Here is a 144179-nt window from a genome sequence, read left to right as displayed (position 1 = left end):
TAAAAGAACACAATATCGAAAACAAATTCGAAATACTAGAATCGTATGCCTCTTGTATTTAGTATTATTTCCAAAAATAACTAGTATGATGCGGAAAGGAAAAATACTAGTTATACCTTTTAGAAAGACCTCTTGATCTTCTACCGTATTCCTCTTCTAACCTCGGATGTTGTGTGGGCAACGATCTTCCAAGATGAGGACCACCAATACACCTTCTTCTCCCCCTTGCAAGGTTCGGCCAAGTCAATAGCTCCTCCAAGGATGAAGAAAAAACACCACTAATGCTCCAAGGGATAAAGCTTTCTCTCCTTCTCCAAGCTTGAATCCGGCCACCACTTGATCTCCTAGAGGAAGAGAAGATTCGGCCACAACAAGGAGAAGAGAGAACTTGAAGGGGCCGGCCACACCAAGGAAGAAGAGAGGAAGAAGAATAATAAAAGTTGTGTGTTATGAAGGCACCCCAACCCCTTCTTTTATATTCCTTAGCTTTGGCAAATAAGGAAATTTAATTATAATAAAATTTCCTTAACTTTCCTTGACATGAATTAATTGAGAAAAATAAAATAAAATTTCCCAATTAACCTTGTAATGGCCGACCACCTCATGGAGATCAAACAAGACAACTTTTAATCAACAATTAAAAATTCCTTATTTGTCTTCAGAAATTTTAAAAAATAAAATTTCCCTTTAAAATCCCTTCATGGTTGATAAAAAGAAATTTCTATAATTTTAATTTTTCAACATGTGAATAATTTACAAAGAGAAAAAATAAAATATCTTTCCTATCTACAAATAAGGAAAGAGATCTAATCTCTTTTCTTAATCTTTTGTAGAAGAGATATTTTAATTTTAATTCTCTCCAATAAATTATATCTTCCACATAAGAAAAATTTAAATTTAAAATTCTTTTAAGATTCAACCACCTATCAAATACATATGAAAGCCTAACTTAAACTCTTTGACACACACATCAAAAGCTAGGTCGATTGCACCAACATCATATAAGGTGGGTATAGGTGGGTATAGTACTCTATAAATAAGAGGCTACGATAGGGATCGAGAGGAGGAATTGGTTTTGGTCTCCTGATAAAATTAAGCATCCCGTGTTCGCCCCGAACACACAACTTAATTTTATCAATAATAATTCATTCCACTAGAGAACTATTATTGAACTACCGCACTAATCTCAAATTACATTTTTTTGGGCTCCTTCTTATTATGAGTGTGTTAGTCTCCCTGTGTTTAAGATGTCGAATGCCCACTAATTAAGTGAGTTACTGACAACTCATTTAATTAATATCTTAATCCAAGAATAGTACCACTCAACCTTATCATCATGTCGGACTAAGTCCACCTGCAGGGTTTAACATGACAATCCTTATGAGCTCATCTTGGGGACATTATCAACCTAGATTACTAGGACACAGTTTCCTTCTATAATCAACAACACACACTGTAAGTGATATCATTTCCCAACTTATCGGGCTTATTGATTTATCGAACTAAATCTCACCCATTGATAAATTAAAAAAATAAATATCAAATATATGTGCTTGTTATTATATTAGGATTAAGAGCACACACTTCCATAATAACTGGGGTCTTTGTTTCTTTACAAAGTCAGTATAAAAGAAACGACCTCTAATGGTCCTACTCAATACACTCTAAGTGTACTAGTGTAACTATATAGTTAAGATAAACTAATTCCTAATTACACTATGACCTTCCAATGGTTTGTTCCTTTCCATTTTGGTCGTGAGCTGCTATTTATAATTTATAAGGTACTGATAACATCATCTTCTGTATGTGACACCACATACTATGTTATCTACAATATGAATTAATTGAACAACTACAAACAAATGTAGATAATTTGACCAAATGTGATTCTTTATTCAAAATAAATGTTTACAAAAGCTTAGGCTTTCAGTATACACTCTAACAGGGAGTCTTGGAAAATTTTCTTCTGTTAATTCTTTGATTGCAAGAATGTTAAACTCCTACCAAGAGGGCTACAATACTGCTCGTCCCCCACTATTCAAAGGGAAAAACTTTAGCTAATGGAAAAATAGAATGAAGTGCTACCTCAAATCTGACATCGAGCTCTGGTTCACCATACTAAAAGGATACACATCTCCAATGGAAGACGGAAAGTCATTTGATCCAGAAGGCTGGACTCCCCCAATGATAAAGAAGGTACAACTGAATTACAAGGTGATTAACACCATCCAATGTGGGCTAACTATGGAGGAACTGAACTGAGTCAGACCCTACAAGAATGCAAAAGAACTTTAGGATCACTTGGTAAAACTACATGAGGGAACCGATGAGTCAAAGATAAATAAGAGAGATCTTTTATTAAATAATTTATTTGATATTAAAATGCTTCCTAGAGAGACGACCACCCAACTTCATGCACAACTCAAAGACATCCTCAATGACCTCCACCTGATTGGACACCACCCGGAGAATTGTGACATAATAAGGTATGCTCTAAACGCTTTCCCTCAGAATGCTTTATGAGCATCGATAGTAGATGCTTAAAAAGTTTCTAGGGGTCTTTCAATTCTTTAATTAGACAAATTATTTTGCGAATTAGAATTACACGAGCAATCTAACTAGAGCCAAGTCGAGAAAGAGATTGCCTTATATGTAGGACCAAGCAAGGAGATACAGTCTAGAACCAAGAGTGAACTAGAAAGTGAGTCAGACTTAGACTCAACAAATGAAAAAGAGTTGGTCAATATGGTCCGAAGATTACTGACAAAGAAAAAGTTCAAGAGGAACACTAAGAAGGTACTGGTCAACCAGACTCAAAACAAATCAGAAATGATTTGTTACAGATGAAACAAGAAGGGGCATTTCAAACATGAATGCCCAATCCGGAAGGAGGAAAGCCTAAGTCTACAAAAAGGAAGAAAGCTCTCCAACCGACGTGGGATGAGTCATCTTCTGAGGAATCCGACATGGAAGAATCGAAGCACTTGAGCCATCTTGGCTTTATGGTAAGAAATGAAAACTCTGAGTCCAAAGAAGATTACGAGTCCGAGACTGACACCGAGTCCAAAAGAAGCCATGGATCCGTATCCATTTATGAAGGTCCCAATATGGTAACTTTTTATTCCAAGTCAAATTTACTTTAAGTAGTAAAATGTTGTTTAAAAAATTGACAAAGTTTGAGGAACAAATTAACTTACTACTTAAGGAAATTTACCACCTTAAGGAGCAAGTTAGCTTGCATCACTTGACTTACCAAGTTCAAGTTGGAACTTTAACTTAATTTGCAAAACTTGAGGAAGAAAATTTCAACTGGAAAGTTCAAGTGGTGAGACTCAAGAAAACGTTGTAAAAGTTCGAATTGGGATCAAAGTGTCTAAATATGGTACTTGGATCACAACGAGCCATGTCAACAAATCCGGACTTGGCTATAACCCAAACAAAACCAAGAAATCATATATGTCATTAATTAGTCAAAATGATAGAAATCAAGTCCAAGCATGAGTTCCTAAATCATGTTTAATCAAACCAATTAAACTAAACCATAATTTGATACCTAAGAGTCAAATTTATTTCTTAGATAGACCATATCTAAGCTATGACTCAGGGGGAGCAAATAGAAAGATTGTTCAATCTACTTGATTGACTAAATATGCATGTTTAGATTTAGGTTTACTTTTATGCTTGGTTTGGAACATTTAGTTAAAAAGATTCACCAAATCCTAATAATATAGTATTGGAATGGATTGGGATGATAGTACGCTAAGAAAACTTTGTCGAAGGCATGTCTAGGCTAAATCATGTGTATTCTACCTGGTGCACTAGACCTAGTGGATCTGGCCGAAAGTACCTCAATTAAACATAAACTAGTTAGACCAAAACCTAGTATTAAGTTCTTTGGGCAGGACTATTTTGGAAAATATTCAGAAAGTGGTTCACTGTTGATACACAAGAAGACCATATGCCTCGCCACTGACTGAAAACTTTTCTTAGGAAGCTTGCTTGATTAACCCAAAGCTAAGTTTGAATCTAACATGGGTTTAACAAACTTTTCAAAATTCTTAATAATTTAAACCAAATTAAAACTTAGTTAAATTAATTTTAACTAAACTAATTTAAAACCAAAATAAAAACCAAATTAAAACTTAATTAACAAATTAAATATAAACTTAAAACTTAAGTAAAAATTAATTTAAAAAGTAATTCAAAATTAAATTAAAACTTAATTATTTTAAAATTAAACTCAGTTAATTAAAAGTTAAATTAATTTTAACTAAACTAATTTAAAACTAAAATCAAGAATTAAACTTAACTAAAATTTAAAAATTAAATTTAAATTATTTTAAAATTAAAAATTAATTAATTAAAAATTAAAATTAAAATTAAATTAACACTTAATTATCTTAAAATTAAACTCAAACTTAATTAAATTTAAAACTGAATTATTAATTAAAACTTAAATAAATTAAAATTTAAACTCAATTAAAATTTAAACTCAATTAAAATTAATACTTAATTAAAACTTTAATACTTAAACTTAACTAAAAAATTAATTAAAAAATTTTAAAACTTAAATATTAATTAAAACTTAAACTTAACATAAACTCAAATAAAATTTTAACTAAAAAAGGTACTATACATATTAAAACAAATATCTAGGGTTTGGTATGAAAAATTATCTAGCTTCCTAAATTCAAAAGGGTTTAAAGAAGGTTAAATTGACCCTACACTTTTTATAAAAAACCCTTGACTTAGACATATTCATAGCCTAGGTATACGTAAATAACATAGTATTTGGGCCAACCAACTCAAAATTTTTAAAATAATTTATAACTTTAATGGAAAATAAATTTGAAATGAGTTTAGTTGGAGAGTTAAACTATTTTCTTGGACTATAAATTAAACAAACTAAAGAAAGAAACCGCGTACACCAAAGTAAATACACAAAAGAACTAATTAGGAAATTTGATATGGAAAACTCTAAAGAACTAAAGACACCTATGACAAGTAACATAAATCTAGATAGTGGCCCCCAAATGGTAACTCAGTTGACTTAAAATACTTTAGAAGCATGATAGGTAACTTACTATACTTAACTACAAACATACTTGACATATTATTTGCAGTAAGTATGAGTGCTAGATATCAAACATGCACTAAAGAATCCTGCCTATCAAATGTTAAAAGAATAATTTGATATCTAAAAGAAACCATAAATGTAGGAATGTGATATCCAAGAACATCACACTTCAAATTAGTTGGCTATTCTGATTTAGATTATGCTGGCTGTAAGTTAAATAGAAATAGTACAAGTGGAGGATGTCAACTACTAGGATTTTCTTTAGTTAGCTGGTTTAGTAGAGAATAATATTGTGTTGCCTTATCTACTATTGAAGCCGAATACATAAGAATAGGCGAATGCATAGCTCAATTATTATGGATGTCCCATACCTTAAAAGATTTTAATTTAGAATACAAAAATGTGAAAACCTTCATTGATAATATAAATTCTATAAACCTAACTAAAAATCCAATACATCACTCTAAAACAAAACACATAGAAGTTAAACACCACTTCATTAGGGATCATGTCACAAAAGGAAATATAGAACCTAAATATATTAAATCTAAATCTAACCTAGCTGATATATTTACTAAAGCTTTACCAGAATATGAATTTAGTAACTTAAGAAGATAATTAGGAATATGCTTTATAGAGCAGTTTTCTTTATTTCAAAATATGTTTTTAAATTTTTTTTACTTATTCCAAATACGTTTTAAAATTTCCCTTTCAAAAGTTATTTTCAAAATTAGTTTTCAAAATTTTCTCTTCAAGTAATAGCCTAGGACTTACCATAGAATTGCATGCTTCTATAGTTTTAGAAACCAACATCTCATAAGTACATTAGGATACCTTGCTTGTGTATTATGAAACATAGAATGATGTAAGATACTTAAGACTTAGCCTAAGATTTCAAATATTTATGTTAGTGCATCACTATAAATCTGGACTTTAAGCAAAATACATTTATCAATTTGAGTAATCTGACTAGTAACAAACTAGTTGGAACCAAAAGTTTAAATTAACTAACCTAAATCTGCAGCTACTATCTTGTGATAGTCAGCTAAGTATGAAGGTTGGACATTTCAAAATAAGGATATTTTGTTTATTTTTCAAACCATAGTTGGACTTTTAGGAAAATATCAACTTGAGGGGGAGCATTCCATCATAAAATTTTTAAAAAGTCTTTCAAAATGTTTTTCTTTTGAGATTTCAAAAATTTAATATTCTTTAAAAAATAACATTCTTTTAAATACTTGAAAATTTTCAAAACATTTCTTTGAAAAATTATTTAACTTGCAAATTTTTAAAACTTTATAACTTAGAAAATTATCAACTTGTTTTCCAAATTTTTCTATTTTTCCTTTAAATTTTTTTATAGACTTAGAAAATTTTTAATACTTAGAATTTTTTTTAGTAAATTTTAAAAATGTTTTTTTTAAAAATTTATTCATTTTATAAATAAATTTTATTTTGAAACACTTAAGAAACTTTTAAACTTAAATTTTTACTTTAAAACTTTCTCTTTAATCATAGAAAATTTTCAAAATAATTTTTTCTTAAATTTTTCAAAAACTTTTTATCTTTCAAATTTATTTTTTACTTTACCTTAAATTTTTTACTTTAAAAAGTTTGAAAGAACTTTCAAGACATTTTTTTTTTAAATATTAAAACCCTAGAATATTTTAAGTGGTTTAATTTTTTTTTAAAACTTAAATGCTTCAATCACTTAGACTACTTTCTACCTTTAACCTTTTAAGGATGGTGCTCCTAATTTTGATGTATATCAAAGGGGGAGAGATAGTTAATTCAAGGAGAGAATTATAAAATTTAGGAGAGAGGAGAGTTAATATAAAATGTTTGTTTAACTTTGTATACTTTTAATTTAACTGTGAACCTTGGTTGCTAAACATCAAAAAGGGAGAGATTGTTGGTGTATGATGCACTAGAATCAAATTTGAGTTTTGATGTTGTCAAAGGTTCAAGTTAAGTCTTGTTGTGATCTGACAAGTTAACTAAGTGTGCAGGATATTTACTCAACTGGAAAAGTCTTAGCAGATCATAGAAGTCAAGTAGGAAGTCCAAGTGGGTCGAGAGGACTTGACACTTGACAAGGAAGCTCAATAGGTCTGGAGAACCTGGTATCAAGAGGAAGCCCAGGTGAGCAGATACAATGTTAAGTGATAAAGTCCAAATAGGTCTGGAGGACCAATGTTTAGCAGGTAGGTTGAGGTAAGCAACTGAAGTAGAGCGATGGTGAGGTCGTGTTTCAGAAAGGAACAACCTTAGGTCGCTGATCCAACTGAAGAAAGTAGTAGGTTTCCAAGTTGAGATTAAGATAGGTTTACTGTTGTAACGACCCGCCTTATACTGACTAGGCTGTAAGGCCGATCGCTACATTATGCTGTGCTAAATTACTATTGCGGAAATCTGGATTGATTAAAATTTGACTAAACTGACTATTGTAAAATCTGAACTTAATATTCTAGGTGTACCTAGGAGTTGTACACATGCTAGGGAAGATAATCTATGCCTCTCGGATGTCCTGCTAGCTGTAATCAGGCATTTCAATCGATCCATGAATCGATTGGGCTGTCGGATCGATCCAGTGATCGATCCAGCTTGATACCGGCACGGAGAAAGACTCTGGATCGGTCGGCTGACCGATCCAGTGGCTATATGGCTTCTGTATGCGGTTGGATCCTTCTGTATGTGGCTGGATCGGTCTACCGACCGATCCAGGAGTGCACTGATCGGTCGGTAGACCGATCCAGTGGCTCACTGATCGGTCAGCTGGTCGCTGACCGATCATCACTGTTCGCGACTGGATCGGTCAGCTGACCGATCCAGTGGCACATCCCAACTCTGATCGATCTGTAGATCGATCTGGGTTTCTGATTTCGCACTGAAACTTTGATTTCAGCACTAGTTCGTGCCAAAATCTCATATAAGAGTTCTAAAATCAATTGAAATAAGTTCTAACATCTATTAACTAGCATTCCAACATAATTACTAACAACTTAAACAAATCTTCCATGGTTTAAACATTCTAAGGTCTAAAAGTGCATAAAGGTACTCGAGAAAAGAAACTAAGTTCTTAATTTGCTAAACTCCCTAAGGATCTTCATTCCAGGTTCCTGCCACACACACCATCACTGCATTGACCTTCAGCTTCCTCTGCTAATCCATTTTCCCTTTACCTTTATCTGCAGTATAAGGAAAAAGTATCTGTAAGCTTTAAGTTTAGTAAGAAACCATCTACCTCACAAAAAAACATGCAACGATGTAATCATGTTTTTAAAGAATGCTATTTAAAAACATGCACTGGATTTGTTAAAGCATTGCATACTGAAGTTACATGGCATAAACACTGAAACATGGCATGCATAATAAAATCTAAGCATGGAGCTATCTCATGGTATCAACTAGGAGAACTAAACTGAAACTGAAACTAAAACTGAGCTAAAACTATATTCACATAACTAGATTACGAGTTTGAAAGCTATTATCATAATAAGTGAAAATAGTAATCATGCTGCTGTTTGGGCCCGGCAACTGTACTTGCTGTGCGCGCATCCCTAGCTAGACCCGGGTTTGCAAGTCCCGCATTTAGTAGGGTTTACTAGGTTGTCTAAACCTAGGGATGACTGTGGGAGCCCAACCCAATGGATATCTAATCCTGTACAGTGCCACTAAAATACTGAATATAGCTACTAATTGTTTATTTTGCTGTTTCTAGGTTATCTGAACCTAGAGCTAGGTTATCTAAACCTAGAGGCGACTGTGGGAGCCCACCCATTGGACCGTAGTCCCATGTAAGCTGAAAATAGACTAATATACTGATTTAAATGCTACTAATGCATTTAACTGAGCTGTTAAAAATATCTGAGGTAATATTTAGCTACACTAATCATTTTGTCGAACACTTGGTGTGCTCCAACTCTCCCCTCTAATAGGGAGACCACCTCTAGGCACCCGACAACGTCTAGAGCCTCCAACTGAAGGAGAAAAACTTGTCTGGCCCATCTAGAGGTGCTCAACTAGATCCCTAATCTGCGAGGAGGGTTTAAACACACCTTGGGTGCCGAAAAATCTGCATATAGCTAAACTAAAGGCATGCAATCAAACGAAAGTTACTTATACTGCAGGTGAGGGGTTTCTTACCTCCTGTTTGGATTTTCTTACAGATCTAAGTGCTAGGTTTCCCGGAGAAGAGATCTCTTCGATGATCTTCTCGCGTCTACGCGTTCTTCTCGCGGAGAGGAGCGTCCTCGTATCCTTGATGTTGCTGGAAGATGCTCCTATGGCCCTAGGGATGGAACCCTAGGCTTGCTTGGCTTGGGCGCCGAGAGGTGAGGAAGGGAGAGGGTTTGAGGAGGAAAAGTCACGATAAAAAAAAAATAATCTCCTCACTTAATAATTTTCCTATTTATATTTAGGAATTAGTTCGCCCAATTTCAATATAAATTTAATTGAATCCCTTTCCTTTCAGCACGGACCTGCTGGGTTCATCTGGTTACTAAGGCTAACTAAAAGTTATCGGATCCGAGAGGTCCCGAGTTCGATTCCCGCCTAAGCTATTTTGCGGTTCTAATTATTTTTGCTACTTTCGCTATTCTAAAAATTCCGGAAAAATATCTAAAAATTCCAGAAAAATCATAGAATATTTCGAAAATAGTTTTGAGAATTTTCGGGCGTTACAATCCCCCATACCTTATAAAAAGTTCGTCCTCGAACATAGAACAACTCTGGGTACTTCTGTCTCATGCTGGCTTCTGTCTCCCAAGTTGCCTCTTCTGCTGTGTGACTTTGCCAAATAACTTTCACTAATGGTACTTCCTTGTTCCGCAATTTCTTAACTGCTTGGTCTATTATCTGAATAGGCCGACTGTCATAGCTGAGGTCTTCGCGGATCTGTACCAACTGGGGCTCAATCACCTGGGTGGCATCTGGGGTATGCTTCTTCAGCATAGAGACATGAAATACATTATGGACAGCTGACATTTCCTGAGGTAGCTCTAGCTCATATGCTACCTTGCCCACTCTTTTGCTGATAAGGTATGGTCCCACATATCTGGAACTTAGCTTTCCCTTCTTTCCAAAACGCATTACTCCCTTCATGGGAGCTACTCTGAGGAACACTGAATCCCCAACTGAAAACTCTAAGGGTCTGCGCTGTAACGACTCAAATTTCTCTATCTGCTGTATAGCTGCGGTGGTATCTGCCACTAGATCTGTCTGAAGTTCTAGTTCTTTCTGCTCACCACTCTCATACCAGCAGACTGGAGATCTACACCTCCGCCCATAGAGAGCCTCGTAAGGTGCCATGCCGATAGTGGCCTGATAGCTGTTGTTGTATGCAAATTCTGCTAGACTCAGATATTTGCACCAACTTCCTTTGAAATCTAGGGCACATGCTCGGAGCATATCTTCGAGTACCTGATTTACTCGCTCCGTCTGTCCATCTGTCTGAGGATGGAAGGCTGTGCTAAACTTTAACTTCGTGCCCAAAGCTGACTGTACACACTCCCAGAAGTGTGATGTGAATCTACTGTCCCTGTCTGAAATAATAGTTCGTGGGACTCCATGCAATCTAACGATCTCCTTGAGATACAACTGAGCTAGCTGTTCCATGGAGTAGGATATCCTGATAGCTAAGAAGTGGGCTGATTTAGTCAATCTGTCGACTATTACCCAGATGGTATCAAAACCATGCATGGTTCTGGGTAATCCCACTATAAAATTCATAGAAATGTCTTCCCACTTCCATTCTGGGATCTGAATGGGCTGCAAAACTCCTCCTGGTCTCTGATGTTCTGCCTTGACCCTCTGACAGGTTAGGCAGGTGCTGACATATCGAGCGATGTCTCTCTTCATCCCAGGCCACCAAAAATGTTTCTTCATGTCTTGATACATTTTGGTGGAGCCTGGATGCATCGCATAGGGAGTCTTGTGAGCCTCGTCTAGGATTTTCCTCTATAGTTCCTCCTGATCCGGAACACATAGCCTGTCACCAAAATACAACACCCCGCTATCTGATATTCTGAACTCTCCACCTTCTGATTCTGCTAAACCTTGCTTGATTATCTGAATTTCAGGATCCTGCTCCTGAGCTGTCTGGATGTCACCAAGCAAGGTAGACTCTAATGTCATAGTAGAGAGCTGTACGACTATGAGCTCGAGACCGAAATCTGAGATCTCCTTCTGTAGGGGCGGTGACATAGCTGCTAGAGATAACAGGGTAGCGCTGGACTTCCTGCTGAGGGCGTCTGCTACCCTATTCGCTTTTCCTGGGTGGTAGAGGATATCTATGTCGTAGTCTTTGACCAGTTCTAGCCATCTGCGCTGTCGCATATTCAGATCCTTCTGAGTGAAGAAGTACTTCAGACTCTGATGATCTGTATACACTCTGCACTGAGCTCCATACAAGTAATGTCTCCAAATCTTGAGAGCGAACACCACTGCTGCAAGCTCAAGGTCATGAGTAGGATAGTTCTTCTCATAATCCTTAAGTTGTCTGGAGGCATAGGCGATCACCTTGCCATCTTGCATCAGCACTGCTCCTAGTCCCAACTTCGAGGCATCACTATATATGTCAAAGCTATCTGCGTTCTCTGGTAAAGTCAGAATAGGTGCACTGGTCAATCTTCTTTTCAGCTCGCTGAATCCACTGAAATTTTCTGTTTTTTCTGGTAAGAGCTGTCAGTGGGGAGGTTATCCTGGAGAAGTCCTCTACGAATTTCCTGTAGTAACCTGCTAATCCCAGAAAGCTTCTGATCTCACTGCGTTCTTGGGTCTTTTCCAATTGCTCACAGCTTCTATCTTACTGGGGTCTACCATGATACCATCCTTTGAGATGATGTGACCCAGGAAGGACACCTGATCTAGCCAAAATTCACATTTGGTGAACTTGGCGTCAAGCTGGTTCTGCTATTTTCAGGTGCTCTACGTATTCTTCCTGAGTTCTGGAATAGATAAGGATGTCATCGATGAACACGATAACGAACCTATCTAAATATTCTCTGAATACCCTGTTCATAAGGTCCATGAAAGTAGCTGGAGCATTTGTCACGCCAAAGGGCATGACTACGAACTCGTAATGTCCGTATCTAGTCCTGAATGCTGTCTTGGGTATGCCCCCTTCTTTAACCTTTACCTGATGATAACATGATCTGAGGTCTATTTTAGAGAACACTACTGCTCCCTTTAGCTGATCAAACAGGTCATCTATTCTGGGAAGAGGATACTTGTTCTTGATTGTGACTTGGTTCAGTGCCCGGTAGTCTATACACAGGCGCATGCTCCCGTCTTTCTTCTTCACGAACAATATAGGCGCTCCCCATGGTGAGTGACTAGGACGGATGAAGCCCTTGTCAAGCAGCTCCTGTAGTTGCTCATGAAGTTCCTTCAGTTCTGCTGGAGCCATGCGGTAAGGTCCTTTGGAGATAGGATTTGTACCGGGAATGAGCTCTATCTCAAATTCGATCTCCCTGTCTGGTGCTAGGCCTGGTAACTCTTCAGGGAAGTCACATACGACTCGGACCTCTGCTAGCTGTTGGTCCTTGTCCTGACTGGTATTGACTACATGTGCTAAAAATCCCGTACATCCTGAATCCATTAATCTCTGTGCCTTCATAGCTGAGAGAAATTTCTTGGGCTTTCTCTTTGGTTCTCCGACGAACTCAAACTGTGCTTCTGCTTCAGGTTGGAATACAACTTTCTGCTTACGGCACTCGATGGAGGCACCGTATCTGATCAAGAAGTCCATTCCAAGGATGACATCGTAGTCAGTCATATTTAGCACTATCAGATCACAAAAGAGCTCTCTGTTTGCTATAATGACTGGCACTGCTCTGAGCCAGTGCGTGGATGCCATAATTTCTCCTGAAGGTAAGGTCGTCAGAAACTGACTACTGAGTACCTCTGGAGGTCTCGCTAATTTCTTTGCAAATGCCCTGGATATATAAGAATGGGTTGCCCCAGTATCGAATAAGACAGTTGTACTTTGCTGTAAAATACTAATCTGACCTGTAACAACTGTCGAGGCATTTGCTACGTCCTCTCTGGTCAGTGAATAGATCCTCGCATTGGTCGTAGCTGGAGGGGCTTCTAACCTGCCCTGGTTGATATGTGGACCATCTAAAGCGGCCTGCATCTGATGTAACTGAGCTGGCTGGCCTCCGCTGGGAAAGACGGTCTTGTTTGGACACTGCTGGCTATATGCCCTTCCTGTCCGCATTCAAAGCATCTCGTGTGCCCTTACGACAAACTCTGGTGGAATTTCCCACAAGTAGCACACTTTGGATAACTGGTCGGTCCTCCTTTTGGGTAACTCCCTTTGCGCTTGTTGCCGGAGTTCCCCTTTAGAGCCATGGGAGCTGTGGCCCTGCTTCTGAGTGCCTGAGCCTCCTTGACCTTTAGCTTCTGAGAGGACTTGCTTCTGCTGCTTGATGCTATTCTGGTAATGCTCAGTGATTAGAGCACTGCTCACTAATTCTTCTGTGGTTTGTGGCCTATGAACGCCACCAGCCACGTTCATTGCTATTTCCGACCTCAACATCTTGAGCATCAACCAGATTCGTTCCCTTTCTGTGCTGACTAATTCAGGGCATAGACGAGCCAACCTGTTGAATTTCTTCACGGCTTCCTCAACTGATAGGTTGCCCTGACGAAACTCAGTGAACTCGTCGTAGTGACGGTTGGTGACCCGCACGTGAAAGAACTCCTCAAAGAATTCCTTCTCGAAGTCAGCCCATGTCATCTGGTTCACTGGGCGCTTCACTCTGATTCTCTCCCACCACATACGTGCATCTCCTGTCAGACAGAAGGAGGCGCACTTCACCTTCTCATGTTCTGGCCAGTCCAGAAGCTCCATCGTACTTTCCAGTGTTTTGAACCATGCTTGAGCATCCCATGGTTCATTGCTGCCTGAGAAACTCTCTGGCTTGACTCTTTGCCACTGGATCAGATAGGCTTCTCTCTGCGTTCTTGCTGCTGGGGCTACTGGTGCCATAGGCTGGACTGGTGGAACCTCTAAGACTACTGGCGTCGCTACGTTCGGTTCCGGGGTGACTGTGGGAGTGTTCTGCTGACTAGCCTTTAAGGTGGCTATCTCCTGTTGCTGCTGTAACTGAGCCACTAATGCTGTCAGGTCTGGGGGAGGCACTGAACTGCCTGCCTCATGCTGGGGCTCAGTAGCTGGTGCCCTTCTAGCTGGACGTCCTCGTGCCATTTCTAAAGACATAGAGGACATGCATAACTAAGGCAATCATATTTATATATCTACTATCATTATCATGTTAGGTGTTATCATCAATCAACATGCTACAGTATCTATAAACATGAAAGAAAGAATATAATAAAGTGAGAGACGTTTCTTACTTGGAAGCTGCAGGTTCAATGCTGATGTGTGTGTAGGAAGTATGGAACTTAGCTCTGATGCACTCTGTAACGACCCGCCTTCTACCGACTAGGCTGTAAGGCCGATCGCTACATTATGCTGTGCTAAATTACTATTGCAAAAATTTGGATTGATTAAAATTTGACTAAACTGACTACTGTAAAATCTGAACTTAATATTCTAGGTGTACCTAGGAGTTGTACACATGCTAGGTAAGATAATCTATGCCTCTCGGATGTCCTGCTAGCTGTAATCAGGCATTTCAATCGATCCATGAATCGATTGGGCTGTCGGATCGATCCAGTGATCGATCCAGCTTGATACCGGTACGGAGAAAGACTCTGGATCGGTCGGCTGACCGATCCAGTGGCTATATGGCTTCTGTATGCGGCTGGATCGGTCTACCGACCGATCCAGGAGTACACTGATCGGTCGGCTGACTGATCAGTGAGCTTCAGTGAGCTTCTGTTCGCATCTGGATCGGTCGGTTGACCGATCTATAACAGATGCCAACTCTCTTTTCGCGACTGGATCGGTCAACTGACCGATCCAGTGGCACATCCCAACTCTGATCGATCTGTAGATCGATCTGGGTTTCTGATTTCGCACTGAAACTATGATTTCAGCACTAGTTCGTGCCAAAATCTCATATAAGAGTTCTAAAATCAATTGAAATAAGTTCTAACATCTATTAACTAGCATTCCAACATAATTACTAACAACTTAAACAAATCTTCCATGGTTTAAACATTCTAAGGTCTAAAAGTGCATAAAGGTACTCGAGAAAAGAAACTAAGTTCTTAATTTGCTAAACTCCCTAAGGATCTTCATTCCAGGTTCCTGCCACACACACCATCACTTCATTGACCTTCAGCTTCCTCTGCTAATCCATTTTCCCTTTACCTTTATCTGCAGTATAAGGAAAAAGTATCTGTAAGCTTTAAGTTTAGTAAGAAACCATCTACCTCACAAAAAAACATGCAACGATGCAATCATGTTTTTAAAGAATGCTATTTAAAAACATGCATTGGATTTGTTAAAGCATTGCATACTGAAGTTACATGGCATAAACACTGAAACATGGCATGCATAATAAAATCTAAGCATGGAGCTATCTCATGGTATCAACTAGGAGAACTAAACTGAAACTGAAACTAAAACTGAGCTAAAACTATATTCACATAACTAGATTACGAGTTTGAAAGCTATTATCATAATAAGTTAAAATAGTAATCATGATGCTGTTTGGGCCCGGCAACTGTACTTGCTGTGCGCGCATCCCTAGCTAGACCCGGGTTTGCAAGTCCCGCATTTAGTAGGGTTTACTAGGTTATCTAAACCTAGGGACGACTGTGGGAGCCCAACCCAATGAATATCTAATCCTGTACAGTGCCACTAAAAATAAAATACTGAATATAGCTACTAATTGTTTATTTTGCTGTTTCTAGGTTATCTGAACCTAGAGCTAGGTTATCTAAACCTAGAGGCGACTGTGGGAGCCCACCCATTGGACCGTAGTCCCATGTAAGCTGAAAATAGACTAATATACTGATTTAAATGCTACTAATGCATTTAACTGAGCTGTTAAAAATATCTGAGGTAATATTTAGCTACACTAATCATTTTGTCGAACACTTGGTGTGCTCCAACTCTCCCCTCTAATAGGGAGACCACCTCTAGGCACCCGACAACGTCTAGAGCCTCCAACTGAAGGAGAACAATGTGTCTGGCCCATCTAGAGGTGCTCAACTAGATCCCTAATCTGCGAGGAGGGTTTAAACACACCTTGGGTGCCGAAAAATCTGCATATAGCTAAACTAAAGGCATGTAATCAAACGAAAGCTACTTATACTGCAGGTGAGGGGTTTCTTACCTCCTGTTTGGATTTTCTTACAGATCTAAGCGCTAGGTTTCTCGGAGAAGAGATCTCTTCGATGATCTTCTCGCGTCTACGCGTTCTTCTCGCGGAGAGGAGCGTCCTCGTATCCTTGATGTTGCTGGAAGATGCTCCTATGGCCCTAGGGATGGAACCCTAGGCTTGCTTGGCTTGGGCGCCAAGAGGTGAGGAAGGGAGAGGGTCGGCGGGTGAGGGTTTGAGGAGGAAAAGTCACGATAAAAAAAAAATAATCTCCTCACTTAATAATTTTCCTATTTATATTTAGGAATTAGTTCGCCCAACTTCAATATAAATTTAATTGAATCCCTTTCCTTTCAGCACGGCCCTGCTGGGTTCATCTGGTTACTAAGGCTAACTAAAAGTTATCGGATCCGAGAGGTCCCGAGTTCGATTCCCGCCTAAGCTATTTTGCGGTTCTAATTATTTTTGCTACTTCCGCTATTCTAAAAATTCCGGAAAAATATCTAAAAATTCCAGAAAAATCATAGAATATTTCGAAAATAGTTTTGAGAATTTTTGGGCATTACAACTGTCCATTACTGTCCATGCATCTTACTTTACTACTCATGCATCATAAATTACTGTGCTAACTTTATTTTGTAGGAGTATTTATTTAACTCTATTTTGTAGGAAACAATTTAATCGGTCGACTGAACCCATGGATTAGTCGACCAAACTTAGATGATGTGGTAGAGATAAAATCAAGCAAAAGTAAACATGGAAGGCAGGCTGATCGGTTAACCGAACCTAGAGATCGATTGACTGAACAGTTAATACATTAATGGCGATTAATGGTGAATCTTGGCAAAGAGGGAAATTGCTCAAATCGATCGATCGATCAAGGGGATCAGTCGATCAAACAATAAATGGTCATAAATACACGAAGATAAGATCTCAGGGAAGAGGAAAAGCAAGGGGTTCAATCGATCGATAGGAGGATTAGTTGACTAAAAGGATTGGTTGACCGAATGCCTTTTCGGTTGACCAAACAAGGCTTATATAAGGGGAGCTCGAGGTCCAAGGCAATGTATCGATTTTTGATTCATCTTTGTGCAAAATCCCCGTTCGTGCTACTACTCTACTACTCATCTTCATAAGCAAGCTACTGCTCTAAGAAGTTTTGACGAGCTTCATCCTTATTCTTCCATCAGTATATTTTAATTAAAACTTGCATTGTATTTGATTTCAAAGAAGATAGTAGTTTGTTACTATCTTCTATTTGCATTTGTATACATTGCTTCTTTCCGAAGATTTTGAAAAGAAGAATTATAATGAACTGCCCATCAGTGCGGTTAAGGATGGTGAGTCTTGGAGTAGGAGTCGATATAGGCTCCTAACCAAGTAATTGAATGAGCCCATCTTGTTATGATTTAATTTTTGCTGAATTTTGATACTCTTTTAAAAATACAAAATAAAAGTTTTTAAAAATGAGTGATATTTATCCCCCTCTATTGCTTCATTTCAATCAATCAATTGGGAGGGGGGGGGGGGGTGAATATTGCTTGTTTTAAAAAACTTTTCTTTTTTATTTTTAAAAGAGTATCAAAATTAAGCAAAAATTAAATCACAACAAGATGGACTCATTCAGTTACTTGATTCAGAGCCTATGTCGACTCCTATTCCAAGACCCTGACCGTACCGATGGACAATGTAACGACCACCCTCCTTACTACTACTCTTTAAGGGTGGACGCTACTTAACTACCCATTCTACTTAACTGATATTGCTTACTCTAAAGATAGTAACACTTAACCCCCTTTAACTGCTCCGGAAAATAAGAATAGAACATGTAACTTACAGCAACTAATGCATGCAATTCAAGTGTAATGACTGTATCATATTAAAATTTCCAGGCAACCTTAGCTAATAATAAGGAAAATAGTTAACCCATCAATGAATCCCCTAGCAGCATGAAATAGAAAATCCAGTTCCAAAATTTTCTTATCAACTTAAATAAGGAATTAATCTTAATAAATTCTTTAGCAAGGTCCCAAGGCTTCCATAGTCCAGACATCACACATCCATCCCACACCTCCTTATCGCCTTCCTTCACTGTAGCCTTCCTTTTCCTTTATCTGCAGTAAGAGGAAATGCAACTATAAGCAGATACTTAGTAAGCGCTATCTAACTTGCAAAACTCGGATATGCATGTGTACAAAAAGGAATCTAGAAACTGAATGCTTTAAAAGAAAAGCTGCTCATGCTCATCTAATAGCAAAGGAACCGCAATCAAAGAAATCAATACTGCAAAGCTAAAGGACCGGCTGGTCATACCTGTCAAGCAAACAGAGGAATTAAAACAGACTAAAATGCTAAACATGTAAGACTGCTCATGCTTGCAAATAGCAGTAAGAAAGTCTAAACAGCATGCTAGAATAAAAGAGCTAAACTTGTTGGTTTTTAAACCTATGTGAAGCTTATTTCATTTATTCCTAAACTTATACTCTTATACTTCAAAATAATAATCTCTTATACTTCAAAATAATAATCTCTTGGGCCCAGACTTAGTACCATTGCACGCTCCCTAATAGAAACTGAGGTAGCGAACCACCAGTCCTATGAGGGTAATGACCTTGGTCTTACCAGGGCCAAGACCTCGGAATTGGTCACATGGGTTTATTTAACGACAACCTCGGAAGTCGGATACTAGCCTTTTCAAATAAAATACTTATTATCTTTAAATACTCCTAAAATGAAGTGCCTCGGCATTTCTTCAAACACTTGGTGTATGTTTGATCTCAAATTTTGGAATTTGGGATTAAATTAAATCCTTGGTCTTTTCTTACTTATAACGACTCAAATATGTGATATGTTCATGCTCAATACTCAACACGAACTAAAAACAAGCAAACTGGGATGCTAAAGGAACATCTAAACCTGCATGCTGGAGCGTAGGAAAGGCTGTTCGTGTTAATTGGAAAGCAGAAAAGGTCTAAACGACATGGTTCAAATAAAGTTGTTCTTATTCATTGTAGTAACAGAGCAACCCAACATGGTATACTTAAAACACAGGCTGTTCATGCTCCCAAATCAGTAACAAAACTAAAAACTGAAATACTAACATGCACAATTAAGAAGCAAGAAAACTCAACTAACGTGCTAAGGGTAAGGGGTTGTTTGTACCCCATAAATAGATAAATAGCAAAAGAAAATCTAAACTTGCTGGAATTAGACTTCTATTAATTGTTTGTTGAAAAAACTCAAACTAAAGAAGGAAACAAAGATCCGAAACTACTCCTACTGCAGGCGATAGCACTTACCTATGTGTTCTTGAACTTACAGCCGAGAAGAGAAGCTTCTAGGGTTTCAGAGGGCTTGAAATCTCGACCTCTTCTTCGTGCCTACGGGTTCTCCTCGACGAGAGGGTCTTGAATTTGTGAAGAGCTCACGGAATTACCCCTTGGTCGGCCGCCAGAGACGAAGCCCTAACTTCGACTTCGTTTTCGCCCGAGCATCACCGTCGCACGTGAGAGAGGAGAGGATGAGAGGGTTTTGGTCGTGAGGAAATAACCCGATTCCTTTTTATACCAATGGGTATTCTCGGTTTCAGTTATTACTTAAATTTATTTCACCATCACTTTGATCACGAAACACCTGCTTGAGCGCTTGGCTATCGCGCTTTGCTTAAGTCTTGGATCGGGTCGAAGGTCGCGGGTTCGAACCTCGGCCAAACCTCTTTATTTTTTTGCAACTTCTTTCTTTTGGTAAAAATACCAAACGAACTCTAAAAATTTCATAAAAATACTCTAAAAATTCCTAAAAATCTCTAGAATATTCCTAAAGCATTTCTAAATATTTATAAGCACTTTTAGAACTCCAAACAATGAAATTTGGGGTGTTACAATTCTCCGTACCTTATAAAAAGTTTGTCCTTTAACTTAGAATAATAATTTTGGATATTTCTGTCTCATGTTGTCCTCACACTCTCAAGTAACTTTCTCGTGCTTCTGGTTCTGCCAGATGACTTTCACTAGTGGCACTTCTCTGTTTCTTAGTCTCTTAAGTCCTCTGTCCACTATCTGTGTAGGTCTGCTCTCATAGCTAAGATCCTCCTGAATCTGCACTGACTGAGGCTGAATCACTTGTCTAGGGTCGTGGAGGCACTTCTTTAGCATGGAGACATGAAATACATTGTGTATTGCTGACATGTCTTGAGGTAAGTCCAGCTTGTAAGCTACCTTCCCAATCCTCTCTGTGATTAGGTAGGGTCCTATGTAGCGAGGACTTAACTTGCCCTTTTTTCCAAATCTCATCACTCCCTTCATAGGAGCAACCTTGAGAAAGACTGAATCCCCTACTTGGAACTCAAGTGGCCTACGGCGTGTGTCAGCATAACCTTTTTGTCTGCTCTAGGCAGTCTCAATTCTCTATCTGATCTTCTGGATAGCCTGAGTGGTCTCATCTATCATCTCTGTCTGAATGCCCAACTCCACTTCCATTTCTTTCCTTTCACCTACTTCTTACCAGCAAATGGGTGATCTGCACTTTCGTCCATACAGTGCCTCGTAAGGTGCCATCTTGATAGTGACCTGGTAGCTATTGTTGTAGGCGAATTCAGCTAAACACAGATACTTGTACCAACTGCTCTTAAAATCTAATGCACACGCCCGGAGCACGTCTTCTAAAATCTGATTTACTCGCTCTATCTGTCCATCAGTCTAGGGATGGAAGGCTGTGCTTAACTTAAGTTTGGTGCCTAATGCATTCTGAACACACTCCCAAACATAGGAGGTGAAGCGCCCATCCCTATCAGAAACAATCGACTTCGGAACTCCATGAAGTTTGATTACTTTCTTAACATATAGCTGTGCCAACTGCTCTATAGAGTGGGACACCTTGATGGCTAGAAAATGGGCAGACTTTGTCAACCTGCCCACTATCACCCATATCGCATCGTACCCATTAGTGGTCCTTGGAAGACCTGTTATAAAGTCCATGGATATTTCTTCCCACTTCCACTCTGGTATTGAGAGAGGCTGTAGGACTCCTCCTGGTCTCTGGTGCTCTGCTTTGACTCTCTGACATGTCAGGCAGGTACTGACATATTTTGAAACATCTCTCTTGAGTCCAGACCACTAGAATCTCTGTTTCAAATATTGATACATCTTGGTGAAACCAGGATGCATGGAGTACGGTGTACTATGAGCTTCTTCTAGAATCTTCCTTCTCAGTTCCTCATCGTTGGGGACACAAAGGAGGCTCCCCTGATAGAGGATTCCACTATCAGATACTCGAAACTCTGAATTTTCTCCTTTTTGTAACCCTTGCTTGATCTTTTGGATATCTGGATCTTCACTTTGCTTTCTCTGTATATCTTCAAGCAAGGTTGACTCTAAGGTCAATGCCGAGAGTTGCCCATAAATAATTTCAACTCCAAAGTCTGACAATTCCTTCTGTAGTGGCAGTGCTAATGATGACAAGGGCATCAAGGTTGCACTGGATTTTCGACTTAGTGCATCTGCCACTTTGTTAGCTTTACCTGGGTGATAGATGATTTCACAGTCATAATCTTTAACCAACTCTAGCCACCTGCGCTGTCTCATGTTTAAGTCTTTCTAGGTAAAGAAATACTTCAAGCTCTGATGGTCGGTGAAGATTCTGCACTGAACTCCATACAAATAATGTCGCAAGAGTTTTAGTGCAAAGACCACAGCTGCCAGCTCAAGATCATGAGTGGGGTAGTTCTTCTCATAGTCTTTGAGTTGTCTAGAAGCATAAGCTATAACCTTTCCCTCTTGCATGAGAACAGCTCCAAGACCCATCTTGGAAGCATCACTGTATATGTCAAAACTCTTGTCACTCTCTGGAACAGTCAGAATGGGAGCACTGGTCAGTCTTTTCTTCAATGCTTGGAAACTTTGCTCACATTTGTCTGACCATTCAAACTTCTTGTTTTTCCTAGTTAGGACTATTAGTGGAGAAGCTATCTTGGAAAAGTCCTCCATGAATTTCCTGTAATACCCAGCTAAACCAAGGAAGCTTCTGATCTCCCTAGCATTCTTGGATCTACACCAGTGGTTGACCGCCTCTATTTTGGCAGGATCCACCTGGATACCTTCTTTAGAAATGATGTGACCTAGAAACGCCACCTGCTCCAACCAGAACTCACACTTTGAGAATTTGGCATAAAGCTATTTTTTGCTGAAGGGTCTGCAGTACGATTCTCAAGTGCGTGTCATGCTCCTCTAGGGTTCTTGAATAAATCAGAATGTTGTCAATGAAAACAATGATGAATTTGTCGAGGTATTCTCTGAACACTCTGTTCATTAAGTCCATGAAGACCGCAGGTGCATTAGTCACACCAAAAGGCATGACTACAAACTCGTAGTGTCCATATCTGGTCCTGAAAGTTGTTCTGGGTATATCACTTTCTTTCACTTTCAACTGATGGTGCCCAGAGCGCAGGTCTATCTTAGAGAACACTGTTGCCCCCTTTAACTGATCAAATAGATCATCTATTCTGGGAAGAGGGTACTTGTTCTTAACTGTTACTTTGTTCAGTGCTCTATAATCTATGCACATCTGCATAGATCCGTCTTTCTTCTTAACGAACAACACTGGAGCTCCCCAGGGTGAATGACTAGGGTGGATGAAACCCTTGTCAAGTAGCTCCTGAAGTTATTCTTGTAACTCTTTTAGCTCTGCTGGAGACATTTGGTACGGAGCTTTTGAAATTGGATCAGTGTCAGGAACCAACTCAATTTCAAACTCCACTTATCTGTTGAGAGGTAGTCCAGGTAGCTCTTCTGGAAATACCTGTAACAACCCAAATTTCCTCATTTTGAGTCCTAATAGTGCTTGAAAATATTTAGAAATGCTTTAGAAATATTCTAGAGAATTTCAAAAATTTTTAGAGTATTTTTATGTAATTTTTGGAGTTCGTTTGTTATTTTTACCAAAAGAAATAAGTTGCAAAAAATAAAGAGGTTGAGCCGAGGTTCGAACCGGAGACCTCTGGTTAAGCAAAGGCTTAAGTTGTTTCGGATGACCAAGAACCCAGCAGGGCCATGCTAATCAAAGAAGGGGCGGAAATAATTTAAGCAATAGTTAGATAACAGAATACCCTAGTTATAAAGGGAGATAAGAGAGGAACTTAGGCTTTTAATTTCCGTGACCTAAACCCTTTCCTTCTCCCAACTGGGTGTGCGACGGCGTTGCTTGGGCGGAACTGAAGAACGAAGCTAGGGCTTCTCTCCGGTGTTCGGCCAAGGGGATTTTTCATGAGATATTCACACGTTCGTGACCGTCTCGTCGAGGGGAGCACGTAGACGCGAAGAGATCACTGAACAACGAGCCTCTCCGTAAACCCTAGAAGCCTTCTTCTTCGGTGGTGAGTCCAAGAACGCAAAGGTAAGTGCTACTCACCTGCGGTAAGGGTAGTTTCGAGCTTCGATTTAGTGTTTCTTTTAGTTTTTGGAATATGCTGTAAAGAATTGTGGATTGCTAGGGATTTAGTTTTCTTTGGCTTTCGGCATATGCTATAAAGGATTGTGGTTGCTAGGGAATTTAGAGTAGATCCGAGATTTGCTTTTCCCTTGTAATTAGAAATACGGATTTTTATGTAGATTTTTCTGTTGAGATTTTAATGAGCATGATCAGTTAAATATGGAGTTTTACAGGTTTCGGATTTTGTTGCTACTAGGCCATGAATATGAAAGGGTTTAGTTGTTTGAGCATGCAGGTTTCAGTTTTGTGGTCACTGCAAAGAATGTCTATGTGTAGCAATTCGGTCCCTTTTATTTTCCTTACCGTGGTACTGAACAGGAGGATGGTTATGTTTTCGGGTTGTGTTGCAATGGGTATAAATAAGTTTAGTTGTGGAAATATCCAGTTAGATCATTGGTAGCATAATTAGATGTACAGCTTTGATTTTTTTTTCCGTGGAACTCTTGAGTAGGAATAACTTGTGTGTTAACCATGCTGTTAGACTTTTGGTCATTTTATTTTTAATGTGCAGTGTAGATTCTTTACTGATTCATTTAAGCATTTCAGTTAGATTTTTGTTCAAGCGCTACAGTTTTAGATCTTTTAATCGAGCACTGCAGTCTAAGATTTTATTCAAGCATTTTAGTTTTAAAATTTGTTTAAGCACTGCATGTTTTAAATTCGTTTAAGCACTGCAGTTTTAGATTTGTTTCAGCACTGCAGTTTAGATTTGTTTAAGCATTGCAGTTTTATATGAGGCAGTCTTTTATTATAAGTATTAACAAGTAACAAGTATTTTATTTGAGAAGGCTAGTACCCGACTTCCAAGGTTGTCGTTAAACAAATCCAGGTGACTGGTTCCGAGGTCTCGACCCTGGTAAGACCAAGGTCTTTACCCTTGTAGGACTGGTGGCTCGCTACCTCAGTTTCTATTAGGGAGCGCACAATGGTACTAAGCCTGGGCCCAAGAGATTATTATTTTGAAGTATAAAAGTATAAGTTTTGAACAAGTGAAATAAGCTTCACATAAGTTTAAAAATCAGCAAGCTTAGCTCTTTTATTCTTACATGTTTAGATTTTCTTATTGCTGTTAGATGAGCATAAGCACCTTTACATGTAAAATATCAAAAACTGGTGAATAATGATAAGGGAATTTTCTGGAATTTTTTGGAGACTGTATGGACGAGTTTACGGGGGTAAAATCGGACCCCGGGAAAGCTTGTTTAGGCTACCCCATTTAAGCGAGGAAAAGTTTTTATATTTATATTTCCTTTTCTTTTATTTCTTCATTTTTCTTTCTTCCCCGCCGAATCACCCTCGTGCCTGACCCTCACCGACGCCTCCTTGCGCCGAGTCTTCTTCCCCCGTCGAACCCGTGCCCTAACCACCCTTCCCAACCGGCGCCGCAAAACCACCTCCTCTTACCCTTATTGCTCCCGCGACACCAAGCCTTTCTTCTTCATCTTCTGCCCGACGCTGTCTGTGCCCTAGTCATCGTCTTGGCCGCGCCTTCTCCACCCGACAGCGACGCCGCCGCACGGGACAGCGCCGACGACACTCGAGCCAACGCCAGCCGAGGACCCTACTATTTCCTTTCCCCTCGTGGCTGTGCCCTAGAGTAGTGCCGCCGACTTCCTCTGTGCCCAACGCCGACTACTTGACGCAACCATCCAGCCGCCCTCAGCGTGCCCTAGATTGTCGGCGCCGATTGGGGCTCAGGATATAGAGGTGAGGATCCGGTTCTGGACTAGGAGGGAAGTGTTGGGTTGGTTCTTCCTTTGCTGGTTCTTCTAATCAGATTTTGGATTCCTTTCTTGTTGTAGTTTAGGTCAAGTTGAGCCAGGAGAATTAAGTGTTGTGGTGATTTTGGGATTCGACAGCCATTCATTTCAGCCACCCGGGTCCAGCAGCCACGAACTTTGCAGTGGATTAGTGATTTTCTCCTCTGATCTTCTTCTCTGTTGTGTTTCTTTGCTGTGCTTGTTTTTCCTCCTGGCTGTGGATCAAGGGCACGAGATTGGAGAGGAAGAGTGAAGAAGTCTTTGTTGAGAGGTTTCTATTCTTGTCCAGTGGCTGCATTTCCTTGCCTTGTGTCAACAGGGAGCAACCATAATAAGGTAAGCTAGAGATCAGATTGCAGTTTGTTGATGGTTTTGAATGGTATCATTAACTGGTTATGATTATCATGAGAAAATTGGAATTTAAATGTAATGTGTTGAGTTAGGGAACATTTGATGTGGAGGGCAGCATCCTTTTACCCTGCTTTAGTCGGCATTGTATGCGGACAATCCATAGCTCCAACCATAGATTTTTCAGCAGCTAGATCTCTGGCAAATTGAGGTAAGAAGTATGATATCAGATTTGGTAGTGATGCGAGTTAAATTATAGTGGAATGTTGTGGTTGTTTGTCTACCAGCCTTTGTAGCTTGGCCAGCATTGTTCACTGGCGATCCACATCATCGGTCATTCTGTTTTGGGCAGGGAAACCCTTTGACCGTGAGCCATCAGTGACCATCCTGGATTTGGGTGAGTTCTTATGAATTGGTTTAGATTAAGTTGTTGTGATGGATTATGTTTATTGCAAGTTCTAATTCATATGGATTAGTTAAAGTCGATTGAGGAGTTAGATGATCCAATTAGGATTTATAATTGGATCTGGATTTATGTTAACTTCTCGAGGATTTGATTTAGCTAATTTATTTATATGTAATTAGCTAAATCTGGATACCATGTACTACAGGACTTTGACGCGAGACGAGCATCTCAACGTTGGACTTGACTGGATTGAACCTGCTATTTGAGGCGGGTACCTCTTGACTTATCTTTTATGATATTGTCAATTGGATATGCATAGTATTTTATAGCTACAAGCAATGATCATGTTTGTCTTTGGTATGTCACGGTTTGATACCCATAGCATGTGCTGTTTTGTTGCTTGTTATGTATCCAGGTTTATACCTTGTGATTATTGCCATGAGTACCTTAATTCCTAGAGTAAGTGACATATCATGCTTTACTGAGTTTAGGACTAGACTCTGGAGTTTTATTATCTGACATGTGTATCTATATTTTTATATCATACCTGATCTGTGTACCTAGACCTTTTGCTTTGATCCATGTACATTGTTGGTACATATTTTATAGAGGTGGATATGTTCAGGACCTAGGTTGTTATACCATAGAGGACCTGTATACCCTAGATCTGTGGATTTGACTTACTTGTACTAGGATACACATTTTTATATATATATGTGGATTTGGTTCAAGATATTGTCATGCTTAGTTTCATGCACCATTCGCATGATTGCATGCTGCGTGATAGACTGCTCCATTATTGTAGAGCATATCGCCAGTTTCATCACTGTTCGGTGCTCCGTTGGTCCGCTCATGGGTAGCGTGACGCAACGTGGTAACACGTCAGTTTTGCTCTGTTCGGTGTTCTGTTGGTCCGCTCATGGGTAGTGTGACGCAGCGTGGTAGCACGTCAGGGATCGCTCTTCGTCATGGTGTACCGGGAGAAGAGAGCATTGCGCTCCCCCACTTATGATTTGGGGTAGGAGTATGTGTGTACTCCGACAGCATACCGTCCACTCGGTCACTCATTAGGAGCAGTGACGTCAGAGTGCACGGTTGTCACAGCCCTACCCACTCAGTCTCACCATTGTCTGTGAGATGATTGACTGGCGTCAGGGGTAACCATGTCATTGGCACCATATGCATTTATTACATTTATTTGCTTGTGTTTGCTGCACTTATATGCTGCATTTTGGTGGATGCATTTGTTTGACATGCATACAGGAGGCATATTGTGTATCTAGTTTGACGACCCTTTTGTTCTGGATAAAAGTTCCTGGTGAGTACATCTTCCTCAGTTACTTTTTAGTTTTGTATATTTCCTATATATGATTAGGAAGCTGTATTCCATGTTTATTGCTGTTAGATATATCTTACTAGGCATGTCTATTGGTATTCGCTGAGTTGATAAACTCACCCCCGTGGACACTATCTTTTTCAGGTACCAGGTTGGTTATGATGTCGCTTGGAGTATCATGTCTGTTGGTCCCCACGTCACCTCAGAAGATCTATCGATTTTATTTATGTTTTGTTTGTTTTATGTGTCAGTGTGTTTAGTTTGTGCTCCGGTTTTTTGTTTCTGGAGTTTTGAAGTTGTTATGCGGTATCTTGTATTATTGTTGGTTGTGTAAGCCTTGCCGGCTAGCAGATTTGTATTTGGTCTGCCATTTTCCGTTGTGTTTTGTGTTTTTATTGTATCAGCTGAGTAGGCTGTATCATATAACTGCGTGGTTGTGTGTATATTCCAGCCGCCTGTGGCTGATGTATATTGTGCATGTAGAAATGATTCATATTGTCAGCCGTACAAGGGAGGTGCTGCCGAAATTTCTTCGGAGGGACTCCCTTGGGGCGTGACAATTTAGTGGTATTAGAGCAGGTATACGATACTTGCTATGTGTTCTGGATTTTCGAGATTTATCTGATACCAATTTATTTGGTATCAGAGATCGGCTTACGAGTCTTATTTTCCCTGTGTTTCGGATTTCGTGTTTTGGTCTTCTCGATGTGACTTTTCGGGTTTTGGGACCTGGCAGCAGCAGGACACACTACAACAAAAACCCTCATAGACATCGGTGGAACAACAACGGTTTTAAGCAAAAACCGATGTCTTTGAGTATTTTACACCGATTTTTCCAAAAATCGGTGTCTATGAGCGCAAATTTTCGCTCATAGACATCAGTTTTTTAGGTGATGTCTATGAGCGCCTTTTTTTCGTTAATAGACATCGATTTTAACAGCGATTTTTAAAATCCGGTGTTAATAAACCAAAATAAAATATTTTAATTTTCCCACTTACCAAAATTTACAACACTATGAAGTTCCCTCCAAACCTAAACCTATATCCCGCCCCTTCATCCGACCATCTCTCTCAGCCTAAACCTAAACCTAAACCTCCGACCATCTCTCTCAACGTCATCTCCCTCTTCCCCTTCCTAGATAGACGCCCCTTCCTCTCCCGATCAGGATCAAGACACGATGCCCTTCCTCCAACCATCTCCTCCAACTCCTCCCTTTGGGTGAGAAGAGGAAACCTTCTTTGTATTTTGGTATGTTTTTTTTTCCACAACACTTGTTTTTATATTCCGCAGTCAAAGACTTAGCTCTCCTTCTTGCCTTCCCAAATCCGTCGGGTTTCTCCTTCCCGATCGCCATGTCCTCCTCCCTCCTCCTCCTCCTTTCTCTCTTCTTCCCTTCCTCCCTCTCCGCGGCGGTGACTGCCCAATCGTCGGCCTCGCCGTCCAACAGCTCCACTGTCTACGACATCCTCCAGGAGTACAACCTCCCTCCCGGCATCCTCCTCGACACCGTCAAGTCTTTCTCTGTCGCTTCCAACGGCTACTTCGTCATCGATCTCTACAGAGAGTGCTACGTCGACTTCGAGTACGTCGTCTACTATGCCCCGCGTGTGTCTAGCTTCCTCGGCTACGGCTCCGTCTCCAACCTCGAGGGTGTCTAGATCCGGAGCTATCTCATCTGGTACGGCGTCAGCTACATCAAGGTCGACCTCCCCTACTCCGATTTCATCTACATCCAGTTCGGTTAGGTCACTCGCAAGCTCGGCGTTGACCAGTTCCAGCACATACACTCTTGCAGAGGGAATCTCTCTCTGTTTCAGCGCGCCAAGAAGGTTGTCCGTTTAGCGTTCGAGGTAATGCCACTGTGTAGTTTCTGCGTTTACAATCGATTTACTTTAGTCCATGAGTCAGAGAGACTTTCCAAGTAACAAATTCTGGAGTCGAACAAGGATTTCGAGTCGTATAATCCGATGGACTACCGTCAATTTCTAGTGATCTCGATTGGGACTGGAGCATATAAACAGACGGAGAGGTACAGTGCCCGAGAGAGCGCTCGATGGGGATTGCTTGAGTTGCTGTGGAACAGAGGAAAATCGCCACTCGTCCAAATTTTCAGGGAGGCGACCTCGGACATGGTGGATATCTATGCTTCAGTCGTTTTCCAGGCACTGGACAGTGAGGGCAACTACATTCGCGTACAGGTAATTAATCGACTGATTCTCCGTATAGCTTCATGCGCTAAGTCGATCGATTTTAACTGAAGATATTGTACGATTGATTGAATGGCAGGATGATACCTTGACTGGCGCTGCGGCTTCGGTGGATAATTCAACGAAGTGGAACTTAAGAAATTTAGTTCAGATTGGGGAGAATCTGCTGGAGAAGCCGGCGTCGCGGGTGAACTTGGAGACTGGGCAATCGGTGCCGGTGGTGGATGGGGAGGGAGGAACAATGTCGAACAAGGAACGACTTGTTAAATTTGCCAAGACATTGTCAGATGAAAGGAAGCTTAGGCAAGAAAACTTGGTTTCGTCTGCATGATAGTTGTGTGCTCAATATTGATCACCAAGCATCATTAGTAATAAATTCTGTCCATGCAATAGCATTTGTATTGTGAAAAAATTGTACTGTCAATTTCTTCATTGTTTTCTCTCCTTAAGTTTTTGCTCTTAATTCTCTTTGTAACCGTAGCATCGTCTCATTAGGACCATAAAAATCGCACCTTCCGCTGGGACATTGGTAAAGGTTGCGCCTTTTGTGTTCTCCATGGAAGTAAATTACGATGGCTACTAATTATTAACTCTTTTTAATGTTTTCATAGATATGGAATTCCATAGGTTGTAATAGATTTATTAATTAACCCTTTATTTTATGCAAGTATGTCTATGATGGGGAATTTTGTTATTGGTTATATATTGAAACATTTTTTTCCATTTTAGAATATTTTGTTCCCCAACTTTGAGCAAGTCATGTGAAAGAAAGAACCATACTGCCCTTTTTTACAAGAATTTTTGTAAGAAAGCAGTTGCAATCAACATGAGTTATAAATTTTACATATACTGCTTTATGCATTTCATTATACACTCTAGTCGGTGAACTTCAATTTGTCCATGGAGTATGTAAGTTTGTCATGCACTATTCATTCCCTTGGAAAAATGCTTGAAATTAACAGAATTTAATCTCTATCGTACATAATTTCCATTCAGGATGACAACAGATATAACTCAAGTAGAGGTGCACATTTAAATCTCAAACGTGCAAAAAAAGCTCGCATATTGGTTAACAAGATTCCAGGTATGATTTGCACAACCTTGATAAATTTAATTTTAGGTAAAATAATGGCATGTAGCCATGAGGTAAGGAATGTATCCGATCCACCTGGTGAAATAGGTTTGCTTTTTGAGTAATTATGATGATTTTCTTTTTTGTCTCCCTTTTACATATTTAACATACACTTGGTACTTGGACACTTTACAGTGGCTGCTTGTGACTTGTTGATTATTTTTTACGTTTATGTGCCTTATCTGACGATTCTCATGACTTGCCTTGAAACAAGGTAGTAGTAAATTCTATAATTGTGTGAGTGTAGCTGATGGGTAACTTTTGATTACAAAATGTGTATTATAACCAAGTTAATTGCTAATCTTTGTTGGTGTTCGTTTGAACAGATTATTTATGTGGAAGCATGTGAGAGTGGCAGTATCTTTGAAGGTTTAATGCCAGAAGACCTTAATGTATATGTGACAACAACATCCAATGCTGTTGAAAGCAGCTGGGGAACCTACTGTCCTGGGATGGATCCTCCACCACCACCAGAATATATGACTTGCCTTGGTGACTTGTACAACGTTGCATGGATGGAAGACAGGTTTGAGTTTTATACCTAAACAAGTCATATCTGTTGTCAAGTTCAAAAGGTCTAAACATTTTATTGCATTTGATTTATTTTTTTTCATGTTAATGGGCTGACATTAGATTGTTTGGTTCCGCTAAGGAATTTTTTTTAAATGTATTTCCTTCTTCAGTGATTTTGTTTCTTTTGAGATGACACAACAAAGAGGCACTAAAGTACAACAAATTGGATTAGAGCATCGAATCCAAGTTCAATTGTTGAATTTTCTGATTAGTAACTTAGTTTTAATTACAAGATGTTAGTGCATTACAGAATAGCTACACTTTTAAGTCTTGCTAATGACATAGCTTTATTTGTTTAAAATTTCCCCAAGAAAATTTTGCTTCGAACATTAAATGCTTTTTACCTTTTACTCTTCTCAAAGCCATAACTTGGTCTTTCTTGAAAAACTTTGTCAAGAAATTAGCGTGTGGTTACTGTTGTCACAATAACATAATATAAATTTTACTGCTGCAAAAGTCATATCTTGGTTCTTAATTTTGACACAGCCTGGTGTGCTAACTCATTTAAAAGATAAAAAGGAGCCAGAACTTCCATTTGTAATGGTATTCCTGTTTTTAAGGGTAGAAATCCTCCAAACATAGGAGCCTTTTCAATATGATGGCATTGCTAACCTTCTAACTATATTTATGACAGTGAGAATCACAATCTAAAGGAGGAAACAGTATGAGTCAGTAAGTTCTTGTTAATCTCTATTATAGTCCTCTTCTTGTTTTTTTGAAGGGTTTCTCTGATAATGTGTTCAGGTGAAGATGAGGACATCAAACCAGAACACATACAGTGTAGGGTCTCATGTGATGGAGTATGATGATAAGAATGTAAAACCTGAGAAGTTGTACCTTTACCAGGGCTTTGACCCTACCAATGCCAATTTAACTGAGAATGCACTTCGCCTCAGCAAGAAGATGGGAGTCATCAATAAGAGAGATGCTGACCTCCTATTCTTATGGCACATGGTGAGTGAAGAACACTTCGTTTTTCCTTATTATTTTTATGCTATTTCCATTCGTGGCAATGATTTAACTTGGAGACTAAATGATTTAATAAGAACATTGTATCTTTGGTACCATTCTAAGGGCCTAGTACCAAGGGATGTGTGAGTGACCTTGATTTCTAGCATATTGATCGATAACCTGTGAACTTGGAGCAGTGGAAGAAGCTTGTGGTAATGTTTGTGGAAGCTACAACTCAGCTAAGTGGAGTCCCTTTATCAATGGCTACAGTGCATGATCTTGTATCTCAAAATTGCACGTCTAGTGCAATGTAAGCTCATCAGTGCTCATACATAAATATATACACACTGGCAGTAGGAATAGTCATATGCTTACTTAAACTTGTTCAAGGGTGTTGTTTCAGATAGCCAGAGCCACCTAAAATCTCGGTCTTGATATTTTAATTGACAATGCATGTTAGCTAATATAATTAATTTAAAGTGATAATTGGGTCAATACTGGAAGATGGTTATAGAATTTTAGTATTTATAAAGTTTGAATGTATTCTTGAGGTAGTCTCCTAACGTGAATTTGCTCAACATTGATTTCAACTCAATTTGATTGTTCAAGGTGGAATTCTCTTTCTCAAATTTTGACACAGATTTTTCTTAAGTTTTGACACAGGTTGTATCTTGAATCTTCTTGGTAAGTCAAATTCAGTCTTCTCCTTGAGTTCTATTGACAGAAACTACATCATGCATTATTAACTTCATGTATTATTCTTCTGTTTTTGTTCTTTGCTGTAGTTAAGTAGACCAAATGATACTTTTGTTTGACAGATTAGAATAGTGGATGTTTTAACTCAGAAAACTAGGCATTTGAAGGTGAAAAGTGGTGAGATTAGGGAAATGAAAGGCGCAAGAAGAATGAAGCAGTATAGCAAGTTCAACAGATTCTGATTCTCATAATTTAATGTAGCCTCAGCTTGATTTTTGACTCACGGTGTTCTACCTTGATGTGTTGTTAAAAGAATGTTCTACCTTGATTCTGATATCTATTAGCTTTTGATGTAAAAAAAATGTTTGTGTATTTTATGAATACTATTGTAAGAAGAATATTTATGTAATTTATGAATATTTGTGTATTTTATGGATACTGTTGAATGAAGAATATTTGTGTAATTTGTGAATATTTGTGTATTTTCTTGGTTATTATTGGTTTTTCATTGTTTCGAAAATCAAATTTGTGTTGGTAAAAAATGCTGATATTACATCGGGTTTCCGACGCTGCAAAACCGGTGTCATTAACTAATATTACATCGGTCGTATACCGCTGCCAAAACTGGTGTTATTACTATATAATATTACATCGGTTTTACACCATTGATGAAATGGTGTCGTTAAGTGATACTACACCGGTTAATAACCGATTCGAAAATCGGTGTCGTTAAGTGATACTACACCGGTTTTAACCCGATGTCTAAAATGGCAGACCTTTTACATCGCCTTCATAGACATCGGTCGAAAATGTAATAGACACCGGTGGAAAACCGATGTCTATGAGGGTTTTTGTTGTAGTGACATCTCCAAGCTATAGGAGGTATGTTGGTATACTGTTATCCTACTATTTTGTTAGTGTATGCATTGTTGACTGTGATAGTTATGACATGTAATAGCACTTTGTATCTGGTATCTGTCTGATGTTGTAGCCATATTACATGTGATGGGTTAGCCACTGATGATGATCGACCGTAATAGAGATTAAGGGTTACAGTTTTTGGTGATTTTTCATATCATACACTAGTAGTTTTTAGCTTCTAGTACTACTAGTAGGAGATGGAGGCACATACCTGCCTCTGCTATTATTGGCTGTGTAGTGGATAGTATCTACCTATTTATGTTGACCTAGCCCGTAGTATACCATGTTATCTTAGTTAGTTTCATTAGTAAATATTGGTTTACTCTTGTTAGATCGGTCAGTAGGAGTCTGATTTACACTTGTTGATTTGGGTAGTCGTATATTGATATACCTTAGTTGCTTATGGAGGATTAAGGTATTCTTGATTAGTTAGTAGATGGCTGATTTAGTTTTGTTGGTTTGATCAGTAGAGAACAATCATACTCTATTATTAGAGGTTCGAATCCTTTCATTATTTGTGCTTAGTTAGGTATCTAGAGTACATTTAAGTACATGACTCGTACTGACGTGGAAAAGACTGAATTAGCCATATACCATTGTCGGCTTGGTCAGTCTATTGAGGATCGATGTATCCTATTCCGTGTGGATTTTAATTTTAGACTGTATGTACCTAGTTGGATTGTCTATGATTGCATTTTCCTGTATGATTTTTATGTTTGATTTTATTTAGTTATACCCCTAAACCATGAGAGTAGGTAGCATAGGGTTTGTGTGGTAGATTGGATTAAATATGCTGATTATACATACCTGTATAGTTTATACACTTGATTATTATGTGTTGTAGGAGTTCTATGATAGACAGTCAAAATTGCATGTAGTGAGTGTATATTTGTCCAGATGATGATTATTGTGGGTTTCTAGTAGATTATACCCGAGTGGTTTGATTTGTTTATTGGAGGTATTTTGTCGATTAAATCTATGTTGTGAAATGTACACATGTGTTTGAGTGTTTATTTGGAGGTATCTTATCGACTTAATCTGAGTTGTGATATGTGCAGATGTGTTCGGTGTAATATTTGGGGTATCTTATTTTTTATATGATTGTTCTGAGTGTATACTCGTGTCAATTATGATTTGTTGGAGTATTATGTTGATTATACTCTTGGCATAGGTGTTTATATGTCATGTGAGTGTTGTTTGAGGTGTATTGTCGATTATACCTATGTTGATATAGGTACACGAGTTTGGTATGCATTGTTGGAGGTATCACGATGATTTATACCTATGTTGTGAGTATGTTTGGTGTGTACTAATTGGAGGATTATATCGATCATACATATGTTGTGTGTGCACATGTGCCCGGTGTATGATTGGTAGCATCATGATGATTCTACCTATGTTGAATGTAGAATGTTGAGTGTCTACATTATATTATTGGTTGTATTACCTGGTCAACTAATTCTCTTATTGGTGGGTGACCCAGTAGGATGTTGATAGAGTTGACGATGAATTTGATTTTTGATTACTAGGTTATTATACCCCTAGCTGCCACAGTGATATGTGGTTGAGTGATCTCGTGCAGTCTTTAGTTGGATAGTTTGAGATCTTGTTTACATATTATGGATTATTTGTGGTGGAGCGTTGCTCCCACATATTGCGGATTGCTTGCAGCGGAGCATTGCTCCCATATTTATTGCAGATACATGTTTCAGATTATTTGTGGTGGAGCGTTGCTCCCACATATGGAGGATTTCTTGTGGTAGAGCATTGCTCCCACATATGTGGTATTTCGTGTGATGGAGCGTTGCTCTCACACTGGAGGATCTATTCTTTGGTGATTTATATTGTTGGTGATCAGATCTGTTTATTGTTGAGGATCTTATGGTTAGGAATGTCTGTGATACGGACATTATGTGTCTTGGTTTTACCATCAGGGCTTGCGGAGCCTTAGATGTTTTCAGGGACTCGATGATTTTGGTATATCTAGGATGTTTGGATCGGTTTCCATTATCTTTGTTGACAATGTTGTGATCTATTTCAGATCCGAGGTGAGTCACGTACACCATCTTCGCATGGTTTTAGAGATGTTTCGACGGAAACGTCTATATGTGAAGATCAGTAGTGTGTATTTTGGTTATCTTCTGTGAGATGTTTGAGACACACGGTCATCGATAGGATTATACCGTGGTTCCACAGGACATAGAGGTTGTTACCGTTGGGAGTAGACGGAGTCTATAGAGGAGGCTCACAACTTTCTTTGTTTGGCTCGATATTTCTGGAGATACGCTGAGGGTTTCTCTCGGATTGCTATGTCACCTACACGCCTGACCAGGAAAGGTGTGAAGTTCACTTGGACTGAGGATTGCGAGACCAGCTTCCAGGAGCTGAAGCGGAGACTAGTGTCCGCTCCGATTTTGGTTTTACCTTCTGAAGAGGACGGATTTGTGCTTTATACTGACGCATCTCTACAGGGTTTGGGCGTTGTTTTGATGCAGCACGGCATGACAGTCTCCTACTTCTCGGCAGTTGAAGGAGCATGAGGGGAACTACCCAGTACATGACTTGTGGCTGATCGCCATTATTTTTGCTTTAAAGATTTGGCAGTGTTATCTGTACGGTGTTACATTTGAGATTCTCACTGACCATAAGAGTCTCAAATATCTGTTCACTTAGAAAGAAACTTAATCTTTGACTGAGGAGATGGATGGAATTTATGAAGGATTATGATTGTACCATTAGCTATCACCCGGGGAGAGCTAATGTGGTTGCCGATGCACTTAGCAGGAAGTCCAGAGGGACTTTAGCTTGCCACCGAGTTGTGGTCACAAACTTGATTCAAGGTTTCTCCGAGTTAGGCCTTGGGGAGAAGGGACAGACAGAGCAGGGTATTTTGGTTACCATGGTTGCTCAGTCGTCGATCAAGACGAGGATCCGAGAGGCCAGGCTGGTGATCAGCATTTACGGTCCGTTGGCAGCCAGATAGTTTTCGGGTAGCAGACCGAGTTTACCCGGGATGAAGCAGGTATTATTTATTTCCGAGGTAGATTATGCGTACCTCAGTCTCATCCGGTCTTACAGGAGCTACTTCAGGAGGCTCATCGTTCTCGATTTGCGATCCACCCAGGCGGGACCCGCATGTATCGAGATTTGAGGCGTACTTACTGGTGGAACGGTATGAAGAAAGACATCGCGAAATTTGTAGCTAGATGTCTTGTCTGTCAGTAGGTGAAGGCTGAGCATCAGAGACCTACCAGATTACATCAGCGGATTCCTATTCCTGAGTGGTAATGGGAACATATTACCATGGACTTTGTGGTGAGTTTGCAGAGGACACGACGAGACCATGACGTGATTTGGGTAGTCGTTGATCGATTAACCAAATCCGCGCACTTTTTAGCGATTTGGAGGACAGATTCCCTGGATTGATTGGCAGTATCTTACGGACGAGGAGGATACTTGGGAACTCGAGGATACGATCCGAGCTCGATATTGATACCCACACCTTTTCACTTAAGGTATGTAAGTTATGGTTCCGTTCAACATTTATACTGTTATAGCTTTTGCTATTATCCGAAATTTGGGGACCAAATTTTTATTAGTGGGGGAGAATGTAAAATACCAAAAAATGGAGAATAATGATAAGGAAATTTTCTGGAATTTTTAGAAATTTTTTTGAAATTTTTTGGAGACCGTATGAACGAGTTTACGGGGATAAAATCGGACCCCGGGAAAGCCTGTTTAGGCTACCCCATTTAAGCGAGGAAAAGTTTTTATATTTATATTTCCTTTTCTTTTATTTCTTCATTTTTCTTTTTTCCCCGCTGAATCACCCTCGTACTTGACCCTCACCGACGCCTCCTTGCGCCGAGTCTTCTTCCCCTGCCGAACCCGTGTCCTAACCACCCTTCCCAACCGGCGCCGCAAAACCACCTCCTCTTACCCTTATTGCTCCCGCGACACCAAACCTTTCTTCTTCATCTTCTGCCCGACGCCGTCTGTGCCCTAGCCATCGTCTTGGCCGCGCCTTCTCCACCCGACAGCGACGCCGCCGCACGGGACAACGCCAGCGACACTCGAGCCAACGCCAGCCGAGGACCCTACTATTTCCTTTCCCCTCGTGGCTGTGCCCTAGAGCAGTGCCGCCGACTTCCTCTGTTCCCAACGCCGACTACTCGACGCAACCATCCAGCCGTCCTCAGCATGCCCTAGATCATCGGCGCCGATTGGGGCTCAGGACATAGAGGTGAGGATCCGGTTTTGGACTAGGAGGGAAGTGTCGGGTTGGTTCTTCCTTTGCTGGTTCTTCTAATCAGATTTTGGATTCCTTTCTTGTTGCAGTTTAGGTCAAGTTGAGCCAGGAGAATTAAGTGTTGTGGTGATTTTGGGATTCGACAGCCATTCATTTCAGCCACCCGGGTCCAACAGCCACGAACTTTGTAGTGGATCAGTGATTTTCTCCTCTGATCTTCTTCTCTGTTGTGTTTCTCTGTTGTGCTTGTTTTTCCTCCTGGCTGTGGATCAAGGGCACGAGATTGGAGAGGAAGAGCGAAGAAGTCTTTGTTGAGAGGTTTCTATTCTTGTCTAGCGGCTGCATTTCCTTGCCTTGTGTTAACAGGGAGCAACCATAATAAGGTAAGCTAGAGATCATATTGCAGTTTGTTGATGGTTTTGAATGGTATCATTAACTGGTTATGATTATCATGAGAAAATTGGAATTTAAATGTAATGTGTTGAGTTAGGGAACATTTGATGTGGAGGGCAGCATCCTTTTACCCTGCTTTAGTCGGCATTGTACGCGGACATTCCATAGCTCCAACCATAGATTTTTCAGCAGCTAGATCTCTGGCAAATTGAGGTAAGAAGTATGATATCAGATTTGGTAGTGATGTGAGTTAAATTATAGTGGAAAGTTGTGGTTGTTTGTCTACCAGCCTTTGTAGCTTGGCCAACATTGTTCACTGGCGATCCACATCATCGGCCATTTTGTTTTGGGCAGGGAAACCCTTTGACCGTGAACCATCAGCGACCATCCTGGATTTGGGTGAGTTCTTATGAATTGGTTTAGATTAAGTTGTTGTGATGGATTATGTTTATTGCAAGTTCTAATTCGTATGGATTAGTTAAAGTCGATTGAGGAGTTAGATGATCCAATTAGAATTTATAATTGGATCTGGATTTATGTTAACTTCTCGAGGATTTGATTTAGCTAATTTATTTATATGTAATTAGCTAAATCTGGATACCATGTACTACAGGACTTTGACGCGAGACGAGCATCTCAACGTTGGACTTGACTAGATTGAACCTGCTATTTGAGGCGGGTACCTCTTGACTTATCTTTTATGATATTGTCAATTGGATATGCATAGTATTTTATAGCTACAAGCAATGATCATGTTTGTCTTTGGTATGTCACGGTTGTTGGGACCTTGACGCCCGCTAGAGGGGAGGGGGGGTGAATAGCGTCTCACCCAAATTTATGGCTTCCTACGTATTCGTTAGTTGCACAGCGGAATAATACGAAACTAAATACGAATATGAAAGCTAAAGACAAAGAAAGGAAATGCAAACCAATGCACGTCAATGTAACGTGGTTTGGAGATAACTTGCTCCTACTCCACGGCTGTCCGTAAGGAGGACGATCCCGATCCTTCGGTGGATTAACCCCCGGCAAACTCCGGCTACTCAAGCAACTCCTTGTGGGTGGAGAAACCTCACCACAACACCAACCAAGAACACTTGGACACAAGAGAACCTTGAGTACGTTTGGTGACTACTAATTAGGCTTTAACCAAGTCTAATTTCGTCACCTTGGCCGGCCATCCCAAGCTCCTTCTTATAGAGCTTGGAGCAAATCAGTAAGCTGATTTGCCCGTTACCAGTCGACTAGTCCTTGCACCAGTCGACTGGTGCCAACCCAACGGCTCTCTCAACGGCTCTCTACAGTGCACCAGTCGACTGCTACAATCATCAGTCGATTGCTACAGTACTGCTATAGTAACGCTACAGTACTGCTACAGTAAACCCTAATTTTAGGATTTTACCTCGAGTACATTCACTCAGCACTCGTTCTCGCCCGACCAACCTAGACCTAGCCTTCTAGCCTCCTCCATCAGCCTCGCGTCCCTCGGATGTCTCCCCATCCTTTTCGTCTTGCCTTCTGGAGCTTCCTTCAGCCTTGTCCATATTGTCGGGTCTTCCTTTGCCAAGAGGCTCCTCACCTCCGGGGCTTCATCCATTGCCAAGTCACACTTAGACTTACGTTGCCAAGACTACATGCTTGGACTTACACCGCCAAGACTCATCCTGACTCATCCTTGGACTTTCCTCCTTTGCCAAGATCACACTTGGACTTTCCTTGTTGTACTTGTATCCTGCACACTCACAATGCATATCAAATACAACAATAAACCTAACTTAAACCTTTGCCCAAACATCAAAACTTAGGGCACCTAGATTGCTCCAACAATCTCCCCATTTTTGATGTTTGGCAACCTGTTTAAGTTAGGGAAACATAAATGCAATACATATACAAATAAATATGCAAATCAACTCATGCATAAATAATGGAACCTAAATCCCTAGGCTCCCCCTTCACCCAAGCTCCCCCTTGAGCTAGGATTTCTCGCAAAGGTAAACTTCTCCCCCTTTGCCTAAACAATCGCTCCCCCTTTACCTAAGCTCCCCCTCGAGTTAGGATTTCTTGCAAAGGTGTATAGGTTTCCCACTTAAACCTAGACTTCTCCCCCTTTGCCATACATCAAAAAGAGCTCCAACAATATCCCAATTGTTAAAAACATGTCATCCAAATTGACCCTAAATTCATGTAGTTATCCCCCATGGATCTCATACATTTAAACGAGTTGACACGGTCAAGAACAATGTTGAAAAACACTTTTAGGTTGGTATCAGTCGACTGAACTAGGTACCAGTCGACTGCCCCCTTCGACAGAATCTTACAGAAGCGTTCTGTGGTCAAAATCTACTGTTACCAGTCGACTGGTATCGACAAAATGAGCTTACAGAAACATTCTGTGCTCAAAAACACTGTTACCAGTCGACTGGTATCTGCACCAGTCGACTGGGACCCTATTTATGCAAAAATCAGTATTTTCAAGCCAACTTCAGAAATGCACTAGAAATTACCTAGACCTCCAAAAATCCCCAAATTTGGTGGAGAGATCTATTGTACCCTTGTCTACTTGGGAAATATATATATAAAAATATATTTATCACAGATCCCAAGATTGACACAAAATTCAAAACTAGCTAAATAGTTCAATTGAACATTGACCTAAAGTCCTAGTTTTGGCTTCCTCTTGATATACCTGCCCATACTAAATCACAATACTTCCCTAGCATGGGTTTATATGACATCTATACATCAAAAACTAATTTTTATGCAATATGACCTCCAATGTCATATTTTCATGCATGAAACACACCCCAATTGTGTCAACCCACTAGGTTAGAGACTTAAGTCTGTCTCCTAACCACTTGGCACATTTGATAACGCATCTATCATGGGTCCCAAAAGCTCTTCCTATCCTTAGGAATCTTAACCTTAGTCACCTCCCTTGGTGACTCATCCACTATGGCTAGGCCACTTCGATGCACCTCGGGTGACACTTGGCCTACTAAACTCACCTTCTTAACCTTAGACACCTTGTCTTTGATTAATTTCTTCTTGTCCTTAATCTTGGACACATCATCCTTGCTATAATTATATGCTACCCTAGCATATTCCTTCTTATTGGCCTTGGATGACTCTCCCTTGTCCTTGGTAACACCTCTCATACCAATGTCATGTGCTACCTTAACACTTGATCTCCTTTTGGTCTTGGAAAAGATTTTTATGTTTTCAAAGAGTAACTCCCCCTAAAAACATGGTCAAACTTCTATCATTGCACCAACAATGACTTGGGGTTCCTAAATAATTAGGAAAACCAAAACTCGAAGTTTTGAGGTTCAAAATTCAATAATGAAACTAAACCTCAACCGAAACTTCACTTTGGTTTTTCTTACCCAATCCATACTTGTTTTCATCATGAAAATTCATGTAGACATTATTTAGGGTATACTTTATCAAGGAAAAATAGTTTTCTATGAAAATAGTTCATATTTTCAAAGATTGACACAAATTTGAAAACTCTTGAAAACTTCAATGTTTTCTCCTAGTTTATGTCTAACTTTCCAATGATGATTACTATCAAAAGATAGTCTTCACCAAGGTTTTTCAAAATTATTTTGAAATCTTTTTTAAAACCAATATCCAACCACGTTCTTTGGGCTCAATGCACATAACTTGTACATTAGCTTTCCCAATGATTGGAAGACACATAACTATGTGTTTTGATGAACCTAAAACTCAACGAGATGCACTAGATCAACATCTTGAGTTTAGTTCACCATCTTAACATCTCACTTGTATCTAACGTGTATTAAAATACATACAAGTCACCTTATAGTTCTTTTTGAGATGTATATTTGGTCTTGCCCTAAACTAAGGGATCATGCATCTCTATCTAGGCATTGTAAAAATCATGATCATCCATCTAGGATGCCACTTGATATGATCCCTCTTGTTGGGACACTTCCATACATAATAAATGTCTTTTGTCCTTAATTATAAGGAAATTGACATACTGCATGATGATTAATGACATACATCAAAATAAGTAATTTTCAAAAGCGAAGCATGCTATAGCTACATGATGTATGTATGACATGACATGATATTTCTGTATTTTTCATAATAAAATGAATGCAACACATGATGTCATGACATATAATATGCAATCAATCATGGTATTTTAGCATAAATAAAATATATCTAGATCATCTATCTAAGTATCCTTAAACCTTAGCTAAAACCTTAAAATTAAGCCTAGATTGCTTATCTCTTGAAAGAATGTCAAAACCCAACTTGGCATTTCTTTTATCCATTTTCTATTTGTGCCAATTGAAATTAAGAATTCAATCCTCAAATATTTGTTTGGCACATATTACTCTCTTTAAGGATCAAACATTTAGATTGAGACTTAATTTTGCTCTTAATCCTTTAAGAACATGTTGAGATCTCAACTAGCCATTTCTAATCCTTTTCAAGTGTGCCAATTTACATGTATTTCAATTCCTTAAGATTTGACATACTTTGTTCTTCCAAATAGTGATTACTTTGGATTAAGGTTAAAAGTCTCCCTTAACCCATCAAAAGGAGACCAAGATCCCAACTTGTATTCCTTGTATTTTCAGATTTGTGTCAATTTAAGTTAAACTCAAATCCTCAAATTTTGACACAATTTACTCTTCTTAAAGAGTACACATAGTAATCCTTTTCATTTTCAAAGGTTAACAATAACCTTGAAAATACTTTCAAGTGTCAACTATTATCAAAGTTGGGTTAACTACCCTTCCAATTGGAGTTAACACTCTCTAAACCCATCTAGGGTGTAGAGACTATGCTCCTAGGAACCCAAAACCTATTGGTGCTCCTTGGATGCTCTAGGTACTCACTAGGGATGACTTCCCTAGATACCTTCCTAAGGACCTTTCTAGGCTTTTTAGAAGCCTTGGCCACTTCCACTAGGTCACTTCTAGGGCTAACTCCCCTTGTAACCTTCTTTGTGACTTTATTAGACTTCTTAGAAGTCTTAGTCACATTTGTCTTGTCAAAAGTACTCTTAGGGATTCCTTCCCTAGTATCTTTGACTTGACCTCTACACCTATGGTTGACTCCATAGCTATATGGTGTTTGTCACGCCCCCAAAGGAGTCCCTGCCAGACAAAAATCCGACAACATCACCCCTGTACCGGTGACAATATGAAGCATCACTACAAACAAAATACACATCATCCATATGCGGCTGGAATATTTATACACAACCACGCAGTTATAATAACAGCCCACACGGCTGGAATGAAACAATCACAACCACGCAGTTATATATAAAACAGCTCACACGGCTGTACCAAAACACAGCGGAAAAACGAAGGAAAGCCCACACAACACAAATAAATACAAGGCATGCCGTCACGGCTTTAACACAAATACAACACCAAAGCCATAGGATAGCCACATGACTATACACAAATACAATGCCAAAAATAATAAAAAGATATACAAAAGAAAACAAACGCGGTCTTCGGATGTGACGTAGGACCCGGCAGACAGGATACTCCGAGCGACACCAACCATCTACAGGCTACCTGAAAACATAAATGTATACATGCGGTGGTGAGTATAGGTAACTCAGCGGGTAATAGAAAAGATAGTGCATGGTCCATAAACAACATGGAGATCACAAGTATACAGTCTCAGTAGGGAATAAAGAACATGATCATACAATCATAATCAATGCACCTAAACATATCTGACATACTAACCTGACATATAAACTGTACAAACCACAACTAACATAATGACAGATACATACCCAATCTGGAATCGACACATGGTACAATGATCAGTAAACTCACCGGATCTGCAACAGATATACCCGTGACACCTGTGCAATATAAATACGACTGCATATACATGTAAAATAAATGACATGTATGCAGCATGGCAACCAAATGCAACAACCATATCTCAATCAAATGCAACAAATCACAATCACATGCAACTAGTATCTACTAGGCATGTATGAAAATGCAGATGCACCGCGCATCAAATGCAAGAATAATAACTGCGTATGCATGCTCCATGGTCACCCCCGACACCTCTCCAGACACCACGACCCCAGTATGGCCGAGAGGCTTGGGTCCGTGACAAACCGTACAAGCCTCACGCACGTAACCGCTATAAAGCGACTGAGGCGACGGTATACTATGTAGTTATCTAACTACATAGCTAAGGGTCCCTGACCACTCACAACTCAAGCTCTCCGACTACTGTACCCTCAAGACCCACTACTCCAGAGTGGTCGAGGCTGACAGAGTGACAACACTGAGCAGCTGTGTAAGCGCGACAGGACATATCTCCACTCCCAACTACCACTCTCCATCAGTGGTAGAGTGGACAGCTATAAAAACTGACAACCCTCTCAACTACAAAGGAGACGATAGTCGTCAGTATGCAATGAATGATGAACATGATATATATATAATCATGATACAGACACCGTCATCATCCATGCAAACTCTACCTCCACATAAGCACTCCACGACATGAATATAATCGTCATGATAAATCTACACATCCCACCAAACACATGTACGCAACTACACACATATAATCAACCAAAAATCTCCAATAATCCCACTGGACACATATGCACAGAACGTAAGTACAATCAACATGTATCCTTCAATAATAAACACATCAGACACGTGTATAAACCACAAACATACAAACAACACAACTCCTCCAAAAATACATAACCAAACACGTGTGTACATACAACATGCAAATGTAGGGTCAACATGAAGACTCCTAAAATACATACCAAGCTACATACAATCAACATTATATGCATAAATCAGCATGATAAATCCAACAACTCGATAATCCCCGCTATACATACTCTACACGTGTAATCCCAGCAGAGTAGATATCAGAAGTTGAGACTGTATATGATAAAACTAGATCATCTCTAAGCTCAAGCAAAGTATCAAGCAGGGAAAACAGCAAACGAACACGATATAGGGTAAAGCAACCTAATCCGTCAAACAACAACCATGCACTAAGCTCAAAGAAAATACATAGAGGCAAAGGAAGAAATACCCGCCTTAAAATGTAGATCGTGTCAAGTAATCCTGCGTCGAGATGCCCGCCTCGAAATAGAGTCCTGCGATCACATGATATATTTAGCTAATTACATAGATAGCAAATAGCTAAATAAACTCCCCAATCTAATTAGGGTAAACCCTTGCCGAAACTATTAACCTAATTCCTTAATCCAATTAGGTTTAACTAAATCCACAATCCTCCACTTCAATCCTATTCATGGGCTAATCAATTTAATCATGGTCATCATCTAAAATCAATACACACTGATCAAATCCAAACATCCATAACATCTCATTAATCAAATCCCCACATATATTCTAATCCAATAATAAATCTCTATCATAAATCTACAACAACCTAACATCATCATCAACCTATCAACCAATTCATCAAACCACAATCAATCACAAACTCCAACATCCCATGATTTAATCTATGTATCATCTACTAACCTCAGGAATGAAATCTACATAGTTCATCCACCTCGATTAATCTAACCACAATAATTCCTCCAATCTACATCACATTACTCATGAATCTAAGGAAGCACAAAACCCTACACCCATGAATCAATCCATCCCATTATCAATCATAATAAACTTAAATTAACCTCCCAATCAAATACAAACAAGTAGCATTACATCAAGCATAAACCATTATCCAAACTTACCCGAATCCAAAGACTTCGTCGTCAATTTAGTCGGAGAACTTGCTGCTGAAACCAAGCGTAGCCACTACAAGATCATGCAACCACTACATCAATCAAGCACCCAATAACCATAGTGAATCCACTCCAAGACTTACCCGAGCTCAAGGTGATCACTAGTAGATCACAACCAGAGTAATCCACTGTTAGAAGAGTATGACCGGAGCTATGGGTCTTCGGCTAACAGTGCTTGAATGCCCAGATCATGTGCGTTTGGATGCTGGTAGTAACTGATCGACAAAGCAGCATAATCGGGAGTTAGGGCAATGAATCTCCATGATCCAAGATCCGGTGATGAGAAGGGGTGATCGAGAAAGAGGCGACGATGAGGCCGTGCTGCTTCAACCTCGATCGATCGGAAGAAATGGCGACCAATCAAAAATCAATAATCGAGAATCAACGAAATCGCAAGAAAGGGCAAAAGGCTCAGGAAACCTACTGTCACCGGCTCATATGCTTGGTTTCCGACGAGTCCCTGATGTCCGCGACTAGGGTTGGAAAGGCGACAACCGGATCGGAGCTCGAGTCGTCCACGCCGAGGATCTGAGGATGGTCGATTTCGATCGGCCGAAAGAGGGGGAAGGAGTCGGAGCAAGAGGGAAGAGGCTCCACACCTTGAGAGGGAGAGGAAAGAGGGAGGCTCGGCCAAGGTTCACCGGCGGACGGTGGCGTGCTCGGCGTCGCTGGGAGGAAATCGTCGGAGAGGGAGGGGTTTCGGGCAGAGGGAATCGGGGAGAGAAAATGAATCGGGGAAAAGAAAATAAAGAGATGGGATTTAAACTTAGGTTAGACTAATTAAAGTCTAAGTCCATTCCCAAATCAACTCCCACTTAAATGGTTATTCCAAACAGGCTTTCACTGTACCCCAAATCCATCCCCTCAAAACGGGTCATACGGACTCCGTTTAAATCCCGAAAAATTTATAAAAATTCCAGAAAAATCCAATAAGATTTTTCGTCCAATAATAATTATTTAATTTTATGGTATTTTACAGTGTTGGTGTGGTTAGCACTAACGATTTAACCCAGGTTTTGATGAATGACAAATCAGGTTAAGTTAGTCTGTTGTTGTCTAAACACTCTGATTGAGTGTGCAGGAGAAGTCCAGACAGGTCGACGGGCTGACTGAATGTCTGGCACGAAGCCCAGCTAGGTCGACGGGCTGACCGGATAGCTGGCAAGAAGTCCAAGCGGGTCGACGGGCTGACCGGACGCTTGGCGAGAAGACCAGCTAGGTCGACGGGCTGACCGGATAGCTGGCGAGAAGTCCAGACGGGTCGAAGGGCTGACCGGACGTCTGGCAGGTAAGTAAAGGGAGTGACGGCGAGGACGCGTTCCCGGGAAGGGAACATTAGGCGTCGATCTGGCTTAGATCCATTTCGGATGTCTAAGTCGAGATCGTGACTAGATTCCGGTCTCGGAAAGACGGAATCTAAGTCATACTATTTGTGCTAATTCATACTATTATAAAATGTGCTAACAATCTATTTTACAGGATATATATTGCCTCGGACTAACTTTGTTTTGCAGGAAAAGGGAGTTTTCTGGAACAAGGTGGTCCGGGCGCCCGGAGGGGATCCGGGGGCCCGGAAAGCAAATTATATCCAGGCCAAGTCGTCGCCACGTGGAGCATCTCGGTTTGAGCAGCTACGTCACATTCCAGGCGCCCGGAAGGAATCCAGGCGCCCGGAGCAACATATAAAAGAAGCCCCAGGCAGGAGCTTCAGAATCAACCTTTCACATCTGAGAACTCTGAGATTACTCGCTCTGCTGCTCTGCACTCCAACGACGCTCACAAAGCTCCGACGACACATTCCCGCTCTTTTAAATTCCTTGTCCGTCGGTACAGCTTTGTTTTTCTTTTCATTAGCATCTTTTTGTACTTAAATTGTAATTATCCGAATTGCTAGTGAATTGCCCAACGAAAGTACTCAAGGAGTACGGGCCTTCGAGTAGGAGTCGTCACAGGCTCCGAACGAAGTAAAAAAACCCTGTGTCTACTTTACTTTTCCACTGCGCTTATACTCGATATTTTTGAATCGATATTCACCCCCCTCTATCGAATCTAACGGTCCTACAAGTGGTATCAAAGCAGGTACCGCTCTGATTTGGTGCAACCACCAGTCAGGCAAAGAGGGGTATTTTTTAAAGAAAAATTAGATATCGTTCGTCTTTAAAATAAACATCATTTAGTGCAAAACCATTTTTGGTACGCCTTTCGTTTTTTCCACTTATGGTATCGTTCCACTTATGGTACACCTTTCGTTTTTTCCCTCCAAAACCATTTTTGAAAAACACATCATCATCTTTCCACCGTTGTTTAGTATTGATAAAATATTACATTTTCAAAATTTTGGAATAATATTTTTTTAATTAATATTTTATTAATATTTTATTATTTTTCGAAATTAGTGCAATATTATATTCTTTCTCCAGCACTGCTAATCCAAGACCAAGTCTTGGGATTTTTTTTGTTTGTTTATCTTGTCCGTCGAAATTATGACTCTTCTAGAAGGACGGAACCCCTGCGAACCACCACCATATGATCATGAAGACTTCAACTACTGGAAGCGATTAATGGAATGCTTCTTAGGAAGCGTAGACATCGATTATATGCTAATTTTGAGGAAACCTTCTCAAAACTTGGAACTGAACAAAAAGGTAAGTAACATTATTTGTAATGTTTTACCTAACAATATTTTATGCAGATTAGAAAAGTACAAGAATGTATATGAGCTGTGGACCCAGTTGATCAAGCTTCACGAGACGCCGATGGAGCTAGAAGATCAAGTTAAAGTCAAATATGGACTCGAGTCAAATCCAACGAAGAAGCCTATTGAATTAGGGGTTGCGCTCAAGGTTAGTAATATTTACCAAAATACCCCTGCTAATAGTAGTTTAAATAATCAGCATGATGATAAGTATGAAATTAGTCCAAGTATGGTGCATGATAATCTAGATTTAAATGATTTATATTCAAAATCACAAAATAATCTAGACTCTGATCAAGTCAATCAAGACTCTGATCAATTTGGCATCAACATTGTCTTGGTCAAACAGAACAATGACCAAATCAATTCAAATAATTTAATTAATTCAGAAAATTTGAAATTAGGTGAGCATTTAGACATAAATAAGTCAAACATTAAAATAAATTTAAATTTAAATGCTAAGAATGAGAAAATGGATAAAATCAACAAATACCTTGATAAAATATTTAATAATCAAGATAAAATCAGTCTAGAAAATGCTATCCAAAATCAAGATAATTTAATTAATAAAAAATTAAACTTTAAAGATAAAACTAATCTAATAAATTCAATTAACCATATCAATTTAAAAGGAAAAGAAAATATAAGGATAAAATCAAACACTTTAATAAAATCAAAACGGACTTTAACAAACTTAAAATTAAATGCTAAAGATAACATATTAAACAAAAATAATCTAGAAATTTCAAAATTAACAATTAATAAAAAGCTAAAAGATAAACCGTTAAGAAAATATAATTCAAACAGTTTAGTTAATTCAAATTTAAAAATAAATAAAAACTTAAACTTTAAAAATAAGCTATTAAAGAAAGATAATTCAATTAACTCATTAAATTGAAATTGAAAGAAAATTTAAATATTAAATACACTCTCTTAAAGAAAGACAATTTGACCAATTTAATTAATTCAAAATTAAAAACTTAAATTTAAAATTAAACATTAAAACTTAACTAAAACCAACTCTAATTATACAAAAATCTTAAATTAAAGGCCAATAATTCAGGGGAGGCTCCAGAATAGCTGGCACCTCCAAAATTAATCTAGCCGACAAGGGTAAAATAAGAGTAGACTACCTGGCAGGGTAGTTAGGAATAGAATAAATAGAGACAAAAGTTTAACTTGACAAGTAGTACTGGTGAAGTTTTGGATGATAATACGTTGGGGAAGCTTGGGCATCGCATGTTTAGAAAGATATGACTTCGATCTGGTGCATTTGGCCAAGTGGAACTGACTGAAGCTACCCCTTACGGATCCTAACTAGGTAGACCAAGGTTTAGTACTAAACTCCGTGGATAGGACTATTCGGAAAACCTCGAAGGGTTGGTTACTTCTAATGATGTCGAGGTGACTCACCAAGCTTAGAAGTTTATCCGAAGAATGCCTATTTGTTGAGATCAAAGCTAAACCTGAATCTAACACAAGTTAAACCAAACTCTGTAATTAAATCTAATTCATCTCACAAAATTATAAGATACCCTGATTGATAATCTATATCAGGTGAGATGAATAATAATTAAATTAATTAATTTTCAAATTAAGTTAAAATTAATTAAAATTAAAAATTATTTTTAATTAACTTAAAAAAAATTTATTTTAACTTTAAAAAATTATTTTAACTTAAAAAAATTATTTTAACTTTAAAAATTATTTTAACTTTAAAAGTTATTTTAACTCTAACATTAAAAGTTATTTTAACTTTAAAAAATTATTTTAACTTAAAAAATTATTTTACTTTAAATAAAAAAATTACTTTAAAAATTATTTTAAAAATTAAATTAACTTTAAAAATTATCCTAAAAATTATTTTAACTTTAAAAATTATTTTAAAAATTAAATTAACTTTGAAAATTATTAAAAATTAACTTTAAAAATTATTTTAAAATTATTTTCAAAATTCTTTGAAAACTTCTTTAAAAACTATTCTAAAAATTCTTTAAAAACTATTTCAAAACTTCTTTAAAAACTATTTTAAAAATTCTTTAAAAACTATTTTAAAAATTCTTTAAAAACTAGTTTAAAAATTCTTTAAAAACTATTTAAAAATTCTTTAAAAATTATTTTAAAAATTCTTTAAAAACTATTTTAAAAATTCTTTAAAAACTATTTTAAAAAAAAATCTTTAAAAACTATTTTAATAATTCTTTAAAAACTATTTAAAAAAAAATTCTTTAAAAACTATTTTAAAAATTCTTTAAAAACTATTTTAAAAATTCTTTAAAAACAATTTTAATAAATTCTTTAAAAACTATTTTAAATATTATTTAAAAACTATTTTAAAAATTCTTTAAAAACTATTTTTTTAAAAAAAAAATTATTTAAAAACTATTTTAAAAATTCTTTAAAAACTATTTTAAAAAATTCTTTAAAAACTATTTTAAATATTCTTTAAAAACTATTTTAAAAATTCTTTAAAAATCTATTTTAAAAAATTCTTTAAAAACTATTTTAAAAATTCTTTAAAAATTATTTTAAAAAATTCTTTAAAAACTATTTTAAAAATTCTTTAAAAACTATTTTAAAAATTATTTAAAAATTCTTTAAAAAACTATGTTAACAATCTTTTAAAAATGATTTTTTTAAAAAAAAACTTTTAAAAAAAATCATTTTAAAAATTATTTTAAAAATTATTTTAAAATCCTTTTAAACACTGTTTTAGAAATCCTGTTAGAAATCCCTTGAAAATAATAATAATAATAATTCTTTTAAATTCATTTAAAACTTAGACACCTAACTTAAAAACTTAAATTCCATTAACTTTAACTTTAAACTTAATTATGTAATTAATAAGTAGAACTTAACTGTTTAAGTTTAACTTCATTTGAGAACTAAAATTGACTTGAATTAAACCTTACTTAACTGTGTCTAATAATTTTAACTTCATGCTAACTTCAAACTAAATTAATCCCACTTAAAAGGAAGTAAATAAAAAAAATAATTATAACTAGCACTTTCATTGACCAACTCATATGAAATTTGAATTATTTTATTAAGTATTAAATTGTTACATCAAGTAAAAATTAATCAATAAATTATTGATAATGGCCAACTTTTTTTGATTTAATAAAGTTTATCTTATTAAACCTTAAACTGATGCTTAAGCGCCTGAATCTAATATTAATTATTGATTAATCAAACTCAAATAAACAATTATATCAAGGATACAAAGATAAATATGTAAATAATATAAGTGTTACCAAATCCCCTAGAACACTTAGGTAGACAAATGTGTTAGGGCTTGAAATTTAACACACTCAAACCTTAGCATTATATTAAGGGGGAGTAATAAATAAGGAGGATTAATAAATTAAAGGAGTATCAAATTCAGGGGGAGGTTTATTTTTTAATTATCTCATTAAGTGTTATTTTTTTCATCTTCTTTTTAAAATCTCTCTAGAAAATTTTACCTCATTTTAAAAAACACACACAAAAAAAAAAAAATTCTACTTTGAATATTCTTAGCAAATATTTTCAAAATTTTATGTCAGGTTCAGGGGGAAGAATTAATTAAAATTTCCCTTTATTTAAAATATTTTAGAATTTATGTTTTGAAAAATGTTTTCTTAACAATTTTTTAAACCTATTTTTGAAAACTAACTCTTATAAAACTAAGTAAACTAAGTTGTTTTTAAGAATTGGGTTTTACTTTTTATTGAAAATTGATTTTGAAAATTAGATTTAACTTAGTTTTGAAAATTGAATTTAAAACTCTAGTTCTTAAAATTTGATTTTACTTAATTTTGAAATTTTGATTTGAAAGTTAACTTTTACAAAATTTAGTTTTAAAAATTGCTTTGATATTGAAAATTGTGAAAATTAGATTTTTTTTAAAAAACTTAAGTTTACAAAATCATTTTTCCTTAATTTTGAAAATTGAATCTTTTTGTTGAAAAATAAATTTCAAAGTTTTAAAACTGATTGTTTCCTTAAATCTAAAACTTAGTTTTAGAATTTTGAATTTGTAAACTAATGTTTGAAAAGCGTTTCAAAGTTGAAACTTGTTTTTAAAATTTAAACTTGATATTGAAATTTAGAACTTATACAATTATGTTTGAAAATCAGACTATCTGAACTTAGCTATTTTTCTAAACAGCTAATGCTTTAAACAAGTTTTCAAAAGTTTAACTCCCCCAGATTAACTTGACATTATTTCCTACTTTGTCTGAAGTCTATGTTGATGCTTACTTAATCCATACTTATTTTTTTGATGAATGCCAAAGGGGGAGGGTTAGGTGGTTAAGTTAGCTAAACCAATTTGACCAACTTGAAAATACAAACTAACTTTAAAACCACATAAATGCATGTTGTTTGCATGTTGTTTCTTGCATATGTTTTCACTAACTTAACCAGGTTGTCATTCCATCAAAAAGGGGGAGATTGTTGGTGCGGTTAGCACTAACGATTTAACCCAGGTTTTGATGAATGAAAAATCAGGTTAAGTTAGTCTGTTGTTGTCTAAACACTCTGATCGAGTGTGCAGGAGAAGTCCAGACAGGTCGACGGGCTGACTGAATGTCTGGCACGAAGCCCAGCTAGGTCGACGGGCTGACCGGATAGCTGGCAAGAAGTCCAAGCGGGTCGACGGGCTGACCGGACGCTTGGCGAGAAGACCAGCTAGGTCGACGGGCTGACCGGATAGCTGGCGAGAAGTCCAGACGGGTCGAAGGGCTGACCGGACGTCTGGCAGGTAAGTAAGGTAAGTCACTGGAGGGGAGTGACTGCGAGGACGCGTTCCCGGGAAGGGAACATTAGGCGTCGATCTGGCTTAGATCCATTTCGGATGTCTAAGTCGAGATCGTGACTAGATTCCAGTCTCGGAAAGACGGAATCTAAGTCATACTATTTGTGCTAATTCATACTATTATAAAATGTGCTAACAATCTATTTTACAGGATATATATTGCCTCGGACTAACTTTGTTTTGCAGGAAAAGGGAGTTTTCTGGAACAAGGTAGTCCGGGCGCCCGGAGGGGATCCGGGCCCCGGAAAGCAAATTATATCCAGGCCAAGTCGTCGCCACGTGGAGCATCTCGGTTTGAGCAGCTACGTCACATTCCAGGCGCCCGGAGCAACATATAAAAGAAGCCCCAGGTAGGAGCTTCAGAATCAACCTTTCACATCTGAGAACTCTGAGATTACTCGCTCTGCTGCTCTGCGCTCCAACGACACTCACAAAGCTCCGACGACACGTTCCCGCTCTTTTAAATTCCTTGTCCGTCGGTACAGCTTTATTTTTCTTTTCATTAGCATCTTTTTGTACTTAAATTGTAATTATCCGAATTGTTAGTGAATTGCCCAACGAAAGTACTCAAGGAGTACGGGCCTTCGAGTAGGAGTCGTCATAGGCTCCGAACGAAGTAAAAAAACCCTGTGTCTACTTTACTTTTCCGCTGCGCTTATACTCGATATTTTTGAATCGATATTCACCCCCCTCTATCGAATCTAACGGTCCTACATATGGAACCCTATGAAAGGAAGTCACATCCTCCTTGGCTTTAGGTTTGTATCCCAAACCTCTATCGCCATTGGATGGCTCTTGTCTAGCTTTTCCTAGGTTATGCTCATTTTGACCCCTAAGCATGTTTTTCATTCTTGCTAAGGTCTTTTCTAAATGATCAAGTCTTGTCCTCAAGACTTGATTTTCACTCTATAAATCCCTAGATTTTGGTTTTTCATTTAATCTTTGAGCATTTCTATTTTTAGGCTTATATCTAAAATCCTTGGTGTTATTGCCTAAGTTGTTATTTACCTTCCTAACCTTAGGTGTGGTAAATCTAGCATGAGGAGGAATATATTTATCCTTAAGGTTATCATGCCTCCTATTCTCATGATAAATAGCATTAAGATGATAAGAGTTATTTCTAGCATGCTTTTTATCATGTGTCAACGGAATGGATTCATTAAATGATACCTTGGTTTTTACCTTGGAAGCTCCCTTCTTCTCCCACTTCTTCAAGTGCGCCAATTTCTTGAGCTCTCCTCTCCTTGGGCACTTTGTGTGGTAGTGACCCCACTTACCACATGTAAAGCACCTAATGTGCTTCTTCTCCTTCTTCTTCTTCCTACAACTCACATTAGTTTCTAAATTAACTTTAGTGAGTTTAGGGTTTACCTCCTTTACCTTCTTGAGCGAAGGACACCTACTCTTGTAGTGCCCCATCTTACCACACTCAAAACATTTGATGTGGTCCTTTATGCTCTTCTTGGTAGTTGAGGTAGAGGGTTGAGCTTCCAAGATCTCCTCTTCCTCGGATTTCTCTTCTTCATCTTCACTTGAAGATGTGGACTCTTCCACTTCTTCATCTCTTGAGGATGTGGAAGATCTCTCCTCTTCCACCTCTTCCTTCTCTTTCTCTTCCTCCTCTTCCTTTTCCTCCTCGAATGTTGACCTCTTGTCAACATTGGATTGGTCCTTCTCTTCTTGGACCAATGAGTCATTCTCCTTGGGCTCTTCCACTCCTTGGATTTTTATAGTGTCTTCATGATAGGCAATGATCTTTTTCCAAAGATCACTTGCATTTGTGGTTTCACCTACACTCAACAAAATATTAGAAGGTAGTAAATTATGCAAAATTCTCGTTACCTCCTTGTCCGCCTCTGATTGCTCTCGTTGCTCTTCGGTCCAATGCCGAGGTCGGAGGCGTTTACCCTTCTTGTCCGTAGGAGCTTCAAATGGGTCACTCAAGACAACCCATTGGTTCTAATCCATTTGGAACCATGTCTCCAATCGCTTCCTCCAATAATTGAAGTCTTCTTTGTCGTACGGAGATGGAATTCGGATATCCCATCCGAGCGGTCCTTCGGACTCCATCTTCTTCTTCCTCTAGCTTCTTGCTCTCTTGGCGGTTAGTTCGTAGAAGAGCGACCTCGCTCTGATACCACTTGTTGGGACCTTGACGCCCACTAGAGGGGGGTGAATAGCGTCTCACCCAAATTGATGGCTTCCTACGTATTCGTTAGTTGCACAGCGGAATAATACGAAACTAAATACGAATATGAAAGCTAAAGACAAAGAAAGGAAATGCAAACCAATGCACGTCAATGTAACGTGGTTCGAAGATAACTTGCTCCTACTCCACGGCTGTCCGTAAGGTGGACGATCCTGATCCTTCGGTGGATTAACCCCCGGCAGACTCCGGCTACTCAAGCAACTCCTTGTTGATAGAATCGAGTAGCGCGATAGAGGGGGGGGGTGAATATCGCTTCTTTTTAAAACTATTCTTTTTTTTTAAGTCAGAATCGTGCAGCGAAAATAAGAAAGGAGACACAATCGTTTACTTCGTTCGGAGCCTAGCTCGACTCCTACTCGAAGGCCCGTGGTCCTTGACAGCATCGATGGGCAAAACACTATAATCCTTCTTCCGAACTCCTCTGAAAGAAGTGAATCGTACAAGTACAGATATGTAAGATAGTAACACTTCTACTATCTTACAGAATTAAAGTGCAGTACAAAAATAAAGCTATACCGACAATTGCAGAATTTAAGTCGTAGCTCGGTCGGCAATCGGATGAAGTCGCTTGCAAATTTGATGAAGACTTGTAGCGTGGACAGATTGCAAACGAGCACAAGAGTTGATCAGAAAAGTTGTTTTCGCCTCTGTCTTCGAGCCTGGTTTTATAGGAGTACCAAGGGTTCGGTTGACCGATCCCCTGTTCGGTCGACCGAACCAGCTTCGATCACCTCCAGCTGGCAATCTGATGCTGGCTCATAATTGTGCTTTAATTTGTCTTCAATGGTTCGGTCGACCGAATCCTTTTATCGGTCGACCGAACAAGTTTTTTCCTTGTTCGCTGAAATCTGCCGAGATCACCCTTTAATGCTGATTAAATGTTGACTGGATCGGTCAACCAATCCTCTTGTTCGGTCGACCGATCAGCCCTTCTTTCCTTTGCTTGCTGATTCGGTGTGTTAGAGTGTATACTGAAAGCCTAAGCTTTTGTAAACATTTGTTTTGAATAAAGAATCACATTTGGTCAAATTATCTACATTTGTTTATAGTTGTTCAATTAATTTATATTGTAGATAACATAGCATGTGGTGTCACATGCAGAAGATAATGTTATCAGTACCTTATAAATTATAGACAGTAGCTCACGACCAAAATGGAAAGGAACAAATCATTAAAAGGTCGTAGTGTAATTAAGTATCAGTTTATCTTGACTGTATAATTACACTAGTACACTTAGAGTGTATTGAGTAGGACCATTTGAGGTTGTTTCTTTTATACTGACTTTATAAAGGAACAAAACCTCAGTTATTATGGAAGTGTGTGCTCTTAATCCTAATATAATAACAAACATATATATTTGATATTTATTTATTTAATTTATCAATGGGTGAGATTTAGTTCGATGAATCAATAAGCCCGATAAGTTGGGAAATGATATCACTTATAGTGTGTGTTGTTGATTATAGAAGGAAACTGTGTCCTAGAGATACTAGGTTGATAATGTCCCCAAGAGGAGCTCATAAGGATTGCCATGTTAAACCCTGCAGGTGGACTTAGTCCGACATGACGATAAGGTTGAGTGGTACTACTCTTGGACTTAGATATTAATTAAATGAGTTGTCAGTAACTCACTTAATTAGTGGACATTCGATATCTTAAACACAGGGAGACTAACACGCTCATAATAAGAAGGAGCCCAAAAATGTAATTTGGGATTGGTGCGGTAGTTCAATAATAGTTCTCTAGTGGAATGAATTATTATTGATAAAATTAAGTTGTGTGTTCGGGGCGAACACGGGATGCTTAATTTTATCGGGAGACCAAAACCAATTCCTCCTCTCGGTCCCTATCGTAGCCTCTTATTTATAGAGTACTATACCCACCTATACCCACCTTCTATACCCACCAATAGGGGGCCGGCCAAGCTAGCTTGGGAACCAAGCTAGGGCCGACCTAGGTATAAAATTGGGTGGCCGGCCCTAGCTTGAACCCAAGCTAGTGGGGGCTGGCCAAATTAAATTAAAAAGGAATTTTAATTTTAATTTTTATTATGTGGAAGAAATAATTTATTAAAGATAATTTAAATTAAAATATCTCTCTTATAAAAGATCTACAAAAGATTAAAGAAAGAGATTAGATCTCTTTCCTTATTTGTAGATTGGTGAGATATTTTATTTTCACTTTAAAATTATTCACATGTTAATAAAATTAAAATTATAGAAATTTCCTTTTATCAACCATGAAGAGATTTTTGAAGAGAAATTTTATTTTTTAAAAATTTCCGGAAACAAATTAGGAAGTTTTAATTGTTGATTGAAACTTGTCCAATTTGTTTTTCATGATGTGGTCGGCCACTTGAATTCAATTAGGGAAATTTTATTTTATTTTTCTCAATTAAATCATGTCAAGGAAATTAAGGAAATTTTATTGTAATTAAATTTCCTAATTTGCCTAGGCCAAGGAATATAAAAGAAGGGGTGAGGGTGCCTTCATGAGACATAACCTCTATTATTTTCTCTCCCTCTTTTGTTCCTTGGTGTGGCCGGCCATCCTTTCCCTCTCTTCCTCTTGTGGTGGCCGAACCCCTCTATTCCCTTGGAGCTCTTGTGGTGTCCGGATACTACTTGGAGAAGAAGAAGAAGAAGGAGAGGAAGCTAGCATCTCTTGGAGCTTGGTTGGTGTTTTGATTTTCTTCCTTGGTGAAGCTTCTTTCTTTGTGGCCGAACCTAGCTAGGAGAAGAAGAAGGTGGTTGGTGGTTTCTCATCTCGGAAGATCGTTGCCCACACAACGTACGAGGTTAGAAGAGGAATACGGTAGAAGATCAAGAGGTTTTTCTACAAGGTATAACTAGTAATTTTTCTTTCCGCATCATACTAGTTATTTATGGAAATAATACCAAATACAAGAGGCTTACATTCTAGAATTTCGAATATGTTTTTCGATGTTGTGTTCTTTTGTTTTTTTCTTTTCCTTGTGATTTGATTGTTCTCTTCGGTTAACCTAAAGTTATTTTAGGAAATTAAATATTAGATTTCTATAAAAGGTTTTGTCTAGTCGGTGGTGGTTGCTCCCATATCCAAGAAGGCCATGTGCCTCGCCACGTCAGTACTGGGAACCAATTATGGAAATTAATATTTAATGGAATTAATAACTTAAGGAGACTTGGGTCGAACGTGTTAAGTTCCGCAGGAGATCCAAGTCAAAACCTAAAAGAACAAATAGATTAAGTTTTGGATCAAACGTGTTAAGTTCCGCAGGCGATCCAAAATTTAATTTAAAAGAACACATGGTAGCTAGGAAAAGGTTCAGACCTTTATACAAAATTTTTGTACAGTGGAACCTATAGGTTTTTCGAGTAGCAACCAACACGGTACTGATGAACTGGCTTGCTGAGTCAACAGGTTCGGTCGACTGATCTTACTTTTCGGTCGACCTATCAAGCTTTGACCGGACTCTGGCTCAATTCTCATCTGGACTGACTTTTGTGCTGATCTTACTTGGTTCGGTCGACCGGTCCTTTGGTTCGATCGACCGATCCGCCTAGACCTGCAAAACAGTGTTAGAACAAAAAACACCCTGCAACACAGATCTTAGCATAACAATATAATAATGCATGAGTAATAAAAGAACAGTAGAACTGTTCTTGATCTCAACTTGGAAACCTTCCCGGTTTCTTCAGTTGGATCAGCGACCTAAGGTTGTTCCCTCCGGGAACCCGATCTCACTGTCGCTCCTCCAGTTTGCTTACCTCAACCTACCTGCCAAACTTTGATCCTCCAGATCTAGTTTGGACTTCTCACTCAGCCTTGATCGGCTCCCCAGGACTTGTCCTTTGATCTTCGGTCCTTCAGACCTCTCAATCACACTACCAATCTTCGTCTCCCCTCGACCTTCTTGGACTTTCACCTGAGTTCCACGATCTGCTAAGATTTCTCCTGCATAGCCTCCAACTAGGTCTTTCCCGGTTGAGTAAACATTCTGCACACTCAGTAACCTTGTTAGATCACAACAAGACTTAACTTGAACCTTTGACAACATCAAAACTTAGGTTTGATTCTGGTGCAGCTTGCACCAATAATCTCCCCCTTTTTGATGTTTGGAAACCACGGTTCAAAGTTAAGTTAATAATATGAAAAAAGTAAACAAGCAATTTCAATTCTTATTTCTCCCCCTGAAATAAACATCTCCCCCTGAATACACTATCTCTCCCCCTTTGACACACATCAAAAATAGGGGAAGACAGAACAAACAAAAATTAGAAAACTAAAAGTTAGAATAATTAAAAAAGAAAACTCTTAGTAAAAATAACCATTTAAAAATTTACTAAGGTAAAAAGTCTAATGAAAATATTTTTACTAAGTTATAAATTTTGAAAAAAAAAAATTAATTGAAAAATATTTTTTAAGGAAAAACAATTTTACTAAAGTGTTTTGTAAGTATATGTACTAAGTTAAAAATATAATTTTTTTTTAAATGTAAATAATTTTTAAGTAAGTTTAAAATAATTTTTAAATAAGTTTAAATAATGTTTTAAAATAATTTTTAATTAATTTTAAATTAAGTTTTAAAATAATTTTTAATTAAGTTTAAATAATGTTTTAAAATAACTTTTAAATTAAGTTTTAAAATAATTTTTAATTAAGTTTAAATTAAGTTTTAAAATAATTTTAAAATAATTTTAAATTAAGTATTAAAATAATTTTTAATTAAGTTTAAATAAGGTTTTAAAATAATTTTTAATTAAGTTTAAATTAAGTTTTAAAATAATTTTAAAATAATTTTAAATTAAGTATTAAAATAATTTTTAATTAATTTTAAATAAGGTTTTAAAATAATTTTTAATTAATTTTAAAATAATTTATATTTCAAATAATTTTATTAAGTTTAAAATAATTTAAATTTCAAATAATTTTATTAAGTTTAAAATAATTAAAATTTCAAATAATTTTATTAAGTTTAAAATAATTTATATTTCAAATAATTTTATTAATTTTAAAATAATTAAAATTTCAAATAATTTTATTAAGTTTAAAATAATTTATATTTCAAATAATTTTATTAATTTTAAAAAAAATTAAAATTTCAAATAATTTTATGAAGATTAAAATAATTTTTATTTCGAATAATTTTATTATGTTTAAAATAATTTAAATTTCAAATAATTTTATTAAGTTTATAATAATTTAAATTTCAAATAATTTTATTAAGTTTAAAATAATTTATATTTCAAATATTTTATTAAGTTTAAAATAATTTAAATTTCAAATAATTTTATTAAGTTTAAAATAATTTAAATTTCAAATAATTTTATTAAGTTTAAAATAATTTAAATTTCAAATAATTTCATTAAGTTTAAAATAATTTATATTTCAAATAATTTTATTAAGTTTAAAATAATTTAAATTTCAAATAATTTTATTAAGTTTAAAATAATTAAAATTTCAAATAATTTTATTAAGAGTAAAATAATTTAAATTTCAAATAATTTTATTAAGTTTAAAATAATTTAAATTTCAAATAATTTTATTGAAAGAGGTTATTGAACCCATGTTAGATTCAAACTTTGCTTTGGGTTAATCAAGCAGGCATCCTAAGGATAAGTTTCAGTTCAGTGGCGAGGCATATGACCTACTTGAATATCATTAGACCACTTGCTGAAGACTTTTCAAATTGTTCCTGCCCAAAAAAGTTAATACTAAATTTTGGTCTAACTAGCCCATGTTTGACTGGGTTAGCTTCGGTCAGATCCACTAAGTCTAGTGCACCAGGTAGAATTCCATATTCAACCTAGACATGCCTTCGACAGAGTTTCCTTGACGTACTATCATCCCAATCCATTCCGGTGCTATGTTATAGGGTTTGGTAAACCTTTTTCATCTAACCGTTCTAATAATCCTAATCCTAAGTATTGAGTTTGGTTTAATTAAGTTGGTTGGATTGTTTTTCTAGTTGCTCCCCCTGAATCATAGCTTAGATAAGGTCTATCTAAGTAATTGATTTGACTCTTAGGAACCAAGTAGTGGTTTGGTTTGATTGGTTTGGTTAAGTGTTTTGTTTGAACCCATGCTTGGACTTGACTTCTTACATTTTGACTGATTAGAGACATGTATGATTTATTTGTTTTGTTCGGTTTATAGCCAAGCCCCGATTTGTTGTACACAACTCGTTGCGATCCAAGTACCATATTTAGACACTTGGATCCCATTTCAAACCTTTCCAATGTTTTCTTGAGTCGCTCGACTTGACCTTTCAAATCAGAATTTTCTTCCTCAAGTTTTTCAACTTGAGTAGAAGTTCCGACTTGAACTTGGTTAGTCGAGTCACTCAAGCTAACTTGTTGCTTAAGGTGGTCTATTTCCTTAAGTAACAAGTTATTTTGTTTTTTCGAATTTGCTAATTTTTTAAACAAACATTTAACTACTTTAAGTAAATTTGACTTTGAATAAATCGTTACCATATTCGGATCTTTCGATCCGGGGCTTCTCTCGGAATCGAGGTCGATCTCGGACTCGTATTCTTCGTCGGACTCGGACTCGGAATCTTCGTTCCTTTCCATAAATGCAAGGTGACTCGAGTGCTTCGTTTGCTCCATGTCGGATTCGTCGGAAGAGGTTTCGTCCCAAGTTGCCTGAAGTGCCTTCTTCCGTCTTGTCGATTTGGGTCATTCTTCTTTCCGATTTGGGCATTCGTTTTTGAAATGCCCCTTTTTGTTGCATCCAAAACAAATCATTTCTGATTTGTTTTGGATCTGGTTCGGTGGAATCTTTTTGGTATTTCTTCTGAACTTTTTCTTAGTCAACAATCTTCGGACCATGTTTACTAGTTCTTCTTCGTTTGTTGAATCTGAGTCTGACTCGCTTTCAGACTCGATCTTTGTTTTTGATTTTGTCTCTTTGCTTGAACCTGCATACAAAGCAACTCCTTTCTCGACATGGCTCATGTTAGATTGCTCGTGTAATTCCAACTCACAAAACAATTCGTCTAACTTTAGAATTGAAAGATCTTTGGAAACTTTGTATGCATCTACAATTGATGCCCATAAAGCATTCCTCGGAAAGGCGTTCAGAGCGTACCTTATCGTGTCACGATTTTCTAGTTCGTGTCTGATCAAGTGAAGACCGTTGAGGATGTCCTTCAGTCGGGCGTGTAGTTGTGAGGCCGTCTCTCCAGGAAACATTTTTATATTAAGTAAATTATTTAAAAGAAGATCTCGTTTGTTTATCTTTGAGTCGTCGGTTCCTTCGTGTAATTTGATTAGTGAGTCCCACAAGTCTTTGGCGTTGTCGTAGGGACCAACTCGGTTCAATTCCTCCATTGTGAGTCTACACTGAATGGTGTTGATCGCCTTGTAATTTAGTTGTGCCTTTTTGACCATTTGTGGAGTCCATTCTTCCGGTTCTAGAGTTGTTCCGTCCTTCGTTGGAGGAGTATAACCTTTCAAGATTGTGAACCAGAGCTCGATGTCGGACTTCAGGAAACACTCCATCCTATTCTTCCAGTAGCTAAAGTTTTCTCCTTTGAATAGTGGAGGTCGGACCGTGCTATAGCCTTCTTGATATGAATTCGACATCCTTGCAAAGCACAGATTAAAAAAATATTTCCAAGACTTTTGTCTTGGGATTAGTAGTGCTTGAAAAAATAGAGATAATGAAAAAGAAATTTGAAGAAAAGAAAAGATTTTAAAGAAGCTTAGAAAATCGATTAAGAAATTCAGAGCTAATTTGGCTCTGATACCAATTGATAGGACCGAGTAGCGCGATAGAGAGGGGGGGGGGTGAATATCGCTTTTTTTTAAAACTATTCTTTTCTTTTTAAGTTAGAATCGTGCAGCGGAAAATAAGAAAGGAGACACAATCGTTTACTTCATTCGGAGCCTAGCTCGACTCCTACTCGAAGGCCCGCGGTCCTTGACCGCACCGATGGGCAAAACACTATAATCCTTCTTTCCGAACTCCTCAGAAAGAAGTGAATCGTACAAGTACAGATATGTAAGATAGTAACACTTCTACTATCTTACAGAATTAAAGTGCAGTACAAAAATAAAGCTATACCGACAATTGCAGAATTTAAGTCGTAGCTCGGTCGGCAATCGAATGAAGTCGCTTGCAAATTTGATGAAGACTTGTAGCTTGGACAGATTGCAAACGAGCACAAGAGTTGATTAGAAAAGTTGTTTTCGCCTCTGTCTTCGAGCCTGGTTTTATAGGAGCACCAAGGGTTCGATTGACCGATCCCCTGTTCGGTCGATCGAACCAGCTTCGATCACCTCCAGCTGGCAATCTGATGTTGGCTCGTAATTGTTCTTTAATTTGTCTTCAATGGTTCGGTCGACCGAATCCTTTTATCGGTCGATCGAACAAGGTTTTTCCTTGTTCACTGAAATCTGCTGAGATCACCCTTTAATGCTGATTAAATGTTGACTGGATCGGTCGACCGATCCTCTTGTTCGGTCGACCGATCAGCCCTTCTTTCCTTTGCTTGCTGATTCAGTGCTGATGAAATGGCTTGCTGAGTCAACAGGTTCGGTCGACTGATCTTACTTTTCGGTCGACCTATCAAGCTTTGACCGGACTCTGGCTCAGTTCTCATTTGGATTGACTTCTGTGCTGATCTTACTTGGTTCGGTCGACCGGTCCTCTGGTTCGGTCGACCGATCCGCCTAGACCTGTAAAACAGTGTTAGAACAAAAAACACCCTGCAACACAGATCTTAGCATAACAGTATAATAATGCATGAGTAATAAAAGAACAGTAGAACTATTCTTGATCTCAACTTGGAAACCTTCCCGATTTCTTCAGTTGGATCAGCGACCTAAGGTTGTTCCCTCCGGGAACCCGATCTCACTGTCGCTCCTCCAGTTTGCTTATCTCATCCTACCTGCCAAACTTTGATCCTCCAGATCTAGTTTGGACTTCTCACTCAGCCTTGATCGGCTCCCCAGGACTTTTCCTTTGATCTTCGGTCCTTCAGACCTCTCGATCGCACTGCCAAACTTCGTCTCCCCTCGACCTTCTTGGACTTTCACCTGGGTTCCACGATCTGCTAAGATTTCTCCTTCATAGCCTCCAACTAGGTCTTTCCCGGTTGAGTAAACATTCTGTACACTCAGTAAACTTGTTAGATCACAACAAGACTTAACTTGAACCTTTGACAATATCAAAACTTAGGTTTGATTCTGGTGCAGCTTGCACCAACACTTGTGGGTGGAGAAACCTCACCACAACACCAATCAAGAACACTTGGACACAAGAGAACCTTGAGTACGTTTGGTGACTACTAATTAGGCTTTAACCAAGTCTAATTTCGTCACCTTGGTCGGCCATCCCAAGTTCCTTCTTATAGAGTTTGGAGCAAATCAGTAAGCTGATTTGCCCGTTACCAGTCGACTGGTCCTTGCACCAGTCGACTGGTGCCAACCCAACGGCTCTCTCAACGGCTCTCTACAGTGCACCAGTCGACTGCTACAATCATCAATCGACTGCTACAATCATCAGTCGACTGCTACAGTACTGCTACAGTACACACTACAATACTGCTACAGTAAATCCTAATTTTAGGATTTTACCTCGAGTACATTCACTCAGCACTCATTCTCGCCCGACCAACCTGGACCTAGCCTTCTAGCCTCCTCCATCAGCCTCGCGTCCCTCGGATGTCTCCCCATCCTTCACGTCTTGCCTTCTGGAGCTTCCTTCGGCCTTGTCCATATTGTCGGGTCTTCCTTTGCCAAGAGGCTCCTCACCTCCGGGGCTTCATCCATTGCCAAGTCACACTTGGACTTACGTTGCCAAGACTACATGCTTGGAATTACACCGCCAAGACTCATCCTGACTCATCCTTGGACTTTCCTCCTTTGCCAAGATCGCACTTGGACTTTCCTTGTTGTACTTGTATCCTGCACACTCACAATGCATATCAAATACAACAATAAACCTAACTTAAACCTTTGCCCAAACATCAAAACTTGGGGCACCTAGATTGCTCCAACAACGGTTTGATACCCATAGCATGTGCTGTTTTGTTGCTTGTTATGTATCCAGGTTTATACCTTGTGATTATTTCCATGAGTACCTTAATTCCTAGAGTAAGTGACATATCATGCTTTACTGAGTTTAGGACTAGACTCTGGAGTTTTATTATCTGACATGTGTATCTATATTTTTATATCATACCTGATCTGTGTACCTAGACCTTTTGCTTTGATCCATGTACATTGTTGGTATATATTTTATAGAGGTGGATATGTTCAGGACCTAGGTTGTTATACCATAGAGGACCTGTATACCCTAGATCTGTGGATTTGACTTACTTGTACTAGGGTACACATTTATATATATATATATGTGGATTTGGTTCAGGATATTGTCATGCTTAGTTTCATGCACCATTCACATGATTGCATACTGCGTGATAGGCTGCTCCATTATTGTAGAGCATATCGCCAGTTTCATCACTGTTCGGTGCTCCGTTGGTCCGCTCATGGGTAGCGTGACGCAGCGTGGTAGCACGTCAGTTTTGCTCTGTTCGGTGCTCTGTTGGTCCGCTCATGGGTAGTGTGATGCAGCGTGGTAGCACGTCAGGGATCCCTCTCCGTCATGGTGTACCGGGAGATGAGAGCATTGCGCTCCCCCACTTATGATTTGGGGTAGGAGTATGTGTGTACTCCGACAGCATACCGTCCACTCGGTCACTCATCAGGAGCAGTGACGTCATAGTGCACGGTTGTCATAGCCCTACCCACTCAGTCTCACCATTGTGTGTGAGATGACTGACTGACGTCAGGGGTGACCATGTCATTGGCACCATATGCATTTATTGCATTTATTTGCTTGTGTTTGCTGCACTTATATGCTGCATTTTGGTGGATGCATTTGTTTGACATGCATACAGGAGGCATATTGTGTATCTGGTTTGACGACCCTTTTGTTATGGATAGGAGTTCCTGGTGAGTACATCTTCCTCAGTTACTTTTTAGTTTTTCATATTTCCTAAATATGATTAGGAAGCTGTATTCCATGTTTATTGCTGTTAGATATATCTTACTAGGCATGTCTATTGGTATTCGCTGAGTTGATGAACTCACCCCCGTGGACACTATTTTTTTCAGGTACCAGGTTGGTTATGATGTCGCTTGGAGTATCTTGTCTGCTGGTCCCCACGTCACCTCAGAAGATCTATCGGTTTTATTTATGTTTTGTTTGTTTTATGTGTCAGTGTGTTTAGTTTGTGCTCCAATTTTTGTTTCTGGAGTTTTGAAGTTGTTATGTGGTATCTTGTATTATTGTTGGTTGTGTAAGCCTAGCCGGCTAGCAGATTTGTGTTTGGTTTGTATTTGGTCTGTCATTTTCCATTGTGTTTTGTGTTTTTATTGTATCAGCCGAGTATGCTGTATCATATAACTGTGTGGTTGTGTGTATATTCCAGCCGCCTGTGGCTGATGTATATTGTGCATGTAGAAATGATTCATATTGTCAGCCGTACAGGGGAGGTGCTGCCGAAATTTCTTCGGACAGGGACTCCCCTGGGGCGTGACATTACATGTTTAGCATTTCTGTCTGTTTTGATTTCCTTTGCTATTAGATGAGCATGAGTAGTATTTCTTTTAAAACATTCAGTTCTTAGATTTCTTTCTATTCATATGCATATCCGAGTTTTGTGAGTTAGATAGCGCTTACTAAGCATTCTACTTATAGTTGCATTTTCCTCTTACTGCAGATAAAGGAAAAGGAAAGCTATAGTGAAGGAAGGTGACAAGGAGGTGTGGATGGATGTGTGATGTTTGGACTATGGAAGACTTGGGATTTTCTTAAAGAATTTATTAAGATTTTGTATTTAGACATTTTATGAAATGTTGGTGGATTGAGTCCTTTTTGCATTGTTGGAATTATTCTTTTATGTTGATGGTTTATTCATAGAATGTTTTTATATATTTAGAATTTTTTCCACTTAAATTGCTATGCACATTAGTTCCATTATTTGAGTTGTATTATTGTTACATGCATGTTCAGATTGATATATAGTTTTAGCTGAGAACAAATGCTTGAGTAGAATGTATAGATGAGTTATTTATGTTTCAGCTGTTACTTATTGTATCCTTTGAGTTTTTGAGAGTTTTAAGTATTGATATTTACATGTGAGCAACACTAGTTAAGAAAAGTCAATAGTCCAGTAACGTCCCTATTGGTGCAATATCCCATAGGTCAAGGTTGACCTGGTTGACCAAGATTGAGTCTTGGTTTGGGTTTCGATATTTGACAATACAAGACTTCGATGATATGGACAAGTGCAAGAGCAGTTGTTCATCTGGGGAGATTGTTTGGTGCAATTCCCCTCTGATCAGGGTCTGATCATGTTGGTTGAAGAAGAGTCAAGTAGGTCAAGGGTGACCAGATACTTGACTGGGAAGTCCTAACTGTGATGTTAGGCAGAAGGAAAATCTTGGTGAGTGAAGCCAGGTGAAAGTCCTAGTGAGTGAAGCTAGGCAGTGTGAAAGTCTTAGTGAGTGAAGCTAGGCAGTGAGAAAATCCTGGTGAGTGAAGCCAGGTGAAAGTCCTAGTGAGTGAAGCTAGGCAGTATGAAAATCTTGGTGAGTGAAGCCAAGTGAAAGTCCTGGTGAGTGAAGCCAGATAGATGGAAAGTCCTAGTGAGTGAAGCTAGGCAATTGGAAGTCCTGGTGAGTGAAGGCAGGTAGATGAGAAGTCCTGGTGAGTGAAGCCAGGCACTGGGAAAATCCAGATGGGTCAAGGTTGACCAGACATCCGGTGAAAGTCCAAGTAGGTCAAGGGATTGACCGGATACTTGTCACGAGGAGAAAAGTCCAAGTGGGTCAAAGGGATTGACCAGACACTTGGTGAGGGAGTCCTAGCAGGTCAAGAGTGACCAGATGCTAGGCATGATGTACCAACAGGTCAAGGTTGACCGGATTTTGACCGGATGTTGGTTTGAGGGGCTTGGGACTTGGTTTTGGGCAAAATCCAGCAGCTGGATCGATCAGCCGATCGATTGGCTGGAGCCCAATCAATCGACCGATCAATTGGGGAGTCCCCGCGAGAAGCCTTCGTCCTAATCGATCAGTGGATCGATTGGGAGGCAGTCGCGAGCGCACAGAAGCCTGCTGGATCGATCAGCCGATCGATCCAGAGGCCCCAATCGATCAGTGGATCGATTGGGAAGTTGCGATTTGTCGCGATAAGCCCTGGATCGATCTGTTGATCGATCCATGCATTTCCTGAGAGCACAGAGGCGCTCTAGATCGATCGGTCGATCGATCCAAAGCCTCCCCGATCGATTGGGAGCAATCCAATCGATCGGGATCCGACCATTGGCGCAGATAAAGTCCGTTAGTGTGCGTCTTCTTCGACAGAACTTGCACTGTTCATCTCCGATCCTCTCCAGTGAGCACAGCAGCTCTCCACACTTCTTCTCCACTCTACCGCCAGTTCTTAAAGGGTTCTTGGAGTAAGGTTTGCTAGTGATCCAAGATCAAGAGGCGGGCTACAACAAGAAGTTAGGGTTAGGGTTTTCACTGCATAACTTGTAAGCTTTTGCTTGTATTTTGTTTCCCTTTCCTTCTTCTTGTATTGAGAGTGTTATAGGGCTTCTCCGCTTTTGGTAGTTACCATAAAAGAGTGTTATTCATAGTAGAGGATGTGTGTGTGCGTGGATACTTAGATTAGTCATCTCTTGTGAGGTGGATACCAAATAAAATCCATTTGTTAGCGTTGTATGTATTTGTTTCTTTGTATTTCCACTGCACATCTTTGAAGAAACAACAACGAAGCACAGGAGGAACGCGCCGAGCTATTCCCCCCCCCCCCCCCCCCCCCCTCTAGCTACATTTCGGTCCCAACAGTCTCACCCTCACAGACTAGTAGAGAGAAGGGTGGGGTGTTACAATACCTCTGGATACTCACAGACTACCCGAACATCTTCCTGCTTGGGTCCCTTTTGTCCTTCTGTATTCACAATGTACGCAAGAAAGCCAGCACACCCTTTAGCTAACATTTGGTGAGTTGTTAAAGAAGATAGGAACTTCTTAGTCCTCCTCTTTGGGACTCCCGTGAATTTAAAGGGTGGTTCACCTTCTGGGCTGAAGATCACTTTCCTTCTGCGGCAGTCCACCGAAGCACTATACTTGCTGAGGAAATCCATACCCAGAATAACATCAAAATCCTGCATCGCAAGGACTAATAAATTAACATATAGCTCTCGGTCTGAAATTTTGACTGGTACAGCCCGAAGCCACTGGTTGGACTCCATGACTTCCCCAGAAGGTAGGGTTGTCAAGAACTTGGAGTTCATGCCCTCTGTAGGCACCTGAAATTCCTTGGCAAAGGGCACTGATATAAAAGAATGGGTCGCCCCAGTATCAAATAGTGCAGTAGCTAAATGCTGAAAAATAACTACTTGACCTGTTACAACCGTGGAGGCACTAGCAGCTTCCTCTTTAGTGAGGGAGAATACTCTGGCACTGGATGGAACTGGCGGGGCTTCCAACCTTCCTTGACTGAGCTGAGGCCCGTCCAGAGTTGCAGGCATGTAGTGTAACTGAGGCTTGCTCCCGTATGGTGCTGCCTGTTGCTGAGGTGATTTGAGCTTGTTAGGACATGCCTTAGCCAAGTATCCTTCTTGACCACACAAATAACATCCAGTCATACCCAAAAGACAGGCTCCTGGATGTAGTCTCCCACATTTAGGGCAGGGAGGGAACTTGGCCTGCTTGTCTACTGGACCTCCCTTTTGGCTGCCTCTTGTATTCCATCGTTTCCTTTTGTTATCCTTGCTCTTCTAGTTCTGCTTACTTGCCTGGGGTTTCTGACTCCCTGCTGTCTTGTCCTCTATCTTGACTGGCTTAAGTTGTGTTTGTTGTGCCTTGATGCTGTTCAGATAGTGCTCAATGACTAATGCCCTGCTGACCAGCTCTTCACCAGTCTGTGGCCGTGAGTTCCACTACTCACATTAAGTGCTATTTCTGGTCTCAGCATTCGGAGCATCAGTCTGACTCGTTCCTTCTCTGCACTCACTAACTCTGGGCAGAGCCGAGCTAGCTTGTTGAATCTTTTGACTGCTTCTTCTACTGGCAGGTCACCTTGTCTGAATTCTATACACTGCTCATAATGTTTATTGGTGATCCGCTGGCGGAAGAATTCTTCGTAAAACTCTGTCTCAAAGTCAGCCCAGCTCATCTGGTTGGCTGCTCTCTTGCTCTTAACTCTCTCCCACCACATACGAGCATCTCCAGATAGGTAGAAGGAGGCACACTTGACTTTCTCAACTTCTGGTCAGTCAAGAAGCTCCATTGTGCTCTCCAGTGTCTTGAACCAAGCCTGGGCATCCCAGGGCTCAGTCGTGCCTGAGAAACTTTCTGGCTTCAACTTCAGCCACTGTATCAAGTATGCTTCTTGTCGTTTAGGTGATGTGGCGCCTTCCAGGATAGCTGGTGGAACCTCAGCCACCACTGGGGTCTCCACATTGATAGTTGGGGGAGGGGGAGGAATTGGCTGCTGATTTGCCATCAGATTGGCGATTACTTGTTGCTGCTCTGCTACTTGTCTCTGGAGTTGAGCAACAACTTCAGAGAGATTAGGCTCATTTGTTCTGGGCTCTTCGTTCTCCTGAGCTCGGTCCTCAGTACGAGCGGTACGGGGACACCCTCTTCTTGCCATCTAGTCATGCAGAGAGAGAAAACTTGAAATCGTCCCTATACTCTCTAGACATATATATATATATATATATATATATATATATATATATATATACATAGAAAGAAAACAAAAACAAGAACTTTTATCTTACTTAAACACATATAAGCAAATACTTCTAAGGATTTCTCTATACTGCAATTAATAAGGAAAAACATAATAAATAAAAAAATTAAGTACTTTCTTACTTGAAGATGGCAAGACTGATGCTGATGTGTGTGTGATGCTGGAGAATGGGGACTGCTCTGATACCAACCTGTAACGACCACCCTCCTTACTACTACTCTCTAAGGGTGGACGCTACTTAACTACCCATTCTACTTAACTGATATTGCTTACTCTAAAGATAGTAACACTTAACCCCCTTTAACTGATCCGGAAAATAAGAACAGAACATGTAACTTACAGCAACTAATGCATGCAATTCAAGTGTAATGACTGTATCATATTAAAATTTCCAGGCAACCTTAGCTAACAATAAGGAAAATAGTTAACCCATCAATGAATCCCCTAGCAGCACGAAATAGAAAATCCAGTTCCAAAAATTTTCTTATCAACTTAAATAAGGAATTAATCTTAATAAATTCTTTAGCAAGGTCCCAAGGCTTCCATAGTCCAGACATCACACATCCATCCCACACCTCCTGTCGCCTTCCTTCACTGTAGCTTTCCTTTTCCTTTATCTGCAGTAAGATAAAATGCAACTATAAGCGGATGCTTAGTAAGCGCTATCTAACTCGCAAAACTCGGATATGCATGTGTACAAAAAGGAATCTAGAAACTGAATGCTTTAAAAGACAAGCTGCTCATGCTCATCTAATAGTAAAGGAATCACAATCAAAGAAATCAATACTGAAAAGCTAAAGGACTGGCTGGTCATACCTGTCAAGCTAACAGAGGAATTAAAACAGACTGAAATGCTAAACATGTAAGGCTACTCATGCTTGCAAATAGCAGTAAGCACGTCTAAACAACATGCTAGAATAAAAGAGCTAAACTTGCTGGTTTTTAAACCTATGTGAAGCTTATTTCATTTATTCCCAAACTTATACTCTTATACTTCATAATAATAATCTCTTATACTTCAAAATAATAATCTCTTATACTTCAAAATAATAATCTCTTGGGCCCAGACTTAGTACCATTGCGCGCTCCCTAATAGAAACTAAGGTAGCGAGCCACCAGTCCTACAAGGGTAAAGACCTTGGTCTTACCAGGGCCAAGACCTCAGAATTGGTCACCTAGATTTATTTAACGACAACCTCGGAAGTCAGGTACTAGCCTTTTCAAATAAAATACTTATTATCTTTAAATACTCCTAAAATGAAGTGCCTCGGCATTTCTTCAAACACTTGGTGTATGTTTGATCTCAAATTCTGGAATTTGGGATTAAATTAAATCCTTGGTCTTTTCTTACTTATAACTACTCAAATATGTGATCTTTTCATGCTCAATAACTCAACACAAACTAAAAACAAGCAAACTGGGATGCTAAAGGAACATCTAAAACTGCATGCTGGAGCGTAGGTAAGGTTGTCCGTGCTAATTGGAAAGCAGAAAAGGTCTAAACGACATGGTTCAAATAAAGTTGTTCTTATTCATTGCAGGAACAGAGCAAACCAACATGGTATACTTAAAACACAGGCTGTTCATGCTCCCTAAATTAATAACAAAACTAAAAACTGAAATACTAACATGCACAATCAAGAAGCAAGAAAACTCAACTAATGTGCTAAGGGTAAGGGGTTGTTCGTACCCCATAAATAGCAAAAGAAAATCTAAACTTGCTGGAATTAGACTTCTATTAATTATCTGTTGAAAAAACTCAAACTAAAGAAGGAAACAAAGATCCGAAACTACTCCTACCGCAGGCAAGAGCACTTACCTATGTGTTCTTGAACTTACAGCCGAGAAGAGAAGCTTCTAGGGTTTCAGAGGGCTTGAAATCTCGACCTCTTCTTCGTGCCTACGGGTTCTCCTCGACGAGAGGGTCTCGAATCTGTGAAGAGCTCACAAAATTACCCCTTGGCCGGCCGCCGGAGACGAAGCCCTAGCTTCGGCTTCGTTTTCGCCCGAGCAACACCATCGCACGCGAGAGAGGAGAGGATGAGAGAGTTTTGGTCGTGAGGAAATAACCCGATTCCTTTTTATACCAATGGGTATTCTCGGTTTCAGTTATTACTTAAATTTATTTTGCCGTCACTTTGATCACGAAACACCTGCTTGAGCGCTTGGCTATCGCGCTTTGCTTAAGTCTTGGATCGGGTCGGAGGTCGCGGGTTCGAACCTCGGCCAAACCTCTTTATTTTTTGCAACTTCTTTCTTTTGGTAAAAATACTAAACGAACTCCAAAAATTTCATAAAAATACTCTAAAAATTCCTAAAAATCTCTAGAATATTCCTAAAGTATTTTTAAATATTTATAAACACTTTTAGAACTCTAAACAATGAAATTTGGGGTGTTACAAACAATCTACTATAATTCTTTTTAAAATCTTTGGAAAGAAATAATGCGTACAAATAGAAGATAGGAACAAACTAGTATCTTATTTGAAATTAAATACAAATGGAAGCTTTTATTAAATATACCGATGGAAGAATAAAGATGAAGCTCATCAACACTTCTTGGAGCACTAGCTTGCTTATGAAAATGAGTAGTAGCACGAACAAGGACTTTGCACAGAGATGAATAAAAAATTGATACCTTACCTCGGATCTCGAGCTCCCCTTATATAAGCCTTGTTCAGTCAATCAAAAAGCCTTTCGGTCTACTGATCCTTTCAGTCTACTGATCTTCTTATCGGTTGACTGAACTCCTTACTTTTTTTTCTTTATTGAGATCCGATCTTCATGCATTTACGATCATTTATTGTTTGGTTGATTGATCCCCTTGATTAGTCGACTGATTTGAGCAGTCTCCCTCTTCGTCGAGATTCGCCATTAATACATTAATTATTCGGTCAACCGATCTCTGGGTTCGGTTGACCGATCAACCTGGCTTCCATGTTTGCTCTTGTATGATCTCATCTCTACCACATCATCCATGTTCGATGGACCAATCCATGGATTCGGTTGACTGATCAGATCAGTTCCTGCAAAATAGAGTAAAACAAATACTCCTATAAAATAACGTTAGTATAGTAATTTATGATGTATGAGTAGTAAAGTAAGATACATGGGTAGTAGTGGATAGTAGACCTATCTTGATCTTAACTTAAAAACTTACCTGTTTCTTCAGTTGGATCAGTGACCTAAGGTTGTTCTTTTTTGAAACACGACCTCACCGTCGCTTTACTCCAGTTACTTACCTCAACCTACCAAATATTGGTCCTCCAGACCTTTTTAGACTTTACCGCTTAGTATCGGATCGACTCACCAGAGCTTCCTCTTAATACTAGGTTCTCCAGACCTATCGAGCTTCCCTGCTAAGTGTCGGGTCCTCTCGACCCACTTGGACTTCCTACCTGACATCCACGATCTGCTAAGACTTTTCCAATTGAGTAAACATTTTGCATACTTAGTTAACTTGTTAGATCACAACAAGACTTAATTTGAATATTTGATAACATCAAAACTTAGATTTGATTTTGGTGTATCATGCACCAACAATCTCTCTATTTTTGATGTTTGACAACAAGATTCACATTTAAGTTAAAAAATATACAGAGTTAAACAAGTTTAACTCTCCTCTCCCCCTGAATTTTAAATTCTTCTCCTGAATTGGCTATCTCTCCCCCTTTGACATACATCAAAATTAGGGATAAAACCACCATCCTTGACAGGTTAAAGGTAGAAAGCAGTCTAAGTTGTTTGAAAAATTTAAGTTTTAAAATAATTTTTAAATCGCTTAAAATATTCTAGGGGTTCAATATTTTAAAAAAAAATGTCCTAAAAGTTCTTTCAAAATTTTTAAAATAAAAATTTTAAGGTAAAATAAAAATAAATTCGAAAGATAATTTTTTTTTGAAAAATTTAGAAAAAATTATTTTGAATTTTTTTTAAAATTAAAGAGAAATTTTCTAAGTAAGAATTTAAGTTTGAAAGTTTCTTAAGTGTTAAAAACATAAAATTTAGTTATATAGTGAATAAATTTTTATAAACATTTTTGAAATTTACTAAAAAAAATTCTGAGTATTAAAAATTTTCTAAGTCTTGAAAAAATTTTAAAGGTAAAATAGAAAAATTTTAAAAATAAGTTGATAATTTTTTAAGTTATAAAGTTTTAAACATTTGTAAATTAAAAAATTTAAAAAAATATATTTAAAAAATTTTCAAGTATTTAAAAAAATGTTATTTTTTAAAGAATATTAAAATTTTGAAATTTCAAAAGAAAAATATTTTGAAAGATTTTTTTTTAAAAAAAAATTTTAAAGTCATTGAGGGAATGCTCCCCTTAAATTGATATTTTCCTTAAAATCTATGCATGGTTTGAAAATAAAAAAAAAATCTTTATTTTGAAATATCTAACTTTCATACTTTATTGGTTACCACAAGATAACAGTTACTAGCTCATGTTAATCAATTTTAACTTTTGGTTTCTACTAGTTTATAATGTTTACTAGGTTTGTTGACCGAATCGAGTGTTGTTCGACTTAACCATTTTTTTAATTAAAAACTGATCTCACGTTTCTATGGTTACTTTTGGATTAAGTAAATAATTGATTAAGGATTAGTTAAATAAACTTTTTGAATTAATTTTTTTTATTTACATATTAGAGTTATTTGTTTTATTATTGATCAAATTAACTTATGAATTAAGATTATTGATTAATTTTGATTTTATTAGGTTTGGAATTAAGGATTATTAAGTTGATATTAAATTGGTTTTAAACTAATGTTGAGTAGAATTAATTAAGTTAATTAGCTTTAATTGTTAATTTTTATTAATTTGGACTAATTGAAATTAATCGAGTTAAGTTAATAATTAATTGTGAATTGTTTAAGTTTTGATTAAGTAAATTAATTTTGATTCAATATTAAAGTAATTAATTTAAGTTATTAATCAATTAGATTTGTGAAATTAACTATGAATTTATTGATTAGGATTTAATGATTAAATTTTTGCGAATTAATCTTAGTTTATTAATTTATTAATTTATTTAGATTTGATTAATTGTTAATTTTATTATTTTGTTTTTTTGATTCGTTTGTTTAAAGATTAATTTTGAATTGAATTAAGATTAATTAAAGTAGTTTATTAGTTTAAGTTTAATTAAAATTATTGATTAATTAATTAATCAAAGTTTAAAGTAATTAATTAATTAAGTAAGGTGGATTAATTTATTAGAGTAGTTAATAACTTATTAATTTATTTATATTTTATTTATTGTTATTAGTTAATTATTATTGCATTTTATTGAGGTTACTTTTTAAGTTTATATTAAGTTGGTTTGAATTATTAAGATTTTTGAAAAGGTTGTTTGACCCATACTAGATTTAAACTTAGCTTTGGGTTAATCAAGAAAGAGTTTATAGGATAAATCTTTAAACTATGGTGAGTCACATCAGACATCATTAGACTAACTACATCTAAGATAACTTCTCAAAAATGACCTTCCCAAAGAACTTAATACTAGATTTTGGTCTAACGAGCTTATGTTTGACTGGGGTAGTTTCGACCAGATCTACTAAGTCTAGTGTATCCGGTAGAACACATATGATTCGGCCTAGATATATCTTCAATAGAATTTCCTTGACGTACTATCATCCCAATCCATTCCGATGCTATTTGTTAGGGTTTGGTAAACCTTTTTATTTCTAAATATTCTAAACTAAGTAGAAAAGTTAACCTAAACCTAAACATGCATATTTAGTTAATCAAGTAGGTTGCACAATCTTTTTATTTGCTCCCCCTAAGTCATAACTTAGATGTGGTCTATCTAAGAAATGAATTTGACTCTTAGGGCTCAAATATTGGTTCGATTTAATTGGTTTGGTTAAGCATGATTTAGGAACTCATGCTTGGACTTGATTTATAATATTTTGACTAATTAATGTCAGATGTGGTTTGTTGATTTTGTTTGGGTTATAGCAAAGTCCGAATTTATTGTACATGACTTATTGTGATCCAAGTACCATATTTATACACTTGGATCCCAATTCAAACTTTTCCAATGTTTTCTTGAGTCTCTCCACTTGACCTTTCAAGTTGGAATTTTCTTCCTCAAGTTTTGTAACTTGAGTTGAAGTTTTGAATTGAACTTGGTTAGTTGAGTGACTCAAGCTAACTTGCTCCTTAAGGTGGTCAATTTCCTTAGGTAGCAAGTTATTTTGTTCCTCAGACTTTGTCAATTTTTTAAACAAACAATTTACTACTTTAAGTAAATTTAACTTGGAATAAAAAGTTACCATATTGGGACCTTCAAGAATCGATACGGATCCGTGGCTTCTCTCAGACTCGATGTCGGTCTCGAACTCATACTCTTCTTTGGACTCAGAGTTTTTATTTCTTGCCATAAAGGCAAGATGGTTCGAGTGCTTTGGTTCTTCTATGTTAGATTCCTTAGAAGAAGACCCGCCCCACGTCGCTTGGAGAGCTTTCTTCCTTCTTGTCAACTTAGGCTTTTCCTTCTTCTAGTTTAGGCATTCATGTTTGAAATGTCTCTTCTTGTTGCATCCGTAATAAATCATTTCTGATTTATTTTGAGTCTAGTTGACCAGTACCTTCTTGGTGGTTTTGGTCTTCCGATGAAATTAAGCTTCCAGTGTTTGCCCCAAACACCCAATTTAATTTCATCTATAATAATTCATTCCACTAAAGAATTATTACTGAACTACCGCACCAATCCCAAATTACATTGTGGGCTCCTTATTATGAGTGTGTTAGTCTCCTTGCGTTTAAGATGTCAGATGTCCACTAATTAATTGAGTTACTGACAACTCATCTTAATTAATGTCTTAGTCCAAGAGTAGTACCAGTCAACCTTATCGTCATGTCGGACTAAGTCCACCTGCAGGGTTTAACATGACAATCCTTATGAGCTCCTCTTGGGGACATTATCAACCTAGATTACTAGGACACAGTTTCCTTCTATAATCAACAACACACACTATAAGTAATATCATTTCCCAACTTATCGAGCCTATTGATTTATCGAGCTAAATCTCACCCTTTGATAAGTCAAAGAAATGAATACTAAATATATGTGTTTGTTATTATATTAAGATTAAGAGCACACACTTCCATAATAACTAAGGTGTTGTTCTTTTATCAAGTCAGTATAAAAAGAACTTACCTTAAATGGTCCTGCTCAGTACACTCAATCAAGATAAACTAACACTTAATTACACTACGACTATTCAATGGTTTATTCCTTTCCATGTTAGTCGCGAGCTACTATTTAGAATTTATAAAGAACTGATAACATGATCTTTTGTGTGTGACACCATACACCATGTTATCTACAATAGAAATTAATTGAACAACTACACTTAGCATAAATGTAGACATTTTTGATCAATGTGATTCTTTATTTCAAAATAAATATTTACAAAAGCTACGCTTTTAGTATACACTCTAACACCACTAGCGCAGGGCGCGGCCGTGTGAGGGTCGCACGACCGTGACCCTTGGCAGAGGATGGGAGGGGCACGACCGTGTGAGCCCACACGACCGTGTCACTTCAGCCGAGAGAAAGAGAGACACCGCCGTGTGCAATCACACGGCCGTGTAGCATTGGCCGACAGAAGGAGGTGCCCGGCCGTGTGCTTCCACACGGCCGTGTTACCTCGACCGAGAGGAAGAAGGGCATGACCGTGTGTTTCCACACGACCGTGTCACCTTGGCCGAGAGGAGGAAGGGCACGACCGTGTGCTTCCACACGATCGTGTCTCCTTGGCTGAGAGCAGGCAGTGGAAGGTCATGCGAACCTGCATGGCCGTGCCATGGGTCGTGCGGAAGATCCCCCTTCTCTACCAGAAGAGTTTGTTCTCCCCTTTTTCACTTTCACTTGCCATTCAAAATTCTGCCAAGCCGTCAAATTCATTCTAAACCAATTAGTGCCGGTATTTTATGTAAAGTGGAGAGAAGAAAAGAATACTAAAGTTCTACATGTTCCCCATAATAATAGATTCTATGATCTCTTTCCATTGTTCCGTCACACACACACACACCCCCAAGCACTGCTCCTACTGCCTCCTCCTATACAAGCTTTCCTTTTCCTTTATCTGCAGTACAAGGGAATGCAAATCTATAAGTGGATGCTTAGTAAGTACCGTCTACTCACAAAATGATACATTAAAAGAGGACATGCTTTGTAAAATTGCTTGAGGAAAATGCAACGATGTAAATATGCTTTTAAAACTGTTTAGGGAAACATAAACATGCACTTGATAGTAATTCACATGAAAATCGTACTGCAAAAATATGTACATGACATGCATTTTAAAACCAATTTATCATGCAATCTATTAACTTAAAAACCATGCTAATAAAGCAAGGAACACAGGATTCTTGGCATACTATAGAGTCCATCAATGCTACACGATATAACTCAACTTCTCAACTTAGGGGACCTCCATTAGGACAAACCATAAAGTTTGAAAATATTATATCACATAATTAGTGAAAAAAGTAATCACTTGCTTGGGCCCGACATTGTACCACTTTACGTGCATCCTTAATAAGATCCGAGGTAGCAAATTCCGAACCTATCAAGGTACTACTAGGCGGTCTAGGAGCCTAGGGGTGATCTAGAAGTCCACCCATGGACCTTGTGTCCAATACATGTCTTTCTAAAGTAAAATACTTTCCTTTAACTATTAATTTCTTGTACTTGCACTTGCTTGGCATTTAACCAAACACCTTATGTGCGCTAAATTCCCTCGTACTTATAGGGAAGCACTTTAGGCACTTGATTATACTTCTTAGTCCTAAAACCTAATGGGAAGCAAATCAAGATGATCTAAACATGCTCTTAACCCCAAAACTTTAGAGGGCATCTTACATATCATATCATCTATCTCCTTTAACATGAAACACGCTTAAAACATATTGTAACATGTATTAACGAAGCTACTCATACTGCAGGTGAGAGATGTTAGGACCTTCGGATGGCTAGAGAGGGGGGTGTGAATAGCCTCCTCTAAAACTCAACCAATCTTCTCACAAAAGTTTGTTAGCACAGCGGAAATATGCAAAAGAAAAACTAATACAAGGAAAAGAAACAACCCACCACTAACACAAGTATGTACGAGGTTCGGGGATAACTTGCCCCTACTCCTCGGCGTGTCCGTAAGGTGGACGATCCCTTGATCTTTCGGTAGATCACACCCCGGATAGATTCCGGCTAAGAATTTCTCCTTCTCGGTGGAGTAACCTCTCCACAAAGTCACAGAAAATATTTAAATGAAGCACAAGACTTACAGAGATTAGTGGCTAAAGGGTATGAAAAATAAGCTTACAGTCACAATGAAAGCAGAGCGTAAACCAGAAGAAGTTCCTTAGCCAAGAGCTCAAAAACACACAACACTCTCGCTTGATCGACCGAGAGAGCTTTCCTTTTTCTCTTTTGTTTTTGGTTGTTCTATTGAACATCTCATACTCCTTCTTCTTATGCCTCTGCCTTTTCCATTGCGTTTGCCTGTATCGAATCACTGCAACCTACACCGAATCGCTGCTGCCAACTCAGGCGTCGCCAATCACTTTTCCTCCTCATCTGGTTCTCTGAACTCACACCAATACCATCCATGGTCTTCACTGGTGTCTCTGAGCTCGAACCAATAGCCAGGAGTCAAGATGATTACAACCAGAACACAGCCAGATCGTCAGTAATCGTTGATGCTCCAATTGCACAATTTGCAGCCAAACACAGTAGAAAAACCACTTTGTCTTATTCCTCTGATAGACCTTAATTTGAACTTAAGCACTGGCATGATACCTACAACCTGCAATGTAAAAAGCTCACACCAGATGGTTAAATCAGACGAATCAGAAGTTGCAGACAAACAGACAGTGTTGTGGATCGGTCAGCAGACCGATCCATAGCCCTCTGGACCGATCAGGACATACCCTGATCGGTCTGGGAGGCTTCTGATCGGTCTGTGGACCGATCAGCCTATAGGTGGATCGGTCCACAGACTGATCCCCTTATTGTCCTCTGAATCCCATCGCTTCCTGATCGGTCTACAGACCGATCAGATAACTTACAGTGAACTACTGTTTGGTTACTGATCGGTCACCAGACCGATCAGATAACCCACAGAAAGCTACTATTTGGTTACTGATCGATCACCAGACCGATCAGATAAACACAGTATCACTGGATCGGTCTGTTGACTGATCAGATATCCATAGTATCACTGGATCGGTCAACAGACCGATCCAATGCCTATGTAAGGTAGGTTTGGCGCTCCCCAGCCCTAAACCCTAAAGCCTTTCTAATCTAGAGAACGAGCTACCGAGCCCTCTCTGACCTAGTCCGGAGAACGAGCTACCGAGCCCTCTCCGACTTCGTCCGGTCCAGAGAACGAGCTACCGAGCCCTCTCTGACCTAGTCCGGAGAACGAGCTACCGAGCCCTCTCCGACTTCGTCCGGTCCAGAGAACGAGCTACCGAGCCCTCTCTGACATAGTCCGGAGAACGAGCTATCGAGCCCTCTCTGACTTCGTCCGGTCCAGAGAACGAGCTACCGAGCCCTCTCTGACCTAGTCCGGAGAACGAGCTACCGAGCCCTCTCTGACTTCGCGTGCCAAGTTTCCATACTTGGACTTTTCCCTTCCACCTGATCAACATTGATCAGTAATCAATCTGAGTTTAATTAACATCTGATACAAACTTAAATCAGTGTCAACATCAAAACAGCAGCCAGTTCAGACCGTATCAACAATCTCCCCATTTTTGTTGTTTGACAACACGATTTAAGTTTAGATCAGAAATGCTCATATTTCCCTAATTTTAGGGGAATCAAGATCCTCCTCCTAAGATGAATACAACACTAAGGAAGTAAATAAGAGATTATCCTCTCCCCTAAAATCAAAACTTCATTCATCTCTAAACTTAGTCATCTTCTCCCCCTTTGTCAAACAACGAAAAGGTGCGAATTAGGTAATAGGACTCAAAGGACTCCCCCTTAACCCATACTGTCTCTTTCTTAATCCACACAGAATTCCCTCTAAGTGTAATATCGGACAGTAAATAAGAGACAATCAAGATATGGCATATGAAAAGCATATAAATAGTTAATAAGAACTGAAAAATAAGGAGAAGCAAGTAATAGAAAAATGAGTAGCATAAAAAACTAATATCCAGGTCAGACATAGTATCTATCAAACAGTATCTGAAACATAGGCAGTCAAAATGACCAACATAAAACAAAGTGTATCAATCAACATCCTCAAGATGAGGAGCAACATCATCATCTGCTGGAGGAATGGATCCCTGAGGCGGCATGCTCGAGGGTGGATAGCCCGAGTAATACTGCGGAGGTGGGTAGCTGGCCATCCATCCCAGAAGCACCTGCTGCGTCGCTAACTGCTGACTGTGTAGATCATCGTAACGCTGGTCAATCCGAACGCACAACCCATGGAGCTCAACAGCCAGTAGCTCATCGTGCTGATCAATGCGGCTCTCCAGCTCAGCAATCTGCCAGCGCAGATCAGGATCTGCCTCTCCATACTCAGCAGCAGCGGGAAGAGGAGCAGCAACGGGAGCAGCATCAACCTGTCGCAGAGGTGCCCGTGGTAACTCACCCAGTGCTCTCCCGTCCTTCCAACGAACCGCCCCATTCTGTCCTATGATGCCAGACTTGGAAAATGCACGTTTTCTAAGTCTGCAGTCCTGCCTCACCATCTTGAGTATCCTCCCCTTGGAGACATCAATCTGTAGGGTCTCGAGCCAATCCGTAATTATATGCCCATAAGGCATATAAACTGTGAAACTGTTAGGCTCACTATAGGAGATGATAGAAGAGTAAATACTCGACATGATGTCAAAATTGAGACGCCTACGCAATCCATAAAGCATTAGGCAGTGATATGGTCGGATCTCTGACAAGGGTTTAGATGTGATTGGCAGAAGATAATTTGTGACAATCTTAAAGAGAATGTAATCTGGGGCAGATAGTCTTAGGGCTGCAAAGGTAGGAAAATCAACATCTAACTCATCTAGTCCACCTGGTCTAGGATGTCCGAAGAAATACTCATAAATGGAGTCAGATGAGACATCAAAGGGAGAAGGTAAGGGGTCTGGTAAATCAGGATATATAGAAAAGACATTTCCTGAACACCTCCGGCAAGCTAGATAATCAAAGAAAGCCGAGAAACTGAAATCAATAGTTTGCTTAGCAACCTTAGTTTTATAATTAACATCATTAGTTTGATGAAGATTATTATAAAACTCAGATACTAAGTCGTAATTGATGTCCCGTTCTAAGTAGACTAGAGAATCAAGTTTGTAATAGGCAATTATTTCTGACACAGATGGACAGAATTCATCCATGAATTTTTGATCCACATACCTACAAGGAAGCAGTTTGAAGGTTCTTTGTGTAAAGGCTTCTTCAAAGTGATGGTTTGGAAATCTTCCAGAAACAGATGGTTGAGGTCGGGAGGGAGCCTTAGATTTAGATTTCTCAGACGACTTAGAGGTTCCTTCCCCCACTTGTTTCTTCCTAAGGTTTAACAATGTGACACAATGGGGCAAATATGTGAGCACCGGAGCCACCAACAACCGATAACCAAAACAAAATACACAGATACGGTGAGAAATGAAACTGAAATGCCAAGGTGAGTAGCGCTAGGGGAGTATGGAGTTACCTTGGTGCCATTGATGTATCTTTCAGCTAGGACTTTGGCTAGGGCTTCGGCGTGCAAAGAGAGGAAAAGAGTTGAGGTGCAGGAGGGTGTCGGCTAGGGCTTTAGCGTGAAATGAGAAGAGAAGGGATCAGGAAGAATTAAGAGAGATGGGTGTCCAGGTGTTGAAATGATCGGACGGCTGTTCGATCAGGAGATATCAGGAACCTCCTGATCGGTCCCTGGACCGATCCGGGAACCTCCTGATCGGTCTGTAGACCGATCAGAAGATGATCAATAGCCCCTGCATACCAGACTAACCTGATCGGTCCCTGGACCGATCAGGGAACCTCCTGATCGGTCTGTAGACCGATCAGTAAGCTTCCTAGCGAAAAAAGAACCTGATCGGTCCCTGGACCGATTAGGGAACCTCCTGATCGGTCTGTAGACCGATTAGTGTCTGACACTGGGGTCTCTCCAGTAATTTCAGTAACTGAAATTCATAAATTCGTAGAAGTGTTCGATAATTCATAACTCAAGAAGTCCAGAAACTTCCAAATTCAGTACCTAGAATATGAAAAATCTACAAGCATAACTATTTCCTAAAGATGAACTCTTATGGTCTGAAATTGTCTATAGCCCGAAAGTTTCAGACGTTTAAAAAGAACACAGACAACTCAAGGCTTCAAACACTGAAATTTCCGACCTTGTTATGTTCAGTTTCAAGTTTGTCAAAATATATCCAAATTGCTATCATTATTTCAACGACTTGTCCTAGTTTCAATCAAAAACATGAAAGGTATCGATCAAAAATATCAATCAACACATTAACCAAAGTTAGATAAATTCTAGGTAAAGGTCCAACCAAGTTTTCTTGGTTGGAATATATGAGTAAGATCTAGGAACCAAATACACATGAATTATGTAATGGTCTTCCCCATACTCAATTTATGTCTCTTCAACCTAATTATTCAAGAGATGCATGATACATTTTGAATAATTTGGCTGATCGTAGCATCTCACCCCATTTCTAGCAAACAAAAATAATTTGTTAAACCTTATAGTTTGTGTGAGATGTCCCCAAGTTGCCCAAGTTAATTTCCCAATTTCTCTTGTCGTTTTAATTATCCTTATTGATCATTATGAAGTCCTAATGGCCTATTGAGCCAAACATATTCCCAATTCTCTCCTTAAATGACTAAATTCATTTTCTGGAAGGGGTTTGGTGAAAATATCGGCTAGGTTTGACTTTGACTCAACATATGTGAACGCAATGTCTCCCCTAGCTACGTGATCTCTAATGAAGTGATGACGCACTTCAATGTGTTTGGTCCTTGAATGATGGACTGGATTTTTCGTTAGGTTTATTGTGCTGATGTTGTCACACAACACTTGCACTCCCTTATACGAAAGCCCATAATCTTCTAGGGTGTGGATCATCCACAACAATTGTGATACACTCTCTCCCATGGCAATGTATTCAGCCTCGGGCGTGGAGAGAGCAACGCAATGTTGCTTCCGACTTGACCAACTAACCAATGATGAACCTAAAAATTGACAACCTCCACTAGTGCTTTTCCGATCCAACTTGCACCCAGCATAATCGGAGTCGGTATAACCTATTAAATCAAAAGACTCAGTACGAGGGTACCAGAGACCTACTCTAATTGTGCCCTTAAGGTATCTCAGAATTCTCTTAACTGCAATTAAATGAGATTCCTTGGCACAGACTTGATATCTAGTGCACATGCTCACAGCAAAAAGTATGTCCGGTCGACTAGCTGTGAGATATAGAAGACTACCGATCATGCTTCGATATTGCGTTAGATCAACTGGTTTTCCATTCTCATCATTGTCAAGGCTAGTGTTTGTCGCCATTGGAGTGGATACTTCCTTAGAGTCACTCATTTTGAATTTCTTGATCATCTCTTGAGTGTATTTTGTCTGATGGACATAAATGCCATCTCGAGTTTGTTTGATTTCAAGTCTAAGGAAGAATGTCAATTCTCCCACCAGACTCATTTCAAACTCACTTTCCATGTGAGTGATAAATTCATTCAAATAACCCTTGTTATTTGAGCCACAAACTATGTCATCGACATACACCTGGGCTACAAATATATTTTCACCATCTCTACGCAGAAATAGTGTTGGATCTATTTGACCTCTTACAAAACCCTTTTCTAGTAAGTAAGTTGACAACCTTTCGTACCAAGCTCGAGGTGCTTGTTTAAGTCCATAAAGAGCTTTCTTGAGCTTGTACACGTGGTTTGGAGCTTCGGTATTCACAAACCCCGGTGATTGTTCAACATAGACCTCTTCTTTAATGAAACCGTTTAAGAAGGCCGATTTAACGTCCATTTAATAGAGCTTGAAGCCTCTATGTGCAGCAAAAGCTAGCATCAAACGAATGGACTCTAATCGGGCCACGAGAGCATAAGTCTCATCATAATCGAGACCTTCGACTTGACTATGGCCCTTGGCTACAAGTCTTGCCTTGTTTCTTACGACTTCTCCCTTTTGGTTTAACTTATTTTTGAAGACCCATTTGGTTCCAATAATGGTGGTCTTCTTAGGTCTAGGAACTAAGTCCCACACCTGACTCCTTTCAAATTGACCTAACTCATCTTGCATAGCTATGACCCAGTCAGGATCGTGCAATGCCTCATCAACTAATTTTGGTTCGATTTCTGAGATCAAGGCGACCTCATTAGACTCATTTCTAAAGAATGATCTAGTCCTAACCCCTTGTTGGATGTCTCCCACAATCTGGTCTTGGGGATGACTAGAGGCTGTCCTTGATTGCCTGGGTGTTGGCAGTGTCTCATTAGTGGTCTCACTAGACACAGGCAAAGACTCAGTATCAGGCAAAGGATCAGACTGAGCCCTCTCTTGCCTTTGCTCATCATCATCGGAGTCAATTTTGACCCTTTCTATGTTTTGATCATTTAAACTTAGATTTCTAAGTTCAAATTGAACTTCTCCTACATCCCTTGATTGATCATTTGATTTAGGAATTTCTTCAAATGCTACATCCGAGGACTCTTCAATCAATTTAGTCCTATTGTTGTAGACTCGATAGGCTTTGCTGATGAGAGAGTACCCGACCAGTATTCCTTCATCAGCCTTAGCCGTGAACTTTCCAAGATGATCCTTGGTGTTCAAGATAAACACCTTACAACCAAACACCCTAAGATGTTTAATTGTAGGGGGTTTTCCAAACCAAAGTTCATGGGGAGTCTTTCCTAAAAACCTATGTATCAAGACTCGGTTTTGCACATAGCAAGCTGTATTTACAGCTTCAGCCCATAGGTAGCTCGGTAGTGAGTACTCATTGAGCATGCTTCGTGCAGCCTCTTGCAAGACTCGGTTCTTTCTCTCCACAACCCCATTTTACTGTGGGGTCCTTGGAGTAGAGAACTCATGCCCATATCCCTTTTCTTGACAAAATTATAAAAATCTATGGTTTTGAAATTCTCCACCATGATCACTTCTAATTGTTTTAATTGTTGTTGATTTTTCATTTTCAGTTCTTCTACAAAAAGAAACAAAAACATCTATGGTTTGATCCTTATTTTTCAAAAAGAAAGTCCATGTATATCTAGTAAAATCATCAATGATCACTAAGCAATATCTACTACCATTCAATGAAATGACATTACTACAATCAAATAAGTCCATATGCAATAAATCTAAAGCAGTAGAGGTACTTACAGCGCTTTTACCTTTATGAGACGCTTTTGTTTGCTTACCCTTTTGATATGCATCACATAATTTTGTCTTTTGGTACTTGATGCTTGGTAGGCCTCGCACTAATCCTTTGTTGGCCAGCTTTCGAATATTCTTCATGTTTACATGGGCCAACCTCCTATGCCAAAGCCATGATTCTTCTTCTTTTGACATGAAACACTTAGCCGAGGCATTAGTAGCACTTTTAAAAGATACTTGATAAATGTTATCTACCCTTGTGCCTACTAGTACCGTGTCAAGTGTGTCAATGTGTTTGACCAGGCATTGACTTGGATGAAACTCAATTGTGTAACCCGTATCACACAATTGGCTGACACTTAGGAGATTAAAGGTAATCCCCTTGACTAGAAGGACATTCTTGATTTGGAGACATTCGGATATATGAATATCTCCAACTCCTATAACCTTAAGGCTACCATTATTACCAAAAGACACATTACCTCTATTTTTGTTTTGAAGGGTAGTGAAGAGTGACTTGTCCCTATGTGCTTGGAGCATCCACTATCAACAAACCAAGTTGATAGATGCTCCCCCTTGACAAATGCCTACAAGACACGAAAGATAGACGTTTTAGGTACCCAAATCTTGGGACCTAATGCATCTACAATGAAGGACCTAGGAACCCATACCTTGGTCACACCCTTCCTAGTCTCATGAACCCTAGAAGCATGTGATCTATGAAATTGGGTTCTAGACACTAGTGAAATGAAACTAGACTCCTTATGTTGATATCCTAACCCAGCCTTGTTGTAGACCGCCCTTTGGGCATTTAAAATCATATCTAAGGTCTTAGAGCTAGTTGAGAATTTTTCAAGCATTTTCTTGAGTTTCTCAACTTCACCCTTTAAGGCTTTGTTTTCATCCTCAAGGAGCTCTTGATGTAGGTCATCAACCTCATCTTCCCTAAGAGCCTTCAAGTGCTTTACTTCATCTTTTAATGATTTAACTTCAGTTTTTGATTTCTTAAGCAAAGTAGATAAATGTGCAATAGTTTTATAACATTTCTCTAAATGCGGAGAGGTTACCTCTTCATCATCCGAAGATGATGAAGCCGCGGTTGAGGTGTCACTTGTGTCACTATCACTCCCGGAATCCGGTTCCTCCCTTGCCATGAATGCTAATTGACGTGTGTTTTTCTCCTTCTTCTCTTCCTCCGATGAGCTTGAGGAGGATTCATCCCAAGTAGCCTTGAGAGCTTTCTTCTTCTTGGCCCTTTCCTCCTTCTTCTTGAGTTTTGGACACTCACTCTGATAGTGTCCTTTCTTGCTACACTCATAACAAGTAACATTAGTTTTATCAACATTTTGATCGATAGGTTTACCTTTCCCTTTGTATCTCCGGCTTCTTCTCATGATTCTCCTTACAAAGTTGGCCATCTCGCTTGATGATGATCCACCTTCATCATCGGACTCGGAGGAGGATGAGGATGAAGGAATCTCTTTTTCCTTCTTCCTTCTTCCATCCTTGCTCTTTTCTCCTGCAACTAAGGCAATACCTTTCTCTTTTTGACCCTTGTTAGCAAGTTCATAAAGTTCCATTTCACAAAAGAATTCATCTAATTTAACAATTGAAAGGTCCTTGGAGACCTTGTAGGCATCTACCATCGATGACCACAAGGCATTCCTCGAAAAGGCTTTGAGAGCATACCTTACAAGATCGCGATTCTCTACGCGTTCATCTACGGAATGAAGACCATTGATGATTTCTTTGAACCTTCCGTGTAATTCACTTACCGTCTCGTTCTCTTTCATGGTGAGGTTTTGTAGTTGGTTTAGGAACAAATCTCTCTTGGCGATCCGAGAGTCTCGGGTTCCTTCTTGGAGCTCGATGAGCTTGTTCCACAAATCTTTTGCACTCGTGAATGGACCTACCTTGACGAGTTGATCCTTGGCTATCCCACATTGTAGAGTGACCACCGCCTTGGCATCGGCTTGTCCTTTACGAGTTTGCTCGGTGGACCACCTTGATGAGTCAAGTTCCTTACCTTCTTCGTCCTTCAGAGGTGTAAACCCTTCCTTGACAGAGAACCACATGGAGATGTCGGTCTTGAGATAATATTCCATGCGACTCTTCCAATATTGAAAGTCCGCTCCGTCAAAGTAGGGTGGACGATTGGTGCTAAACCCTTCCTTCATAGCCATCTTCTTGCTCTTTAGGGTGTTAATCCGGATGAAGAGCACCAAGCTCTGATACCACTTGTTAGGACCTTCGGATGGCTAGAGAGGGGGGGTGTGAATAGCCTCCTCTAAAACTCAACCAATCTTCTCACAAAAGTTTGTTAGCACAGCGGAAATATGCAAAAGAAAAACTAATACAAGGAAAAGAAACAACCCACCACTAACACAAGTATGTACGAGGTTCGGGGATAACTTGCCCCTACTCCTCGGCGTGTCCGTAAGGTGGACGATCCCTTGATCTTTCGGTAGATCACACCCCGGATAGATTCTGGCTAAGAATTTCTCCTTCTCGGTGGAGTAACCTCTCCACAAAGTCACATAAAATATTTAAATGAAGCACAAGACTTACAGGGATTAGTGGCTAAAGTGTATGAAAAATAAGCTTACAGCCACAATGAAAGCAGAGCGCAAACCAAAAGAAGTTCCTTAGCCAAGAGCTCAAAACACACAGCACTCTCGCTTGATCAACCGAGAGAGCTTTCCTTTTTTTCTTTTTTTTTGGTTGTTCTATCGAACATCTCATACTCCTTCTTCTTATGCCTCTGCCTTTTCCATTGCGTTTGCCTGTATCGAATCACTGCAACCTACACCGAATCGCTGCTGCCAACTCAGGCGTCGCCAATCACTTTTCCTCCTCATCTGGTTCTCTGAACTCACACCAATACCATCCATGGTATTCACTGGTGTCTCTGAGCTCGAACCAAAGCCAGGAGTCAAGCTAATTGCAACCAGAACACAGCCAGATCGCCAGTAACTGTTGATGCTCCAATTGCACCATTTGCAGCCAAACACAGTAGAAAAACCACTTTGTCTTATTCCTCTGATAGACCTTAATTTGAACTTAAGCACTGGCATGATACCTGCAACCTGCAACGTAAAAAGCTCACACCAGATGGTTAAATCGCATCGGAATGGGTTGCGCATAAACAGAGCGGTGTTGTGGATCGGCCGCCGATCCATAGCCCTCGGACCGATCGTGACATACCGATCGGCGAGGCTTCCGATCGATCCGTGGACCGATCACCTATAGGTGGATCGGTCCGCATCGATCCCCTTATTATCCTCTGAATCCCATCACTTCGATTGGTCTGCATCGATCGATAACTTCTGATGAACTCATCGTTTGTTACCGATCGGTCACCGCACCGATCGATAACCTAGTTACTGTTTGGTTACTGATCGATCACCAGACCGATCAGATAACCACAGTATCACTGGATCGATCTGTTGATCGATCAGATATCCATAGTATCACTGGATCGGTCAACAGACCGATCCAATGCCTATGTAAGGTAGGTTTGGCGCTCCCCAGCCCTAAACCCTAAAGCCTTTCTAGTCTAGAGAACGAGCTACCGAGCCCTCTCTGACCTAGTCCGGAGAACGAGCTACCGAGCCCTCTCCGACTTCGTCCAGTCCAGAGAACGAGCTACCGAGCCCTCTCTGACCTAGTTCGGAGAACGAGCTACTGAGCCCTCTCCGACTTCGTCCAGTCCAGAGAACGAGCTACCGAGCCCTCTCTGACCTAGTCCAGAGAACGAGCTACCGAGCGCTCTCCGACTTCGTCCGGTCCAGAGAATGAGCTACCGAGCCCTCTCTGACCTAGTCCGGAGAACGAGCTACCGAGCCCTCTCCGACTTTGTCCGGTCCAGAGAACGAGCTATCGAGCCCTCTCTGACTTTCCATGCCAAGTTTCCATACTTGGACTTTTTCCTTCCACCTGATCAACATTGATCAGTAATCAATCTGAGTTTAATTAACATCTGATACAAACTTAAATCAGTGTCAACATCAAAATAGCAGCCAGGTCAGACCGTATCAACAAGAGATACTTACCTCTTTTCACTAGATCTTACAACTATAAGATGTAGGGAAGACAATCCTCTCTCTTGCATGCCTTATTCTCCAAGCCACCCTTCACCCGTGTACCAATCCTTACAAAAACTCTCCTCTTAGATCCTCCCCTTGAAGAACTTAGAAGCTTGGACCTAGATCTCTTGATCTTGACCGAAACTTGAAAGGAGGAAGGAGAAGTTTCAGCTAGAGGAGAAGAGGAGATGAAAATTTGATTTTTGATCTCACCCATCCCCTTTTATACTAAGTGAAAGTTGAAGCATCTCTTCGTATATAATCTACATATAATGAATTGTTTCATATTGCTCATGTGATGCTTTACCACCACCCTAATGGTAACTTAAACTAATCTCAACTAAGAGGTCTCGGGTTCAAATCCTAGCCCTGGCCATTTATGAATATATTTTTATTTCTTTTCTCTTCTTTTATTTCTTTTTCCTCTTTTTGAATAGAAGAAATTTACGATTGTTACAGAGGAGATGAAGACGGCTCCTTATGCTTCGGCTATAGGAAGTCTAATGTATGCAATGCTATGTACGAAACTGGATATCTGTTTTGCCGTGGGCATGGTTAGCAGATATCAAAGTCACCCAGGACCGGGACACTGGACTATCGTAAAGCATATATTAAAGTACCTGAGAAGGACTAGAGATTATATGCTAGTTTACAAGGCAGATGATTTGCTCCCTGTGGGTTACACGGATTCAAACTGATAGGGAAAATAGTAAGTCAACCTCGGGGTTTTGTGTTTACTTTATGAGGTGGAGCCATAATAATGGAGGAGTATTAAGCAGAAATGCGTTTCAGACTCCACCATAGAAGCTGAGTATGTGGCAGCCTTTGAGGCAGCCATAGAAGTTATATGACTCAAAAACTTCATGACGGACTTAGATGTGATTCCTGGTTTGCCCAAAATTATTACAATTTATTGTGATAATAGTGGTACAATAGCAAACTCGAAGGAGCCACGAGCCCATAAGGCAAGTAAACACATAGAGTGCAAGTACCACCTAATATGAGGAGAGGTTGTTGTCACCAAGATTGCATCAGATGATAACCTGACAGATCCTTTCACTAAGGCCTTTCCAGTGAGAGCTTTTGATGGGCATGTTAAGGGGAAGGGAATCAGATGTATGGCAACATATAAGGCAGCATAGTCTTTTAGTATAAGTGGGAGATTGTTAGGATGTATACTAAAAGCCTAGATTTTTGTATAAACATTTAGTTTGAAATAAGAATCACATTGGTCAAATGTCTGTATTTATGTTGAATGCAATTTTCCATTTAATTTATATTGTAGATAACATGATGTGTGGTGTCACATAGAAGATCATGTTATCAGTTCCTTATAAATTATAAATAGTAGCTCACAACCAAGATGGATTGGGACAAACCATTAGAATGGTTGTAGTGTAATTTGGTATTAGTTTATATTGACTATAAAATTACACTAGTACACTATGAGTATATTGAGACGGACCATTTGAGGTTGTTCTTTTATACTGACAGCATAAAAGAATAAGACCTCTGTTATTATGGAAGTATGTGCTCTTAATCCTGATATAATAACAAGTACATATACTTAGTATTTATTTCTTTAATTTATCAATGGGTGAGATTTAGCTCGTTGAATCAAGAGACTCGATAAGTTGGGAAATAATATTATTTATATAGTGTGTTGTTTATTATAGAAGGAAACTGTGTCCTAGTAATCTAAGTTGATGTTGTCCCCTTGAGGAGCTCATAAGGATTGTCATGTAAACCCTGCAGGTGGATTTAGTCCGGCATGACAATGAAGTTGAGTGGTACTACTCTTGGAGCTAGATGTTAATTAAGTGAGTGACAGTAACTCATTTGATTAATGGACATTCGATATCTTAAACACAGGGAGATTAACACACTCATAATAAGAAGAAGCCTATAATGTAATATGGGATTAGTGCGGTAGTTCAATAATAACTCTTTAGTGGTATGAGTTATTATTAATGAACTTGAGTTGGGTGTTCGGGGCGAACACGGGAAGCTCAAGCTCATCAGGAGACCAAAATCAATTCCTCCTCTCGGTCCCTGTTGTAGCCTCTATTAAGCCTTGTATCCACAAAGTCCACTTCTTACCCAAGTAATGGGTCGGGCACATCCTTGTTTGGAGAAAGGGGGGCTGGCCAAGCATTAATTTGGAGCCAAGAGGTGGCCAACCAAAGCTTGATGCCCAAGCTAAGGGCCGACCACATGAAGAATAAAAGGGATTTTAATTTTTGTTAAAATCTTTCCTTAAGTAGCCATTCATAAAGGGATTTAAAAGAGAAATTTTAATTTCCTTTTATAGACATCCTCATGGTTTTAAAAGAGAGTTTTAAAATTTTAAAATCTTTTCTTTTATACCTATCTACAAAAGATTAAAGAGAGATTTTAATTTTGTTAAAATCTTTCCTTATTTGTAGTTATCTATAATGTTTAAAAGAGAGATTTTAATTTTTGATAAAACTTTCTTTTTTTGTAACCATGATTTAAAAAGAGAAGTTTTAATTAATCTTTCCTTTTTCTAGTTGACTACATGTTTTTAAAAGAGATTAATTTTAAAACTTTTCTTTTGTTGCTATGTACAATAGGAAATTTAAAAGAGAAAGATTTTAATTGTTGTTAAAATTTTCTTTTTTAAAGGGAGGCCACAAATAAGGAAGTTTTAATTATGTTTAAAACTTTCCTTCTTTGCCATGACCAAGGATTATAAAAGAAAAGGAGAGGTTGCTTCATGAGAGAATATAATTCTATTCCCTCCTCTCTTTTCCTTGGGTGGTCGGCCACTCTTCTTTTCTCTTCTCCCTTTGGTTTCTCTCCTAGAGGCTGACGACAATTGTCTTCCTTCTTCAAGCTAGGGCCGGTGGTACAAGAGAAAAACCTTTCCACCCTAGAGCCGGCAGCAAGAGAAGAGGCTTTCTTCCTTAGGGTCGGCATCAAGAGAGGAAGCTTATCTTGTTGTGGCCAATGGCTTGGAGGTAAGGAAGAAGAAAGAAGGAAATTTCCTATTCTGGCATCCCTTGGTGGCTCGAGTTTCTTGGAGGCTGATCCGGTGGTAAGAGCCTGGGACCTCCTAACGAGGGGTCAGCGCCACGTGGAGGTCAAAGGGCCAAGTGGTCCGCCGGAGAAGGGTGAGCCGACCGGACTTGAAAGAAAAGGATAAGACCGATCGGCCGACCAATGGACATTCGGTAGTAAAAGGCGCCCTGATCGGGTCGGGGTTCCGACGCTCTGTCGAAACAGTAGTTAAAAGCCGAGCGGAAGAACCAGGAGAAAATGACACTGCTAACAGTCCCTACATAGCGCCTACTGGAAATTTCCCCAGTGCATCAATGTCAACGGCAGGCCGGACGCGAGGTGAGTGTCGTCCGGCCGGACGCGAGGTGAGTGCCGTCCGGCCAGCGCGTACAAGGAGGAGGGGCCGGCCGGACGGACTCCCTGTCCAGCCGGTCGGACGCCCTGGATTATGAGCAGTAAAGAAGGGGGAACATCTTCTGATAGCCGTCAAGTCGTATGGCTAGGCCATACACCTAGTCTGACAACGGGGTGTCCTGTTGTCCCATCGAAGGCGCGATGAGACTATTGCAGTATGGCGTCAGGTAAGCTTTCTGATAGGTGCATACCGAGGTATGGGCTGCGGACACATATGCACCTCGGTGGACGTGCATTGGTTCTTTCACCGCTCTATATAAAGAGCCTCTTATTTCGCCGGAGGTACGCATTCCAGGAGCTTCGAAGCCACTTTTTCCACTTGCTTACCTGACTTGAGCGTCGGAGGGTCGCCGCCGGGAACCCCTTCCCGGCCCGACTTCTGTGCAGGATCGCCGAAGGTTCGTGCGACCAGACGGAGGCCCACGCCATCGACTAGGAGCGCGCCACGTGCCCAGCGTCCTTTGGTTCAGCGATTCGGACAGGATCAATTTGGCGCCGTCTGTGGGAACGCTCCTGCATCCGATCGGAAACAATGGACGAGGCTGGACGATAACACACGGTGACGCTTTCGAATGAGGAACTCGACGCTCTGATCGAGATAAGGGCCGCCAAGCTCGTGGAGCAAAAATAGAAAGCCACAGCCGAGCGGCCGGAGCAGCAAGCAACATCAGCGTCTGGTGGTCGAGCGGAAGCGCCACCAGCCACCGTTGCATTTCATCGAGCCCTGTTCCGCACCCCTGAAGCCGTACCAGCTCACAGAGATAGGGGATCTTCTTCGGATGAAATGCCTAGACGAGATGACAGAAAGGGGAAAGCCCCCCGAGCGGACGCATCGCCCGAGCGGACGCATCGCCCGAGCGGATCAATCGCCAATTTTCATAGGCTATTCTACGAGACCCCCTGCCCAAGCATTACGTGCCTCCGACGATCGGCGAGTATAATGGGACAACCGACCCAGATGATCATTTGGGTAAGTTTGACAACACGGCAACCCTACATCAATACACAGATGGGGTGAAGTGTCGGGTTTTCCTCACCACCCTCTCCGGGTCGGCTCAACGGTGGTTTCGGAGGCTGCCCGACGGATCCATCACGAGCTTCAAGGATTTCCGAACGGCCTTCCTCCACCATTTTGCGAGCAGCCGACGCTACCAGAAAACGAGCGTGAGTCTGTTCACCATCAAGCAAGAAGCCCGTGAATCGCTTCGAGGTTACATCCAACGGCCACCTCGGAAACTATGATGAATGCCTTCACACAAGGCCTAGTGGATGGAGATTTCTTCCGATCGCTCATCCGAAAGCCGCCCTGGGATTATGATCACATGCTACACCGGGCTAACGAGTACATCAACGTGGAAGAAGCGCAAGCGGCCAGGAAAAAAGAAACTCCAGCCGAGCGGCCCCCTCCGTCCGAGCGGAAACAACATGCCGCTCATCAGCCGCCCAGAGGACCGAGGGCCGAAGCAATCCGAGCCCCCCATGTCCGATCCCACGTGCAAGAGGTAGCTGCCGCTCGGCCAAAGCCAAAGAAGAAATGGACCCCGATGTTCTGCTCCTTCCACCGGACGGATATGCACAATACAAGGGATTGTCGAAGTTTTCCCTTCGTGGCTCATCCCGTGCCCCGGAATGCCGGACGACGGTCTCCCTCAGTCGACAGGCGGTAGAGAACTCATGACGCCGAATGGACACGAACCGATAGGCCACGGCGACAGGCTCCCGATCGGCATCGTTCTCCAAGGCAGGAGAATCGCCGAGCGTCCAGAGAACGGTCCCGACCGTCCGCTCGGGAAGAGGAAAATAGAAGGAATACTTCCCGAGGCGAGATCAACGTTATTGCTGGCGGGCCGACCGGAGGAGACTCCAATCGAGCTCGAAAGGCAAGCGTCCGGCAGCTCCAAATTCATGCGGTCGGCTGCAGCCAAGAGCGGGCGAACGGACCGGAAATCAGTTTCGGGCCAGGGGACTTGGAAGGAGTTGAAGTACCCCACGACGATGCTCTGCTCATCAAAGCAGTAATAGCCAATTACACTATTCACCGCGTATTTGTTGACACAGGGAGCTCAGTCAACATCTTATTCAAGAAGGCGTTCGATCAGCTGCAAATTGATCGAGCCGAGCTGTTACCCATGACAACTCCGCTCTACGGGTTTACTTGCATCGGTTCACCACGGACAGATCCGGCTGGCTACCTCGCTGGGAGAAGAGTCGCTCAGGAGGACAAGGACAACAAACTTTGTGGTGGTCGACTCTCCCTCGTCCTACAACGTCATTTTGGGACGACCGGCGCTCAGCGAATTCTGAGCGGTCGTCTCAACCTTCCATCAGAAGATCAAGTTCCCCGTGGAGGACAAAGTGGGAGAAGTACGGGGAGATCAGCTAGCAGCTCGGCGATGCTACATCGAGATGATCCGAGCAGAAGCCAATTCCGCTCGGAAGACGCCCCGAATCGAGTTAAACGCCATCACTGAGAAGCCACCTTCTTTAATTTATGAAGAAAAAGAGGAGGTACAGATTCACCCAACCCGATCGGAGGCCACGACTTTTATTGAGTCCGATCTGGAGGAGAAGCAGAAAGAGGAGCTGATCCAATGCCTCCGAAGAAATCATGATGTCTTCGTCTGGTCGACACATGAGCTGCCCGGAATTTCGCCGAGCATAGCGCAACACGAGTTACATGTCCGACCGGACGCCCGGCCGGTAAAGCAGAGAAAAAGAGATTTCAGCGCCGAGCAGAATGCCATCATCCGGGCGGAGGTAGAGAAGCTTCTGCAAGCCGGCCATATACGCGAGGTGCAGTTCCCGAGCTGGCTGGCGAACGTAGTATTAGTATCCAAGCCGGGCAACAAATGGAGAGTATGCATAGATTTCAGGGATCTCAACAAAGCTTGCCCGAAAGACTTTTATCCCCTGTCCCGGATAGATCAGCTGGTGGACTCTACGGCCGGTTGTGAATTAATATGTATGCTTGACGCTTACCAAGGCTATCATCAAGTGCCGCTCGTCCGTGAAGATCAAGAAAAAGTCAGCTTTGTGACGGCCGACGGCACCTATTGCTATAAGGTGATGCCGTTCGGATTGAAAAATGCGGGAGCCACTTATCAGCGCTTGATAAACAAAGTGTTCAGAGAGCAGATCGGGCGGAATCTAGAGGTATATGTGGACGACATTCTCATCAAATCCGTCCGAGCGGCCAATCTCCTGGAGGACATGGAGGAGACTTTCCGAACACTGAGGAGGTATGGCGTCAAACTAAATCCCCAGAAGTATCTGTTCGGAGCGAAAAGAGGACGTTTCTTGGGTTACATCGTGACCGAGCGGGGTATTGAAGTAAATCCCAGCAAGGTGAAAGCTCTGCAAGACATGCCGCCACCGAGAAGCACGAGGGAAGTGCAGCGTTTGACCGGTCGGATAACGGCTCTCTCCAGGTTCATCTCCAAAACTGCCGACCGGAGCCTCCCTTTCTTCAAAATATTGCGCAAGGCCACTAAGTTTCACTGGGATGAAGAATGCGATCGGGCGTTCGAAGACTTGAAGGCCTATCTGAACTCTCTCCCAGTATTAGCCAAGCCGACTGCTGGTGAGCCACTTTATATGTACTTATCTTCAACCGAGCATGCAATCGGCTCGGCTTTAGTGAGGACGAGCGGAGAAGAGCCCGTGTATTTCCTTAGTCATATTTTAAAAGATGCTGAATCTCGCTACACTGGGCTCGAGAAGCTGGCTTTTGCTCTGATCCTCGCCGCTCGGCGCCTCCGTCCATACTTCCTGGCGCATACTATCATCGTCAAGACCAATAGCCCGCTCGGACGTGTGTTACTGAATCCAGAAGCATCAGGGCGGCTCATCAAATGGACGACGGAGTTAAGTGAATTTGACATCCAATACCAGCCCCGTTCGGCGATCAAAGCGCAATCCTTAGCCGATTTTGTGACTGAGGTGCAAAGGCCGGAGCCGGAAGCTATGTGGAGAATATATGTGGATGGGTCGTCCACTCGGCTCGGAAGCGGGATTGGAATATTGTTGATCTCCCCTCAAGAAGAAAAGATGCACTTATCCGTCAGGCTGGATTATAAGGCTACCAACAATGAAGCAGAGTATGAAGCCCTCATAGCTGGCTTGCAGGCTGCCCGACATGTGGGAGCCGGTAACGCCCACTCGGATTCGCAGTTGGCCGCTCGGCACTCCGGTACCTTCGAAATCAATAGCGCTCGGCTCAAGCTCTACGCTGAAGTCAAAATTGATTTTAGAGAAGTTAAATGAAGATAAAATATCAGAAATCGGATGAGTTAGCCAAACTCATGAGCTCAATAACGTCGGTCGCCATTCAGCAGCCAATTGAAAAAGTACTGTTGGCGTACGTCGACCGGATGGAAGGCCTCACATTTCCAAGCTAGCGGACGCCCATCATAGAGTTCCTCCGCCACACCATCCAATGAGTATGAAGCCCAGCTGCTAAGGAGGAGAGCCGGTCGGTTCACACTCATCGGCGATCAGCTTTACAAAAAGGCTTTCTCACGCCCGTTGTTGAAATGCGTGAGCTCGGAGGACTCGGCTTACATCCTCCAAGAAGTACATCAAGGATCGTGCGGAGGACATCCGGGCGGACGAGCACTAGCTAAGAAGATCCTGCTAGCTGGATACTTTTGGCCGACTTTACAAGCAGACGCCGCTCGGACCGTGTCGACGTGCCTTTCATGCCAGAAGTACCATAACTTCAACCACCGACCGGCAGAGGAAATGAAGGCATCAACAGTTTCATGTCCGTTCGATCAATGGGGAATGGATATTGTTGGTCCATTTCCGATGGCGACCGGGTAGCGGAAATTTTTGCTAGTGGCGGTTGATTATTTTTCCAAGTGGGTGGAGGCCGAGCCGCTAGCCAAGATCACCGAATAGATGGTCAAAAAATTTATCTGGCAACACATCATCTGTCGGTTCGGCATCCCTCGCCGATTGGTCTCAGACAATGGGCGGCAATTCACAGGGAAGATGCTAGAGGATTGGTGCAAAAGCTACGGCATCGAGCAACACTTCACGTCCGTGGCTTATCCCCAAAGCAACGGTCAAGCCGAAGTGGCCAATCGGGAAATTCTTCGTATTTTGCGTGCTCGGCTCGACCATTTGGGAGGAAGTTGGCCAGATGAAGTGTCGGGCATCTTATGGGTCATCCGAACGGCTCCAAAGGAAGGGACGGGCGTCACGCCTTTCCACTTGTTGTATGGCGGCGAAGCGGTCATTCCTGTTGAAGTCGGAGTCGAATCCGCTAGGATCCAAAGCTATAATGAGGGCAACGCCGAGTGGAGGAACACAGAGCTGGATCTGGTCGAAGAGGAAAGAGCCAAGGCGTCCGTCCGGCTGATGGTGTACCGGCAACGGATGAAGCAAAATTACAATCGCCGCGTAATCCCCAGATCATTTCAGGTCGGCGATCTTGTCTGGAAGAAAGTCAAGCCGGTCGGCGACGTCGGCAAATTGGAGGCACCGTGGGCGGGCCCCTTCAAGGTTATTGAAAAGCTCCACTCAGGCGCATATTATTTGGAGGATGAAGCCGGACGGCAGCTGGATCGACCGTGGAGTGCAAATCATCTCCAGCCTTATCGAGCTGGATGAAAGGTGCACGAATGTAATTCATTTTTGTATATATGCTAGTCGCCTATGTCCTTGTAATGCAGGAAGCAAAAAGATGAAAACGCATTGAGCATTATCCGCCGAACGGCCTACTGCGTGAAGACCCCGTGTCGTTCGGTCGGGGCGTACAAATATATGAGCCAAACGCTCGATGACGTAGACCCCGCGCCGTTCGGCAGTGCGAATTGTATCCGAGCCAAAGGCTTAATATCGAAGGCCCCGGACTGTTCGGCCGGAGGTATATTAAACGAGCTGCACGCTCCATAACGAGGACCCCTCGCCCCTCGGCAGGGCGTATATAATCAGTTAAAAGTTAGCCGTGAAGACCGTCGAGCTTCGACGTTAAATATCGAGAGACAAGCCGGCGTCTATAAACGTCCGAGCGGAAGACCGTCGAGCTCCGACGTTAAATATCGAGAGACGAGCCGGCGTCTATAAACGTCCGAGCGGAAGACCGTCGAGCTCCGACGTTAAATATCGAGAGACGAGCCGGCGTCTATAAACGTCCGAGCGGAAGACCGTCGAGCTCCGACGTTAAATATCGAGAGACGAGCCGGCGTCTATAAACGTCCGAGCAGAAGACCGTCGAGCTCCGACGTTAAATATCGAAAGACGAGCCGGCGTCTATAAACGTCCGAGCGGAAGACCGTCAAGCTCCGACGTTAAATATCGAGAGACAAGCCGGCGTCTATAAACGTCCGAGCGGAAGACCGTCGAGCTCCGACGTTAAATATCGAGAGATGAGCCGGCGTCTATAAACGTCCGAGCGGCTCGCATGGCAAGAATCTAGCGCAAACCCCTTTGAGGTAAGGCGCAAAGCTAGAGATGGTTAATTAGAATTAAAAATGTGAGCAAGTGAACGAATGATGTTCGTGCGCCGAGCGGGTACCTAGTTGCATGGCGAAAGATGTTATTGAAGGCAAGCGGCTTGAGTCCACGTTATAGCGTAAAGCCGAGCGGAGGAGTTATAAAGAACACTTAAAATGTGACGAAAGAAAAATTTCTTGTCAAAACAGAAGTTGGAGGAGCAGAAAAGATTATCTATTATGCACTGGGTGAACCAAAAAAGTTACTACAAAAATAAGTTGGGCCGAATGGCTGGAATACAAAAAAGTTTATAAAAAGAAAAAAAACGCTTATCATGCGTCAAAGTCAAAAAGATTGTCTGGGATGGCACCCATCACGATCGCGAGGTCCTCGGGGGGGATGGCCAGCTCGGCAGGCAGGTGGCCCTTGGTCTTCAGGTAATCTACCGCCGCCTTGATCGCTTCTTCGAAAGTGAGGGATATCTTGTCAGTAAACTTCTCTCCGAAATCTTCCGAGCGGAGATACGCCTTCCTCACTTCGTCCGAACGGGCCGACTCCCCCTCTTGATATTCTTTGAGCGCAGCATGGGCAGCGTCGCTGGCAGCTTGGAGATCTTTCAACTCTCCATCAAACCTTTGGAGATCGGCCGAGCGGCTCTCCTTCTCGGTGGCCAGCAGAGCATCCAGATCCTTAATGCGTTGCTCCAGCCCTCTGATCTCCACCTTCATCCGGTCCATGTCATCGATGGCCTGTTGCTTCCGAGTGGTCGCCGTCTTGATCTCCTTATCTAGTTGTTTGACCATCGTTTCAACCCGAACGACCTTGCTCGCCAGATCGGAAGCCCGTTTTCGTTCGGCATCCAGTAGTTTTTTGGCCTTCTCTAGAACGGCCGTCGACTGCCCGGTGCCCCCCGCAGCCTTTTGTTTTTTCAACTCGTCCTCCAGTTCGGCCAATCGATCGCTAATGGCGATCTGCTCCACCCAGTTCTGCTAGCAAATGTGAACAGGTTAAAAACATAATTCAAATACGCAAACAAAGAAAAAGAGCATACCCCAGTGGCCTGTTGTAGGTTGCTGTCGCCGAGCTGCCCGGGAGTCATCTTGGCTATTCGACGTCGAGCGTCCACCCATGCTTGGGCAAGAGGGCCCGTCAAGGTGATCTGCTGCTCAGGGACCATTGGCCGATCAACAGCAGCCATGTACGCCTCCGAAGGAAGGCGCAGAACAGTTTTAATTAAATTCTGGCCGTTCGGCTCATTCTGAGAAGCGTCGGCCTTACCGGACGGCCCACCGGTGGACGAGGAGGGAAGCTCGCCCAAACGCCTGATACGACGCAGAGTCCTGGAAGGGCTGGACGGCGGTGCCTCAAAGCTGGCCCTCGGAGAGTCATGTGGGGTCGGTGTACTCCCTAAGGAAACCGTCCCGGACAGCACCGGAGCATCCGCGCCCCGCTCGGGCTGTGGCTCATCAGGTGGAGTTGAGGTAGAGGCGGATTCCGGTCGTCGCCGCTTCCGTGTAAGTAGCGGAGCATCATCGGCCGAACGGCCCTCTACCTCGGCTTGAGCCGAGGGTTCTATGTCGCCCACGGCCTCGTCGTGAGAAGCAGGGGCGTCTAAGGCATCGGGGACAGTTGGAGTCCCCTCACCTTCTTCGCCGGCCAGATCCGCTGGAGCAAGGCCTCGCTCGGCGACCTCCTTGTTCTTCACCGCCTCAATCTGAGCGGCTTTCAGCTTGAGCTTTTCGTGACTTCAGCTGCAGAAGCAAAAAATAAATCAGTTAGAACAAAACAAATGGGAAGATAAGGGAACTTACTCATGCTGCAGGGCAGATCGGCCGGGGTAGAGGACAAGCCGAATATGTACATTACTCCCGGGAGAAGTAGCTTGTCGATGTGATATCGTTGGCCGACCAGCCATTCGGCTGCATGAAGGTAGGCCGCGTCACCTCTAAATTTGTCGAGCTCCGGTATCGCCGTCACCGCTATCGCCGTCTGCCACTTGGTACGAAAAGTTGGCCGCTCGAGAAAACGTATATAGAAAAAATGCTCCTTCCAGTGTTTGTTGGAGCTCGGCATGTTATCGACGAGGACGAAACCTATCCTAGACTGGAAAATAAAGGTGCCCCACTCGGCTTGCTTGGGATAAAAAAAGTAATGGAAAATCTTAGGGTCGAGGGGGATGCCGTTCAGTTTAAAGAGAACTATCACCCCGCTCAGCAGCCTAATGGAGTTGGGAACTATCTGACCGAGCGGGATGCGGAAGTAATTGCAAGATGAACTTGTGGGGTGGGAAGCGTAGCCCGGCCAAAAATTGGTCTCGGAAAAAAAGAACTGTGTCGAGCGACGGTTCATGAGGCCGATCGGTCGGTGTGGCTAATACTAGTTGGTGGTCGGAAGGAAGGTCGTAAGTCCGAGCGAGACGCAATGCATCTTCCTCATCAAAACGGCTCTCCATGGTCGTATACCATAGACCCGGAGCGCCGCCGGTCGACTGCGAGGTACTAGTCATGGTCGAAAGACAAGAATGCGGGACCAAAAGGGAAGGTTCAAGCGAGGAATGGAAGAAAACCGACTTAAGGAAACGATTAACAGAAGGAAGAAAGCGTTGGGAGCGAGAAAGAGGGTCTTACAAGCAAAGGAGATGATCGACGGGGGCCTGGGGGTTGCCGGAGAGTTGGGGGGCAAGATCGCCGGAGAAGAAAACGAGCAGAGGGGTGCCGGAGGAGGATGAAGTAACAAGGCGGTGGAAACGAAGTCGGGGGCTTTATAACGCCGCCCGGGAGCAACCTCCGTCGTCCGATCCAGGTCGCCGATATCGAGGGTGTCATCTAGCCGTCCATTTCAAACGGCGGCTATCCCATCGGAAGTCACGCCACCGCCATACGCTGACAAACGCACGATCACCACGTGTCAACAGGATACTGGCCGCATTTAATGAGCTCCCATACCGTGCGCAGAGCACGTGATGGGTAGCATGGGAGAGCATCGGACATGGATTCCAAGAGAACACAAAGGCACGGACAAGATATCGCCGAACGGAGGAGTATCCCTATGCCTGACTGAGCGGCCTGATGTAGTGATCATCGCTCGGTCAGATCGGTAGTCCAGTCAGTCAGACTTCGCCTCTTTCGACTAGACTCGAGGGGAAGGCAAGTGATCCGGTGGTAAGAGCCCGGGACCTCCTAACGAGGGGTCAGCGCCATGTGGAGGTCAAAGGGCCAAGTGGTCCGCCGGAGAAGGGTGAGCCGACCGGACTTGGAAGAAAAGGATAAGACCGATCGGCCGACCAATGGACATTCGATAGTAAAAGGCGCCCTGACCGGGTCGGGGTTCCGACGCTCTGTCGAAACAGTAGTTAAAAGCCGAGCGAAAGAACCAGGAGAAAATGACACTGCTAACAGTCCCTACATAGCGCCTACTGGAAATTTCCCCAGTGCATCAATGTCAACGGCAGGCCGGACGCAAGGTGAGTGCCGTCCGGCAGGACGCGAGGTGAGTGTCGTCCGGCCAGCGCGTAAAAGGAGGAGGGGCCGGTCGGACGGACTCCCTGTCCAGCCGGTCGGACGCCCTGGATTATGAGCAGTAAAGAAGGGGGAACATCTTTTGATAGCCGTCAAGTCGTATGGCTAGGCCATACTCCTAGTCTGACAACGGGGTGTCCTGTTGTCCCATCGAAGGCGCGATGAGACTGTTGCAGTATGGCGTCAGGTAAGCTTTCTGACAGGTGCATACCGAGGTATGGGCTGCGGACATGTATGCGCCTCGGTGGACGTGCATTGGTTCTTTCACCGCTCTATATAAAGAGCCTCTTATTTCGCCGGAGGTACGCATTCCAGGAGCTTCGAAGCCACTTTTTCCACTTGCTTACCTGACTTGAGCGTCGGAGGGTCACCGCCGGGAACCCCTTCCCGGCCCGACTTCTGTGCAGGATCGCCGGAGGTTCGTGCGACTAGACGGAGGCCCACGCCATCGACTAGGAGTGCGCCACGTGCCCAGCGTCCTTTGGTTCAGCGATTCGGACAGAATCAGAGGCAAAGAAGTGGTTCGGGTGGAGTTATCTTGGTAGATCATCGCCCACATGACGTCCAAGAGAAGAAGAGGAATACAACAGAAGATCAAGAGGTTTATAAGCTACTAAGAAAGGTATAACTAGTTATTATTTTCGCATCATAACTAGTTCATCTTCTTTGTATAGATCTTGAAAAATCAAACACAAGAGACTATCGGTTTTAGGTTATCATTTTGTTATCAATTTTATTTTTCGATTTCATGTTTCGATATTGTGTTTTTGTTGAGGTCTCTGTAGTTAAACCTAGTTTACTATAAGAAGTTAAATATCTGATTTCTTTGAAAGGCTTTGTCTAGGAAGTGATGGATGATCTCATACCCAAGAAGGCCTAGTGCCTCTCTATGTTTAACATGGAAGCTGATCTTTGAAATAGATATTTAATTAACTTCTGTAATATAGTTTAACTTATGAAGAACACATCGGTTAAACTTGGGGTTAAAATGTTAGGTATCGTTTCCAATCCAAGTGTAACTTCTGAAGGACAATTTAGATTAATAATGTTGAGCATCATTTGCAATCCAAATTTAACTTCAGTAGAACACATGGGTAGCTAGTATAGTTCTATGTTTGTACAAATTTTTGTACAGGGGAACTAGAACGGTATTCTGAGTACCAACCAACATGATGTCCCTGCAATAAGAGCAATACCTTTCTTAGTTTTGGCATTAATTTGTTCGTGTAGCTCTGATTCACAAAATAGTTCGTCTAATTTTAATTTTGATAAATTCCTCGAAATCTTATAGGCATCCACAATGGATGCCCATAGTGTATTTCGAGGAAACGCGTTTAGAGCATACCTGATTAGATCCCGATTCTCCATCTGGTGATCGATGGTGTAGAGTCCGTTGAGGATATCTTTTATCCTCGTGTGTAGCTGCCTGGCAGTCTCACCTTCTTGCATTTTTATATTGAACAATTTATTTAGATGTAAGTCTCTTTTCGTTACCTTTGCATCATTGGTCCCCTCGTATAGTTCTATGAGTTTGTCCCATATCTCTTTGGCATTTTCGTGAGGGCAGACGTGGTTCAGCTCTTTTTTTGTTAGCCCTCACTGGATTGTGTTGAGGGCCTTGAAGTCAACTTGTGCTTTTTTCTTCATTTCTGGATTCTAATTTTTTGGGTCCATTGGAATTCTGCCGCTGTCCATTGGTGCTTTGTACCCTTTGGTGACACTGAACCACTGGTGGAAGTCTGTTTTCAGGTACACCTCCATCTGTTTCTTCCAATACAGGAAGTTGTCACCATTGAAGAGGGGAGGATGGACGGTGTTGTATCCTTCGTTTTGGGTCATTTCACAACTATAGACAGAAAATTAAAAGAGGTGCCAAGACTTGGTCTTGGGATTAGCAAAGTTTGAGATAGAGAAATATAAAAGGACTTGAGAGATATTGCACCAACTTTTAAGTTAAAATCGAATGAAAAATTATCTAAATAAGTAAAGTTTTACCAATTCAAATAGAATGTGAAAAATAAAAAAAAATGATTCCCCTGGCTTGATTGGTGGTTGCATTAATTCAGAGCAGAACCTGGCTCTAATACTACTTGTTGGATCGATCACACGTGAGAGGGGGGGGGGTGAATCACGTGGTTTTCAAAAACTCTTCTTATTTTTTTAAATTTTGAAGTATATGAACGTAGCGGAAAAGAAATAAACAACACCATAAAAACATGAGCAGTTTACTTGGTTCGGAGCCTTCGACGACTCCTACTCCAAGACCAAGGTCCCGTGTATTGGTCCCTTTGGAGGCCGGCAAGAGGGGAGGGGTGAATTGCCCTACAAAATAAACTCACAAACCTTTCTCGGATATTCAACTAATTTAAAAGAGCTTGTAATAAAAAATAAAGAGACTAATAAAATGCAAATCAGACACAGAGGTTTACTTGGTTTGCAATCAGGGGATTGCTAATCCAAGGAAAGTAAGCGCACTATCTGATGATCTCCTTCGGACGGAGTAGCCTCTTTACAGCGTTGATAGCACAAATAAAAAGAACAGAAATGAAAGCATAGAGAAAACTGATTACAAGTGAGTTAAATGAACTGTGCAAACCAGTGCTATATTTATAGCACTGGTCGGGGCGCCCCGAAGGGTTTCGGGCGCCCTGGGGAGATAAAATTTTATACCCAACATTCAGATCGTGATAAGCTTCGATCCAGTCAATGATGAACCTCCGGGCGCCCGGAGGTCCAGGTGCCCGGAGGTCCGGGCACCCGGAATTGATCCGGGTGCCCGGACCTAAAAAGTCAACTCTGGTTGACTTTTGTTCCAGGCTCTCTGCTCCGGTTCAGCTCGCCTTTGGTCCGGACCTTTCGTTCCGGCTCTGCTTGCTTGAGTGATCTCGGCTATTCGGAATAGGGCTCACCCGAACCCAAGTTCCGGCCTTCTCCTAGAGCAGACTTCCTTCTCGATTTCTCGTCCCTCGAACGTCGTGTACGTTCTTCTCGCCCACCGGTGTACTCTTCCGCGGTCACCTCGTCCCTCGGACGCATCGAGCCCGTCGGCTCTCTCCCTGTGCCATCCTTCTCGCTAGCCGCGTCTTCCGCTCGACTTCCTGTGTTCCTAAGCTCCTGCATACTTAGACACAAGGGTTAGACAAAATATGACCTAACTTAACTTGTTTGATCACATCAAAACACCTTGGGGTTCCAACAATCTCTCCCTTTTTTATGTGAGTAACCCAAGTTAAGCTAGGGTAAACATATGCAATAAAAACAGTTAATTTGCAAATAAGTCTAAAGATTTTTCAGTTTAAAAAAATGTATCTCCCCCTAGACTTAACATTCTTCTCCCCCTTTAATCACATAAAAAAACGAGGTTCCTTTTAACAAGTCTAAGGTAAATTCTAAGAAAAATTCTTTCGAAACACTCTTTTTAAATTTACAAATAAGTCCAAAGTTCTTTTTATTAATTTGAGAATTTTTTTTCAAAAGTTTTTGCTAAAATGTCTAAGTAAAGACATTCTTCAGAATTTTCTTTCGAAAAAGAAATTTTTAAGTAAAACATTTTTCAGAAAAAAAATTCATAAGTGTTAAAATTTTTTTCTAAAATTTAAGTTTGAAACTTATTTCAATATTTCCTTTAAAAAAAATTTCTATAAGTAAAAAAAAATTCTAAGGCAATTTTCAAAAAAAAAATTCTAAGTCAATTTTCAAAATTTTCTAAGGCAATTTTTTTAAAAAAAAAAATTCTAAGACAAAGAAAAATTTCTAAATAGTTTTCTAAGTTTTTTTAAACATGATTTTTTTTAAAAAAAAAATTCTAAAACACATTGAATAACTCTTTTAAAGCATTAAGTAATTTAAATTAATGCTTTTTCAGTTAGTCAATTAAACATTTCATTTCGATACTTGGCTTCCCGGCAGTGGCGAGGCACTAGACCTTCTTGGTTATTGGAGCAACAACCACTTTCTAGACAAAGCCACATAAAGAAATTAGTTGTTTAATTTCCTTGCTGAAAATGCTAAGTCTAATTTTAATTTTTTAAGTTAAACATGTTTTTGGAACCCAATAGAGGTTCCTACCTACTGGGTTAATCAAGTATTTCCTAGGTACATAGGCTTTTGATATTTTTCTAATTTGACTTTGGTGAAACCTATAGTACCAGTTTAGTCCTCTATAATTTTTTAAAACAGAAATATTTCTACCGTTAGACTTTTTCAATCTTTCTATTTCTTCTTTTAATTTTTCATTTTCAAATTTTAATTTATCAAAATCCTATATTAGACATGATTTTTCCAAAATTCTTTTTGTTTCTAAAATTTTATTTTTTAATTTGATATTTTTATTTTCTAATTTATACATGGATTTTGCCATAGCCTTAATACCAAAGTAAAGTTGATCAGGAGGTAAAAGGCATACCTCACTTACCATATCAGACTTGAAGCCTGAATCTCCCCCTGCTTCGCTGCTTTCATCTGAGGTCGCTCCCCCTTCATCGATACTGGGTTCTGATGTGCTTTGCCCTTTGTAGCTTGCCATCAGCGCTAGCCCGACATATTCTTGAATCTCGGACTCAGATGATGAAGTGTCGTCCCAAGTAGCTTTTAGATTTTTGTGCTTCTTGGGTATCTTGCCTTTGCCCTTCTTTAGTTCTGGGCAATCCTCTTTTAGGTGTCCTTCCTTTTGACACTGGTAGCAACGCACCCTTCTTCTATTTCTAGGATTCTTTTTATTCTGCATTTCTTTGAATTTATTAGATCTAAATTTTTTTTAAAAGTTTCTTACCATGTATGCTTTCTGGTCCTCTTCTGAGTCTGACTCGGGTTCATCCCTTTTGGTTGCGTTTAGTACGATCATCTGGCTTGATTCCTTTGTTGTCCCTACACACCTGGTTTCATGCAATTCAAGAGTAGAGAACAATTCTTCTAAAGTACTTACCTCCAGGTCTTTTGAAATATAGTAGGCGTCGACGATTGATGTCCATTCTGGAGTTCTGGGAAACGCGTTGAGCGCGTAGCGTATGGTGTCTCGGTTGGTTACCATTTCACCGAAGTTCTTGAGACTAGTAATTAATTCTTTTACCTTTGCGTGTAGATTGGCTACCTTTCCACCTTTTTCCAGACGGATGTTCATCAGCTTGTTTTGGAGGATGTCTCTTCTAGCGAGCTTTGCTTCGGACGTGCCTTCATGGAGTTCTAAGAACTTCTCCCAGAGTTATTTAGCAGATGAATAGCTTCCAATGCGGTTGATCTCTTGAGGCGGTAACACGCTCAGCAGGTGATATTCCGCACGGCTGTTTGCTATAGACTCATTCTGCTCCTTTGTCCAAAGGCTCTCTTCTTTTTCTTCTCCATCTTGATTCGTCGGAGCTAAAAAACCATACTTCATAATAAACCGAATTTCGAAATCAGTTTTTAGGAATACCTCCATACGACGCTTCCAGTCTGCGAAGTCCCCCTCGAATTTTGGTGGAACGATGCTTGGTCCAGCCATCTCGTTGCTTCGATCGGCGGTTAGTCCTCCTAAAGCACCTTGCTCTGATACCACTTGTTGGTCCCTTTGGAGGCCGGCAAGAGGGGAGGGGTGAATTGCCCTATAAAAAAAAATCACAAACCTTTCTCGGATATTCAACTAATTTAAAAGAGCTTGTAATAAAAAATAAAGAGACTAATAAAATGCAAATCAGACACAGAGGTTTACTTGGTTTGCAATCAGGGGATTGCTAATCCAAGGAAAGTAAGCACACTATCTGATGATCTCCTTCGGACGTAGTAGCCTCTTTACAGCGTTGACAGCACAAATAAAAAGAACATAAATGAAAGCACAGAGAAAAATAATTACAAGTGAGTTAAATGATCTGTGCAAACCAGTGTTATATTTATAGCACTGGTCGGGGCGCCCCGAAGGGTTCCGGGCGCCCTGGGGGGATAAAATTTTATCCCCAAAGTTCAGATCGCGATAAGATTCGATCCAGTCAAAGATGAACCTCCGGGCGCCCGGAATGGTTCCGGGCGCCCGGAGATCCGGGCCCCGGACCTGAAAAGTCAACTCTGGTTGACTTCTGGTCCAAGCTCTCTGCTCTGGTTCAGCTCGCCTTTGGTCCGGGTCTTTCGCTCTGGCTCCGCTTGCTTGGGTGATCTCGGTCATCCGGAATAGGACTCACTCGAACCCAGGTTCCGACCTTCTCCTCGAGCAGCCTTCCTTCCCAATTTCTCGTCCCTCGAACGTCGCGTACGTTCTTCTCGTCCACCTGTGTACTCTTCCGCGGTCACCTCGTCCCTCGGACGCACCGAGCCCATCGGCTCTCTCCCCGTGCTGTCCTTCTTTCTAGCCGTGTCTTCCGCTCAACTTCCTGTGTTCCTAAGCTCCTGCACACTTAAACACAAGGGTTAGACAAAACAGTACCTAATTTAACTTGTTTGATCACATCAAAACACCTTGGGGTTCCAACACTGTGGACCTATCGATGGGTAATTTACTATAAGCCTCTTCTGGTACCTCAAGAAGAGGAAATCGAGTACAAGAAGTTGGACAGTGTAATAGCCTACACTTCCCTTTTAAAGCGGTAGAATTAAAAATTGCAACACTAATAACAGGTTACAAACAAGTTGGAGAGTTCGGTGTGTTGCTGTTGGTCTGTCGGAGATGATCAGACATCCCGGAAGTGTAGCTCGAAGGTAGACCGACTTTCTAGAGTAGCAGCAAGAAGCAGAAACAGTCGGAAGACCAATCGAATGCTTAGTAGTTCGTATATCTGTGTTATCTCGAAGCTTTCTTTAGCCTATCTTATATAGGGCTTGTAAGGCACCTTCCATAGGCATTGAAGGCACCTCAACCTGTGAAACTTGATCCCGAATAGTCCAGCACTCATCCATTATGAAGTCAAAAATTTATCCCGCGAAAGACGCCTTCCATAGCCATGGAAGTTGCCTTCTATGAACAGTATGAAGGCGCCTTCAGAACTGTTCATCCGAAGGCAATTTTGTTCTTTTTTTTGCAAAACAATGTTAGTCCAAATAATCTGCAACACAAGTATTAGGATAATAATAATTAATAATAAAGAGTAGTGATTAGTTCCTGTCCTCCTAGGACCAGGAACTAGTCAAGGTCTTAGTGTAAGGGCCCCAAATGGACCTAAACTAGACCGATACCTAATGTCCCCTCAACCGGGATTCATCCTCACTTAGTCATTATCCTCCAGTGACTTACCTTAACTTACCAATTTGCCAGACATCCAGTCAGCCCGTCGACTTGTTTAAACTTCATGCCAGCTATCCAGTCGGCTCGTTGACTTAGCTGGACTTCTTGTTAGATATCCGGTCAACCAGTTCACCTATTTAGACTTCGTACCAACTATCCGGTCGACTCGTTGACCTAGTTGGATTTCCTGCCAGATATTTGGTCAGCCCGTCGACCTATCTGGACTTTGTACTACACACTTAATCATGTGGTTAGATCACAACAGAACCTAACTTAACTTACTTGTCATTCATCAAAATATGAGTTAGATCGTTAGTGTAAATTACACCAACAAGGTTGTCCGACGAAAATCGGACAACACCTCCCCTGTAGCAATGACAAATGAATCATGTACACAATGCCACAAGGCTACTCACAAGCCTTCAATAGCTCACACGGCTAGATATAAAACACAACCACATAATTATATACATAGCCCACACGGTTGGAACATACACAACATAACCACGCAGTTGTATAGTAAGCATCCCACATGGCTGTAGCAAAACACATCCGAAGTCATAAAATAATGAACGCAAAAACCATAATACAACTAACTGTGAGCCTACCTAGCTTAACACAACCACATTAACACAATTACAGGAAGCCAATCTAAACTTCATACAAAAGATACATATACACAAATAAGTCCAAAGCCAGTAATGCAAACAGAAGCAATAACAGAAAAGTCGCTCGATATGACATGGGACTAGCAGACAGGATCTCCAGGCGACTCCATAAATCCTTTACCTATTACTTGACCAAAGAAAACTAGTTCATGGGGTGATGAGTGCTAGGACTCAGCGAGTCATAGACAGATAGTGCATGAGCATAATATATAAATCTAGAGACCCAAAGGTATACAGTCTCATAAGGAAAAGTAACATGAACTACAATGAAACAATAATAAATATTCATACCTAAACCCATATACTAAGATAGTAATAGAAAGTCTAAGATAGTGAGGATCTGCAATAGTACTGCTCATACTACAAGGTAACATGTGAGGTATATACATACTACCAATAAGTAATCCAGTGTCAAACCATATGCAATAGGTATATAACTCAACATATCTGAGCATATGACATGGATACAACAAAAGAACTGCATAAGTAAGCAATCAACAGCATAAGTAAGTAAAATAACAACAGCATATGCATGGATGGTCACCCCGCCCATCCCTCTGCACCACGACCCCTGTATGGTCAAGAGGCCAGATAGATGATAACTGTACAACACTCTAGCCATCACTACTCTTGAGTGACCGAGTGGACAGTTTGCATAGTAGCTGAACAACTACATAGCACGGGGTACCTGCTGCTCGCATTTCCAGCTGACACTATCCATGAGTGACCGAGTGGGAGCATGACAGGACAAGAGACATCTGTTCTAGCTACCACTATCCATGAGTGGCCAAGTGTGCAACACTGACCAATGACTCTCTTAACTGTTATGAACCGCAAGTGTATGGTTACGTCGTCAGTAATATAAAAGATTATCGTATCCATAGGGACTGTTGATTAAGCACTAGTTAACTTCGCACGACAAATTATCTAAACAAACATAAAATTGGTTGGGAAAGAAAACAAGAGAAAGAAAAGAGGAAAGAGAGGGAATGGATCTTGAGAGGGGTTGAGCAAAGAGGATGTGAGAGATGGTAGATTCAAGGATTTCGATTTTCTTGGAATGCTAGGTGATGTTACATAAATTGCTTAGTTTCTATCCTCTATGTTCATGCTCTTGTAGGAAGTTAGATGCATTATCGACTCTCCCCTACAGTGGATAAGCCGACATGATCTCTTACTCTATGTACTATGCTACTAAATGGAAGTGATTCCTATGAAGTTCGTTAGCGGGGCAGTCCTGTCACGACACCCCTCGATCATACAACATAGAAACACACTAACACACAATAACATAGAAATAGTTATTATGTCATATCCCCTACTTCCTTGTGGAGATTTGCTTCTCCTTTCAAGGTGATACCCTAGACGTCCGTTAGCGGGGCAGCCCTATCAATACACCCCTCGATCATACGATCTAGGGTATCCCCCCTACGGGATTAACAATTCTACATAACTATTTGATAAACATGCAAAAGATATATATAAGCATTCGCACACACACATCATCAAACATGAACAAGGCATTAATAAGTCATTGAATAGAAACATGACAAATCCATATAGTTTTACATCTCCATCACATTACAAATACTTCCTACATCCTAGATCTGAGATCTACTCCATTGCAAATGAAGAACATCCCTAAAACATAAAGTAAAGCATACTTACAACCCTAAATGTGAGAAGAAGGGGGAAGAAGAGATGCTTGCCGATGATTCCGATGTCGTGGGGATGCCTCCTTGCTCCAGAGATGCATGGATCTTTAAGGGAATGGAGGTGAATGAAGCTCTAGGGTTTCCCCCTAAGGGGAGACCCTTCCCCAAGGAGAGGGACGAAGTCCCAAACCCAAGATGAGTCAAAGAATGAGGACCTTGACCCTTTTATACCTCCTCCAAACTGTCCAGAAAAACCAGGATTATAAGGGTCCAGTAAACAGGATTTTTCACCCATTAAACCAGGTTTTCTCATGCTTCACCCTGAACCAAAGTTGTAGCTTGTGAAAGTATCTACAATCTTATACTTAGATCGAGCTCTGGATCCAACCGAGCCGAAAGTTATGGTGGTTTAAAGTTTGGTCTACAGTCTGGGCGGAGGTTCAGTTGAACCCACGGTTGGGAGGCAGGGCCGTGCCATTTAGAACGGGAAGGTAGTGCTATCTCTCTGTTGGATTTGAAGAAAAGTTGTAGATCTTGAATTCAGCTACGCTTCGGTATAAATAAAATCCTGAAACTCCAACAGAGCGCAAAGTTATGGTTGTTTTACGATTAGTCTGCAATCTGCCCAGAATTCAGCACAGCTCTGTTTTGGCGTGGCATGGCTCGTGTTCTTCATCACACGGCCGTGTGGAATCTACACGGCCTCACACGGCTTCCTCTCGGGTTGAGTCATATGGTCGTGTGGCTCACATGGCCATGGCCTTCTTCTCCAATGCCAAAGTAACACGGCCGTGTAGATTCACACGGTCGTGGCCTTCCTCGCCACTAGAAATTTAGCACGGTCGTGCCATTTGGCACGGGCGTGTGCTGCTTGGACACGGGGGGCTGACATGGTCGTGTGGGTCACACGGTCATGGCTTGATTTGCTTCAGGATGGCCACATGCCCATGTGGCATACACGACCCCAACTTGATTTCTTCCAATGTTGCTCCCGTGTGCGTTTTATCTCCATTGTTGCTCCAAATAGCGTCCTATCAATCAAAACAAGCAAAGACTAGATCTTCGAACATAATATAATGGAAGTATGATATTATAATGAAATAAGGTGTAATAAACATAGATTATGCTCATGAAATATAAGCATATGTGGATCCAAACATGCATACAAGTGTATATAATCTACGTACATCACACCCCCAGACTTAAACCTTTGCTTGTCCTCAAGTAAAACCCGCAATCTAGACTCATGTGGTTAGATAGTGCATCATAATACCTAGCAAGTCAAACTAATCCTATCAAATGATTTCATTGGTGAGCAAGATACAAAAGTAGTTTGAGTATGACCTAAGTAGTAGTCCTCCGTGCTCAGTGCAATAGTGGCCTATGTTTATCAAGTTTTAATCCCTAAGCCTAGTCAAGTCGTCATAGAACTGTATTCCTTATGTTCTCAGCGATAGGCACTTACCTGCCACACGCTTGGTTCATCCTTCTCAATCTACCCAAGGTCTCAAATGTGTGCTCGAAATCAAGAGAACCATAGCAGTTATTTCCCCAGTAACCTAACTCTGTCTCAAAAGGGTAACTTGCTAGTTTCAACTCATGACAACTATTTTTTATATCCCTTATTCATTTTTTTCATTCTTATCTTTTTTAGGTGATTGCAAAATACAACACTTGAACACAAATGCACATAAATGCAAATGTTGGGATATTTGATTTTTCCAAATGAGCTTACATGATTCAAGTATCATCTAGTAACCAAAATGTAGTTTGAGAAATCACCATGAAAACATTAGTACTAATCAAATTTTATGAATCATGACTATGTTCAGAGTTTTCTACCATCAAAACTAGGCAAAGTGTATAGAAATCCTAAAACAAGGTCAATACTTAAACTCTTATAGTAAAAACATTGCTCACTTTATACTATCATAGATAGAAAAAGATAGATCACTAAACATAATAGCACCACCAATAAACCACATGGAATTTAGAATAAACGTGCTAGTATTTTGCATTAAGGAACAAACAATCATGATGTGATGAATGATGCAACTAGTAAAAAAAATTATTATGCAAAAAGAAATAAACAAAAACTAAACTAAACCAAATGCATCTAATGCGTCCCCTCAGACTTAAACTTTTCATTGTCCCAATGAAAGCTAAAAACAATGTGGAGGAGATTAAAAGTAAGAGAAGTTACCAAACAATGTGTGTCAAATGCCCATGTCATTAACTTCTCCATCATGTAATTGCCCTCCTCCTAATCTTTAAGTCCTATAAAAGAAGGTAGACAACAAAAATTAAGTAGAGGATACATGTTTATTATAAAGAAATAAAACTAGAAAGAACTAAAGACATGAATGAAAACAAAGAAAATGAACTTGGGTTGCCTCCCAAGAAGCGCTTGTTTAAGGTCATTAGCTCGACCACCTTATTAGATTCATCTAAATCTCGCTCTTAGAGGGGTATGATATTTTAGCACCCTCCTACCAAGGGCTCTCAGTTTTTCAACAAATATGCTTTCCTTCAAAGGTTCAATCTTATCATGTCCTTGTGACTCTTGTGCAACTATGTCCTGCCACCACCATGCTCAAAAAAGAATTGATTAGTAACAGTAGATAAATCAATTGAAATTTGACTATTACCAATCACTAATGTAAGTAAATCATTGAACATGGTTTGGAATTTAGATATGGAAGGTTGTGGCTTAAGTGGTGGTCTTTCTAAAAGAGCTGATTCTTGAGACTTAGCTTCTATTGCACAAGCCCCTACACTCTCAACATCAACTAGTTCATGTCCTACATCATCCAAAGTTAGTAATGGTTATGTGACTAAGGGGAGTGATTCTTGGGTCATCCCTACATATCCCTCCACAACATGACTATAAATTGGTTTAGATGTAGGAAGGGAAGGCTCTTCTAGATCTTCGATATTAGGAGGTAATGGAATTAAAGTGGTTCACTCCTTTATCAAAGTCTTAGATTCATGATCCTTAAGCTCATCACAATGTTTTCTTATTATAGACTTGAGATTAGCTGAAATTCTATTGTTTGTTGAGCCCATTCTATCAAGTGTATCATGCATTTTCTTGATATCCTTGAGTGATTCAGCTTGAATAGCTTGAAGCTCCTCTAGCCTTTTTAACATTCTATCCTCAAATGATTGAGCTTCCATAGCATCTACATAGTTGCCTTGTCCCTTACTAAAGCTAAAAGAAAATTGGGGGTCATTCGAGTCAGAGCCATATATGTGTGAATTTGATGAGGTCATTTCATCAATTTTTCTATCAAGTGCATCTATTGATGTTCCCAAATTGCATAGTTTGTAACAACTCTCAATTGAATGGCCTATTTCATTGCAAACTTTACAAAAATTTTGCTCTGACCTTTAATTATAGTTAGAGAAAACACCCCTTCTTTCAACATGCATTTTATATGGACGGTCAAACAGTGTAGGACAATTATCATATATATGACCAGTTGCACAATAAAATTCACAGAAAAGAGTATTAGAGTTCACAACAGACATTTGGTCAAACTTTTGAAATAGAGCTTTCAATCTAGTGTTCACTTTAAACGTGTCCATCTAAATGATTATAGTCAGAACAAGATAGACATGTAGAAGTAACAAAAATGAAAATGCAGAATTTAAATTGTAGAAAGAAAGTGTATAATGAAAACAAGAAAGAAAAGACAAAAGAAAAAAGAAAAATGTCTAGAGTAACTCATATGCTAATCAACTAATGTTAATCGAAAATAGCCCCCGGCAACGGCGTCAAAAACTTGTTACGAAACGCAAGTGCACGGTTTCATCGTCAGTAATAAAAGAATATCAAATCCACAGGGACAGTTGATTAAGCACTAGTTAACTTCACACAGTGAATTATCTAGACAAACATAAGATTATCTAGGAAAGAAAGTAAGAGAAAGAAAAGAGGGAAGAAAGAGAATGGATCTTGAGAGGGGTTGAGCAAAGAGGATGTGAGAGATGATATATTCTAGGATTTTGATTTCCTTGTAATGCTAGATGATGTTACATAGATTACGTAGTTTCTATTCTCTATGTTCATGCTCTTGTAGAAAGTTAGATTCATTACCGACTCTCCCCTGTAGTGGATAAGCCGGCATGATCTTCTACTCCATGTACTATGCTACTAAATGGAAGTGATTCCTATGAAGTCCGTTAGCGGGGCAGCCTGTTGGTTGGTCCTAGGAAGATCATACCGGTTCCACTGTATAAAAATTTTGTACAAGTGTCGAACCTTTCCTATACAACCTATTGTGTTCTTTAGAAATTAAATTAGAAATCTCAAACGGAACTTAACATTATTGATTCCAAATTTAACTTATCTGTTCTTAATGGTTTAGATTTGGATCGCAAGCGGAACTTAACACTATTGATCTAAATCCACCTATGGTATAAAGTTGATTAAATATTTATTTCTAAAATTGACTCCCAGGTCAAACATGGCGAGGCACTAGACCTTCTTGGGTATGGGATCATCCACCACTGCCTCGACAAAACCTTTAATAGAAATTCAATATTTAATTTCCTAAAATAACATTAGGTTTAACCAAAAGGAACAATCGAATCACAAATTCGAAAAAAAAAAAAACACAACTTCGAAACAAATCCGAAACTCTAGAATCATATGCCTCTTGTGTTTGGAATTCGTACAAAGAAGAACTAGAATGATGCGAAAAATAATTACTAGTTATACCTCTTCTTTGTATGCTAATAACCTCGAGATCTTCTGTCGTATTCCTCGCCTCCTCTTGGACGTCGTGTGGGCGACGATCCTCCAAAGATGGACACAACCCAAAGTCTTCTTCCTCCTTCTCTAAAATTCGGCCACCACCACCACAAAGAAATAAGAGAGCAAGGGGAAAAGAGAGGGAGAGAGGGCCGGCCACAAGAGGGAGCACAAGCAAGAGAATAAGAATTGATCTATCATGAGGCCTCTCCTCCCCTTCTTTTATATTACTTGCCCAAGGCAAATAAGGAATGATTTTTACAAAAATTAAAATCATCCTCTTGTTTTTCCTTTTTCCTTTTTATTTTTTCCTTTTCTTTCCTCTTGATTGATTCAATCATCAATCATGGATTGATTGGCCGGCCCCTTGCTTGGGTACCAAGCAAGGGTGGCCGGCCACATCATCAAGGAGAAAAATAATTTTTATAAAATTTTATAAAAGAAGAAATCCTCTTATAAAATTTTACAAGCTCTCTTTCCTATTGTAGAAGTTAAAAAAGGAAAATTTTAAAATTTAAAACCAAGTTTTAAAATTTAAAACTTCTCTTCTAAAATTTCTTTTTCTAACATGGTTACAAAAATAGAAAATTTCAAATTTAAAACTTATCTTCCTTTTTTCTAAAAACCATGAGGATGGTTAAAAAAGAAAAGTTTTCAAACTTTTAAACTTTCTTTTAAACCATGTGGCCTAATTCAAATAAGGAAAGTTTTTAATTTTAAAATCTCTCTTTTAAAAACTTGTAGATTTCTACAAAGAGAAGATTTTAAAAATTCAAAACACCCCTCCTATTTGAATTTATTGTGGTCGGCCCCTCTTTTCTTGGACACCAAGCAAAGGGTCGGCCCCTTTGAGAAGGAATTGGCTGAACCCTATGGCTTGGTCACCAAGCCATGGGCCGGCCCCTCTTGGACACCAAGAAGGGCTTTTCATGAGTGGACTTGAGGCATTAATGAGGCTACGACAGAGACCTAGAGGAGAAATTGGTTTTGGCCTTCCAATGAGCTTGAGTATCCCGTGTTTGCCCCGAACACACAACTCAAGTTCATTAACAATAACTCATTCCACTAGAGTTATTATTGCACTACCGCACCAATCCCAAATACATTATGGGCTCCTTCTTATCATGAGTGTTTTAGTCTCCCTGTGTTTAAGATATCGAATGTCCACTAATTAATTGAGTTATTGACAACTCATTTTAATTAATGTCTTAGTCCAAGAGTAGTACCACTCAACTTCATTGTCAATTCGGACTAAGTCCACCTGCAGGGTTTAACATGACAATCCTTATGAGCTCCTCTTGGGGACATTCTCAACCTAGATGACTAGGACACAGTTTCCTTCTATAATAAAAAACACACACTATAAGTAATATCATTTCCTAACTTATCGGGCCTATTGATTTATCGAGCTAAATTTCACCGTTTGATAAGTCAAAGAAATAAATACTAAATATATGTGCTTGTTATTATATTAGGATTAAGAGCACACACTTCCATAATAACTAAGATTTTGTTTTTTATTAAGTCAGTATAAAAAGAACTTACTTTAAATGGTCCTACTCAATACACTTAGAGTGTATTAGTGTAATTTATTAATCAAGATAAACTAATACCTAATTACACTACGACTATTCCAATGGTTTGTTCATTTCCATCTTAGTCGTGAGCAACTATTTATAATTTATAAAGAACTGATAACACGATCTTCTGTGTGTGACACCACACACCATGTTATCTACAATATAAATTAATTGAACAACTACACTTAACAAATAAATGTAGATATTTGACCAATGTGATTCTTTTATTTCAAATATAAATGTTTACAAAAAGCTAGGCTTTTATTATACACTCTAACACAGCTGTCACGCCGCCCCTCAATCATACAACATAGAAACACACTAACACACAATAACATAGAAATAATGATTATGCCCAATCCCCTACTTCCTTGTGGAGATTTGCTTCTCCTTTCAAGGTGATACCCTAGACGTCCGTTAGCGGGGTAGCCCTGTCACAACGCCCCTCGGTTATACGATCTAGGGTATCCCCCCTACGGGATTAACAATTCTACACAACTATTTGATAAAACATGCAAAAGATATGTATAAGCATTCACACACACACACATCATCAAACATGAACATGACATTAACAAGTCATTGAATAGAAACATGGCAAATCCACGTAATTTTACATCTCCATCACATTACAAATACTTCCTACATCCTAGATCTGAGATCTACTCCATTATAAAGGAATAACATCCCCAAAACATAAAGTAAAGCATATTTACAACCTTAGATGTGAGAAGAAGGGGAAGAAGAGATGCTTGCCGATGATTCCGATGTCTTGGGGATGCCTCCTTGCTCCGGAGATGGACGGATATTCAAGGGAATGGAGGTGAATGAAGCTCTAAGGTTTCCCCCTAAGGGGAGAACCCTTCGTCAAGGAGAGGGACGAAGTACCAAACCCAAGATGAGTCAAAGAATGAGGATCTTGACCCTTTTATACCTCCTCCAAATTGCCTAGAAAAACTAGGATTACAAGGGTCCGGTAAACCAGGGTTTTTACTCATTAAACCAGGTTTTCTCATGATTCATCCTGAACCAAAGTTGTATCTTGTGAAATTATCTACAATCTGATACTTGGATCAAGCTCTGGCTCCAATTGAGCCTAAAGTTATGGTGGTTAAAAGTTTGGTCTGTAGTCTGGGTGGAGGTCCAATTGAACCCACAGTTGGGAGGCACAGCTGTGCCATTTAGCATGGGAAGGAAGTGATATCTCTCTATTGGATCTGAAGAAAAGTTGTAGATATTGAAGTCAGCTACGTTTTAGTATAAAGAATATCCCGCAACTCCAATGGAGCGCAAAGTTATAGCCGTTTTACGATCGGTCTACAATCTACCCAGAATTCAACACAGCTCTGTTTTGGCGTGGCGCAACCCGTGTTCTTCGTCAAACGGCCATGTGGAATCCACATGGCCTCACACGGCTTCCTTTCAGGTTGAGTCACATGTCCATGTGGCTCACACGGTCATGGCCTTCTTCTCCTCTGCCAAAGTCACACGGCCGTGACCTTCCTCGCCATTGGAAAGTTAGCACGGTCATGCTATTTGGTACGACTGTGTGCTGCTTGGACATGGGGGGCTGGCACGGCCGTGTGGGTCATACGGTCGTGGCTTGATTTGCTTCGGGATGGCCACACGCCCGTGTGGCCTACACGTCCCCAACTTGATTTGTAAAATACGGTGCCTAAATAATAATTAAATAATAAGGTTATTTGACAAATAATATTATTGGAATTTTTAGGGATTTTTAGAAATTTTCTGGAATTTAATTGGAGCTCATATGATGTATTTAGAGGAGATGCACTAATGGACCCGATAAAAGCCTATTTGAAATACCCAAAGGTGGGAGTTGATCAATTTGATTAACGTATAGTTGATTTGGTCAAAACCTAAGTTATAAATAAAACCTTAATCTCCTTCCTCTCTTCATCGCCGAAACACCTCCTTCTCTAAACCCCTCACGCTGCCGATTCCCTTCGCGCCGAACCACCGCTGACTCCTCTCTTCCCTCTCCCTCCCGCGAGCTCCCGCAACCCAGCCGTCGGCTCTCCTCACGCAAGCACCACAGCCGCAATAGTATCTGACCCCCATCGCCTCCACTCGCGGGTTGACCTTCGTCCAAGAGGGGGAAAGCCCGAACCCTAGCTTCGATTCCCTGTTGCCATCCCTACGGGTTCCAACCAGAGAGGACGCTCTGGACACCAAGATCGGGTAAGACATTTACAGTTTTGGTTTAGATCGATTCCTCTTGATGAATCGAGCTCCGGGATAAAAGTTTTGGGAGATTTCAAGTATAGCTAAGGATGTTTGTTCTTCTTGCTACTTCGATTTGTTTTGGGGCAGCGATTGCAATGTAGCTTTGGCAATGAATCCTCAGCAACAGCTTCTTCGGTGGTGGATCAACAGTGGTACATCCGGATTTAGGTGAGTTTTAGAGGTGATTCCGTTTATACATTAGATTGCATTAGTAATGCTGGATTGTACTGGTTGATTTCCTTTTCGGCTCACAAAGGTTTCAGATAGGTTGTGAGTTTTCTATGTGATTTGATTCTTTGTGTTGATGTAGTGCTATTGCGATCTTGGTTTCTTGAGTTGTTTGGTCCGAAATTTTAGTATGGGAGTTGTGTGGAGTACATCTGATTATTGAAAATTTATTCTTGAGGTATGGTAGCTAGTTAAATTTGAATTCTAAATTTAGAATCTTGTTGCTCAATTCTATGCTTAATTAATGATGGTTTTGGGGTTTCGGTTTCCGTCATTAGTATGAATAGTTTGGCATGATTTCAATTGTTTCTGTAGGTTTTGTTAAAGGGATGCAATAATTGTAATATGTATTCATTTCGTTTGTAGTTAGGGAATAAATTCATGTTTGGGATTCTTAATGGTGGTTAGGTAAAGCAGGGAATTGTGTGAACTGAGGGCATAAAATAAGGTTTGGGATTGGTTTTGAGTAGATCAGTAAGGGGATTAGCAGAGGGTGATCATGAGCTAGGGTTGTTTACCTATTTTGGATATTGGTTTAACTATTTAAATTCATACGAATATGGTTAAAAGAATTGATACATTGACGCAGGACTGGGATCGATGTTGGTGTTGAGACAAAGGTGACGTGGGATTCAGACTACATTTAGAGGCGGGTACTTCTTGCTTTGTTTCCTTTTAGTACTTTAACCTTAGTGCATGAATTATTTTGGTTAAGGACTATTTTTACCTTGACTCCACTCTTATTTTCCTGCGTTTGATACTTCCACGCAATCTTTGAGAAATTCGTTTCCATATCTATACAGTCTCTTTTGTTGTCCATGATCGGTAGCAGATACTAGATACCATGTTTGTATGCTTTGACTGTTGCTTATTTATGTACGATATTGAGCGTGCTGGCTTCATGTAGCATACCCGTTTCTGCTTATATATATATGATGACTGTTGCATTGTTCGCATCATGTCATTGCATGCATGCCGCATCCTCGGCCACTCGAGGGAGTGGTAGCTGGAGTTGATGCCGCTTGTCCTGTCGTGCCGCACTCGGCCACTCGTGTGAGTGATAGCTGGAGTACGAGCAGCAGGGACCCCCTTCGCTGTGTAGCTAGTTAGCTACTCAGCACCTGTCCATCCGGTCACTCGTGGGAGTGGCGGCCTTTGGGTGGTACAGTTGTCATTGATCCGGCCTTTCGACCATACAGGGGTCATGGTGCAGAGAGGTGGGCGGGGTGACCATCCGTGCATACGTTGTTATTATGCCTGCTTTGGCTGCTGCTGTTTACTTATGTTATCATTGCTTACTTATGCTGATGTGGTATATTTATGCTGCCGTTGTTTCTTGCGGTTGTTCACTTATGCTGGTATGCTATCTTATGTTGAGATATGCTCTTGTTGTAGGCGGTTAAACCTTGGCTTATTTATTTAAAATGTCTATATGTCTTACACATTACCTCTGTAGTTACGAGCAGTATTGTAGCAGATTAGTACCATTCTTGACCTTCTATATCTAGCCTAGGATATGGTTCCAGGTATGAGCATTGATTATGGTTTCATTTTGTATATGCTACTTCTCTTATGAGACTGTATTTCCTTTGGGCATTCTCTATTTGTTGACTATGTTCATGCACTATCTTTTCTATACCCGCTGAGTTCCAATACTCACCACCTCGCAAATTTGTTTCTTTTCGCCAGGTAACAGATTGATGAGTCAGGGATGCTTGGAGAGATGTCGGCTGCCAATCCTGGGTCCCGCGTCATATTCAAAAATTGATTTTGGTTCTGTTTCTCTTTACTTGCATTTCGTATTCGTTGGATTTGGTGTTGTGAGAACTAGGTTTTGATACTTGTGGTGTGGACTTGGTATTTGTGATGTTTTGATAACTTTGCAAATTGTGGATTTTCTCTTCATTTTTTTTTCCGCTGTGCTTATTTTCTTTTTATTTTTGTCCAGCCGAGTAGGCTGAGTATATTAAACTGCGTGGTTATGTTGTTTCTATTGTGTATATATTCCAGCCGTATGTGGCTGTGTATACTTTGTATGTAGTAATATTTCAGATTGTCACCCGTACAGGGGAGATGCTGCCGAAATTTATTCTGGCAGGGACTCCTCTAGGGGCGTGACATGATTTCTTCCAATGTTGCTCCCGTGTGCATTTTATCTCCATTTTTGCTCCAAATAGCGTCCTATCAATCAAAACAAGCAAAGAGCAGATCTCTGAATAGAATATAATGGAAGTATGACATTATAATGTAATAGGGTACAATAAACATAGATTATGCTCATGAAATATAAGTAGATGTGCGTCCAAATATATATAAAAGTGTATATAATCTACGCACATCATTAACCACAAGGGAGATATAGTCGTGAGTATGCATGCAATGACATGATGCACAAAATTCAATAGTCATCATATATATAAACAGAAACCAGGTATGTTACAGTAAGCCAACATGCTCAATAAGATATGTGAATAAACAGTAATCAAAGCAAGTAAGCATGGTATCTATTATATGTTAAATATCATGGATGGCAATGAGAGACTATATAGACATCAAATCGATTATCTCAAAGATAGAGTGAATAAGTATCAAGATCAGGAAAAATATGAGTGGAGTCAAGGTAAATACAGCAACTATCCGAATATATAGCTCATGCACTAAGGTCAAAGTACTAAAGAGATAAAATAAGAAGTACTTGCCTTTAACTGTAGATTGTGATAAACCAATCCCACATCAAGACGCTTGTCTCAAATTAACATCCTACAAATCATATATTGTACAGTTTAGCTAATCACATAAGCAACAACTAACTAAATCCAAAGATCTAAACCCATAGGAAAAATCCTAGTCAAATCGATCATTAATTATCCTTAATTAAGGATTAGCTTCAATTATTCTCATCCATGTATCCTTAATTACAATCCATTCAATACTGCAACAAGAAACCGTATAAATCCAACTCATCACCACTAATCACAATATCAATATAATGATTCTGATAACAATCATGTACTCCTCTAAATCAACCAATCCACTAATCAATCCAAGTGTATCAACCAAGTATAGATTAATCAACTCAACACAAACTAATCAAACTTCGTAATCAATTGGATTAAATACTTCTAACTATTCCACCTCCACATAAGATTTATTTCAAGCACAATCAAACCCAAACTCACCCAATTCCAATAATAAATCAATCCTCTATTCAACCAAAAACATCCATCTCAATAACAATCGATCCACATGATAATCAATCACAAACCCAAATCCATTCAAGCAACATGTCACAACTAAATAGAATTAGGTCACCCTAACCATTCTACAACCATAATCAAATCTAGTTTATATACGAAATTACCTCCACAACTTACCCAAATCTCATTGCACAACTGTTGACCACAACCGGAGACATTTGTTGCCGCAAATCTATTGTCGAAGCTAGATTAAACTGATGATCTCCCAAATCAACAAGCCTAAATCACAATCAACACATTCACGTCTGAACATTAGATCTAATTATACCATGAACACCCAATAACTAAAATCAAACCTAATTATCAAACAATAACCTCCTGAACTAGAGATCTTACCCTCAAACTAGATCCGCAACCTTCTGTTGTTGTGGTGAAAATAGAGCTCATGTGTCTCTGATGATCAACCTTCCCTCTAAATATGGATAGAGCTCGGATGGGGCTCTAGGGCACAGCAGCGAAAGGAGATGGTAGCGATGAATCAGAAAGAGGAGGGTCTGGTGGTGGTTGCTCGGCACTGACGACATGATTGGGGAGAAGGGAGTGGTTGTGAATCAATAACTCCCTATTCATGGATGGAGAGACCAGTGGCGATGACTCGTAGAGGGCAATGGCTGAACAGAACTCGGCGATTAGAGGAGGAGAAGGCAGCTTGGACGGCGGTGGATCAGGGGCAAGGGCTCGGCACGGTGAGGCTTGTGAGCAGTCGACGCATTGCCCAACTCCTGATCAGGTCGTCGTCCAAGGAGGAGTGGGTCGGTGGCAATGCCTAGCAATCGACGAAGGTGGTGCGGTCTCAAGTGGCAACGATGACGTTGGGCAGTGGCGAGAGGAAGAAAGGAGAGGGAGATAGGGCAGCATGATGGGAGGGACGAGACTGTAGACTCCTCGCGACAGCGATGGCTTCAACATCGCCGGTCAGGTGGCGCTGGCGTCGGCCAGCAACATCGTGCAAAGACGTGAGAGGGAGAGGAGAGGGGCAGCGAACAAGGATAGGGAGAAAGATAGGGCTAGGTTTTTAATACTTAGGTTTATTTAATCCAACTTTAGGTTAATCAACTCCCACTTAAGGGATATTCCAAACAGGTTTTCTCCAAGCCTAATAGCTCTATTCCCTTAAAACATGTCATATGATCCAGGATTAAATCCTAGAAAAATTATAAAAATTAAAAATAAATCTAATAAAGTTATTTTTCAAATAACACTTATTATTTATTGTCGTATCCTACATTAATGATCAGGTTGAGATCTAAGAGTCGTTGTTTAGAATTGTCTTATCCGTGAGTGCTCCTCTGAATCGATTCTTCCCCAATTTCTACTAGAACGATTGCCTCTTCTCCATAAACAAGATGAAAACGAGTCATTCCTTTGCTCTCCTGAGGTATGGTTCAACAACCCCATAGGATGCTCAACAACTTGTCCACCCAACTGCCTTTGACATGGTCTAATTTGATTTTGAGTCCACGAACTATTTCTCGATTGACCACCTTAATTTGACCATTGCTTTGTGGGTAAGCTACTGAAGTAAAGGCTTACTGGATCCCAAATCTTTCACATCATTTTTTATGTTGACGATCCTAAAATTTCTTACTATTATCGGAGATGAACTTGTGAAGGATGCCATATCGGCCAACTATATTCTTCCATAGGAATTTTCTGACCGCGTCTTTAGTTATTCGGGCCAGTGCTCCAGCCTTGCCCCATTTAGAAAAGTAATCACCAGCAACTAGGAGGAATTTATTTGGTTCAGGCTCAACCAGGAAGGGCCCCATTATATCTATGCCCAATAGTCAAATGGGATTGATATAGTAGAGGTCTTCAAGAACTTTGTCAGGTGGTGAGAGAGGTTCTGATTCCTTTGGCAATGAATGTAGGTTGTGACAAATCAGGTAGTATCAGCTTGTATTATTGGTTAAAAATATCCTCCATCCAATATGGTTTCCAAAAATATCTTCATGAACCTCCCTCATTACATAATCAACATCATCTAGATTGAGACACTTAAGGAGGGGCGTGAGAAGGATCACTGATACAATACGTCCCTAATTAAAGTGAAACGAGTAGCCCTTCTTTTGAGCAATTGGGGTTGTTTCCGATTGGTAGGAAGAATTCCTTCCTTGAGATAAGCACTGATGGGTGATCTCTAATCAATAGGCTTATCCTGACTTCTAGCTTGTTCAAACTGGAATTAACTACTAGAGTTTGAAACACATAATCGTCCATTCTCCAACCTGCTAGTGCACTTGCTAGTTTAGCTAGCTCATTTGCCTTTTGATTATCCGCTCGAGAAATCTTTTGTAAAGTGACCTCTTGGAAACCACCTTTTAATTTCTCAAAAATGTTTATGTATCTCCACAATCGATTGATTTTGATCTCAAATCTTCTTTTTACCTGCTAAGCCATCAATTGAAAGTCTGAATAGATAATCACTCGGGAGGCCCCGACTTGCTTTGCTGCTTGAAGTCCTATGAGTAAGGCTTCATACTAGGTTTCGTTGTTGGACGTCCGAAAGTCAAGCTAGACAGAAAGTTGGAGAACATGTTCTCTAGGAGAGTTACTAATATTCCAACTTTGCTACCATTCCAAGTGGAGGAATAGTCCACATAATCTTCCAAGTCTCGTCTGCCTCTTGGTCAAGAACTTCTATCAAAAAATCTGCTAAGGCCTAAGCTTTAATGGTTGTTCACAGATGATATTGGATATCATAGTCATTCAATTCAGTAGTCCACTTAATCAGCCTCTCTGAGGCTTCAGGATTCATCAACACCCGACCCAAGTACTATTGGTGAGGACTGTGATAAGATGAGCGAGAAAATATGACCTCAATCAGTGGGCAGCAAGGGCTAATCGAAGAGCCAATTTCTCTATATTAGTATATATGTTCTCGACATCCTTCAATAAATATCCTAGAAAATAGATTGGATAATGTACACTATCTTCCTACCTGAGCAAGACTACAGTGACTGCTCCTTCAAATGCCGAGAGGTATACCCATAGCATTTTTCCCGCTACCGGTTTGGAGAGTAGAGGTAGTCGGGACAAATATTCTTTCAATTCGGTGAAAGCCTCATTGCATTTCACTTCCCACTCAAACTTGAAATCTTTCCTCAATATCTTAAAAAAGGATAGACTCTGATCAGCTGAGCAGTAGATGAATCGCGAAAGTGATGTAATTCTCCCAATCAATCATTGTGCCTCCCTTAGGTTGTGAGCATAGGAGGAGGCATGTTCTGCAGTGCCTAGATTTTCTCAGGATTCGTCTCAATTCCTTACTTGGTCACAATGTGTAGGATCATAAAGTCGTGAGGGGGGGGGGAATAGCGATCGTTGAAAATCTTGATTTAAAATGAGTTACGCAACGGATAAGGGAAATAAAAAGACAACGCTAACAATGCCAAGTTTTACTTAGTTCAGAGCTTGTGACGACTCCTACTCCAAAGTCCACAATTGTTGATAACTTTCGTTGGGCAATCACTATCAGTTTGTAAATGGATTAAAAAGATTGAGTACAAAAATTGAAAATAAAACTTGTTACTTGCAAATAGAAAGGAAAGTGAAGTCTCTCATTCCTCGAACTTCGGAGCAGCCTTTTGGTGTCGTCGGGGCCTTTTCAAAGCAGCACTTGAATATGAAAGTTGTGGCAGATAATGTCTTGAAATTGCTGATCAAAGGCCCTTATATAGGTCTATTCCGAGCACTTGGACCGTTGCTGACATGGCGATCTCTCGTCAAAACTTCATCCGCGAAGTTTATCTACTTCCGAGCACCTGGACTCCTTCCAGGCGCTTAGACCCCTTCCGAGCACCTGGATTGTTGATGTGGGTTTGGCCAATCGTCGCACTCTAATGCAGCTTCGGGATAAAATTTATGGTCAGGGTGCTTGGACCATCTCTAGGCACCTGGGTGCTTGTGGCACCTGGGTGCTTGTGGCACCTGGGTGCTTGTGGCACCCGCCCGAGCGATACTGTTCGGGCGTCCGGACCACTTTTTGTCTCTTTTCTTTCCTGTAATAAAAAGATAGTGCAGGTAATAGAAAAATATATTTATCCTGCAAAATAGAGTTAGCACAACATTAATAAGATAGGAGTAGTAATTAGATCTTATCTATCCGAGACTAGAATCTAGTCAAGGTCTCAGCTTAGATTTCCCAAATGGATCTAGGTTGGATTGACACCTACAGTTCCCTCAATGGGGAACACGTTCTCACTAGATCTCTCCTCCAGTTGCTTATCTCCACTTACCAACTACAATTACTTGACTTGCCTTTGACCCACCAGGTTTTTCTGCCAGTTATTAGGTCCACAAACCCAACTAGATTTTAGCTGGTTGTCAGGTCCCGCGGACCCAACCAAACTTTTCCCCAGATATCGGGCCCTGCAGACATATTTGGACTTCCCACCAGCTATCAGGTCCCGTAGACCTAGTTAGATTTTAGCCTGGTGTCAGGTCTTTCAAACCCATTAGCTCCTGCACACTTCGTAAAATAATTAGATTACAAAATACTCTAACTTTAATCTATTTGGCATACATCAAAACTAGATTATTAGTGCAACCTGTACTAATACAATGTACTAAGAAATTTTTTACTTTTGACCCTAAATAAGCACTTATTGTGGTTAAGTTTAAACCTATATTACTTGAGTGTGCGACATGTCTCCTCGATATATGAGATCAAGGTCTCATATCGAACAAACTTGATTAAAATGTAGTTAACTCACACATTAATGTTTCTTCTGATCTGATGCTTAAAGACCTGATCCATGAGTCATTGATAGGTTGCCCTTGTATTCTTCAAATCGAATGACATGATAGTATAATAAAAGGTTCTATTAGTGGTTATGTACTAACATTTTCTTGATCTTCAGAAGCTAAGAGAATATGATAATATCCTTGATAAGCATCCATCATACATATGAGTTCACAATCAGAAGTAGAATATATTAGCTGATCAATATGGGGTAGGGGTAGCAATCCTTTGGACATGTTTTATTGATATTACAAAAGTCGATGTAAACTCTCCATTTGCCTCTTGGTTTGGACACTAGTACCACATTAGCGAGCCAAGTAGGGAATTGACCCTCCTATATGTGTTTGACTTCCATTAACTTGGTAATATCCATCTGAATTACTTGGTCTTATTATGGTGAGAAATTTTTTATCTTCTGTCAAATGTGTTAGATAGGGTGGACCACCTAGAGGGGGTGAATAGCTTGTAAATAAAATTAAAATTTCTCTTACTACTTACTTAGCAAGGACACACAAATTAATTAAATAAAATGAATGATAAAAACATAAAGTAAGAGGCAGTGTTTTGTTTAGTTACAACCTGGGTGGCTATCAATCTAAGGTAGTAGAAAGCTCACTAAAAAAGAACTCCTTCTTCGATCAAGATTGAAGGTAGAGTAGCCTTTTACAACGGTTGAGTGCAAACTTTGAAGAACAAGAATGGAAATGTAAGTATAGATATTGTTTGAACCCTTAGCTCTAGGACACTATTTATAGTGCACTAGTTGAAATGACTGTTTTGTTGACGTGGAAATTCAGGACACCTCCATTGATCCAAGGTACCTCTAGTAGGATAAAATTTGCCAACATTTAGCTGATTTGGCTGAATAGATGAGTCTCAGTTCATCATGTTGGTCCCATGCGGCCGGCAAGAGGGGGTGAATTGCCTGCAAAATAGAAATAACCTCTTTCTCATTCTTTCAACTTAGTTAGATAGCACAATTAACATAAAGTAGAAATAAACTGAACAACTAAAGAAAGTAAGATGACTATTTAATTGGTTACAACTGTTAGAGTGTATAGATTTTATAAACATTTATTTTTGAAATAAAAGAATCACATTGGTTAATATCTACATTTATTTGTTAAATGTAATTGTTCAATTAATTTATATAGTAGACAACATGGTGTGTGGTGTCACACACAGAAGATCATGTTGTCAGTTCTTTATAAATTATAAACAGTTGCTTGCGACTAAGATGGAAAGGAACAAACCATCGGAATAGTTGTAGTGTAATTAAGTATTAGTTTATCTTGATTAATAAATTAAATTGGCACACTCTAAGTGTATTGAGTAGGACCATTTTAGGTAAATTCTTTTTGTACTGACTTAATAAAAGAACTAGACCTTAGTTATTATGGAAGTATGTTCTCTTAATCCTAATATAATAACAAGCACATATATTTAATATTTATTTCTTTGGCTTATCAAAGGGTGAGGTTTAGCTCGATAAATCAATATGCCCGATAAGTTGGGAAATGATATTACTTATAGTGTGTGTTGTTGATTATAGAAGGAATCTATGTCCTAGTAATCTAGGTTGAGAATGTCCCCAAGAGGAGCTCATAAGGATTGCCATGTTAAACCCTGCAGGTGGACTTAGTCCGATATGACAATGAAGTTGAGTGGTACTACTCTTGGAGCTAGATATTAATTAAGTGAGTTGTCAGTAACTTACTTAATTAGTGGCATTCGTTATCTTAAACACAGAGAGACTAACACACTCATGATAAAAAGGAGCCCATAATCTAATTTGGGATTGGTGCGGTAGTGCGATAATAACTCTCTAGTGGAATGAGTTATTATCGATGAACTTGAGTTATGTGTTCGGGCGAACACGGGATACTCAAGCTCATCAGAAGGCCAAAACTAATTTCTCCTCTAGATCCCTGTCGTAGCCTCATTAAAGTCTCAAGTCCATCCAAAGAAAGGCCCATCTTGGTGTCCAAGAAAGGGGTCGATCCATTGCTTGGTGACCAAGCAATGGCCGGCCACATCTCCTCTTAAAGGGCTGACCCTTTGCTTAGTGCCCAAGCATGTAGGGGCCGGCCATAATAATTCAAACAAGGAGGGGTGTTTTGAATTTTTAAAATCTTCTCTTTGTAGAAAACTATAAGTTTTAAAAGAGAGATTTTAAATTTTAAAACTTTCCTTATTTGATTAGGCCACATGTTTTAAAAGAAAGTTTAAAAGTTTTAAAACTTTCCTTTTTTAACCATCCTCATGGTTTAAAAAAAAAGAGGAAGAGAAGTTTTAAAATTTAAATTTTCTATCACCATGTTAAAAAAGAAAATTTTATAAGAGAAGTTTTAAATTTTAAAACAAGGTTTTAATTTTTAAAACTTTCCTTTTTTAACCTCCGCTTTAGGAAATTAAAAGAGAGCTTGTAAAATTTTATAAAAAAATTATATCTTTCCCTTGATGAGATGGCCGACCACCTTGCTTGGTGCCCAAGCAAGGGGCCGACCAATAGAGTTAATAAAACCAATCAAATTAAATCATTGATTGGTGATTGATTCAATCAAGAAAAAAAAGAAAAGGAAAAATAAAAGGGAAAAGGAAAAACTAGAGGAAGATTTTAATTTTTGTAAAAATTCTTCCCTTATTTGCCTTGGGCAAGTAATATAAAAGAAGGGGTGAGGAGGCTTCATGAGAGATAACTCATATTCTCTTGCTTGGAGGATCTCTTGGTGTGGCCGACCCTCTCTCTTCTCCCTTTCCCTTTGCTCTCTTCTCCTTGGTGGTGGTGGTGGCCGGATTTTATAGGAAGAGGAAGAAAGTTTTTGGGTGGTGTTCATCTTGGAGGATCGTCGCCCACACGACGTCCAAGGCGAGGCGAGGAATACAGCATAAGATCTTAAGGTCATTAGCATACAAAGAGAAGGTATAATTAGCAATTGTTTTCCGCATCATGCTAGTTATTTCTTTTTGTAAGAATTCCAAACACAAGAGGCATTAGATCTAGTTTTTCGAATTAGTTTTTCGAGTTTGTGTTTTCTTTGTTTTCGAATTTGTGATTCGATTGTTCTTTTTGGTTAACCAAGAGTTATTTAAGGAAATTAAATATTAGCTTTCCTTAAAAGGCTTTGTCTAGGCGGTGGTGGTTGCTCCCATATCCAAGAAGGCCATGTGCCTCGCCATGCAGTCCTGGAAGCCAATTTTGGAAATTAATATTTAATGGAATTAATAACATAGGTGGATTTGAATCAATAGTGTTAAGTTCCGCTTGCGATTCAAATCTAAACCATTAAGAACAGATAAGTTAAATTTGGAATCAATGATGTTAAGTTCCATCTGTGATTCCTAATTTAACTTCTAAAGAACACAATAGGTTATTTAAGGAAAGGTTCGACACTTGTACAAAATTTTTGTACAGTGGAACCGGTACGTTATCCTAGGACTAACCAACAATTGGTATCAGAGCTAGGGTTTGCCTTTGTGTGTTTTGGTTTTCAAATTAATCATGCACATGTCATACATAATTTAGGCTGGATAATAGTAAGATGTGCTAACTTTGTGGTTGCAGGCTCCAACTATTATGACATTTAGATATTGTGTGTGATTGGACCCTTGGACATGTCAAGGGCTTTATTTTGTGTGCATGATTATATGTATCAAATACAGCAGGAGCTGTATTATTTTTAGAATTTCATTTTTTATTTGATCTAGAATACATGTACATTCCTTTATGGAATATAGGATCAATATATGTAAAATTCTATATTTGTCGTGGATCGTATCTTTGCAAGGCGTGGTGCTATTGGAGGACCAGAGACGCGGCGGAATAAGAAGCAAGATAGATGTGACAACTCGACCCGATGGCGGTGGCTAAAGATGGCAATAGCTAGGGTTGGAGCATACTAAAGATAGTCACTACTAGAAATATGATCTATTAGGACACTTTCTTAATGACATTTAATTTAAAATGTCATTATAAATAGTTTTTAATGACATTTATCAAAAATAATTATTTAAAAAATTAAAACATCATATTAGACTATTTATCATGAAACCTTTATCTATGTCACCGTATATAACACCCTAATAACCTAATTACTTCTCATTCTATTTTTTTTCCTACTTATTGTGCCGATTTTTTTTCTGAACCCTAACCAGCACTTGTTGCCGCCGTTCTTACTCTTCATCGCCCATGCATCGCTGTCGCCGGTGCTGCCAGCCGACACTATCTCGACCAGTCAGAGAACAACCTTCGCCGACCTCCATCGCGCTTCTCCGCTTCTCCTCCACGATTCCTCTGCAGCACCACCTCTGCCATGATTCCTCCGCAACCTTAAAACCTTTACAATTGCAGGAATGGTAGAGGCAAATGAGACTGAAGCTAGGAAGCATACGACGTGAATCAATGATATGAAGAAGGATTCTTTGCACAAAACAGGGTGCGTTCGGAGTTGGGATTGGCAATTTCCAAGAGATTGGACCGATGGACACCAACCTCAAGCCTCATAATTCAACATGGCTGCAAAAGGCTGATCTCCTCTTCGTGGTAAGCTTCCATGTCGATCTCATTCCTCCGTCAACCACTTGCTCCTCCTCCATTAATGAAATGGGAATTACTCAGGAGAATCCAGTGGGCACAGGGTGTTGGTTGCTACTCGGAAAACCAAATGGTTCCACTGTAAAAAAATTTTGTACAAAGGTCTGAACCTTTTCCTAGCTACCATGTGTAACGACCACCCTTCTTACTACTCTACTACTCTCTAAGAGTGGCCGTTACTTAACTACTAACTCTACTTAACCGATATGATTAAAAATCACATGGAAACCCTACCGAAAAATTTCGGCAGAGTCTCCCCTGTACCGGTGACCATATTCAACAATACATGCAATATATACTCAGCCACAAGCGGCTGGAACACATATCAATCAACCACGCAGTTAAATAAGTATCAAACACACAAATATCTACTTACTAAGCTGAACTCGTCCTACATGCAATCTAAACAGAATAATCTCAAATGACATGAACTTAAAATACAACTCAAATGTTTACCATAACTAAAATGCGGAAACTAAAATTAAAACTTCTTTCCTAGTCCCAAGGCTTCCATAGTCCTGGCATCACACATCCTTCGAACACCTCCTTGTCGCCTTCCTTTCTATAGCTTTTCCTTTCCTGTATCTGCAGTAAGAGGAAGTGTAGTCTATAAGCAAAATTTGCTTAGTAAGCGCTATCTAACTCACAAAATCACGAATGTGCATGTATACGAAAAGAACTAAAAACTATATGCTCTAAAAAGAAATAAGCATAAACACAACTGCTCATGTCAAACTAATAGCAAAGAAAAGCTAAGGAATCTACTCATGTAATTCTAATAGCTAATCATGCTACTCATCTAATAGGTAAACATGAAAACTACTCATCCACTAGATAAACATGGTAGAATAAAGAACTAAACTTACTGACTTTTAGAACTGTATGAAACTTATTTCATTTGTTCTAACTTAATCTTTAATACTTTATGTTTATGTAAAACTCGTTTTACTCGTTCAAAAACTTATACTTATAATACTTCAAAATAATAATCAACTTCTCTTGGGCCCGGCAACTGTGCTTTTACTTTTGTAACGACCCGACCCATTCGGCGGCCCATTTGGCGACCCTATGGTCGTCGACCGTCGGCCGAGCCGTTACTACTAGGTTATCTAAACCTAGGGACGACTATGGGAGCCCAACCCAAGGACAACTGAGAGTCCAGCACAGTGCCACTGATAAAAGTAAAATACTTGTTATCTTTTAATACTTCTATATAATGCCTCGGCATTTTCTTTAGCACCTTGTGTGCCAAAATCCCTAAAGTCTTAACTTTGGGATCTACTTAAGGCCTTGGCCTTTTTCTTTCTTTTCTTTATCTTTCTTATACTTGTTAATACTTCTAAAAGAATACTTCTTTAAAAGAAACTGAAATGTTTAAGCAAGATCTAACTTTAAAATGCTTAACCCAAAAATCTGCCTACTATGCTAATAAAATTCTGCATATTAAAATCTGCATACTATACTTATAAAAATCTGCATGCTATGCTTATAAAAATCTGCACATGTTCAGCTAAGGGTAAATGAATTCTGCACACTAATACTTAATAAAAATCTGCACACTAACATGCTGCATATTAAGCTGACACAATTCTACATATTAAGCTCTAAAGAAACTAGAAACTGATTGTTTTAGAAGGAAGGCTACTCATGCACATTTAATAACATAAGAAACTAGAAATCTGCTCATGTTATTCCACTAGCAAAGGAACTAGAAATCTAAATCTGCATGTCATACTCATCAAAATTAGCGTACCATACAAGCTTAAACTAGATCTAAAACCTGTTGGAATTAAAACTTATGCTGTATGCTTTGAATTAAAACCAGATCACATTAAAGCTTAAAACCCATCTACTTCATGCTTGAATTGAAAGGCCATGGTATTTACTCCAATTTCCCTTACTTTTTAAGTCCGTTCCTACTTCAAACCAATATGAAGAAGTGATCTAATTGGAATTGTAAACTATGAATATTCAATCCAAATAACTTAAGTGCATATTGGAAGAACATTTACTCAAGCATCATAAGTTCAGATCCACTAAAATGATCCTGCTCCTCTCTACTTGGTCCATCAAGAAGAAAGACAAATACTAAGGTGTTTCATGCATATAGATTAATACTGTTAACAGCAGTGATCTCATAAAGGACCCAACGCTAAACTTCAACCAATGTACTTACTATCAATATATCATAAGCAATTAATGGGAACATCCAGGTATCATCAGGGGACAAATTAAAACCTCTAAGCATCATAATGGATTGTTTCTACATCCTAATTTGTTCAACACTTTTAAATGTTAAGGCCAACAAAAAAAACATCTTGGATCAAGGCTTGTAAATCTTCCATTCTCTGTCCCCTTGAACTCACGGCAGCACTTTAAATTCCCATGTTCTCTTTTGAAATCCACGGCAGTAAGCACACAAAAGAAAAGAAAACCACTGCTGCCTATCTTATGCTAAACAAACAAAAAACCCTATTCCCTTTCTTTGAAGCAAACGACAACAGGCACAAAATAGATCTGAAAACTATAAACGCAAGTAAATTCATGCAATGCTTCGGAAACAAGGAGAGGATCAAGAATTAAACCTCGGAGCTATCCTACTGCAGGTGAGTAGCAACTTACCTTCGTGTTCTTGGGCTTACAACCGAAGAAGAGAGAGATCTAGGGTTTGCGGTGAAGCTTGAGTTTCCCGGCCGCTTCCTCGTGCCTACGGGCCCTCTTGCCGAGGTGGTCTCAATTGGTGAAGATCCGCCGGAAGGAAACCTTCGCCGGCCACCGGAGGAAGGAATCCTGGCGGCGGCTGCGATTTCACCCGAGAAGGAGTCGTGGACGCCGCGAGAGAGAAAAGAAGAGGAAAGGAATAGGTTTCGGGAGAAAGAAAACCTAATCCTTTATAACTAAATCTAACTTTGGGTTCTCTTACGACTTAAATACTATTGGGTTCAGGTTTTACCGAGAAACTCGTGGCTGGTCTGTTGGTTAAACGAACTTCTGCTTAAACCCGAGGTTTTCGGTTCAAACCTCGGCTTGAACATTTTTTTTATCGAAACTTCCTTCGTTTAGTAAAAATACCAAACGACCTCCAAAAATTACATAAAAATACTCTAAAAATTTCTAAAAATCTCTAGAATATTTCTATAGCATTTTTAAATATTTTTTAATTACTTTTAGGACTCTAATTGAGGAAATTTGGGGTGTTACACCATGTGTTCTTTTAAATTAAACTTGGATCGCCTGCGGAACTTAACACGTTTGATCCAAAGTTTAATTTATTTGTTCTTTTAGGTTCAGACTTGGATCTCCTGCGGAACTTAACACTTTCGATCCAAATCACCTAGGTTATTAATTCTATTAAATATTAATTTCCAAAATTGGCTTCCAGTACTGACGTGGCGAGGCACATGGCCTTCTTGGATATGGGAACAACCACCACCGACTAGACTAAGCCTTTTAAGGAAAGCTAATATTTAATTTCCTTAAATAACTCTAGGTCAACCGAAAAGAACAATCAAATCACAAGGATAAGAAAAACAAAAAAAACACAAATTCGAAAACTATTTCGAAATACTAAAATCGCAAGCCTCTTGTATTTGGTATTATTTCCAAAAATAACTAGTATGATGCGGAAAGGAAAAATACTAGTTATACCTTTTAGAAAGACCTCTTGATCTTCTACTGTATTCCTCTTCTAACCTCGGACGTTGTGTGGGCAACGATCTTCCAAGATGAGGACCACCTAGCACCTTCTTCTTCTTCCTTCAAGTTTCGGCCAATCACCAAAAATCCAAGGATGAAGAACTTTTTCCACCAACCAAGCTCCAAGGGATGCAAGCTTTCTCTCCTTCTTCTTCTTCTTCTTCAAGTAGTATCCGGCCACCACAAAAGCTCCTAGCAATGGAAGAGTTTCGGCCACCACAAAGAGGAAGACAGGGAGAGAGGATGGCCGGCCACAACACCAAGGAAAAGAGGGAGAGAATAATAGAGGTTGTGTCTCATGAAGGCACCCCAACCACCACTTTTATATTCCTTAGCTTTGGTAAATAAGGAAATTTAATTACAATAAAATTTCCTTAACTTTCCTTGACAACAATTAATTAAGAAAAATTAAATAAAATTTCCTAATCAATTTCATCATGGCCGGCCACCTCAATAGGAGCAAACAAGGCAATTTCAATCAACAATTAAAATTCCTTATTTGTCTTCAGAAATTTTAAAAAATAAAATTTCCCTTTAAAATCCCTTCATGGTTGATAAAAAGAAATTTCTATAATTTTAATTTTTCTACATGTGAATAAGTTATAAAGAATAAAAATAAAATATCTTTCCAATCTACAAATAAGGAAAAAGATCTAATCTCTTTCTTTAATCTTTTGTAGATCCTTTTAAAAGAGATATTTTAATTTTTAATCTCTTCAACAAATTATATCTTTCACATAAGAAATATTTAAAATTAAAATTTCTTTTAATTTAATGGGGGTCGGCCACCTAAGCTTGGGTTCAAGCTAGGGCCGGCCACCCATGAACCAAGGCTTGGCCGGCCCTAGCTTGAACCACAAGCTAGCTTGGCCGGCCCCTACATCATGGGTACGAAGGTGGGTATAGGTGGGTATAGTACTCTATAAATAAGAGGCTACTATAGGGACCGAGAGGAGGAATTAGTTTTGGTCTCCCAATAAAATTAAGCATCCCGTGTTCGCCCCGAACACACAACTTAATTTTATCAATAATAATTCATTCCACTAGAGAACTATTATTGAACTACCGTACCAATCCCAAATTACATTTTTGGGCTCCTTCTTATTATGAGTGTGTTAGTCTCCCTGTGTTTAAGATGTCGAATGTCCACTAATTAAGTGAGTTACTGACAACTCATTTAATTAATATCTTAATCCAAGAATAGTACCACTCAACCTTATCGTCATGTCGGACTAAGTCCACTTGCAGGGTTTAACATGACAATCCTTATGAGCTCATCTTGGGGACATTATCAACCTAGATTACTAGGACACAGTTTCCTTCTATAATCAACAACACACACTATAAGTGATATCATTTCCCAACTTATCGGGCTTATTGATTTATCGAACTATATCTCACCCATTGAAAAATTAAAGAAATAAATATCAAATATATGTGCTTGTTATTATATTAGGATTAAGAGCACACACTTCCATAATAACTGAGGTATTTGTTTCTTTATAAAGTCAGTATAAAAGAAACGACCTCAAATGGTCCTACTCAATACACTCTAAGTGTACTAGTGTAATGATCCGGCGGTAAGAATGGGGGACCCACTTCCTGAAGGGTCTCAGCTTGAGGACCGATGAAGGGCTGACTAAGCGGTTAATGGCCGTGCCGAGCAGCCGAGTAGGTCCGAGCGGAGCTAGAGATAACCCATCCATGGGCTTGGGTTTCCGACGCCAAGGCAGGATGATCGAAGGGCGGAGCGGGAGTCCGCTCGGCTGGGGCCAAAGGGCCGAGCGGGTTGTCCGTTCGGCCCAGATAAGGGCGAGGGTACAAAGGTGGTCGAGCGGCCTATGCGCTCGGCTCGGGATATGAGATATCAGCATAAGCATGTCTGATGATTAGGCCGTACACAAGATCGCACGATGGAGGATTTTGCCGTCACATCATGGAAAGGTTGATACAGTAGCAGTATGGCCTCATGAACGTCTTCCTGACAGATCCATATCTGGGCATGGCCCTTCTAACAGACCCATACCTGGGCATGGTCAAAGGTAGGTGGTTGCTTTGATTGGCGCGCCCAGGCTTCTTCGAGAGGCCTATATAAGGCCTCCCTTTCTTCACCGGAGGTATGGAAAAAAAAAGTCTTCATCTTGAGGCCACCCTTTTTGTTATTCCTCGCCTGACTTGAGCGTCGGAGGGCCGTCGCCGGGACACCCCTCCCGGCTCGGTTTTGTTGCAGGTTCGCCGGAGCCCTCGAGGATCTAGCGAGGAGGTGCCACGTGCCTAGCGTCCGTTGACTCCTGGTTCGGACAGGATCAAATTGGCGCCGTTTGTGGGAACGCTCCTGCATTCGAACAAGAACAATGGATGAGGCTGGACGACAACACACGGTGGCGCTTTCAACAGAAGAACTCGACGCTCTGGTCGAGATGAGGGCCGCCAAACTTGTGGAGCAAAAATAGAAAGCCGCGGCCGAGCGGCCGGAGCAACAAGCAACATCTGCATCGGGTGGCCGAGCGGAAGCACCTCAGGCCACCGTCGCATTCCACCGAGCCTTATTTCGCACCCCTGAAGCCGTACCAGCTCGGAGAGATAGAGGCTCTTCTTCAAACGAAATGCCAAGGTGGGATGACAGAAAAGGGAAAGCTCCCCGGGCGGACACATCTCCCGAGCGGATCAATCGTCAATTCTCGGAGGCTATTCTACGAGACCCCCTACCCAAGCATTACGTGCCTCCGACAATCGGCGAGTATAATGGAACCACAGACCCGGATGATCATCTGGGTAAGTTTGATAACACAGCTACACTCCATCAATATACAGATGGAGTAAAGTGCCGCGTCTTCCTTACAACCCTCTCGGGATCGGCTCAACGGTGGTTTCGGAGGCTGCCGGACGGATCCATCACTAGCTTCAAGGACTTCCGAACGACCTTCCTCCACCATTTCGCTAGCAGTCGGAGGTATCAGAAGACAAGTGTCAGCTTGTTCGCCATCAAGCAAGAGCCGAGAGAATCGCTTCGAGCTTACATTCAGCGGTTCAACCAAGTGGCGATGGATATCCCAACGGCCACATCGGAGACGATGATGAATGCCTTCACGCAAGGCCTTGTAGATGGGGACTTCTTCCGGTCGCTCATCCGAAAGCCGCCCCGAGATTATGATCACATGCTACATCGGGCCAACGAATACATAAATGTGGAAGAAGCGCAAGCCGCTCGGAAAAAGGAAACTCCAACCGAGCGGGCACCTGTTCAGGCCGAGCGGAAACAGCATGCCGCTCAGCAGCCACCAAGAGGACCGAGAGCCGAAGCGATTCGATCCCCCCACGCCAGATAGCATGTACAAGAAGTGGCTGCCGCTCGGCCCAAGCCAAAGAAGAGGTGGACCCTATGTTCTGCTCCTTCCACCAGACAGATACACACAACACGAAGGATTGTCGAAGTCTTCCCTTCGTGGTCAATCCTGTTCCCAGGAAAGCCGAACGACGGTCTCCTCCCATAGACAGGAGACAAAGGACCCATGAAGCCGACCGGGCCCGCAACGAAAGGCGACATCAACAGACACCCGATCGGCACCGATCTCCGAGGCATGAGAATCGCCGGGCTTCCAGAGAACGGTCACGACCGTCCACTCGGGAAGAGGAAAACAGAAGCAATACTTCTCGGGGTGAGAT

At 40.2% G+C, this 144179-nt stretch overlaps 1 protein-coding gene across 1 annotated transcript; it reads left to right on the top strand.

Moving 5' to 3' along the window:
* The first annotated feature begins 29620 nt into the window (after nt 1-29620).
* Nucleotides 29621-136540, top strand: LOC122004438 (vacuolar-processing enzyme alpha-isozyme-like). Its single transcript, XM_042559328.1, has 7 exons — nt 29621-29851; nt 29940-30176; nt 31319-31518; nt 32200-32227; nt 32310-32519; nt 32714-32797; nt 136379-136540. The coding sequence occupies exons 1-7, from the start codon at nt 29621-29623 to the stop codon at nt 136538-136540; spliced, it is 1152 nt and encodes a 383-aa protein (XP_042415262.1).
* The last annotated feature ends 7639 nt before the right edge of the window (nt 136541-144179 follow it).

This window comes from Zingiber officinale, chromosome 7B (genome assembly GCF_018446385.1).
Source record: "Zingiber officinale cultivar Zhangliang chromosome 7B, Zo_v1.1, whole genome shotgun sequence".
Taxonomy (NCBI): Eukaryota; Viridiplantae; Streptophyta; class Magnoliopsida; order Zingiberales; family Zingiberaceae; genus Zingiber; species Zingiber officinale.
The sequence above is the reverse complement of the archived record's forward strand: the minus strand, read 5'-3'. Positions and strand labels throughout refer to the sequence as shown.

Bases quoted from the DNA above. Each gene is read 5' to 3' on its own strand.
- LOC122004438 (XM_042559328.1), top strand. From the start codon at position 29,621: ATGGACTACCGTCAATTTCTAGTGATCTCGATTGGGACTGGAGCATAT. The intron at 29,852-29,939 runs GTAATTAATCGA...ATTGAATGGCAG, and splicing joins GCAACTACATTCGCGTACAG to GATGATACCTTGACTGGCGC. The intron at 32,798-136,378 runs GTATCTCAAAAT...AACCCTAACCAG, and splicing joins TGGCTACAGTGCATGATCTT to CACTTGTTGCCGCCGTTCTT.